This window comes from Microtus oregoni, unplaced genomic scaffold, assembly GCF_018167655.1.
Source record: "Microtus oregoni isolate MIOR12 unplaced genomic scaffold, Mior012 000035F_ref0000213, whole genome shotgun sequence".
Taxonomy (NCBI): domain Eukaryota; kingdom Metazoa; phylum Chordata; class Mammalia; order Rodentia; family Cricetidae; genus Microtus; species Microtus oregoni.
The window spans coordinates 12,212,156-12,325,839 of record NW_024543094.1 but is presented as its reverse complement, the minus strand read 5'-3'; the positions used below and the strand labels follow the sequence as shown (position 1 = coordinate 12,325,839).

General features: G+C 36.9%; 2 protein-coding genes and 1 pseudogene across 2 annotated transcripts; 2 read left to right on the top strand and 1 right to left on the bottom strand.

Moving 5' to 3' along the window:
- Positions 1 to 44,474: 44,474 nt before the first annotated feature.
- LOC121432644 (estradiol 17 beta-dehydrogenase 5-like) lies at positions 44,475 to 62,433 on the top strand. Its single transcript, XM_041630749.1, has 9 exons — positions 44,475 to 44,558; positions 46,930 to 47,097; positions 49,396 to 49,512; positions 50,994 to 51,071; positions 51,453 to 51,575; positions 53,354 to 53,463; positions 53,740 to 53,905; positions 58,376 to 58,458; positions 62,085 to 62,433. Exons 1-9 carry the CDS (start codon positions 44,475 to 44,477, stop codon positions 62,125 to 62,127), a joined length of 972 nt encoding a protein of 323 aa, XP_041486683.1. The 3' UTR covers positions 62,128 to 62,433.
- Positions 62,434 to 79,311: 16,878 nt separating this feature from the next.
- On the bottom strand, positions 79,312 to 79,712 carry LOC121432721 (ATP synthase subunit ATP5MJ, mitochondrial). Its single transcript, XM_041630871.1, has one exon. It carries the CDS (start codon positions 79,639 to 79,641, stop codon positions 79,459 to 79,461), a length of 183 nt encoding a protein of 60 aa, XP_041486805.1. The 5' UTR covers positions 79,642 to 79,712; the 3' UTR covers positions 79,312 to 79,458.
- Positions 79,713 to 83,768: 4,056 nt separating this feature from the next.
- LOC121432567 lies at positions 83,769 to 101,086 on the top strand (annotated as a pseudogene).
- The last annotated feature ends 12,598 nt before the right edge of the window (positions 101,087 to 113,684 follow it).

Here is a 113,684-nt window from a genome sequence, read left to right as displayed (position 1 = left end):
TGCGGCTTCAGTGTAGCAGATACCTACAAAACTTCATTTAATTGGTCTAACCATCTATTTTTCTTTACACACAATAGGGTTATTTGATTCCTTTTCACAATTTTGTCTTTTCAAGGTGCATGCTGGGATATATGATTAATTCTCTAAACTATATGACAAAAGAACTCAGGCCCAAATATAGGTGTAGGACATAATTGTTTTCTGCAATCACCTGCCTGTTATTTCACAGGTAGAATTCATGGGTCTATAATGCATGGAACTTCCTTGTTTTTATCTTTCATCTTTTGTAAATTTCACATCTAACAAAGGGGAAGGTAACTTTTAGCCTGTTTTTGCATTTTTTTGTGTCTTTTACTAGAGTAGTTGGCACAATAACCAAAACCATTTTCCAAAATCATCTTTACTAACTATCCTAACCCACTGTATCTTTTAGGCTAATCCAGAAAGTACAATTAATTCATAGATCATCACTTCTCTTATAAAATCACCTTAACTATGATCTGCAAGTAAATTAGGCAGTGAGGTGTGGGATTTTTCTAAGTACGAATAACATTATACTAGGAAAAGTTGGAGTCCTTCGCGTAGTAATCACACCACACACAATATGGTAGGAACTCAGCAGTAGCAAACAAAAGGAAGCACAGCAGAAGCAAGGGGTATTCTGGAGATGATCAGGGTTTAGCTCTTGTTTGTTGAAATGAAGTGCATAAGCTTCATTGCTGACTACAACTCCTCTGTCATGGCTACCAGCATGGATTCTTCCATAAACTAGAACCACTGACACTGAGACTATTAGTTTTGAGTTCATGGTCTCCATATTGCTATAGTTATCATAAAATTGAATAATTACAGTGGTTAGAAACCAGATAGCTCTTAGCATTTCTCTCTCTCTCTCTCTCTCTCTCTCTCTCTCTCTCTCTCTCTCTCTGTGTGTGTGTGTGTGTGTGTGTGCCAGTGCACATGCTAGGGAGAAGGAGGTATCATATCCCTTGGAACTGCAATATTAGGCATTTGTGAACTGCCTGATATAGAAGACTGACCTGAACTTAGTCCAATGATAAAAAGAAAGCTCTCTTAACCAGAAACCATCTTGCTGGCACCAGAATTCTTTGTTTGTGGCATTATTTTTGCATTTAGTGAAACTGGTTATTAATTGTATATTCCATGAAAAAGTAAAATACTTTTACAACATACACAGAAACTAATAAAGAATAAAAATTACTTACATTGTGACTTTTCTGGCTAAAAAATAAAACAGGCAATTAATCTTTTAAACTGTGTCCTAGAGAAAACATTTTCAATATTCTCTTCATTTTTTCTTGCTAAGAAACAAGCAAACAAACAAAAACCCTGAAATGTTCAAATACATGACAGAAAAACATTCAATACAGAATGTATTCAGTGAATGATAAATTATTAACTATGGTTGGAAATCATTACTAGTGCAAGCAGATTCCAGGTGTTCTAGAACTGGATTCCAAGAAATGAGTAGTCACTTAATCTGTAACAGAACTAGTTTAAAGTACCAGGAATAATGATGTAAAAAAGCAGATGTGTTATTAGTTAATATGCTTGATTTTGTTCAAAATTATTCAGAAAAGTATGAATGAAAGTCTCATATGAATTTTGGAATAGTTGAAATTTGATACATTGATAAAATGTAAAGCACCTCAAAAATTAACTCATGGGATTGATATCAGTGAGTCATTTCTTAGAAAACTGGGGACTTCTTTCCCTTTATTTTTGAGATAATAATAATTACATTTTTCCCTTTTTCTATTTCCCTCCAACCCTTCCCATAGCTATTCCTTGCTCTTTTTCAAATTCATGACCTCTTTTTAATTATTTGTTATTATATGCATGTGCACATATAAATATATATTCCTAAATAGAATATGCTCAGTTTATATAATGTTAGTAATATTATGTTTTCTGAACTGATCATTGATATTGGTTAACCAACTGACATTCTCTTCAAGTAATACTATTTCTGCTACTCTCAGTATTCCTTAGTAACATGTAGTTCTTTATGTGGGGTTATGGCCTCCTGGGCTTTCCTTATACACTTTGTCAAGGCTAATGGTGAGGTCCTTTTTCATCTTATTGATGGGCAGTCACATTGGTCTGACCTTATAGGTATAGCTTCTGATGTTACTAGGAAAATACAGTTTTGTGTCAACTTTTCTGTTACTCTGAATCGTATAATCTTGCTGCTCCAATTTCCACAATGTTTCCTGAGACTTAGATGTGGAAGCTGTTTTGTAGATGTATGCATAACTCTATTTTGTTAATTTTTTAAAGTATTTTTTAAACAATCTTATTTCGCATATCACTCCTCGTTCCTCCTATCCTCTCCACCTTCTCCCCTCTCCACCCCTATCCACTCCTTAGGTGAGGCCTCCCATGCAGAATAAAAGAGTTTGCCCCATCTCTTGAGGCAGGACCAAGGCCCTCTACCATGTGTACAGTATGAGCAAAGTATCCATCAATAGGGAATGAGCTCCAAAAAGCCAGTTTAAGCACTAGAAATAAATATTGGTTACACTGCTATTGGCCCCACAAACTGCCCATGCCACACAACTGCCACCCACATTCAGAGGGCCTAGTTCAGGTTTATGCAAGTTCCCCAGCTATCAAAACAGTGTCAATGAGCTCCCACTTGCTCCAGTCAGCTGTTTCTGTGGTGTCCCCATCACAGTTTTGGCCCCTTTGCTCATAATATCACTCCTCCCTCCCTATGATCAGAATCTAAGAGTTCAGTCCAGTGCTTAGTTGTGGATCTCTGCATCTGTTTCCATCAGTTACTGGATGAAGGCTCACAGCTGTATTTTAATTGGTTGTGGTTTTCTGCAGTGATCTGTCTGTTGCAATGAGAAGTTTCCTTGATAAAGGTGAAGTCTGTGCTTATCTGTGGATATAAAGACATATGTTAGAACTGTTGGTAGAAATTATGCTGTTTCCCTAAATTACTGGTTTTAAGTTCTCCTCCAATGACCATGACTTCACTATCACTGAGTAGTGGTTAGGTTTCCAGTACCATCTATGGTTTCCTGTTAGAGCCTGTGTGGGTCCCAACACAGATAACTATTTTCCCTAACTGGACTGGTACAGAGCCGCAAGGAATAATCAGACACACCTTACAAGGTCATTATGGAAGGGCATCTCAGGGTCCTTTCTCCTGACGATCTCCCTGTGTTTATTATCCAAACAGCTTATATACCAACACATAAATTGAGCGGGGGGGGGCATACATTGTCCCGTGTGTCTGTGTATTGTTCTGTTTATGTCCCGAGTTAGACTGATGCTGATGATTTTGGACAGACTGAGAGTATCCCCGTTACCATAACTTTGATTCTGAACCATTTTCAAGACATTAGAAATAGAGCAAAGAAAGAAAAATTGGAAACTAAAAAGGGTAAACTTACCATCTTTTGCAAAACCTAATGGCCAGCTTTTGGAACCGCTTGATTGATAGAGGGAACCTTTGACAAAAGACTTGATTTTTGGTGAATCTTGACACCCAGAGTAGATTCCTTACCTAATCAGTTAGGAGGACCTTGTAGCATACCCTCCCGCTTCATTAAAACCCTTAATTTCCAGGGGGCTGAGAAACAAGACTATCTTTGCCATACAGGAGGAAAAATATGAGAGGATCTTAAGCCCTCATCTGCCCCTGTGCTTCTAGGGGGTACAGAGGATGAACTTTGTTTCTCACCTCCCTCATTACTGACCATCTCTCCGAACTGATCAGGTAGCCACGAGAGGGCCCAGGGAGCCTCAGGGAATTTGGAAGGCCCACCCTTCACCAGAGGATGGGCACAATGAAAATTGCCCCAGGTGGTCAACTCTGCTGCTCTTCCCTTGAGGGGGTCAGCCCATAGGACGAGGAGGGCAATGAACAGATGCAGCATTGACCCTTCACCTCTAGTGATCTCTATAACTGGAAAAACCAAAACCCCAGTTTCTCAGACAATCCAAGGGCCCTTATTAACCTTTAAGGTTTTGTTATATTTGCCCATCAACCAACCTGGGAAGATTACAATCAATGGTTTACCATGCCGTTTACCATAGAAGAAAGAGAGAGAATTCTGACAGAGGCCCAAAAGTTGGTCCCAGGACCTGTTGAAAACCCAACTGTCAACCCTGCCCTAACAAAGCAAGCTTTCTTCCTGACCTTTCCTAACAGAAATTTTAACTTGGCAGAAGGTAAGAAGAGGCTCTGGGTCTACCAACAGGTTCTGATGAAAGGTCTTTGCATGGCCAGCTGACAGCCCACCAATTTGGCCAAAGTCAGTGATATACTACAAGAAAAGACAAAATCTCTATCAGCCTTCTTAGAATGGATTATGAAGGCTTTTAGGGCATACTCTCCTATATATCCTAAGACTAAGGAGAATATGTCAGCCATGGTTATTGTTGGAAAAAGGGCCTGCTTGTTCATCCAACCTGCCTGGCTACCTTAGCCCTAAAATAACCCTACATAAATTGTATTAACTAAATCTCTGCTTGTCCCATTAGCTCTAGCCACTTATTGGCTAACTCTCACATCTTGATTTAACCCATTTCTATTAATCAGTATATTGCCACATATGGCAGTGGCTTACCAGATAAAATTCTAAGCGGCTATCTTTGGCAGATCCATGGCCTCTCTCTCTCTCTCTCTCTCTCTCTCTCTCTCTCTCTCTCTTTCTGTCTCTCTCTCCGCTTTCTTCTTCCCAGAATTCAATTCCATCTTCCCCGCCTACCTAAGTTCTGCCCTATCAACAGGCCAGGGCAGTTTCTTTATTCATTAACCAATGAAAGCAACACATAGTCAGAAGGACCTCCTACACCACTCGCCTCATAAACAGACTGATGGCTTTTGTTCAAGAATTGCTCAATACTATTTAACTGATGGTATTGACATCCCAGTATCACCCCTTGAGCTCCTGATTGAGTACTGTCATCAATACTTGTGAAGGGGGAAAATGTATAGAGCTTTCAGTACATAACTTTTAACTTCTGTTCTAAGTTTAAACTTATCTCAATAGGTTTTCACTTGGCTGGCAGAAATATCTAAGCATCAGTTGCTGACTACAATCTTCTCTGAATGACTGTGAGCTCTGGACTTCCTTAAAGCTGATGTGGACCAGTCCAGCTGATGTGAATGATCCCTGACTCTTCAACAGTCTGCGAACCAGATGATTCTGATGAGTGCCCTATTGCCTGAATTTCATCCTTATCTTTAGCTATCCTTTCAATCTACTTGAAACCTGATGATAATACTCTGATATTAGCTTGAAGAAGTTGCAGAAAGGAGCACATCATCTCATGCTCTTTGCCCAGAATAGGCTGAAAGGCTGAGATAAGGGATAACTCCCTGGCATGGGGGACAAAATGACTATCAGTAGTGCCAGAAAAATAGGCACAGAGTTGTCAATTAAAGGATTTTTTAGCTAAAATGGTCCTACAAGAAAAAGTCATTTGGTTCTTTATGCAGAACCACAGAACCCAAGAGGATATTCAGGATTATAATTACAATTTTGTTGTACTCAAAAGAACAAAACTACAGGGCCTGGTAGGCTGGCCACTGTCCTGGAAAAATCTGTTAACTAAAGGCTCTTAGGTTCCAATATTATCTCCTTAAACCCATGGGCAAGCAGGACTCATGACTGTGTCCTGTTATTGGTACTTGTGAAGGGAGAAGTGTAGGGCCCAGCCATGATAAGCTTAATAGAGACCTGAGTCTCAGTAGTTTACCCTAAAGCAATACTTGCTTCCAATAATGACCACACACTGAGCCTGCCCAGGCAACACCCAGGAATAGACCATTGAAAGGAAGTTCCCAACATTTCAGCCTTTGTAGATAGCATCACCTGCTAGCACACATTCATCAGGAGACTCTTAGACAAATGTCAGCCAATCAGGGGTCTTGAACCTTAGAAATTCCTTACCCCCAACCTTTACTATTATAAAAACCCAACTCTGAGCTCAGAGCTCTCCTATCACTCCAAGTTTTTTAACTTGTGTATAATAAAGGATTTTTTGCTTTTACATATGGGACTAGGTCTTGTTGGATTTTGGGGGATTTCATGGACCTAAGAATAACAGCTTTATTTTAACAGCTGCTTTTAGGTCATCCTGTTCTGAAGTCATCTTTTGCAATAAGCAATGTTCTTTAAACAAATAAATTAAAATTTGCAATAAGCAGTGCTTTAAGCAAATAAATTAATAAATCATTATCAAATAATCTTTCTTTTCTTTTAATCTTCTATGATAAAGTGTGCAGAAGAATTAACTTACCTGATCTTTGATCATTGCCTTCAATTTTTTTTTCCATGGAACCGGTCATTTGACTAAATCATGATGAGGAGGGAGACGGAGTCATTGATCAGGATTCTACAAAACAAAGTATTACAACAGGTAATTTTCATAATAAATTTTACAAAAATAATTTGAAAAAAATTAACCCCATCTACCACATTCATCATGGTTTGTTCCTGAAAATGTGTCTGGGGAGACAAGGGAATGAAGGAAGGGTAGACATATATTCAGAAAAGATAGATCAGGTGCGCTGTGTATAATCTGCTGGAGTGGCAGCAACTAACCAACAATCTGAAAACTCAGTAAATTTATTTTGTACAGTTCAAAAAGGTAAGGTTACCTAGTCTCGTTGGGAGATTTCTATAGGGTACAGGCTTAGACTGGTAAATAGACTGGTAAAGGATGCTGAGGTCATTGTTATACCCAAATCCATGAAGTCCCAACAAAAGGCAACATGAAGACTGAGTCCTGAAAACATATACAGGGAACTAAATAAGGATTACTATTGTAACTAATTATATCAGTACTTTAAAGATGATTGACTAACTTGTATTTTTTAACAGTCTATAATAAGTTAGCAGCTTTTTTTAAAATGAAACAAAAACCTTTATTTCAAAGTTGGACACAGAAACCCAAAAGAAGGAAAATAATCCCAAGAGTAGGGAAAGATTCTGAGACTCACTTGTTCTCATAGTCAGGTGTCCCATGAAAGTACTAAGTTAATAGTTATAACATATAGAGTGTAGACTGGTGCAGAACAAGACTAGAACTCCAACACTCTGTAATGATTTTGAATTAAAGCTAATAAAGAAACTGAATTAGTCATTCAGAGGGTAAACACATAACAAGTTTATATCTAGCTGTTAATGCTGTCTCCTGCAAAGGCGAGGAAGAGGTCCCAAAATGAAATGAAAACAGGAGGGAGTCTAAGAGCATTGCTCTAGGGCAAACTGTGACTCGGGTCTACCTGCTGATCAATAGAACCCATCTTCGCTGGTGTGGACCAAGTTGACCTGAGAAAGCTGCCATGCCCCAACATTTTCCCCCTTCACAAGTACTAATGACAGGACTCTATCATGGGTCCTGTTAATCCAGGGTCTCAAATCTGTTGATAAGAAGCAAGATCATTAGGGGACTGTCAGAGCTGAAAGTAAGGTTGTTAACCAAGGAGATCAGTTGAACAAGTTTTTATCCAGCTTTAGTGTGAGTTCATTAGCAAGGTCATAGAATCTCTAATTACCCCAGAGTGATTGACATAGGAACAACATTCTTTCCCCAGAAGAGGAGGTCTAAACCTCTTAGTATCAATACAAAAATTCATGACTCAGTTTATCCAACAGCTTAAACCCTAACAATTTAAAACATAATATAAAACATTTTATAGCACAGATATCTCACAGCCTTATAAATTTCTTTAAAAAACTAAAAATTTTAAATGTTTTTTTGCAATATTAAAAATATTAAAAATAAAGTACTTCTTTGGTCCCACATTTGGAAGCATCTATATAGCCTGTTTTTTTAGGTCTCAGCATGCTCCATTTTACTGTAGCTGGTACTTTTGGTGACTATTACCTGGCACTGGCATTTAAAAAAATTTTTCAATCCAAATTATCTTGGAGATTTGGTAGGCCCACTCAATGTGGTCATCTTTAATTGAGATGTGGCATCCATTTTTTTTTAACTCTAGCAAAATGGCAATTTAAAATTTAAAATGGAACTATGCCTTGTGGTTTCTTTAAAATTACCCATTTATTAAGTAAATAAAACATGGGTCTAACAAAGGAAGATCCATAATACAATTTTTAAAAACAGCATATAGCAGTTTTACCATTATCTATACCAAAAAGTCATCTGAAATTTTGCTAACCCAATTTAGCAATCAGAGCTCCATGATAAATTTCTGAAATCAGGCCCATAACAGCAAAAATAGATCATTTTTGTCTCAGCTCCATGTTTGCAAGAAAAGTTATATAGACCAACTTTTTAACAAAACAAGCATATTCAGTATTTGCATGTATGAGAAATCATAGCAAACATAGTTTACATTCTCTTTTGACCTTTTATAATTTCTTATATACCTTTTATTTACATTTACCTTAATCAGAATTAACCCAAAATTTTGACAACACACCAAAATCTCTCTCGCTTTTTAGACAACATAATTTTTTTTTTTTTTACTGTAGTCTTTTTTGTGGTTTCTCTCAGAGGTGTATGGCTATAATATTTTAAGCAAGAACAGAAAAATGCATATAGTATAAAAAAATTTCAATTTAACATCACATAAAATCCTGTACTGGTGTGAAACATTTGAGACCTAGAGTAGTTTTTTTTTTATATTAACCAATAATAATTTGTAACCAGATCCTCTAAATGATGACAGATATTTATAACACATTGGTTCAGAATGATCAAAGCAGCTCTGGTAAAGAGAGGTCAAGTTGTACCGGAGAATTGTCTATATTCTATCAATTATGTTTTAAATAAACCCTGATAGGCCAGTAGTCAGGCAGGAAGTATAGGCAGGAAAACCAGACAGGAAGTTGAGAAGAGAAGTATTTTAGGAAGCAGGAAGCTCTCTCCCCAGTCCTGTTCAGATACCGAAAAATTACGATGTGACCTGCCTGCTGAAAAAGGTACCAAGCCATGTGGCCAACATATACTAGAATAATGGGCTAATATAAGTTATGAGTAAATAAGAAGCCTGAGCTAATGGGCCAATCAGCTTATACCTTATTGAGACCTCTGTGTGATTTTGTTTGGGAACTGGTGGGAGGACAGAAACCAGGTAGGTCAGAAACCTCAGTCAACAGAATGGCACCAATATCTACACAACTGCATCCTCATAAAGCCCGAGACAGCTTGGCAAGTAATTCTAGAACAAAATAACAGTGTTACACATGATTTCTTGGTAGCAGCAATTTCTCAGGACTGCTCTGCTAGCTAGAGGCAAGCAAGCACTCTCATCTATGAGAGGCTTCCTGACTCAGCTTTAGCTGTAAAGCCTTGCAGCTCCTTTAAGAGGTCCTGCCAAGTAACATTTAAATAGTGTTGATAAAAAGATGACCACATGCTTTTCAGTTTTCAGCTGTAGCAGAAAAAAATGCTGTGTTGTTTTAAAATGCCAGCTTTTTGGGCCATCCTGCCAAAGCAAACTCTGACTCTTTCAGGCAGGCAGTTCAACTATGGAGCATTTGAGTGTGGTTTGTGAGCACACTGCTGAAGCTTGCTTGCTGGAAAGATCTTGAAATGCCATAGAGTTGTGGCAATAAACATGGCTCTAGCTGGTACCTCAGCCATGATGCTGGAATCTCATAAAGCTAAGAAATAGCTGGATCTAGCCATCAAAGCCACAGCTTTAATCCTCTCTATGTTGCTTAGCAAATTAAAGACTCCTGAGGTCAGAAAAAGAGAGATACAGTAAATATAGATTCAAAGATGAAAAATCCTCTAAATGGTTTACTGTGGTTAAAAATGTTTATATTTACTTGGGAGAGTGATGAAAGAGGTTAAAGTCTTCAAAATAAAAAAGAAAGAGAGTAGGTGGGTGTGGTAGTACACACCTTACCTTTAATCCCAGCACTGGGGAAGCAGGAACAGATGCATCTCTGTGGAGTTCGAAGACAGCCTGGTCTACAGAGTGAGTTCTAGGACAAAGGTACACAGAAACCCTATATCAAAAAGTAAAAGTAAAAGAAATAGAGGTTAACTATGAAAAATACACAGAGAATCTGGATACTGTATGTTATTATGCTCTCTTTGAGTTGTTTAAATGCTAAGGAAAGAGAAACAACTGCTAAAAGATATTTACTTATAACTGCTGCTGAATTAATCTTAGATAAGTATTTTGAAAATACCTTGACTCCAAAATTGAAGTCAAAAGGTATGATACTTTGGAGAAGAGATTTTGCTTCGGTTTCCACAGGAAATAAGAGGCTATGGATTCATTCTGAGTTAAGAAAAATCAGGTTTGATCAATGAATACCACCTGAGAAATCTCTGGTAGTAACTGATGACCCAGATGTCTGAGATCTACATCCAGAACAGATTCAAGATGCTTCCTGAGATGATCAAGCCTCGAAGGATACTCCAGTCAGGACTTGATCATAATTCTAAATTTTCTTTAGGTCCCCATAAGATTACCAGTACCTCCAATCAGCAGGAAGTAGCCTGCAATACTATACCTGCATTCCCAAAAAACGGACTATGGATATTTTTCTTTGTTTAAATAAAAGGGGAGAAAGTGGTGCAGGAGAATTGCCTATATTCTCTCAATTACATGTTAAATAAACCCTGATTGGTGAGTAGCCAGGCAGGAAATATAGACAGGACAACCAGAAAGGAAGTAGAGGCAGGACAATGAGAACAGGAATATTCTGGGAAGCAGGAAGCTCTCTCCCCAGTACTGTTCAGACACCAAAGAAGCAGGATGTGACCTGCCCTGCTGAAAAGATACTGAGCCATGTGGCTAACATATACTAGAATAATTGGCTAATATAAGTTATAAGAGTTAATAAGAAGTCTGAGCTAATGGACCAATTAATTTATACCTTATTGAGACCTCTGTGTGATTTTCTTTGGGGCTTACTAGCTGTGGGAACTGGGCAAAACAGAAATGACAACAAGCAGACCCTCATGTTCCAGTCAAACCTTGGTCAGGTTTGACCTGAAGTTGAGGGACACCACACCCAGGGTAGGTAGAGGGAACTCATCCACCAGCATGGAATGTGGAGGGTAGTATGCAGTATAGGGGAAGGGGGAAGATTGCTATCCTCTCCAAGCCATAGAAATTAACCCCAGATTCTCTGTTCAGTGTTTGAAATCATATTGGGATACATCTGCCCCCTACACCTGTGACTGGCAGCCTTGCTACATTACAACAACAAGGCTACATAGCCTAGCCACCCATCTGATATAGGTGGGTCTTCTATCTATCTGTTGTTTCATTTGTTAGTTAATAAAGAAACTGTTTGGCCTGATAGGTCAGAACATAGGTGGGTGGAGTAGACAGAACAGAAAGCTGGGAAGAAGGGAAGTGAGGCAGCTGCCATGCTTCTCTGACCTGAGATAGATATAGCTAGACTCTTTCCCGGTAAGCCATCACCTCATAGTGCTACACACATTATTAAAAATGGGTTAATCCCATGCTTTTTCCTACCCAGTCCAGCTGGCCTTGGTCAGTTCCCGATAGAACATCCCCATTGTCTCAGTGTGTGGGAGCACCCCTCGTGGTCCTGAGTTCCTTTTTCTTGCTGTCTCTCCTTCTGCTCCTGATTTGGACCTTGGGGTTTCAGTCCGGTGCTCCAATGTGGGACTCTGTCTCTGTCTCCTTTCATCGCCTGACTGCTCTTTGGGCTGACAAGACAGGGGGAGTTGATTGGGGGAGGGGGAGGGATATGGGAGGAGGTGGCAGGGAGGAGACAGAAATCTTTAATAAATAAATGAATAAAAAATGGGTTAATCAAGATGTGAGAGTTAGCCAGTAAGAGGTTAGAGCTAATGGGCCAAGCAGTGAGCCTCCAAATGATATACCTAAATATGCAAAGTCCCTGCAAAAACCAACAAGGAAACCAAGTCCTGTATGTAAAAGCAAAGAAACTTTATTTTAATCAAGTTTGCAAACTTGGTCTCTCTGCATGTCCAACATATTAGAATAAATGGAGAGCCCTGGGCTCAATTAGAATAGGATTTTATAGTAGTAAAGGTGGGGGTGGGGGCTTCTGAGGTTTTAGGGCTCCTGATTAGCTGACATTTATCTAGGGGTGTCCTGGTGAGTGTGTTCTGGCAGGTAGTCATATCTACAGTGGTTGGAATGTTAGACATTTCCTTTGAACGGTCTGTTCTTTGGTGGAGGTTGGGTAATCTCAGCATTTATTTCTTCCTGCAACTCTGCTTCAGCCCATACTTAGCTTGTCATGGCTGGCTCCCACAATCATGCTTTCTGTAATCTCTGTCAACATTTGCATACTGACCAGAGGAAGACTGAAATTTTGAGCCTACACTGTGAAAGTCTTTTCTACTTTTCATAGCTCTGAGACAGCAATCCTTGTCAATAATAGATATTTATATGTTAGGGAACATAACTACCTGTGTTAATGCAACCACCAAGAGCATCTATTATGCTACATACACGTGGAATTACACACCTGTACAAAAAGGCAAAACCCCCAAGAGGAATGTATAAGCTCCTTTTAAGCACAGTTATGGGAATTTTAAAAGCAGAGTGACCATCCTGCTTAGGATTGGCTTATTCAGGTGGCAATCATATATAGTGGTATATTATTAATTTCTTGATAAGTAAATCTTGACTGAAGACTGGAGGCAAATCTTAAGCCACAGAGGTCAGACAATAGTGAAACACTCATTTAATCCCAGGATTTAAGAGATAGAGTCAGATGGATCTCTGTGATTTCAATGCCACCTTGGATTACACAAGATCAATACAGAAAAAAATCCAGGTGGTGGTAGTATACACTTTAATCCCAGTACTTGGGAGTTATATGCTCTTAATCCCAGCACTAGAGAAAATACAAAATGAGAGGAGAGAGAGAGGCAGTCTGCTTAGTTTGCAGTTGCCCAGCCTTGGTAAAAGTAAGACTTCTCCAGTAAAGACTTTTTGGTTTTCATATTGAACCCTGATTTCTGCCTCTGGGTTTTTATTATTGATACTACAATCATATTAGTACATGTCTAATTAGTTAGGGTTATCAGGGGTGGGATAAGGTTATAGCTTTTTGATTCTTTGGCAAGTCTTGAACAAGTCCCAGGCTTTGTCCTTATAAAGTATCACCTGTGTGGAGTGGGAGTTGGCTTAGGACTTATGCTTAATTAAGTAATTAGGGGCCTGTCATGATTTTTGCATGACCCTCTCAAAAGCATTTCTTTATTGACTCTTTACACACACTTAGAACTTCTTCAGCTATCCACACAGAAAATGTGTAAAACTGTTCCAGTGAAGGATAGCAAATGAAAGTAATTTCTATTTCATCCTACAGAACCAGGATTAACTTGGTATTGCAACCAGACATAGACTTTGTAAGAAATAGAATTGTAGTGTTATGGGTCTGAGGTCACTCAGAGATTCAATATGACAATGAAGAAAGTTAACTAATAAGAGATTTTATTAAATACTGACACTGAATACATAAGAACACTCTCAAGATTGTGTTAATCATGAATTTATAAAGGCAAAACTCACAAGGCTATGTATTTCCTGCCATTTCGTAATCAGGGTCAAGCATATATCCTGTAATCAGGCACATATCTTACCTGTAATGGTATGTTCTGTCCCTTTAAGAGACAAGCAATGCCCACTTCCTCCTCTGTCTGCCAAGGCAGGCAGATCTTACTTCCTGCTTGCAGCCTGAGTCTCCCCCTTTTCTGTCTCCCTCTAGAGGCAGCTTCCATCTGTCCCTTCTCTTTCTGTCTCTACCTTCTCTCTTTCTCTCTCTCTCCCCTTTTCTCTATCTTTCTCTGCACTTCTCTCTGCTCTTCTTCTTTCCCCCTTTCTTTCCATAACCCTTGTAATAAATATCCAATCTCACTCTGCATTGTGTGCCTATCCTTCTCTCCTTTGCTCACCACCACCATGTGGCTCTCCACCCGGAACCCGCCACCTTTGGAGAACTGCGATGTGGTCTTGTATGCTATCCCTGACTGGGAATGGCTGCTCTGGGGACTGCTGCCTGCCCCCACTCAGAGACTTGCAGCATTTCTGCTATTGCAGCTGCCAGGGATCCTGTAGCATTTTATTTTTACCTTTTTACCACCTATAGACAATTAAGAACACATCCTGCTAATGTACAGTCAGGGGCAAACAAGCTTGTTTACTGAAGTGAAAACACAGGCAATTACAAGAACAGTCTCCAACATTCCAGGAAGAACAAGTTAGACATTTTTGTTTTTATAGTTCCCTTAAACAGTAATTTTAAGTTTTTAAATAAAATGTTCACTATTACAATAGAATGATGTATCTCATAAATACTCTTTGGCAATCCTCAGTGGAAAACCAATACTACTAAATACTAAAATACTTTTGTATACAATGAAGTGAAATTTTTATTCTAATTCAAATATCCTACAATGTAATGATTTCTACCATTAAAAATATACCACATTGAAAAGAAAAAAAAACATGAGAGAAAACAAGATCTCAACCACTAGATGAAGTTAATTATTTTCTGTTGTCTTCTGTTTCTGTCCTGCCCAGTTCCCACAGTTGTTAAGTTCAAAAGAAATTACACAGGGTTCTACATTAGTTATAAACTGATTGGCCCATTAGCTCAGACTTCTTATTAACTCTTGTAACTTATATTAGCCCATTATTCTTGTCTATGTTAGCCATGTAGCTTGGTACCTTATTCAGCAAGGTAGTCACATCTTGCTTCTTCTGTGGCTGGATCACGACTGCAGAAAAATTGGCATTCCTCTTCCCAGAATGTTCCTGTTCTCATTGCTCCACCTCTACTTCCTGCCTGGCTGTCCCGCCTATACTTCCTGCCTTGCTACCGGTGAATCAGTATCTTATTAAAATACAGTTGACAGGACACAAACCATTGTCACATGGCAATTCTCTTATAATAAAATAAAATATTCAGAAAATAGAATTAATAAGATCTTATCCTTCAGGGGCAAACCTCGACAAAAATACCTTTCTTCCAGAGTAGAGGCATGGGAATTTTAGAAATATAGTAAAGAATACAAATATGTGAATGAAAATATAAAACACAGAAACTACAGGATAGTATTTGGAGAAAATTTCAGTAAATACTGAAAAATCACCCTTTTTAAATTTCCAACAACTTAATATACCCCTGATTTCAGAAGGTAGAACAAAAAAACTGCATTATCATACAAATTGAAGGTCATGGGGCATGTTCAGTCACTCATGCCCTTGACTCATGCCCTAGACCAAACACTCTGTTGGCAAACCACTCCGTGGGTGGAATCCCAAGTTATTTCCATAAAGGGAACTGGAACTTAGTTGGATCCTTAAATTTTTGTTTTAGGTAGGAACAACTACTTTCCAATTTCAGTAGCACAGAGAGGGTCTGGCAACTAGTCACACTTGTTTACAATAGCCTTGAGAAAGCAGAACTCTGATTTACAACTAGTTGGGATGTTTGTTTGAGTTAGAAACACAATAATCTCAAACTAAAAACAAGTCCCAAACTCTCTGACCTCTGACCTCTTTTGGCCTCCACAACTCCTCCCTTTTATTAATTTTAATAAAGCCTGTGCTTCTACAACAGGACAGATGATCATGCCTGCCTTTTAATGAACACTTTTCCATTTCCCAGTCTTACCCATCTTCAGAACATGCATTTTATTTTATGCAAGTCCATGTCTTAGGTGCCCAGGGGGAAAGAGGATCAAATCCTGTCCTTGACTGCTGACCTCTGTAAACAAAGCATTAATGGAGAAAGTATGGGGCTCTGCATCTTCGAGCCAGGTTTCTGTCAAGAGAGTTCATTAACAATAAACTAATGATAAACAAGCAGATAATACTTTATGCTATGCATACTTCAATGGCTAATATATCTCCTTATTAAAGGAATGGAGGATTACCAGGGTTTGGAATGCCTATTTGTGAATTGGTCTAGAGCATTCAGCTATATCAAACACTAAATTTATCTCATAAAACATATAAAATGTAATAATTGATTTCTAGTGTCAAACTTTTCTTAGATAAATTCTAAATATTTTCTAAACATTAACATCTTATAGTGAACATTACTAGTGCCAAGCTTTTCTTAAACAAGTTCTGACCATTTTTGAACCATTAACATCTTATAGTGAACTAAAGCATTAACATGTCAATACCATAACATGATTTATCAGGTCAATACCATAGCACTATTTAATGAATCTTATTTTTCTTAAATCCATTGTAATAAAAAAAAACAAGAAGATTTTTGTAATGGGTAAGAGTCCAAATGCACTTCTGCTTTTAAGCAACTGTCCCAGTCTTTGAGGAACAGAAAAAAAAAAAACCCTTAGACTACCCTCCTCTCATCTGAAAGGGCTTTCTGTCCCTTTTTCCCTGAGGGGAAAATTGAGATCTCAGTTCTTAGGCTCTTAACATTTCAACAGCAGATTGAATACCTCATTGGCAATCTGAGTTCTGTGTTTCTAGTACAGCTCCAAAGTAAGCAGGATTCAGAGTGTAGAAAGTAGTATCACAGCTGTTGCAGCAGGGTCTCAGTAGCTATGTGGATCCTGCGTGTCTGGAGAAAGCCGAGCATCCTGCAGTGCAAAATGGCATCCACTGTGTGGAATGGTGGCAGAAGGTTTCATGGATCAGGCATCCCTTGTTGTGGGGCCAGGAAAGCAGGACCATGAGCTTTCATTCTGACTCCTCCATGGGGGCATTAGCAGCTACGATGTCATTGGTCTGGTGTTCTTTTGCTGGACACATCAAATCAGGCATTTTGGAAGCCATCTCACTTGATCTTCATCCTGTGACAAACACAGACATATCCCCGACCCCAAATTAATACAGGGTCAGATCCTTTCCATCTTCCAGTGCAAGGGTCTCTCTACCTTGCTTTAGCAAAGATTGCTTTTGTGCCATTATGCTATAATCTGTCTTCTGCTGATTGCTTATTGAATTGATATTCAAGTTTAGCCTAAACAGTACATGGTTTAAGGCATTATGTGGAATTTGAGAATGTAATTCTCCTGTTTTTAACTTTTGAAGTTGTGTTTTCAAGGAGCTATGAGCATGCTCCCCAATTCCTTGCCCTTGAAGATTATAAAGAATTCCAGTCTTATGTTTGATAGTCCATTGGGCACAAAATTGCTGAAATGCTTTATTAACATATCTGGATCCATTATCTGTCTTTATTATTTTTGAGTTCCCATACATGAGAAGCATTTTAAACAATGAGTTATTACATGCTTGCCAGCTTCCCCGGTTTGTGCAGTGGCCATCAAGAATTTTGAATATGTATCAACTGTCACATGCACGTACCTCAATTTTCCAAACTCTGAGACATGAGTAACATCCATTTGCCATATGTGATTAGGAAGTAGTCCTCAGGGATTTAACCCCATATAAGATAAATATTGTGGGCACATCTCACATTGCTTAATAATTTGGTAAGCAGCTTCCCTTGTTAATTTAAATTGTTTTTGTAAACTTAGACAATTTTGATGATGCAAAGCGTGGGACTACTGAGCAAGTTCAGCCTGCGATACAGCAACTATTTTTATAAGTTTATTAGCTAAAGCATTACCTTCAGCTAATGGACTTGGAAGATTTCAATGTGCTCTGATATGTCCCACAAGACATACTAACTTTCTTTGTTGTATGGCCTCTTGCTTTTTATTGGTTCTCTGAAATTAACTGAGGGGATACTGAAAGCAAATCTTTGGCAATCTTGTGGTGCCAAAAGGATGGTATATAAACAGTCTTTTTAGTCTAAAATGATTTTATAGTTGTAGGAGAAGGCAGTCCTGGTTGTGATGATCCCTTTGGCTGCATGGTTGCATTAACTTCTCTTAAGTCCTGAATTAATCTCCACTTCTCTGATTTATTTTTAATCCAAACTGCAAATCTGCCTAGCTGACAGGCTTAATTTGCTTATTTATATTTTGACAGATCCCTCTCTGGGTCTGGAGCTGCAATTCCCTGAGACTACTTTTTTTGCAGCTTGGCTGTCATATGTAGAAACTGGGATCTGTATTTGAAGCTGAGCTGTGTGACTGGGCACAGATCATGCTTCCTCCACTGCTTTGCCATCCTGCTTGGGTACTTTGGACCAGGCGGTCAGTCTCTCATTTTTTTCTTTTGCCTTGGCAGGTCACAGGGCATGTTCAGTGAGCCTTCCACAGACTGTGACTGACTGGGCAAATTTAGCTCAGGTTCGCAGGTATCCTCATTGTAACAGCTTTGAGACTGCCATATTCATAAATTTAGGCTGATATAGCCATAATTGTAAAGGATTAATTAAAAACTGTGGATCCCCAAGTAGCTGCAGTGGCAGTAATGCTGCAGGTCCTAAAGTGGTGGCAGGCAGTGGGTCCCCAGAGCAGCCAGTCCCAATCAGGGACTATGTACAAGACCACACTGCAGGTCTCTGCAGGTGGCTGGTCCTGGGCAACTAGTCATGTGGTGGCAGCAGGCGAGAGACAGATGTATAGGCATGTTATGCAGAGTAAGGTTGAATATTTATTTAGTGGTTTATGGAGGGGAAAGGGAGAAGGGAAGAAGTGCAGAAAGGCAGAGAGAGAGAGAAAGAGAGAAAAAAGAAGAGAGAGAGGAGAGAGAAAGAGAGAGAAGGGAGACATGGGAGAGGAAGAAGCTGCCTCTTCAAGAGGGAGACAGAAAAGGAAGAAAGTCAGGCTGCAAGCAGGAAGGAAGATCTGTCTGCCTCAGTGGAAAGGGTGCAAAATAGGCATGGCTTGTCACTTAAAGGGACAGAACAGATCATGACAATAATAATTTTTACTATCCTTGCCTCTTTTTTTTTTAAATATCTTGTAATCATAAAATTAGGAGAATTCCTAAATCCTTTTTTTGTTAAAGCCATAGATTTATCCATTTGCCAATTAGCCTCTAGGTATGTTCATTAACCAACTCTGGGTGCTGACTGTAGGAGGTATAAATAGCCCTTTAAACTATTTTGTCTCCCACTTTTCCTGGCTCTACTGCTCAGTGTGGGTCAAACTCCACTGACCACAGCGTATGCCTGTAGTACCATACATCACTGCTAAGTCAAATGCCGTATTCCCTTCACTCTTACCACTCAGTCAGCATCAAAAGAGGTTGTGACTTGGTGGCCATAGCACTTCTGCTTGTAGAGGCAAAGGTGAGGCCTTATTTTTGCCTCTCCAAGTCATGGAGCAGCCAGAAATTGGTGGTGGATAAGCTGCCAGCATGGGGGCAGAAATGTAATCTTTACAAACTCTAGAAATCTCTGCCTTTTTTTCTGCTTTATTTCAACTCCTCTAGCTATCAAAATATATTTACTGTGCAGACAGTTGAATGCTTATCCCAATTTCTTTCCATACTGCAGTGTCTAAAGTCCTATACTCAGAAAACATAGGGCATAGCTACTCTATAAATTCTAAAACTTCCTGTATCTGATGTTGCTGTACTCTTGCTCCTCTATCCTTTAATATCTCTCCAATCAACTGTATAGCCATTTGATTGCTTCTTCCTTGTCCCATATCTATTATTTACAAGGTTTACTCCCAATTTTTCCTTTCCCACTAATCTCTTATTTTTAAATTCTATTACTTATTTCTGAGCAGTCATTACTTACCTATCCACCTGAGGTGCAATTTGTCTCACAAGTTCCTCATGTGTTCTCCTCCGAACATCCAGTCACTGTTTCATGTTTATCATGGTTTACAGGTCAGTCCCATGTTGTGGCACCATTTGTCGGGGGTCAGCCTTGACAAAAATAACTTTCTTCCAGAGTGGAGGCATGGGAATTTTAGAAATATAGTAAAAAATACAGAGACGTGAACAAAAATAATAAAACACAGAAACCATAGGATAGTATTTGGAGGGAATTTCAGTGAATACTAAAAATTCAGCCATGTTTAATTTCCAGCAGTTTAATATACCCCTGATTTCAAAAGGTAGGAGTAGAAAAAAAGGACTGCATTATCATACAAATTGAAAGTCATGGGGTATGTTCAGTCACTCATGCCCTTGACCAAACGCTCTGTAGTAGAATCCCAAGTTATTTCCTTAAAGGAAACTAGAACTTAGTCGGATCCTTATCCTTTGTTTTAGGTAGGAACCAACTACTTCCCTATTTCAGTAGCACAGAGGGGGTCTGGCAACTAGTCACACTTATTTACAATAGCTTTGAGAGAGCAGAACTCTGATTTACAACTAGGTGGAATGTTTGTTTAGTTAGAAACACAATAATCTCAAGCTAAAAACAAGTCCCAAACTCTCTGACCTTTGGCCTCTTTGGGCCTCCACACTTATCTCAATATGTTGACTTGTACTAATGAAAAACCCCAGGTGACATTATGCACAATGACACCATTCCTGACATTTTTGCAACTGGTCAACATGATATGGTGAGTTCTATGCAGAGTTCTCTGATAATAAAAAATAAATTTAAAGTGTACAAGTGTACACTAGAGAAGATCACTCAGACATACAATTGACCCATCTGGCTCTATATTCAAGTATTTTGGACACAAGTATAGCAGAGGGCATTTAGGATTAAGGCTTTTTTTTTTTTAAGGCAAAATCCACATCATGGGATCTTACTTTCTTGATTGGCAGTTGAAGGGGAGGTTTTACAAACAAGAAAGCAGTTAAACTAAAGCTATGATAATCATTTAGCTGGAGCAGGAGGTTTACATAAGCAGGCAATTTAACAGAAACTTAACTGAGGCATCTTGATTTCAAGTTCTTAGAATAGGATTGCATAATTTTTCACCGGATTTTCCATCAGGGAGATCAAATTCTAGTTAAACTGAGATGACCTTAGCAAGAATATGAAATGGAGGAACCCTCTGCACTTTCTTGTCTTCTCTTGTCAAAAAAAAAAAAAACAGTAAATAGTAGAGAAAGAAAATTCCGTTTCATCATGAACAGCATGATTGTATATGTAAAAAACTTTGCAAATTCCACAAACAAAATTGAACATCAAGAATTATCTTTGAAAATTTAAAGAACAAAGACAAACACTAAAATCTGTACAGAAAAAAATCACAACCAGCTATTTATTCCTTAGAGCTGCAGAAACAAGAAAAGGGCAGTGCAATACAATGCAGGTCATCCAGAACTTGGTGTTACTTCACTTGTCAGCATAGAAAGAGGCCAGCAGGGATCCAGTACAATCCAGTACAATCCAGTCAGGGTACCCAGACATAAACAGCAATCCACACAGCTGTGAAATCAGGAAATGGACTAATAATTGCCCAAATTGCATTTGGTCCAAATCATAAACTTCATTTCCTATAATAATGTTTTCTTGGTTACTTTCCCAACCATTCTTAAACACTTAGGTTAGGTGCATAGGTTCTTTCTTTCTTTCTTTCTTTCTTTCCCTTTCCTTTTCTTTTCTTTTCTTTTCTTTTCAGATTTCAATGTATAGCTTTGGCCATACTGAAACACTACATAGACCAGGCTGGCCTGAAGGTCACAGAGATTTCCCTGCCTCTTCCTCTTGAATAATGGGTGTAGTCAATGTATTGCCAGTCACATACCTGTGTGATTCTGTGTGATACCTGTGATTCTGCTCAGTTCTGCTATTCTGCAGGCTACAGCCATTCCATATTAAGACAGATGTTTATACCATCCCTTGATGAATACTCTGGGCAATGTACTTCCTTTATTTGATACTGCTAACTAAGAAGGCAAACAAATGGAATTGGGCGGGATATTCAAGAACATTGTCAACCTCGTGTGAATTATACTTGAACTGGGGGTGTCTTCTCTGCTTTTAAAATTCAAGAATTATTTCTTTTTCTTTGTTTATTTTATTATTTTTATTTTCTTCTTCTTTGAGACAGGGTTTCTTTGTTTAGCCCTGGATGTCCCAGACACTCTGTAGGCCAGGTTGGCTTCAAACTTAAAGAGATCCACCTGCCTCAGTCTCCTAAGTGCTGGGATGACAAACATTTGTCACATTTGCCTGACCCCTTTCTTACCTCTAAAGAGACAAGGTTCACAGACATCATTGTGGCCAAAGTTACTGGAAATTTGTTTTCATGAATGACAATTGGGGTGTTGCTATTCTGCTCTGAGGTAACCCTTTATATCTCAAAGCAAATACTCAACGTGGGTCATTTAGAAGTTTTTAGAGTGTGTCACCACTTTAATCTGTTGGGAATTTCATTAATATATATAATACCATCATGATACAGAAATGGAACTTAATATATATTTATATATATGACATTTAAAATGAACAAGAAATATATATATATATATATGTGTATGTATATATGTATGTTATATATATTGTTAGTTCTCCAAGAGAATTCACTATATTAGAAGTAAATTTCTTCCAATATCATCTGCAGCCACTGAGCTAGTCAAGGGTCTAGTTTCTATTTATCACTTCTTTACGACTTAAGGAAATATCCAAAGAACTTTTCCTAAAGATACAGGACAGAATGTTAATATTGGGAAAATGGTGTCAAGTCATGTTCAGATTTAGTTCAGCAATATAGCCTCAACCGTGGTGAACCACCAAAGGACTGTCACCTAGGAAGGTGGAATTCACAGTTACAGTCATAATTTTACGTGAAAAAAAATTCTAACATTCTAAAATAATTGAATTTTATGTTTTTTCCCTTATCAAATCAACAGACTTTCAAAACAGTATCTAAATTTAGTATATCTCAGAACTTTAAATTTTGCTGAAATTAGTTCATGTTGTAATAGCCATAACTTAAAAGGAAACTGTATCTCTTTGTTGAAGTATTTGAGTCCATTTAAAAATACCACATTTTCTGGTGTCCTCTTCAATTTCTTTCTTCAAAGACTTAAAGTTCTTGTCAAATAGATCTTTCACTTCCTTGGTCAGAGTTACCCCAAGATATTTTATGCTATTTGTGGCTATCATGAAAGGCGATGCTTCTCTGATTTCCCTCTCTGCTTCCTTATCCTTAGTGTATAGGAAGGCAACTGATTTTTTGGAGTTGATCTTGTATCCTGCCATATTACTAAAGGTGTTTATCAGCTGTAAAAGTTCTTTGGTGGAGTTTTGGGGGTCGCTTATGTATACTATCATATCATCTGGAAATAAAGAAAGCTTAAGTTCTTCCTTTCCAATATGAATCCCCTTGATCCCCTTATGTTGTCTTATTGCTATTGCTAGAACTTCAAGCACTATATTGAAGAGGTTTGGAGAGAGTGGACAGCCTTGTTGTGTTCCTGAGTTTAGTGGGATGGCTTTGAGTTTTTCTCCGTTTAATTTAATGTTAGCTGTCAGCTTGCTGTAAATAGCTTTTATTATATTTAGGTATGACCCTTGTATCCCTAATCTCTCCAAGACCTTTATCATAAAGGGGTGTTGAATTTTGTCAAATGCTTTTTCAGCATCTAATGAAATGATCATATGGTTTTTTTCTTTCAGTTTATTTATATGGTGGATTACATTGATAGATTTGCGTATGTTGAACCAGCACTGCATCTCTAGGATGAAGCCTACTTGATCATAATGGATAATTTTTCTTATGTGCTCTTGGATTTGGTTTGCCAGTATTTTATTGAGAATTTTTGCGTCGATATTCATGAGTGAGATAGGCCTGTAATTCTCTTTCTTGGTTGGGTCTTTGTGTGGTTTTGGTATCAGGGTAACTGTAGCTTCATAAAAGGAATTTGGCAATGACTCTTCTGTTTCTATATTGTGAAATACATTAAGGAGTATAGGTATTAGCTCTTCTTGGAAGTTCTGGTAAAATTCTGCATTGAAACCATTTGGTCCTGGGCTTTTTTTTGGAAGGGAGATTTTTGATAACAGTTTCTAGTTCATCACGACTAACAGGTCTATTTAGATCGTTCACCTGGTCTTGGTTTAGCTTTGGTATATGGTACTTATCTAAAAAAGTGTCCATTTCCTTTACATTTTCCAGTTTTGTGGCATACAGGCTTTTGTAGAAGATCTGATGATTCTCTGAATTTCCTCTGAATCTGTGGTTATGTCCCCTTTTTCATTTCTGATCTTATTTATTCACGTGTTCTCTCTCTGTTGTTTAATTAGTTTGGATAGGGGTTGTCGATCTTGTCGATTTTCTCCAAGAACCAACTTTTTGTTTCATTGATTCTTTGGACTGTTTTCTGTGTTTCTATTTTGTTGATTTCCGCCCTCAGTTTGATTATTTCCAGTCTTCTACTCCTCCTGGGCGCATCTGCTTCTTTTCTTTCTAGAGCTTTCAGGTGTGCTGTTAAGCTCCCAATGTATGCTTTCTCCGTTTGGAATCCTATCACATAATATCTACATAAGACAAAGCAGACGGCATTCTGGCATAGATGGGATACTGGTCCTCCAGTCCCTCCCTTTACTGATGAGCTATTTCTAGTTGAGGGTTATTAGGGGAGAGAAAATTAGTTTTCAAAAAGTGAATGTGGCCACTTCTTGATTCCAAGCTCAAGCAGATGGCTTATATGAACAGCACTATTTGGACTTAGTAGGTTTTCTATATAAGAAAAACAAAAGGCTTGAGGTTAGATGGGTGGCTTGTTAGGGAGATATAGAAGAGAGTAGTAAGGAAATGGTAGGTAAATTAGCCCATATTATATTGTATGTATGTACAAAAATTTTCAAGAATGAAGAAATATTAATAAATTACTGAAGTAGTATAATTATTTTTGTATTAAAAGAGGGATGCCTGACTTTAATGTGATGACCAATAAAAAATCTCTTACATAAAAATGGTGATTTTTTTTTACTTATGTGTGAATAATACTGTATATACATCTTTACTGCCAATATTTAGTCCTTTCATACAAAGTTAATAATTGATTGGAAGAGAGTTAATTGACCTCAGTGTCATCTGTCTGCTCAAGGCCCTGTTATTCATCTAACTGATTTAAAATTCAGAAACATTGACCTTTAACCACTTCTTTTAGATAAGGTCAGTGGCTGCCCCTGAACTGTTTGCATAAACAGTGTAGTTTGTGTATACTTGCTTCTATTGCAATTTAAGTGTATTCTTACAAGCTCAAATGAAAATCTTAGAAAAGTATTTTAATAGCTTTTCTTGTAGAAAAAATATTTCTTATATTAAAGAAATCAAATGCATGGAGATGTTACCATATCCTGTGTGTCTTTACCAGAAAATAAATATTATGGAAGCATTCTCTTTCATTTTTTTTCTTTTCTTTCCTATTAAAAAATTGAGATTATGAATCCCACATTATTCCATTTCTTTTCTCCCTTTAGACCACTCAAACTTCCTAATGCTTTAACCCTTATTACAGTTCTTCATGTGTAGTGACTCCCAACCATAAAATTATTTTTTTGTTACTTCATAACTGTAATTTTGCTACTGTTTTGAATTGTAATGTAAGTATCACAAGAATAAACTTGGTAAAGTGCTATTCAACCCCCAAATGTGTCATGATCAACAGGTGAAGAATCATTGTTCTAAACCCTCCAATATATCTCTCTCAACTCTCCTTTAAGTTCAGGTTTTCTTTTTTAATTGCTTTTGCATACATATATGTATATACACATATATTCTTCAATGTAACTTCTGTCCATATAATGTTACCTTATATATGTATATATGTGTATGTATGCTGTCACTGAGTAAACAATTAGTGTTCCCGTCCATGGGCAACACTAAATTTCACTTTCCTAGCTTTCCAAAGTTACCTATAGATCTTGTGTAGGGTTAAGTTCTCATAAGCTTTTCTCTGTGCAGTTTAGAATGTGTATTGGTATCAACTATGTTTTGCTCTTGTTCACGCAGTCATGTTGGTGAGACTTTATAAGTGTAGTTTCTGACGTTACAAAGAGATAGAGTCTCACAGTAAACTCCATGGTCCTCTGGTTTTTGAAATCATTCCACCTCATCTTTTTCAATGTTTCCAATATCTTAGGTACAGGTGTACTTTTTATATGTGTCCATTAGGACTGGTATCCACAATTCTTAGATTTGGTTGTAGTGTTCTCTAGTGGCATCTAATGCTGCAAAGAGAAAATTTTTTGAGAAATGGATCAAAGACAGATACACAAAAAGATACCGTTTCCTTCTATTTAAAGAATATCCCTTTTACTGAAGACATAAACTATTTTTGTTGTTACACATGGACAAATCAAGTTGGTCCCAACCAGAAATTTCACTTCTTAGCAGAGGCTGATCATTTATTTCTCAGTCACCCAGACCCCAAATAATCACACAGAAATTATATTAATTGCAGTGGTGCTTGGCCAATTGCTTAAGTGTATTTCTAGCTAGCTCTTACATCTTCAGTTAATCCATTTCTATTATTTTATACTTTACCACAGCAGTCATAGTTTACCAGCAAGGTTCTGGCACATGGGTTTCCTTCAGCAGCTACATGGCATATCCCTGGATCCACCTTCTTTCTCCTAGCATTTATTTTAGTTTTCCCACTAGCTCTATTATGCTCTGCAATAAGCCAAAGAAGCTTCTTTAATTATTAACCAATGAAAGAAATGCATATAAAGAAGGACTTCCCCCATCATTTCCCCCTTTTTTGTTTAAATAAAAAAGGTTTTAACTTTAACACAGAAAATTATATATGCAAAATATTAATCAAGAATAAATTGCAGTTGTAATATTTATGTCTACTTTATCTTTTATCATAACAAAGGAAAGTATAATTATAACTATCTATTTGTTGTTTGAGGTTTTCTGTCCTGCCTGGTTTCTGCAGTCATTAGGTCCCAAAGAAATCACACAGAGGTCTACATTAACTATAAAGTGATTGGCTCATTAGCTCCGGCTTCTTATTAACTCATATAACTTATATTAGCCCATTATTCTTATCTGTGTTAGCCACATGGCTAGGTACATCTTGCTTCTTCTGTGGCAGGCTCACAACTGCAGAAAGAGCTTCCTTCTTTCCAGGATTCTGTTCTCATTGACCTGCCTCTATTTCCTTTCTTGTTGTCCTGCCTATACTTCCTGCCTGGCTACTGGCCAGTCAGCATTTATTTGAAATATAATTGGTAGAATATAGACAATTGTCCCACACCACTTTTCCCCCTCGGTTTTTAAAAATAAGAACTCTGAATCTAATATTCTTTGTTTAGCTTTTCTTCTGACCATTATCCATAACAACTTGTAACCAAAATCCCAAACAAAAGAAAATATCCATAGTCCATTATTGGGAAATGTGTGCATTGTATTCCAGGCTACTTCCTGCTGTTTGGGGATGATGATAATCTTATGGGGACCTAAAGAAAATTTATAATTATAATCCAGTCCTGACTGGAATATCCTGTGGGGCTTGATCATTTCAGGTAGCAGTCTTGAATCTGTTCTGGATGTAGAACTCAGATGCCTGGGCCATCTGTTCCTACCGGAGATTTCTCAGGTGGTCTTCCTTGATCAAACCTGATCTTTTTTATGGTTTATTTAGCTTGATCTTATGTGCACTGGTGGAAGGTATCAGATCCCCTGTAACTGGATCTTCAGACAGTTGTGAGCTGCCATGTGGGTGCTGGGAATTGAACCCAGGTCCTCTAAAAGAGCAGTCAGTGCTCTTAACCGCTGAACCGTCTCTCCAGGCCAACCCTGGTTTTTCTTAACTGGGAATAAATCCATAGCTTCTCATTTTCTGTGAAAACAAAAGCAAATTTTCTTCTTCAAGGTAACATACTTTTTGACTTCCTTTTAAAAGTCAATGCATTTACAAAATATTTATGTTTTATTAATCCAGCAGCATTTATATTTAAATGTCTTTTATCAGCTGTTGCTCCTTCTTTAGCATTCAAACAATTCAAACAGAACATAATAGCATACAGTATCCAGACTCTTTGTGAGTTTTCCATCTTTATCTGGCTTTATTTTAACTTCTATTTCTTTTATTTTTATTTTTTTGGCTTTTTGAGACAGGGTTTCTCTGTGTATCTTTGTCCTGGAATTAACTCTGTAGACCAGGCTGTCTGTCCTTGAACTCACAGAGATTTGCCTTCCTCTGCCTCCCAAATGCTGGGATTAAAGGAATGTGCTACCACACCCTGAACTCACAGAAGTCAGTCTACCACTGTCTCCCAAGTGTTGGGATTAGAGGTGTGTACCACCACAACCAACTATTTTCTTTCTTTTTTATTTTAAGGACTTTAACCTTGTTCTTTACTCTCCCAAGCTTGAACATATTTTTAATATACTGTAAACCATTTAGAAGTTTTCTTGTCTTTGAATCTCTCTTTATTGTATAACTCTGTCTTTTTTGACCATTTGAGTCCTTAATTTGCTAAGCAATATAGAGAGGATTAAAACTGTGGCTTTGACAGCTAGATCTAGCCCATTTCTTAGCTTTCTGAGATTCTAGCCTCATTGCAGAGGTACTGGCTGTAGTCAAATTTATTGCAACAACTCTATGATATTTCAGGTCCCTGCCAGCAAGCAAGCTACAGCAATGTGCTCACAAACCACATTTAAATGTGCCATAGTTTGACCTCCTGCCTGAAAAATTCAGAGTTTGCCCTGGCAGGATGACCCAAAAAGCTGGTATTTTAAAAACAGTGTGGCTTTTTTCCTGCTATGGCTGAAAACAAAAAAAGCATGCAGTCAACTTTTCATTAGCACCATTTAAGTGTTTTGTGGCAGGACCTCTTAAAAGAGCTGCAAGGTTTTACAGCTAAAGTTGAGTCAGGAGGCCTCTCTTAAATGAGAGTATTTGTCTCTACCAAGCAGAGCCAACCCAAGAGAGTGTGGCTTTAATAAGCCATGCTTAACTCTATTATTTTATGTCTAGAATTAGTTCTGAAGCTCTGTCAGTCTTTATGTAGATGCAGTCATCCACACATTGGGGTCTATTTATTGATGGCTCAGTACCTTATTTAGCAGGGCAGTCACATCTTGCTTCTTCTGTGGTGGGCTCACAACTGCAGAAAGAGCTTCCTTCTTCTCAGAATTCTCCTGTTCTCACTGACCTGCCTCTACTTCCTGTCTGGTTGTCCTGCCTACACTCCTGCCTGGCTAAAGGCCAATTAGTATTTATTTAAAATATAATTGACAGAATATAGATAATTGTCCCACACCACCTATTTTTCAATTCTATCAAGGCCCCAGAATGATATAATATTACCCAATTTAACAAGTGCATTGTAAATAACTCACAAAACTCTAGAATTGACAGAGATATCTAGCTTCCTGAAAAGTCACCCAAAGTTCTTCTTTAACATTGTGGCATCCATCTTCAGCCTACAGGCCCATAGTTTCTGGCAAATTTTTCCATGAAGCAGGAAATTTTAAAGATTCTTTTACTTATATTGGCAGTTTATCAGTTGTTTTCTTCCGTGTCCTGCAGAATGTCTGGCAGGCTCTTTAATGAAGCAGGAACCCTGAAGGACTGTCTTACTTCTAGGCAAGTTCAGAAGTCATTTTTCTGTGGTTCCTGAATGTCCAGTTCAAACAGTATGCCATCAAGCAGTCCACACAATAGAAGTTTCTTGCCCAAATGGCTAGCAAACACTATAAAGAGCCTCTTTGTTGCCCGTCATATTCTTGAAGTAGATTGGTACTTCCAGGAGCAGATGTGTCTCATTGTTATGAAAAGTTTTAAGTTCTTAAAACATTTTGAATGCCATATTCTGTTAGTCTTTGAAAAGTTTGAAGACTATCTAACTAAAATATATCTCTATATATCTAAAAAAACCTAACTATCATGATTACAAGTTTGACTATTTTAAACAATTCTATTAACATATATTTCTTAATTATATATTACATTTTTATGTGAGCTGCACAAACACAATACCTTAACCCAGAGCAGAAATATATACAACAAAATTGACTTAAATTTGTGTCAATAAACCAAGATACATACCAAAGTATTCATCTCTATATCATATCCCCCTTTAAATGTAAACAAACATTTATAAACAATATTTGGGGACTTGGTCATTGTTCTCTTTAAGCTGTTTCCTGCTTGTTGTCAGACAAAATAATATTAGGATTTTCATGGGGACTTTTTGGGTAGTGTTGGTCCATCAAACCACATTACTCTGGAAAGAATCCATAGGTTCTCATCTTCCGTGGAAATGAAAGCAGAACCTCTTTTCCAAAGCAATATATCCTTAGACCCAAATTTTAAAGGCAAGATATCTTTGAAATATTTATGTTGGTTTAGGTTAACAGTGCCTACATTAAAATATCTCTGTGTTCTTAGCTTATTCACAGTAAAAAAAAAAAACCATAGTAACACACATAATTCAGACTCTCTGTGTTTTTTCTATATTTACATGGTTTATTTTCTTACTCTATTACTTTTTCTACCAGTTTAATCTTTATTTTATTACCTTTACTCCTTTAATATATGACTGTATTCACTCTTGTATATTACTTTTACTGTTTCTTTACTTATTTTCTTCTCTCTGCCAAGCCTATGTAACTTTATTTAACACTGTGACTCATTCAGAGATCTTTGTTTAAATTTGAATCTGTCTTTATTGTGTACCTGTAACAATTCTCTGAATAGGAGTGCTTTTTTTTTTGGTTTTTCAAGACAGGGTTTCTCTGTGAGGAGTGCTTTTAAAATATTTACAATTTTAAAATCTCATAACCTGTAACCATACCTTGCTGTTTGATGGCCTTGCTTCATTTCTTCACCACATATTCCATTATAACTGAGAAACAGATCCCAATACTGTTATAACTAAATCTTTCTAGTCTTTTGGAATAATTCTTTTCTGAGAAGCTCATGATTTTAACATCTGCTTTACAAAAGGTGAATGCATACCATGTAGTACTATTGCTTCCTTAATTGTCTTCAAATCAAACATTACTGTAGTTTCTCAATTAACTTCCATATAGCCTTGTGGTTATCTATCATCTATAGATGATTCTTGAATGATGACTGCATGAATTAAGGTTGTTTTCTTAAATAACCTTGGGGTACTTCTCTGTAATTTCATAATGTAATGAGGGTGGTTGCCTTCTAAATTCTTTTGTTTGTGTCTTAATGTTTTTATTATCTGTTTTAATACATTCTTCTAGATTTATAATTTATCTGTTAAAATAATTTCCTGCTGTAATAATTTGTAGGGCTTGTATATTATCAGTAGTGACCTTTTCTAAGACTCTTATCTTATAAATCATTAGTTTTACTAAGGTTTGTATATTATCAGTCACATTTTTGTTCTCTTTATCCATAAATACTTACAAGTCTTTTATCTTATTGGTTAAGACTATCTTGTTCTCCTTAGTAATTATTTGCAAGGTTTCTATATTGTCAGTCATTTTCACATATTTGACACACTTATCAAACCATTATTAGTTGTAAAATATAAATTGCCAGACTGATAGTCACTATAATAACTGACATTATATCAGCCCCAGAAAAGTTGTTTATCTTCTTGTTTTTATTTTATTCCCTTACAATCCATAATAGCAGTAAATAGGGTCCCAATTGCTTGCATTTTGATATTTCCAATCCATAACACTGGAAAGGTTTACAATTGTTACCCCCTCCACACACACACCTTTCTTTACTTTAATAGCCAAGTTTACTGCTTAAAATTTCCCAAGTAACTTACCAGTTCTCATCCTTGAAGTATTGAGTTATGTAGATGGAGTGAAGATATTTGACCAGAGGGGGAAGCTGATGCTTGGAGGACTGGGGTATCCAAAGGTACTCTAATGTAGTGATGAAGATTGACCAGCAGGTGGAGCTACCATGTCATCAAGGTAATTCAGACTGAGCATGCTGAGCTAATAATGATCAAGGTGACTGAAACAGATTCTATCCCAGTGCCTATGTGGAGCAGATCCCAAATTCCATTCCATATGGGGGTGGGAGAGCAGCAGAACACTGAATAAATATGCAAGGCATCAGAAACAGAACCTGCTTCTGTGCATGTGCACACCAAGCAGAACCTGTACGGTGAAACAACTGGGGGCCACGAGTCTATGTTTGGAAAAGCAGAAACACAGAAAGGCAGGATTGGGTGTGCACATTTGGCCAGTAATGCAGCTGGGTGGAAATGAAGGGGTGTGGGGTAATGCTAACCCTCCACCATACTGCAGAACATCCATACTGAAAGAACATGCTCTAACTATTGGCCACATTGGACACCAGGTGTTAACAAATTCTTTTTACTGCTTATTAAAGTATAAACTCTGTGCACAAATTCCAAAGAATAAACAGGGAACCTGAATAGATTCTCAAGCAACTGCTTATACCTATCATTCCTTGTTTCTCTTCCAAAGGGGCCACCTTTGCTTGTTCTTGTTCATCCCCAATAAAATCTTTCTCTTGGACCAAAATGCTCCTCTAAGCTGAATAGTGGGTGGGTGACAGAATTCCCATTACATAGGATAAAATGATAGAAGCAAAGAAAATATTTAATTAGGATGTAGGGATACAATATAGAGGAAAGTAGAAGATAAAAACAGGAGTAAATATAAGTAAAATAGGATCAACCATCAAAATTATTATTTCAATCAAAACCTAAAGAACTTAAAATATAAAATATATAAACATATAAATTAAGATGGATTGCAGGATAGGTTATAAAAGATATGGCTATGAGTTGTCTGAAAGAGAAATTTAAATAAATATAAAAGTAAATACAAAGAAGAAGGAAGGAAAAAAGAAAGTGTAGATGTAAAATAAGACAAAATAAGAAGTACATATATGATGGTTAATCTGTTTAATCCAAAAAAATTTTAAATTATTTCTTTGTAAATTTCACACATGAATGCAATGCACTTTGATCATATCCATTCTTCATTTCTTCTCCAAACCTTTCTCAGATCAATCCCACTCCTATACTCCTCTCTCAACTCCAAGTCCTCTTATTCATCTTTTCTTCATTATTTTCTGTATTAACAATTTCATTTTTAGATACTTATATTTTTATTTTTGAATGTTCTTTGATGTTCTTACTATTATTCCCTTTCATTGAAAAGTAGATTCCTTTCTTGTACACATTTCTTAGAGTTTCCTCTCTCTTTACTCTTCTCAGTTCCCTCCTTGCCATCGGTATCTACTCCCATTCTTATTGGCAGAGATTACTGTCCCACTAGGTCCCACAGCTGTTTAGTCCCAAAAAAACACACAGAAGTGTAATTAATCATAAATTGGTTGGCCTATTAGCCCAGGCTTCTTATTAACTCTTACATGTTAATAAGATAAGAATTTTTATCACCAGTATAGGTTACCCACCCACCTGGGCATGGCTTCTTATACTATTCATGTCAATGTAAAGCACACATCCAGCCTCTTTTCCAGCTGTAGAATTGGGTAGATGTTTCCTGTTCCAACAGAGGATTTGCGATTTGTGATTCTATTTCTAAATAAATAACCCTCTATTATTCTCAATTTTGAACTAGTATGGGATTTCTTTTAAGCATCCTTCTTTAACTAGTGCCCCACCTGAATTTGGACTCCACACCTGCCAGGTGAATGGCCTAAAGGCTTAACTGGTCCACAGCCCAGAAAGTCTCCCAACCCTGCCTGCTTGGCTTGCTTTTACCTAAGTTTTTTTTCTTTTTTTTTTTTTAAAAAAAAAAACTGCCACAGCAGAAATAACTACATGCAGCAACTTCTAAATTTCCCAAGCTCATGAACATGTGTTCCTTGCCTGTGTGGCATCTCTTGTGCAGTTTCCGGCTTGTTCTCCCTGCGCGTGAGTTCTAGGCTTCTTGTTCCATGTATGGAATTGATTTAATTGCTTTTAATTTGTCAAGCAAAGCATATTTTTCAGTATTTAAACAGTACCAAGGCAGGAAACTAAAATGGCTCAGGACTGTTCATGTCACCACATTAACATTGAAACTTTTAGTAACTTCTTTGCTAATACTGTGGATTGTATTCTTCAGGGCTTATATGTTTATGTGATCTATACAATTACTGGATATTGGAACTTAGTTACTTTCTTCATATTATATTCTTAAGCAAATGGTTTTATAACAGAGCCAAGCATGAGGCACTTTTAGAAATTACACAGTCTTTAGAGACTAATAATAAACAGCTAGTTGACAGGATCAATACCATTAAAAGTCAAAAGTTACATGAAAAAATTAATACTATTGAAAAACTTAACATTAATTTGACAGACAAAATTGAATACATGTCTAAGGGCACAGAGAAATTATCTGAAAGAATTCATACTGTTGAATTTGACAATCAAAATTTGTTAAACGTTATGATAGGTTAGCAGATAGAGTGTCTCTTTAGAATGGCAATCTGCACACTATCCAAATGATATCCAAGGATGAGGTATTATCTTTAAAGGAGAAACTTCAGGCCTTGGAATCACATGTGCAAAATGAGGACCAGAGGGTAGGTGCCTCAATGAAATCACTAGAAATATATACAGGGCAGGAGATTCAGGCTTTACAAAAGACAATAGTAAAAAGATTTGAAATGATTGAGGAAATATTGGAGCTGATGAACAGGGAAAGAAGGCAGAAGGACAGGATTCAACATTTCCAGTAGCTGTCATAGATGACTTACCCAAGGTTTTAGCTATCTACCCTGTAATCTACTCTGACAAAGAAACAAGTTCTGAAGGCCCAAAAGGATCCAAAGAAGGTAGTTGGATACATATAGGAATGAATGATCTAAAAGAAATTAAGCAAGCTTCCATAACTTATGGCTTACACTCTATATTTGTTAGGGAGATAGTAAAGACATGGGCTTCTGTCATTAAGGCAATACCACAAGACTGGCTTCAGTTAGTTTCAGAAGTCCTGGATGATGGGCTCCAATTGATGTTTAAATGTTATTTCAAGGAAGAGGCTAAAATTTTAGAACAACAAGGAATATCAAAAGGATGTGAGACTTTCCAGGATCAAATTCTTGCTGAGGGCACTTATGCTGATCTACAGGTTCAAGCTCTTTATGATAAACAAATCTTGTTCCTATGCCAAAAAGCAACCTTAAATGCTTGGGACAGGATTCAACAAGTAGGAAAACTAATTGAATCATATACCAGGGTTAAACATGGCCAGGGAGAACCCTTTATTAACTTTTTACAACAATTAACTAAGGCTGTAGAAATAGAAGTAACAGACCCAGATGCTAGATGAGTATACTTATTGAATCTCTGGCTTTTGACAATGCCAAGTTAGAATGCAAAAAGATTCTTGGGCCTTTAAAGGTTAGATCAGCACCTATTCATTAATGAAACCAGCATACAATGAACATTGAGACATTTGACTATAATACTGAAACTTGGGTAGGAGATGCAATTTCCAAAGGAATGAGGACACATCAAAATGCCAAATGTTTTAATTGTGGTAGAATATGACATCTGAGAAGGGATTGTAGAGAATGAATTCCTAAGCATAATATCTCTTCTGGGAATGCAATAATAGGAAGACTCAGCCTTCAGGTATATTTAGAAGGTGTGGCAAAGGCTGACATTGGAGCAATGAATGCATATCAACAAAATAAAGACAACCCAATACCATCAGGAAACTCTTTGAGGACCCACTCACAGGCCCACAAGCCAAAGTTATCCAGTCATTCCCATGTATCACCAGGAAAATTAAAAAATCCAGAGCCCTCTGTAAAAGACCATATTCTTCTGCATGATGGAATAAACATGTAGGATGGATGATTTTCCAATAGGAAATGCATATTCTGGCAAATTTCTATAAATTACCAAGGACCAAAGATATGAGTGCTTATAAATGGTATTGGAATTTTTGGTTTGATAGACACAGGTGTGCATGTGAAAATCATTACTGCAGAATCTTGGTATCTGAATTGACCTCTTCAAGAGGCAGGTATTCAATTACTAGGAACTGGAACTGTATCTCAAGTTAAACAAAGCACAATATTGGTTGACTGCCTAGGGCCAGAAGGTTAGAGAAGGAAGCTGAGGTCATATGTGGCTAATATTGCAGTAAATTTATGGGGTTGTGACATGCTGAAGCAATGGAATACCCAGATTAACATTCCTGCAGTCCCAAGAACTCATAATTCTGGGAAGGATATTATAAGCTATTATACACAAAGATCAAAAGCCATTCAGACTGTACAAGCAATTAGCAAACCTTTAGAGATACCAGCAGCCCTACCTTTAAAAAGGTTAACTGAGAAACCAATATGGGTTAAACAATGGCCTCTATCTGAAGAAAAGCTGAAGGCTTTAGAAAAGCTGGTACAAGAGCAACTAGATGCTCACCATATTGAAGAATCAACAAGCCCTTTGAATTCTCCTATATTTGTTGTTAAAAAAGTAATCTGGAAAATAGAGAATGGTGACAGATCAAAGAGCTGTCAATAAGTGACAGCCATTGGAAATAATACATAAAAAGTTTCCTATATCTATACTCTACTATTATACTGATGACATTTTGTTATAATTAAAATGCAGATATCTTAGAAAAAATTGTTTGAAGAAGTAAAGAAATAGGGATTACAAATTTCTCCTGAAAAAAATACAGAAAGGAGATTCGGTCACTTACCTAGGTTATAAAATACGTTTACAGAAAATTAGAACATAAAAGGCACAAATTAGGAGAGACTGATTGCAGGCTCTTAATGACTTTCAAAGATTGTTAGGACACATTTACAGTCTACTACCAACTGTTGGGATAACACCTGATCTAACAATATATTTAAAAAAAAAACCTTAAATGGGGATAAAGACTTGAATAGTCCCAGAGAATTAATAGCTGAAGCAGAAAAGGAATTGGCAATTGTTGAGGAGAAATTACAGGAGGCACATATGGTAGGGTGAATTCAAATTGTAACTGTATTCTAGTCACATTGCCCTCTAGAATTTCTCCAATAGGAATTTTAATGCAGAGGGATGATATTATCTTAGAATGGACTTTTTTTTTTTACCACAAAAACCATGTAAAAGTGAAAAACTTATGGGAAAAGGTCTCTGAATTAATTATAAAAGGTAAATTGAGACTTTGTCAATTAGCAGGTATTGACTCAGCAGAGATTATAGTGCCTTTTACTACTGATGAAATATTAAAAAAAAAGTTATGGCAAGACAATGAACCCCGACAAAGAGCTTGTGCTATTTTTTGGAGAAATTAATAACAATTATCCCAAAAGTGAAAGATTTAACCTTATAAAGAGAACTTCTTGGATTCTTTCCCAAATTGTATGTGATGCTCCAATAACTGGAGCCTGCACATTTTATACTGATGCAAATAAATCAGGAAAAGCAGCTTACAAATCAGAAAAATAAAATAAGTTGGAACAAAGTTCTTATAATTCTTTCCAGATAGCAGAACAGTATGCTATTCTCATGGTGCTAAGGGAGTTTTTTTTTTTTCTGAGTCTAATATCCTTAGTTTATCTGTTCTCCTGACCATTATCCATAGCAACTTGTATGTAACCAACATTCTAAACAAAGGAAAGTATTCATTGTCCATTTTTGGAAATGTGGGTGTAGTTTTCCAGGCTACTTCCTGCTGGCTGGGGGCACTGATAATCTTATGGGGACCTAAAGGAAATTTAATATTATGATCAAGTCATGACAGGAATATCCTCCTAGACTTGATCGTCTTAGGCAGCAGTCTTGAGGCTGTTATGGATATAGAACTCAGACATCTGGGCCATTATCTCCTATCGGAGATTTCTTAGGAAGTCTTCCTTGATCAAACCTTATTTTTCTTAGGCCAGAATAAATCCATAGTCTCTCATTTTCTGTGGAAACAATACAAAAACATCTTCTCCAAAGTAACATATCTTTTGACTTCATTTTTGGAGTCAAGACATTTACAAAATATTTATGTTTTATTAATCCTCAGCATTTATACTTAAATGTCTTTTAGCTGCTGTTGCTCTTTCCTCAGTTGTCAAACAATTCAAAGGTGACACAATAATATACACTATCCACACTCTCTTTGCATTTTCCATCCTTATGTAGCTTTACTTTCAATTCTATTTCTTTTATTTTTTACTTTTAATTTTTTGCTTTTTGAGACAGTGTCTCTCAGTGTATCTTTGGCTGTCCTGGAACTCCTTCTGTAGTCCAAGCTGACTTTGAATTCAGAGAGATCTGCCTGCCTCTGTCTCCTAAGTGTTGAGATTAAATGTGTGTCACCACACTGTGGATTCACAGAGGTCTGTTTGCCTTTGTCTCCCAAGTGTTGAGATTAAAGGTGTATGCTGCCACACTCAACTACTCTCTTTATTTTAAGGGCTTTATCTTTTTTCCCTCAAGTCTACACATATTTTTAAACACATTGTAAACCATTTAGATGTTTCCTTCATCTGAATCTATCTTTACCATATATCTCTCTTTTTCTGACCATAAGAGTTGTTAATTTCCTAACTATTATGGCTAAGATTAAATCCATGGCTTTGACTGCTGGATCTAGTGCATTCCTTAGCTTTCTGAGATTTCAGCAACATGGTGGAGGTACCAGCTGGATCTATTGCCACAACTCTATGGTGTTGTTTCAAGGTTTGTGCTGTCACCAAGAAGCAATGTGTAGGCTATTCATAAACACCATTTAAGGCATGCAATGTTTTTGCAGCTAAAGCTGAGTCAGGTACCCTCTCTAAAATGAGAGTGCTTGCCTCTAGGAAGCAGAGCAGACCAGAGAAATTGCTGCAAACAAAAAGCCATGCTTAACACTGTTATTTTGTGTCTAGAATTACTTCCCAAGCTCTCTCAGGTTTTCTGTGTATGCAGTTGTCCACATGTTGGGCATCATTCTGTTGTCAGAGGTTTCTATCCTGCCCAGTTCCTGCTGTCCAAAAAAAAAAAATCACACAGAGGTCTACATTATTTATAAACTGATTGGACTAGTAGCTTAGGCTTTTTATTAACTCTTATATTAGCCCATTATTCTTGTCTATGTTAGCCACATGGCTCGGTACCTTATTCAGAGAGGCAATCACATCTTGCTTCTGGTTCTAAGGATTTGTAAAGAACCTCTAAATATAGTTACTGATTCAGAATATGCAGAAACAGTTGTCTTTAATATTAAATCCCTGAATTTATACCAGATGATACAGAATTGACTTCATTATTCATTCAGCTTCAAGATATAATCAGAAATAGGCTTTGTCCCATATACATAAGACACATCCAATTCCTTACAGGTCTGTCAGGTCTTCTAACACAAGGTAATGCAGAAATTGATCAACTATTGATTGGAAGCATGTTGCAAGCCTTGGAATTTCATAAAAAACATCATGTAAATAGCAAAGGTTGAAAGAGTTTTCTATTACATGGAAATGAGCTAAGGAGATTATAAATAGATATCCTACTTGCTTTTTCCATAACCAAACACATTTTCCTTCAGAGAGTAACCCAAAGGGTACTCAAAGAAATGAGGTCTAGCAGATGGATGTGTTCCACTTTATAGAATTTGGTAAATTAAAATATGTGCACCATACAATAGACACATATTCAGGTTTTCAATGGGCAACTGCCTAGAACCCATAAAAGGCTGATTAAGTAATCACACATTTATTAGAAGTTATGACCATTATGGGTATACTTGCACAAATAAAGACAGATAATGATCCAGCATATCTCTTTAAGAAAATGGAACATTTTTTACCCATTATAATATTAAGCATATTATAGATATACCACACAATCCTGCAGGTCAGGCAGTTAGTTTTAGAAAGATCAAATAAAACTATAAAGGATATGTTAAACAAACAGAAATTGATAGAAAATACCCCAGGAGTAGATTACATGCTTTATTAACCTTGAATTTTCTTCACACTAATGAGAAAGGAACAATAACAGCAGAGAGACATTGGATAATAGAAAAATCCTCTGAGTTCAATCAGCCAATATATTTCAAGGATGTGTTGACCTCACAATGGAAACCAGAAGATGTGCTACGTTGGATAAATGGTTTCGCTCTTGTTTTCACAGGAGAGGAAAAACTAAGAATACCATCAAAATTAATAAAGATTTACTTTGAAAAGGAGAAACCTCTTGAAAAAAAGAAATGACAGCTCATCCACAATGGTGACAACCATACAGGTGGTAAGGAAGTCTCATAAGAGTTGGGGAAGGGCTCTATTCTTGTCTTTGCAGGAAAATACTCATCCTCAAAAGGTCAAGAGACCATGGACATCTAGATGCCTAAAGAGAAAAAGATAATTATCCTGATAGGATAACTAAGTGAAGAGAATTATGACTTATGAGGGCATGTAATCTGAGGGTAAGAATCTCAAAACAGAAACTAAAACAATAATCATGATTCACTTAAAAATCAAAGCTGACTTTGGAATTGGACACTGGCTCTGTTCTTCTCTAAATCCAAGCATGTTGTTAAAATAAAAATTCAGAGATTCTGTCTCATGTCAGGAGCCATGATCTGGGAAAGAAAGAAAAAAGAATCCCGGAAAAATTTTTACTTTCTTCATACCTATTTTGTCGCTATTATACCTTTCATTGAATATATATGTCTGTATAAATAATGCTTACATTTTCCTCAATGAACAATTAATTTTCCTGCAGTAACGTTTGACATTTCCAGGAAGAAGATGGGGCCCCACAACAGCAACCGCACCTGGTTGATATGATGTCATGATGCTGATAGCATTACTCTAAGACCTGTTTTGAGTACTAGAAGCTCAAGATGGTTTCAACTTGGTTAGCTAAAATGGTGCACATTTTTACATTGTTCTGGCTAGAATTCCAAATAGGAACCTTAGAGAAACCCTACTTCCATACTCAAAGACTATTTGCAATTATACCAGACAGGAATCTTGGAACTTAACCATCATTTTACATTTACAGGATCCTATAGAAAAACATGCCCCCATGACAGCTGGAAGTAATTCTAGAAGACAAGGTCCCCTCTCACAACAAAGTTTGTCCTCATGGTTAGGGACATTATTTAGGGGTTGTTATAATTGGTATAGGGTTGGTGGTTGGGGAGGAAATTATGTAGGCTTAGGGATCTCTTTGAATAAAATGGGAAATTGGATGGGATAATAGATTAATGTGAGATTACTTACACTAATAATAATAATGAGTAATACAGGGAATACTTGTGAGGTATTATTTATAGTCAATTTACATTGGTATAGATTCTTGCATATTGATGCAAACTTAAATTATATTGAATATGCTACTATTTTTGTCTGCAGTGTTTATACACCTAGGCAAAGTTACTTTGTCATATTGTATGTATGCATGCTTCTACCTCTGCTTAAAACCTTTTTTGTCTATTGATACAATTTTAGGATATATTTATCATATTGCAATGTACATTTCTACCCCTGACTAAGATACTTATACATTGTTTACATTTTGAGGTCATTGTCCTCATTTGTAGTACATTTGTTTATTGTATAATATTCTAATATAAAGTCTTAGTCTTTAAGTTATATAGGATTAAGAAATATAGATCAAAAGATATCTATGTTTGTCATACTTATAGTTAGGCAGTTCAGGTTTTTTAGATGCATAGAGATTGTATTCTGCATAGATAGGTAATCTTCAACCACTTCAAAGAGCTGTAGAATATGGCATTTAAGTAATTTAAGATTCTATTGAAGTAAGACTTGATTGTTCCTGGCAATTCTGATCTATTCCAGAGAGAATTTTGAACACTGAAGACACTCCACTTGAAGCTTATCTTCTTCTTGGAAAAGTGGCAAGGAACTGCCTATGCACTGACCACTGACAAAATGCATGATGTCTAGACAGGACAAACGTGATACAAGAAAAAACGATTGTCAAATCTTGCCAAGACAGGGTAAGATGGTTTTGAAATTTTTCTTGCCTCTGAAAATGGTCTGACAGTTACTCTAGGCCTTAGCCAAAGCTGGTTGCTCCAACATTGAAAACGAGACATTGGATGATTTCCCAGGTAGCCACTAGTCTCTGTCATTTGTTGCACATTTTGGAAGTTGTTTGATTTCACTTCCTGCTTACTCAAGTAATATTATTTCCCTTCTTGGATCTTCAATGGGATTGAAGACTAGATAGTTGTAGTTACTTTCCTCTCATGACTTGGCCAAGTTATTTATTATACAAGACATAAACTCATTTGGATAGAATAATTATTGAATCATTTATCAATTGTTTCTTGTTGATGTATTTGCTTTTATTGTATATAATTTTGTATTAGGCTTAGAACTCTCTTATTTAAACAAAAGGGGGAATGGCTGTAGGAATTCCTACCACCAGTAGCCTTTAAGTTACCCACCCACTTGGACGTGGCCTCTTATACTATTTATGCCAATTAAAGTACGCATCTGGCCTCTTTTCAGCTGTGGGACTCGGTTGCTGTTCCCTGTTCCAACAGAGGGTTGCAATCTGTGAGTCTAGCTCTAAATAAATAACCCTCTTTTGTTCTCAATTCTGAACTAGTGTGAGACTTTTTTTAAAGCATCCTTCTTCTTATATTAGTCCATATTTCTTGTCTGTGTTAGCCAGGTGGCTTGGTACCTTTCTCAGCAAGGCAATCTCATCTTGCTTCTTCTGCATCTGGGTGATGACTGCAAACTAAATCTCTCTTCTTCCCAAAATTCTCCTGTTCTGATAGCCCCACTTCTACTTCCTGCCTGGTCACCCCATCTACTTCTTGCCTGGCTACTGGCCAATAAACATTTTATTAAACAGGTACAAAATACAAATCTTTATGGGGTAAAACCATTGTCCCACAGCACATTCTGTCTCTCTTTGAAAAGGAAAGCCTTCTAAATGATAACAAAAGAGAACAAAATAAAAATATAAGAAAAAAAATCACATTGAAGTTAAACAAGGCAAATCAATAGAAGGAAAATAGCCCACGTGGAGGCACAGGAACCAAAGACCTACTTGTTCACATACTCAGGTGTCTTATGAAAATAAAATCCTGAAAACTATGACATATATGGTAGCAGACATGGTGCCTGTGTTGGCTCCTTCAGTCTCTGTGAGATATGAGCCTTGCTTGACTAATTTAGAGGACTCTTTCTTCCTATCTCCTTGAATCATCTATTCTGTCTCCTCTTCCACATGATTTCTTGAGCTTAGTGGGGATAGATTTGATGAAGACATCCCATTTAGGGCTGTGTATTCCAAAGTCTCTTTTTCTCTGAGTAATGTCTTGGTATAGATCTCTGTATTTGTTCCCATTTGCTGTAGGAAGAAGTTTCTTTGATATTGGTTGAATGCAATGATCTATGAGTACATTAGAATATGATTAGGAGTAATTTTGTCACTACCTTTTGCTTTTTAAGCCCAGTAGTATTTGGTTTTATACTAAGTATCTGGGTTATCTGGTCTTTGGTTCATGGTCACCCAAGCAGTGTTGGGTAGGAGTTTCATCTCAGGAAGGTGGCCTTAAATCAAATTAGATATTGGTTTGTTACCCCTACTGTGTTAGGTCAAAGATGGATAAATGATTTATTTATAATTTAGTGTTTGAGTCTATAATGTAATATAATCAGTTCGCCCTTCCATTTCCTTTGTCAAAATTAGTGTAATTTTTTTCATTTTTCTCTCATGCAGTATATCCCAACCGAAACTTCTCTTCTCTTCCTTCTTCTCAGACCTTGTTTTCTCCTATTCCCCTTTCATTGCTCCACTGTTTCCCAGTGATATCAAGTGAACATGGCATAGCATGCTGCAACAAGGCTAGTCATAAATCTTCATTTCAAGGCTGGATGGGACAACTCAGTAGGAGGAATACCTCCACTCCTACCATTAGGAGTCCAACAAAAACCCCAAACTAAACAAACAACCATAGCCTGTATGAAGAGAATCTAATGCAGACTCATGCAGACTTTGTGATTACTGATTCAGTCTCTGTGAGCCCCTATGAGCCCTGCTTTGTTGATTCTGTGGCTGTATTTTCCTGGTATTCTAGACCCCTCTGGCTCCTACAATCCTTCCTCCCTGTTTTCTGCTGAGTTCCCTATCTCTGCTTAATATTTGGCTATGGGTCTCTGTATCTGCTCCTCTAAGTTGCTGAGGAAGCCTCTCTGATGACATTTTGACTAGGCATAGTTCTATGAGTATAGCAAAATATTTTAAGAAATGGATTGATTAATTTTTTTTTGGTTTTTAGTTGTGTTTGGTTCAGTTCTATGTCTCTGAGCCATCCAGCTTCTGGACCCTGTCCATTTAGACAATGTTGGGCCTGGAAACCCTCTTGTGATTTGGGCCTCAAGTTTGACCAATATTGATTGGCCATTCTTAAGAGCTCTGAGCCTCCATTGACCCAACATATCTTGCAGGCAAAACAGATTTTAAGTCGTAGGTTTTTGTGGCTCTGTTGGTGTTCCAGTCCCTCTACTGGAAGCCCTGCCTGTTTACAGAGGATGGCCTATTCAGATTTTATGTATCACATTGCTAGGAGTTCTAGTAGGTTCACCTTGTCTACTCCAGGAAGTTGCCATTACACCGTGTTTCTGCCTTGCTCCTGAAATGACCCATATTTCCTTCCAGTCATTTCTTCCAGTACTCTCTCTCCCTTCCTCCCCCTTACCTGACCCCTCCTATTCCCACTATCACCCAACCACATTACACCAGAAAAAAATATTTTATTTTCCTTTGCCATTAGTTACTCATTACAAGACAATCAGGACTGTGCCAAGCACATATTTGCTGTCCTATAAAGACAGAAGTAATATCTTCTTTGTTGGAGTACCTAGAAGCATGAATTCTAAACAGCAGACAGTGAGACTAAGTGACGGTCACTTCATCCCTGTACTGGGCTTTGGTACCTATGTACCTCAAGGGGTAAGAGCAACAGAAGGGGCTCAGGGTTCAAGAAAAAAGAGTGCTTGGCTTGGCTAAGTGGGATTGATATGGTATGTGCAGTCATTGAGTTCTGATGTGATTTAGTTGGGCTAACTTTCTTCTTTGTTTTACCATGGTAGAACTATTCCTTGTACAAGGACAAGGCAGAATACACTCAGCATCAGGGCTGAGAAATGAGTTTTGCAGCAGAATTTGAGGGCACTAGTTTTTCCTTCCATTTTCTTCTATCTTAATTAGAGAAAAAGAATGAAATCAAGCCTTCAAGAGCACTGCATGAGGATCAATGGTACTGAATTCTGAGCATTTTTTTTTGTTTTAAATTTGTTTATTTCACCTTACTGGAGTATCCCTTCCCCTTTCTCGTTGCATTCCCTTATAAAACAACTCCCTAACTCACCCAGTTCACTTCTCCTCTATGTCTTTTCCAAAAATGGCAGGCTTCCCATGGAGATAAAAAAAATCACAGCATATCAAGTTGCAGAAAGACTAAGTACCTCCCCATGTCTTAAGGCTGGACAAGGTGACCCAATATGATGGATAGGGTCCCAAATGTCAGCCAAATAGTTAGAGACAGCTCTTGATTCCATTTTTAAGAGTCACATAAAAAGACCAAGCTACACAACTGTCATATATATGCAGAGGGCCTAGGTTAGTCCCATGAAGGCTCACTGGTAGTCAGTTCAGACACTGTGAGCTCCCTTGTGAGGAGGGCAGTTTATTCTGTGGGTTTTCTTGTGATGTCCTTGATCCCCCTGTCTAGAATCTTTCTTCCTTCTCTTCAGCAGGATTCTCTCTGCTGGGCCTCATGTTAGGCTGTGGGTCTCTGTTTCTTCTCCAGTTGCAGAATGCAGCCTCTCTGATGAGAATTAAAACTATTAAAAAGTGCTTGTTTGCAAGCCCTAGTTCTTTTTCTGAGATGTGTGTTTATATATTTACCCATTTTAAAACTGTATTCTTCTTCCTTTTGTGCTTTATAGATGTCAACTTGACATTAGCCAAGTTCATTTGAAAGAGGAGAATGTCAACTAAGACAATGTCTCCATAAAATTTGACTTTAAGAAAAAAATTTTAAAGTAGTGATTGATGTGATAGGGCTCAGCCTACTGTGGGTGGTAGCATCCTGGTAGTGGTCCTGGGTTCCATAAGAAAGCAGGCTAAGCAAGTCAAAAGGAGCAAGCCAGTAAACAACAATCCTCCATGGCCTCTAAGTCAGCTCCTGTCTCCAGGCACCTTCCCTAAATTTTCTTCCCTGACTTTGTTGAGTGATGGAGTGTGATCTGAGAGTTATAAGATGAAATAAAGCTTTTCAGCCACAAGTTGCTTTTGGTCATGGTGTTTTATCACAGAAATAGAAATTCTAACTAAAACAACAAATGTTGTGGAAAATATCTACTTTTTCCTGTATTTCCCTGAAATTGCATAACAATAAAAACTTCCTTTTATGTTTACTACATTGCTATTTCATTTTCTTCCTTTAACGCAGTATAGATTTTAATAAAATTTAGCCAATAGAATAAAAGCTTGTTTTTCATTAAATGACAATTCCTATAAACTAAGAAACTGTAGCTTAAATGAAGACATGCCCCTAAATATTTTTATGTATGATGTCCTTAATTTTCTAGGCATGGATTTGTGCTTTGAATACAATCTTGCTGATAGTTTTTATTATTTTTATGCAAAAAAGTGTCTGTGTGAAAATAAATTATATCATATTTCTATCTTCTCAAATTTCTGTGCAGAAATTGAACCTTAGACGATCCCTGGGAATGTTGAAATCTTCCCATTTCATAACAAGGATGATAACTTTCCATGAACTCTCTGTGCAAACAGTAGGACTCATGTGTGCATTCTTTCATCTGGGATGAACTAAGGGTTATTTATCAAGATACAAATGAACAACTTTGAAATGGAAACTAAATAGTTTCTATTTAAATGCATTTATTTTGTAAATTCAGTGTTAAGTACTTTGATTTATTCTTTTTCACTTCCCTGGGAGAAAGCTCATAGAAGATTCTATAGTGTTTCTTCTTTGTGTGGTCTCATGCCCTTTTTCTTTTATAAAATTTATGGTGTCATATACATAGGAATCTTTCTAGCACACATAATTTCCTGTGGTTTTGGTGGGGACCCTAATGCCAATTATATGTAATTGACTGGATAAATTGACTGGTTCCTGGGCACCCTACCCTTGTGACTCAGTGGAAGAGGTACAGACAGACTTGGTTGTATTCTTCACTGCAAATGCCTACCTCACTGAGGGGAAGCTTAATGCTAAAGATGTTTTGTTGTTATGCTTTAAAAATACTAAGTCATATCTATCTCTAAATACTGCTTTTGGTTGATCTTATAGGAACCCAAAACTAAGGTTACAGAAGCCACCAAAATAGCTATAGATACGGGTTTCCGGCATATTGATTCTGCTTTTATATATCAAAATGAAGAGGAGATAGGACTGGCCATCCGAAGCAAGATTGCAGAAGGCACTGTGAAGAGAGAAGATATATTTTACACAACAAAGGTATTGATAAAAAAAATAAAATGTGATGTGCTGAAGTAATCTTTATATGATTAAATAATCAATGAATTTTAGTGCAATACCAAAATTGGCCATTATTATAGAGAAAGTTGTTAGCTTTAACTGTCTCATCAATGTCTTTAAATTTTTCAGTGGGTGTTAGCTTCCTTTTGTTCTGAATCTCAGTTTAGTAGAGCATGATTTAGAATGGACTAAAAAACTGGCTATTTTTATTGATTGCATGAATAACTATAAAATTTCTCAATACCAGAACACTATTTCTCTCTTTTATCAATAAATACAGTATTATAAGAATATACTTTTGGTGTTAAAGAAGATACAATTAATTATAGAATACATGATATTATATTGTATAATTATTATTATATAACAATCAAATATAGCATATAAGTATGAGTTTTTATTATATAACTATAAATTATGATGTATATATATAATTCTATAATAATTTACTTATCCTATAAGTATTTCTATAAGTAGAAAAAAATGGATCTTGAAATATTTTCCTTCAGATATATAAACAAATTATGCATGAATTCTTCCACATTGAGTTGATTCGGTAATCAAATTATACTATTACTTTTTTCATTAAAGATATCGTTGTATAAGTAGAACAGAAATCTTAAAAGCAGTAAGAAATATATGAAAGTACCTCCATAAATTTTCCACAGATATCATTATTTATCTTTATAGGCTGTATATCATTGTGTCTATTATACTTTTCTGAAACTGTTACTATCACTACAGAATTCTGAGTAAAGTGTGCTTTGTCATTATGATGGTTAGGATGTCATTAGGCAATGGGAGTAGTTCAGTTCAACAATAGTCTTATAAAACACCATTGAATGCGTGTGGATCATTTCTCACAAATACTTTGTTATATAGCACATGACTATGTGTTCTGTATTTGTATTTTTGTGTTTCTTTTGCATGTAATTTCTTATTTAAAAAAGTGCAGGTGTTCTACATTTTTTTTTAAATTCTCATTTTTCCAAATCAAGCAGTTACTGAGGTTTTTGTTGCTGCCAAAGACCATGATCTCAATGTGAATGATCAGGCCATATAAATACTTTGATTTTTTTCTTACTTTGACTGAATAAAAGTGCTTAGGGATGTTATTGTTTATGATGTTACTCTTTACTGGGAGGAAATTGAAATAAAGAGACTGGAAATCAACCTAAAATAATACTTTAAAGTCTTTCTAAATGCTTGTTCCCCACCTAATAAAATTGCCCAGTAACTTATTTTTTAGACTATTTGATTTTATCTATGTATGATTTAAAAAATATTTACTTGTTGTATGTGTATTCGTATCTTGATTGCATGTATGTTACATGTACCATGAGTGAGCTTTATACCTGCAGAGACTAGAAGCAGGCATCAGAACCCCTAGAACTAGAGGTAAAGAAGGCTGTGATCTGCCACATGGGTGCTGGGAAACAAATCAGGCCTATCTACAAGCACTGCCTTGTTAACACTTCTCTCTAAACCTCCATGCTTTATTTTGAGGTTGTATACTTTTATTCATTTTCTTTTTACATAGACATAGCAGCATTACTTCCTCTGCCTGTGATGGATAGTGAAGGATGAAAGCACACGTGGCAATAATTTTTCCTTGACCAATCATTTAAGACCTGAGACCCCAACTAATAATTCAGAGTGAGCAAATGCAGACCACCAAATTTTCCTGCTGATAATACAATATGTCATTCTGGAAGGATTTTAAATGGCTATTTAGACATAGAGAACCAGTAATCATGATGTTCTAGAGAACAGTTCCTTCATTGTTGCTGATTGATTATAAAGTGACTGTTTTCATAGTATTCTTGGAAATCCTGGTACATTGCAACGACATTCATATAAGGTGATTGAGGTTATTTACATTACAAACAATAGTTATAGGTGAGGTTAGAGTTGCTTTATGTATATTAATCTAACACAGCACACCATAATGAACTATATGTAAGAAATGTTATAGTGTATTAGAATCCAAAATTGTTTTCTTAATTCAGCAAAATTAAATTTTTATGATAAACACTATAACTGCTTGATGGAAGTTTTGGGACTTGAGTAATATCCAACATCAAGTTAAAATAAACAAATATTTAAGAGAGGTCATAGATAGATAAAATGAATAAAATTCAAGGGGAATAAAAATAGTTTTTCCTATGGTCATCAGTGTCACAGCACTTGAAAAAAATGTCTCTAATAAGTAAACTTACACACCAAACTCTTAAATTTTAATAATACAATGTAAGTTCCATTCTTTAACTTTCATAGCTTTGGTGTACTTTTCACTGTCCAGAACTGGTGCAGCTTTGCTTGGCGCAGTCCCTGAAGAAACTCCAGTTCCACTATGTGGACCTGTTCCTCATTCATTTCCCAGTGTCTCTGAAGGTATGCAGATATGATCACCAAAAAATTTCATCTCTAAAGTTAACATTTTCCTGATTGGTTGAATTCAACTTCTATCAAGTTTTAAAACAGAGTTTGGTTAATTTTAGAAAATTCTTATAATTTATGCAAAGGAGATAATAGGATTATGTGAATGAATAGCCTAAGCCTTGAATTTGAAATTCTAAGCAATCTTAAAACGTGTCTTTGATTTTTAATTCCTGACCTGTGTATTATTGTAAATCTGCTTATTTGTTTTATAAGTTATTTTAGTTTTATTTCATACGTGGGATTGTTTTCCCTGAATGTGTTTTCACCAAGTTGTGTGTGGTACCCAAAAGGCCAGAAGATGGCATTGAGTTCCTTGAGATAGGAGTTATAAACAGTAATGTGCTGCCATGTGGGTGCTTGGAATTGAACCTGTTTTCTTTGGAAGACCAGCAAGGTCTTTTAACTGTTGAACAATCTTTCCAGCTCCAAATTAGCTTAGTTTTTATTTCAACAATTTCTATTGGTGATAAATTTAGACTTTACATAGTTTGAAGTTCTAGTTCATTGACAGGTGCCGATTTCTATGTATTTTACATCATCAAAATAATATTTAAAAATACACCAATCTGGAGCTGGAGAGACATGCAGTTCAGTGGTTAAGAGCACTTTTTGGTCTTACCGAGGCCCTGAGTTTAGTTTCCAGCTTCCACTTCAGATAGTTCGTTAATTGTCTGGAATTCCATCTCTAGGGAACCTGACACCATCTTCAAGTGTTTATCAGCACCTTCAGCTGTGATACACACACAGACACACACAACAAACAAACACAAAAGAGCAAACAAAACACAACAATCTTGCGTCATCTTTTGCATACTTGTCAGGACTGAAGAACAAAAAAGCAAGGAACATGGGGAAGATTTCTTGTTTGCCATGAGTCAAAATGAACTTTATTGTTGGTGGAGATCACTGTAATATTCTTATCAGTTCCTAAATGAAAGTGGCATTGAACAGAAACACAAGTCAAGCATGACCATCTAAGTAACCAGAAACAAGTTCTTTATTAAAATGAAATTACTTGTTTTTTAAAAAGAACCATGGAACTTAAGGACATTTTTTACAACTTTACATTCAGAACATAAGAACAGGGGCTGGAGAGATGGCTTAAAGGTTAAGAGCACTGACTGCTCTTCCATAGGTCCTGAGTTCAATTCCCAGCAACCGTATGGTGGCTCAAAAAGTAATGACATCTGGTGCCCTCTTCTGGCGTGCAGGTGTACATGCCGGCAAAATACTATGTATATAATTAAATCTTATAAAAATCAAACAAACAAACAAACAAAAAAAAAAACAACCCAAAACATAAGACCAGTATTAAATGAAATATAATACACCCATCTGCTGGAAGTCATATTCATACCCCTTTCTTTATCAGTGAGTTTTGTTATTGTGAGCAAATGCATTTGTTGAGAGATTAACATTTGTCGCTATTCCAGCCAGGAGAAAATTATCTTCCAACAGATGAGAATGGAAAATACATATTTGACACAGTGGATCTGTGTGCTCTCTGGAAGGTGAGTACATCGATGAGAGCACAGTGGAAGTAGGAGTGAGAGTAGAGTCAGAACCCCACTTGTGAGAGTGAGGTGTGCATTCTGTATTGTAAAAATTAATGAGATTCATAGGTATTTATTTACTGAAGAGGTGGGGGCCATGCATGACAGTGATATAATAGACATGAAGGGAATGTTTGACTTAAATGATGACAAACAATCTAATTGACTAAGGGTAGCTCAGGGTACTCTTAGGGATGGATACTGTCATTTTCCTTACTGTTTTATTTTTCCTAAGAATGAATGCCATAAAGTTTCATTTTTATTTTCTTACAGTGTTGTTTCTGATGTTATAGTTTTCCACTTATGTTAGTTTATATATTGGCATTATTTTCTCTTTAGGCCATGGAAAAGTGTAAGGATGCAGGACTGGCCAAGTCCATCGGGGTGTCCAACTTTAACCGCAGGCAGCTGGAGATGATTCTTAACATGCCAGGGCTCAAGTACAACCCTGTGTGCAACCAGGTGGGGATCCTCAGCCCCCAATCTTTCCTTTCCATTCCTTTCTTCCTCTGTTACTGCGAGGTGCCAATTGGAGGGAAGAAATAACATTGGAAACTTAGAACGAAGCTTTGAGATGACCTTGTTCTCTAGTGTCTTTCAATTTTTCTGGTTTCTGCCATAAAATAAAGCATTAAAGCACATTTATTTTGCTAGCCTTGTCCCTGGAGTTATTCTTAGCATCATTAAGGGAAATGGTAAAGTTTCTTTATTATAAATTGTGACCTAAATCATACACATATTTGGTTTATGTTTCTTGACCAATATTCATGTCAGGTTTTAGGTTTATTTTTTGAAAAATTAGTCTAGTAACATTATTTCTAGAAGATGGGATAATCTTTCATAATTTTCATTATAAGTATTTTGAGAAAGAAAGCTACTATAATGATTGCTGCAGAGGGTTTATCTCTCCTATTTCTCCTTTCCTTTCTTCACTATACTCTTAGTTTCCTTGGCCAAATTCAGTTCATAACCTTAATTTTATTTAACTGTTGTTATATACAGATATGGATATGTGTTTGTACATACATATTTATAAATTCATGAATACAGCCTTCTCAGTCTGCATGATGTTATTTGTATGTGTAGATTTTTAGGACTGATCATTTGGCTCCACATAATCAATTGGCATTCCTTCCCTGGGGAGGACTGTTTCTCTGACTCTCTGAATTCCTTTCTTTACTTTAGTTCTTTTTGTACTTTAGTAAGAAATTGTTTATTTTTATTTTATGTACATATTTTATTGGATGTTCTTATTTTTTATTTTAATGCCAAAATATACATAAATGACACTATTGCTACATCCACAAACTGTTTCTTTTCCTTTCCTTATGGATTTTGTCAATTTTTGTTTTAGTTTTCTATTTGATAATCAAAAATCAATGAATCCATTCCATGCTCCACAAAGGGAGCATGAGTCATAACTCATCATAGCAAAAGCTCGTATTTCCATTAATGAAACATGATATAGAGCTAGCTTTCCTTCAAAAATGTTGCTTCTTCAACTGTTTCCTATAACATAAATTCTAAATATAACCATGTAGCTCTGGAGTATTTAATGGAATATTGATGGGGAGAGAAGGAAGTGGAACAAGGGTAAATATGCTCAAAATATATGGCATACTTTATGAAAATGTATCTGAAATGCCTCATTATGCACAATAACAATAAATCAAATAACTTATTCAATCATGGTACTAGCAGGATGGCACAGTGGGTAAAGGTTCATGGTTCCAAATCCTTTGATTTCTGGGACCCATATGGTAGAAGGAAAAAAATCACCATGCAAAAAACTTCTGACCACCTCATGTTCACTGTGACATAGACACACAAACATCTACCATCTTCCAAAATACACTTGAAGATATTTATATTTTCTTTTTTCCCTTTTCCCATTTCTTCTCCATTTACTTTTATTTATTTATTTATTCATTCATTTATTTATGCATTTATTTTATTTTGCTTGTTTTATAAGACATAGTCTTTATCTGTAACCCAGGCTTGTCTGAAACATTTTGTAGACTAGAATGGCCACAAGCTCATTGCAATCTTCCTGTCTCTGCCTCCTAAAATGTAGAGTAATGGTCGTGAGTCACCATACCAGGCCTGATAGCAATATATTCAATTAAAATTTCATTATGTGGATTGAACTAATTTATCTTTTAAACATTTTTGACATTTTTCTTTATATTAAATATGGAATTTTATTTACTTTGGCACATTTCTATTTCATTCATCTATAGGTAGAATGTCATCCTTATCTCAACCAGAGAAAACTTCTGGATTTCTGCAAGTCAAAAGACATTGTTATGGTTGCTTACAGCGCTCTGGGAAGCCAACGAGAACATATAGGGTAACATGGACAATGATAATCAAACCAAATGAAAACAATGTTGATTAAATAGTTTTTCATCTTATGACACTGTTTCTTGTAGTTCATTATTAATGAAACTTAAGCAGGGAGAATTTTCATTTTGGGGAGCATAAAAGTCTATAACGGTTTTATAGTTTCCCCATGCATTATATTTGGAAAAACCATGGCCTATATGTCAACCTTTCTATGTATTAGAAGTCTTCTAACAAATTCAACAGTTAGAAGAAGATATTAACACTTCTGCCTTCCCTCCAGGGTGAACCAAAATATTCCAGTTCTTTTGGATGATCCAGTTCTTGGTTCCATGGCAAAAAAATACAAGCGAACTCCAGCCCTGATAGCTCTTCGCTATCAGCAGCAGCGTGGGGTTGTGGTCCTGGCCAAGAGTTTCACTGAAAAGAGGATAAAAGAGAACATGCAGGTAATGATATGCTGCAGGTGTTAGGCACCTACACAGATTTATCCTATGGACTTGGTGGTTAGTACTATAACCCTAGTCAATATCCTTTACGTTCTGACTGTATCTGTGCTTTAAGGGCATCTCCAGGGGGTTTAAATAGTATTCCTCAGAAGGAATGACTGTTTACAGAGTGACTGCTGTTACAGCTAGATGTTTATATCAGAATAACATTGGTAATTTAACTTTAATTAGGTGGCATGCCCTTTTCTTCATTTTCTGAAATGAAGCAAGTGAGCCTAGGCAATTTTCATCTTTCAATTTCTTTGTGGTTTATTTTGTATTTTCCTGTAAATACATGTATTTTAATGTTCTGGTCTTTAATCACTTTGAATGCATTTCATGTCATAAAACTATGTTTTTCATGTTTTGGCTTTCATGAGAGTACTTCTCTGCTCATTTTGAATAGGAGATCATTTATACCACTAATACTAGCAGTGGTAAAAATCAATCCGCACCTACGTACAGGCCCTTTTTGAATAGTCAGTTATGCAGTTGATTAGTTCATGGTTAGAGATTTGTGTGGTCTGATCCAATCTCAGATTATTCTAATCGTGGTCAGGCTCTCTCCTGTTCTGCATTGAAGTTGTTCGTACATTTGAGGAGCGGTGAGGTGTCTGCTCTAGGGTAAGGATCACACTGTCCTAAGTGGAGCTGGATTCTCCTCTCTGTAGTGTTTATCCTCCAGTCAGCCAGTGCTCCTCATATTATACAACCCCCAAGTAGTTTACAAATTCTATGTGTTTTCACATCTAATCTTATATCAGGTACACCATCTCTTGTCGTAAATACAAGTGACACCCTAAGCCATGTGGCAAGAAATTTGTCCACATCTTAAGGAGAACAGCACTAAATTCATTTAACACAAAGTAGACTCTGGAAAATAGAAACAAGAGATGTTCTTCTAGTCTATTTCATTTTTTATTCTGTAAATTCATTGGACTTTCTGATTTTGTTAAACACCTCATTTCCAGATCTAGATTCTCACCATGTTTCAAATTAAATACTAATATTAAAAGGAATTTCTTTTCTCCATTTTTTAGATTATTCATGGATTTCTTTTGTAGTTGGCTGGTGTTAAGATTTCCTGTGTGAAAATAAATCAAACTCTTCTCTGTCATCTTCAAAAATGTCATTCTCTGTCCTTTCCATCTTACCCTTAAGTTTCACTAGAATTACTCTTTGATCATTCCAATCATTGGCTAAAACATATAATTTAAAAATGGGTAACAAAATTTATTTTCAGTAACCCCATGTCTATACTCATTTCTATCATCAATTAATGCATTACTTTTTTTAATGACTCTATCTTCTAGATATTCTAAGGTTCCCTTTTACATAATGGCATACATATTCTGGTTATTCTTTTTTTATTTTATTTTTATATTATTATTACAAATTTTCACCTACTCCCCTCCTCCCATTTCCCTCCCCCTTCTCCCCATTCCCCCTCCTCCTCCCTCTCCAGTCCAAAGAGCAGTCAGGGTTCCCTGCCCTCTGTGAAGTCCAAGGTCCTCCCCCCTCCATCCAGGTCTAGGAAGGTGAGGATCCAAACAGAATAGGTTCCCACAAGGCTAGTACATGCTGTAGGATCAAAACCCAGTGCCATTGTCATTGGCTTCTCAGTCAGCTTTCATTGTCAGCCACATTCAGAGAGTCCGGTTTGATCACATGCTCCATCATTCCCAGTCCAGCTGGCCTTGGTGAGTTCCCATTAGATCATCCCCACTGACACAGTGAGTGGGCACACCCCTCATTGTCCTGACTTCCTTATTCATGTTCTCTCTCCTTCTAATCCTCATTTGGACTTTGGGAGCTCAGTCCAGTGCTCCAATGTGTGTCTTTGTCTCTATCTCCATCCAAGTTATCCTCCTGGATGTTGGAAGTAGACAAGATTGCCAGGCAAAATTGAGAACTTAGGGGAGAGGTGGGGTGGGAGTATTGGGAGATGGGGAGAGAGAAGTGAGAAGGGGAGGATGGAGAGAGCTTGGGGGAATGGGACAGTTGGGATGGAGGAAGAGTGGGTATGGGAGCAGGGAAGTATATATCTTAAGGGAGCCACTTTAGGGTTGGCAAGAGACTGGATTCTAGAGGGGTTCCCAGGTGTCCAAGGAGGTGTCCCCAGCTTTTTCCTTGAGCAGCTGAGGAAAGGGCACCTGAACTGACCCTATCCTATAGCCACACTGATGAATATCTTGCATATCACCATAGAGCCTTCATCTGGCGATGGATGGAGATAGAGACAAAGACCCACATTGGAGCACTGGACTGAGCTCCCAGGTCTGCTTATTCTTTATGGGTTATTCTTTTATGCAATCAATTTGGCCACTTCCATCCAGGGTGTTTTGACAAAGTTGATATTACACTGAGTTTATTATTTTGGAGACTGTGACTATTTGCTGTATGACTTGGATTTGAAGTGCTCAATACATGATAACATTAGAAACTTGCAATAATTCAAATAGTTATTACATTCATTTCCAACTTCTATAAATTTCAAACTAACGAATTTATTTATTCTGTTCTATCTTATTGACTCATAGAAATATAATTATTTTATTAACAGCCTTTGTTGCTGTTGTTGTTTTATTAGCTGCCAGATGTGTTGAAAAGAGAGGAAGTATGCAAGAAGTGCCTGATCCTTAATATGATTAATTTTTCAGACATTGCTAGCTATTTTTTCTTGGTGTTATTTTTATGAGAACCTTTGGTCTTCTCATCTTATTTCTTTCCCTTTGTTAACAAGAGAAAACCTTCTTGTTGATGAACTGGACCACATTTTATATAAAAAAAAATTCTTGATGTCACTTCCTTTTAATTGGAGTTTAATTATTAAGATTTCTAAAATTTTTACCTTGAATTGCATTATAAATATTTCATAAAATACTATTGCTCAAGTTTGAGGCATAGAAGAACATTGTGTTAATGACAGACACTATTACTTGGAGTCAGTCACTGTTTCTTGCTCTTACAGTCTTTCTGCCTTGTCTTCCACATAATCCTTGAGCTTTGAGGGGAAGAGTTCATAGAAAGTCTCCCATATAGGAGAGAGAGCTCCAAAGTCTTTCACTCTCTGTGTATTTTCTTTTTCTGGGTCTCCATGTCAATTTCCATCTACTGCAAGAAGAAGCTTTTCTTTCTTTTTTTTTTACTTAAATAATCTTTATTTCTCATGCACTAGGAAAATGGGTCATATGAAACACTGTTCTTCATAGCAAAGGCCTTGGTCTAGAACATAATGTAAGAGGCTAACTGGGATCTGGGCCTGGCCAAAGACCTGGGAACCCCTGTAGGTGGTACCACCTCCAGGGATAATGGCAGGCCCAGCACCCCCCAACTGTACACACAGATCAGGGCAGCTGCCCGTTCCCACAGGGGCACAAGGCAGTTGGTAACAAAGGGATATGTGGAGTGAGGAGAAACAGAAGAGGCAGTGGTCCAGTCCTTTAGGCCAGGCCTCTAGGGCCATGAGCAAGCCAAAGCCTACTCTAGCACAGACACCAAGCAGCCAGTGCCACACAGAGGGATCTGATACGCAGGTATAGAAATAAATCATTAAAAGTCTTTTTATTGCCACAGACCAGACTCAATTGACTTGATGCATATATTAACTCACAGGGATTGTGGCAGCATGCACAGGTTTAGGCTAGAAAAATCTTCAGAACTAAAGGGGAGAAGTAAATTTAAGGTCCGACCCCTGGACGCTTAGGAGTTTTTCTCAACTGATATCTGCTGGGAATGATGAAATCAGTTTTCTGACAGCAGTGTCACTGAATATATGAACTATATTTCCGGGCAGGAGGCATACCCAGGAATAGTTTACCAACACAAAATTAATGCCATATTTTTCTGGGGTTTTGTTTCATATTATTTTTATTACATTTTTTAGTTTACTTTGATTCTTTTATCTCTGTGTGTGTGTGTCTCTGTCTCTCTCTTTCTCTGTTAGTGAGTGAGTGTGTGTTGAACTTGTATAGGTAGGAAGATGGTAAGAATCTGGAAAGAGTTTGGGGAGGGGAAAAGAATGATTGATAGTAATATATGAAAATAGTTTAAAATAAAGAAAAAACTGTATCAATGACTACTATGGGAATTTGTTAAACATTTAAACTACTGAGTTTATTTTATTTTGGACCATCGAACAACCTGATTACGATCATATTTGTAATCATAATGTCTTTATTTCTTCCTCAGGTCATTTGTTAATGCCTTTGTGTGAGAGGCTGTACCTTTCAATTCAGGAATTAATTTCCAGAATTTCTACATCTGGTATTCATCACTTCCTTAAATGTTTTGATGAGCATGTGTTCGTTTTCTTGATTTCTTGAATATATTAAATATTTATCTGCATCATTCAGTCTGGTGCATTTGGAATAGGCAGATTGACAAACATGCAGTGTAAATATAATAATGTAGCTCCTATTTCTTTGGTAGGTTTTTGATTTTCAATTGTCTTTGGAGGACATGAAAGTCATTGATGGCCTGAATAAAAACGTGCGATACCAAAGTTTCACAATGTAAGTAATTTCAGTAAATGTTTTTTCTCAACTTTTTTTTTCTGAGGTGGATTTAACATAATTGTTATCATTTGCCTTAATTTAAGCAAGGAATACAGAGACCATGTTACACCGGAAGGGAAACAAGAGCTTTATCCTCTGTTTCTAGCCTCCTGTGAATTCTGTCCATTGTGAGAGAAGCAGGAGGTGTGGACCCAGGCTCATACTGACCTAATGCATTTTACTGCTCTTCCCCTGTTTCAGGGACAGTTTCTGTGTCATCAGTGTTGGGTCTCTGTTCTTTGTGTGGGCTTCCGAATTTGTCTGTCCTGTGATTTACACTTGAGGCATTTAAACAAGCCTCATGAAGCATTTTTAATTCAATGTCATGTAATTTTACCTATACCTGCTTAATCTCTAATTATTTTAAATGCATGACTACCAGTCCTGTGGTCTTTGATATTTCCTCCAGGTGAAATTGTTTCTTGAATTCAGGAAGTTTAATGTTTTCAATGGTTTGAAAAGTTCTACATCTTTTTTTTTTTATTAAGAAAAGAGGAAAAAAAAACATAAACAAAAAACAAGTTTCCACCTCCTCCCAGCCTCCCATTTCCCTCCCCCTCCTCCCACCCTTCTCCCCCTCCCCCCACTCCTCTCCCCCTCCCTTCTCCCCCTCCTCCCACCCTTCTCCCCCTCCCCCCACTCCTCTCCCCCTCCCTCTCCAGTATGTAGCACCTTTCTCTCAGGTCTTTATGTATTGTGTTTGTGTTTATAATGACTGGCTTAATGAATTCTGTAGCTCACTTGGTATTGGTTTTCTAGAATATAGACACCTCAATGTTGAATATTAAGAAATATTAGAAAATAAAATTATGAATAGCATTATAGAATGTAGAAAACAATGCCACCTGTAGGAGAACTTTTAGCCAACAAAAAAGTGTTATCCTTCCATAATGCTATATCCATATGGCTATCTCTGTAAGTAGGAAAAATATTCTTATTACATCCATGATGGAAGAATTGCATATGTATTTCTTCTACTACTGGGAAATTACTTCTAAAGAATATAAATATGACAATTGTTGAGCTAGCATATTGAAAAATTGCTAGTACAGAGCACATCAGGTAGGCCAGTCTGCTTGGAGCAACCTCAGCAGTGTGATGTGTGGGCCAGGCCACCAGGAGCAGACTTTTCAGCACATTTTCTGAGTCAGTCTGCCAAGAGACACCTCTGCAGTGCAGCAGAAGGGACAGGCCATTGGGAGAAGCCTCAGCAGTGCAGTGGACCATGGCAATAGCAGTGACATCCAGGAATTATCAGCCAGGAAATCTGGGACAGCATGAAAAGACTGAACCTAAGAATAATAAAAGTTGAAGGAGAAGAATCCTAATTCAAAGACAAAGAAAATAAATTCAGCAAAATCATAGAAGGAAACTTTCCCCAACCTAAAGACAGACATGCCTATGAAAATACAAGAAGCTTACAAAACACAAACTAGACTGGACCAAAAAAAAGTTCATTTGCAACATAATAATCAAAACACTAAACATACAGAATAAAGAAAGATTATTGAGAACTACAACTGAAAAAAACCAAGTAACATATAAAGGCAGACCTATTAGAATTATACTCCACTTCTTAATGGAAACAATGAAAGACAGAAAGTCCTGGCTAGACATTATGAACAAACTAAGAAGCCATGGATGCCAGCCCAGACTACAATATCCAGCAAAACTTTCAATCAGTATAGACAGAGACACAGGATATTCCATGACAAACCCAGATTTAATCAATATCTACCCACAAATACTGCCCTACTAAAAGTACTAGAAAAAAAACTCCAATACAAGGAAGCTAGCAATAACCACAAAAACATAGGCTATAAATAATCACACACCAGAAAATCCCAAAGAATAGAAACACACAGCACCACAAACAAAAACAAAAACAACAGGAACTAGCAATCACTGGTCATTAATATCCTGTAATATTTGCCTATAAAAATGTAGACTAACAGACTGGGTATGAACACAGAGCCCATCTTTCTGTGACATACAAGAAACATACCTCAACATTAAAGACAGATATTACCTCAAAGTAAAAGGTTCGGGAAAGATTTTCCAATCAAATGTACTTATAAAACAAGCTGGTGTAGCTATCCTAATATATAACAAAGTAGACTTCAAACTAAATTAGTCAAAAGATATGAAGAATATCATTTCATATTCATCACAGGAAAAATCCATCAAGATGAAGTCTCAGTTCTGAACGTTTATGCCACAAATATAAGGGTACAGTCATTTGCAAATGATACACTTACAACAAGCATCAGATCCCACACACTGATAATGGGAGACTTCACCACTGCACTTTGACAACTTGAGAAGTCTGTCAGACAGAAACTTACCAGAGAAATAAAGGAACTAACAGATGTTTTGACTCAAAAGGGCTTGAGAGATATCAACAGAACATTTCACCCAAACCCAAAAGGATATAACTTCTCCTAAACCAAACAAGTGACCTGTATGACAAGAACTATTAATCTTTAAAAGAAATTGAAGAAGACAACAGAAGATGGAACGATCTACCATGCAACTGTGATTGTGTTCCTTGCCTTCTATCTTGTTTGAAACAGAATATCCTTTTTCTACTGTGTATTTCACGTTGTCTGTAGGTTTGCAGGAAGTTTTCTGTTTCCACTTTCTATGTCACCATGGAGAATTATTACAGTTGCATGCTACCATGGCCAGTTTTATGTGGACACTGGGGATCAAAACTCATACCACACATTTGCACCAAAAACATTTCTCCAGTTAGAAATGTTCCTACTCCATAATTTCTACTTCTAAATCAAGATCAGTATAGTGCTTGCAGGATTTTAGCAAGTAAATTATCAAGTAGAAATTGAGGTGAAATTGATGCCTCCCATTTATATCTCCCTGAAGTGCTTCTTATTACAGAGTGTGTAGTTTGCTTTTTTTATTTTCAAATCAAGGTGACTAGTTTCTGCTTTCATTAAGAATTTGAAATTAAACCAGCTGGACTGGGAAAGAACAAGCATAGGAACAAACTAGTTCCTCCGAATATGGTTGACAATTAAATGGCTAGGGAAGACTGAGGGACCACTGGCAGTAGCAGCAGAATTTATCCTACTTCCTTAACTGGCTTTTTGGGAACCTTTTCTCTTTGGAAACCTTTTCTCTTTGGGAACCTATTCTCTTGCTAGGTCTGGATATAGTAGGCAGGGCCTTGGACCTTCCCCAAAGCAATGGGCCTTACCCTCTCTGAGGAGTGGACAGAGGTAGTGGGGAGGTAGGTGAAGGGAATGGGAGGAAGGGAAGGAGTGGAAACTTGGATTCCATGTATAATGAAAAAAAGACAGTTTGTTCTCTTTTTTAAAAAATGGAAAAAAGAATTTATCTCTTTTGGATAGATATATATTTGATAATTTAACGTTATTTTCTGTGTATGTCTTAGGGGAAGGAGCATACTATGTAATATTTATTTAGTTTTTGTTTAACCATTTATAAAATAATGTTTAAGGTAGACTATGGATTACCAGAAAATAAAATTTTATATTTTGTATTTTTGCATAACAGCTTCATAGAAGTCACTCAAAACTCATACGATTTGTTTGTCTTTCTAGATTTGAGGGACAACCTGGTTTTCCATTTTCAGATGAATATTAACATGGAGGCCTTCCTGTGCCATGCCTCGTGCTAGAAGTCCGAGCATGTGGATATACAGAGGAAGCCTGCGACAGTGGTGGTTATTTCATATGCCACCCCAATCCTTTCTGGGAAACCCTGGTTTGCTGAATCTACAGCTATATACAATGAAACAAACACGATATATATTTGCCCCTTCCTGAATGGAAAAAAGAATAGTTTTCTTCAGGACTTATCTATGACAGTTTGTAGTAGTTACTTATTTTAACTTCTGACTGATTTAGATCTCTAAAGCATTTTTGTAGAAATGTGTGCACAGGGCATGTAATGATAGAAGACATTTTACAAACATATCTAACATGATAGTGAACAAAATTATCATCATCTGGAAAGTAGCAGTTATCAAGTGTCTATTAGTATGTTTTCCTCTAACACTTGAAGGAATGAGAAGTGTATTATGTGTAGTATAGCAAGTAAACCATACATAGGAAAGGCAGCTTTAGTCATGTTGTTTATCGTCTGATCTAGACACTGAACTATTCTTGTGGTAGGGTTCACAGTTGGTGAGGATAAACCACTTTTCATGGATCATGAAGACTCTAATGAAGGGAGATCTAAGAGGGACAATTTGAGTGTGTCTTTGCTTAAAAAACATGAATCAATATCCTTTGAGAAATACATCTAACCAATAATAATATGCTTTGTATGCCATGTGCCCCCAAATTAGTAATGTGCATTAAATGTGGAGCCCAGTGTGTCCCCAGGAAAAGAAATAGACTTACTCATGTATGGGGTCCTTTATTTAGACTCTTATAATGTTTATAATTTTCTCTGACTTCATCAATTTATGGTAACCAAATTTCAAGTTTTTTTTTTCTTTCTTTTTGGGTCAAATCAGCCCACATGAGCAAAGAAAACCTTCTAAATTTTAGAGCATAACCTAGGCAATAAGATAATAAGTGAAATATATAGTAGTTTAGGATATTTGTGATATGACAGAGTTGTTTACAAAATATGACTAAACATGAATACTATTCAAAAGTTAGACTTCCAGTTTTAAGTCTGACAAATTATGAGCTCTGAAGCTTTTACTTATTGCCTCACATTGAAGAACAAGTTGACAAATTAATGCTACCCTTCCTAGGTTGAAAAATGCAAGGCCACTGGTCAAATTTCTTACCTGAAAATCAAGGAAATGAGAAAAATCACCATGATGGCATACATAGAGAGTGTGCACTGCTCTTGTTGTCATTAATAGGAAATAATGCAATTATAATAAATTTAGGATTTCTAGAGATTAATGTACCCGGAAAAGGGGGAAGATGGATTCAATGATCGCTTTTTCTTTCCACAGTCAGGAGATAAATCACCAAGCAATTCTCAGCCTCACAGGTCTTCTGGATGGAGCTGTGGATGGCTTGGTACTAAGGGGGTGTAAAGGAAAAGGCAAAGGGAGCAAGTGCAGTAATTGTTCATTGGACAATAGGGTACTTCCTCTGCCTGCTGGTTTAACACCACAGAGGAAAGGTGAAGTAAGACCGCAGAGGAATGAGGATGAAAGAGCTGATTCTTTCAGTATTGGTGGAGAAGTAAATCTCTAGGATAAACCAATGACAGTGAGGAGACAGACTTGAACCAAACACAGGAAATATTTTTGCTCTGACATATGTTGATGCAGTAAAGAGAAAGTACAAATTGTCAACCTGCTTCTTACAGCACAGCACACTGAACTCACTCACTTTCATCAGTTTTGTACCTACTACCTGATGTATTACTTCTCTACTTAGCAAATAGGCTCACAAAATGCCAAAATTAGTCTTAATGGCTAAAACAAATATAACACAAAGATATTGTAGAGTTGTTGTGACAATATGACTAAAATTAAATGGCTAGTGACTCTAGAGAAAAAAAAATCTTATCAAGGGTTCAAAATCAGGAGAATGGTATAACTGTAGAAGTGGAAATCCTAAAGAAGGTCAAAGAAACTTAACCTCATCAACAGTAACAGACAGTAAGACTATTTGGCAGGATAGAGGAGCCTTTGTCTGTGGAAAAGGAAATGCTCATTCACCACAGAGAAAGCACTAATGACAGGCCATAAGAACACTCTCTTCTGTGTAAAGCTTAGTGAACCAGTGATTTAATTAGATTATCTTAGGGGACGTAAGTGAGAGTTTAGTTTCAGGAATTCAGTGACTCCCAGGCAATTGCCTTGCAGGATAGGCCCCATGTGTGGCCCACACAGGTAATGACCTTGTAAAAGGAGCATAGCTGGAATCTCCCCTTCAGTTAGCTTTCTATTTCCGATAGAGCAACTCCCAAGGCCAGGTAATTCTGGTATAGAATTATATGCATCATGGTGGGGATACTGGAAGTTGGAAGGTGCTGGAATATTCAGTGAGGATCAGTTGAACTTCCCTTAATTCTTCAACAGGGGAAACGTAATCATCCTGTGTTTGTGAGGGTCTTTGATGGGTACACACAAGTGTTCTGTTTCCAAGGTAGTTCATCAATAGATTCTGACACACTCAAGTATTCTAAAGACCTTCAGTAAATATCAGTGTGGAATCCTGAACTTGTATGCACAAAGAAAACTGAGAAAATGCTGCATATCTAGAATAGTGAAACTATGGGACTCTTGCAAAAGATATGTCACTGCTGTAATTGGAACAAGAAAAGAAAAAAACAGCAAATGTGCATGCCTGGAACATTTAAAACAGTAGACAACATTTCTGTAACAATGAGAGAAATGACAGATTTGTGAATCTTCAAAATGCAAAGGGAGAAATGTGACAAATCAAAAGAAAAACTAACATAAGGCGCATTGTATCCGTATTTATAAAATTAAGAGCAAAGAATATCTGAAAACAACCAGAGAAAGGATGACACAATACCTTTAGGAGCAAGATAAGACTAGCATGAAATCAATTTGAAAGCAGGAAACAAGAAGCTAATGGAAGAAAATATTAAAATGTTTTTTGAAAAAATATCCAACATAAGACTTACTGTATTCAGTTAGTTAATTCTTCAAATATTAGCTGGGAAGAGCTTCATAGTTAGGGATATAGCTCAGTGGTGAATCTTCATCTAGAATTATTTTCAGAAATTTTATAATTTTTTACATATTTAGTTATATGTTTGTCTATGTATATGATATGGAGTACATGTATCTCATAGCTCAAGTGTGGCAGCCAATGCACAAATTGAAATTTTTTCAAGAACAACAAAATTGTTTACATTTAGTCTACATAAATCTTATATGTTGTGAATGATCAAAGATGTCACTCAGGAGACACAACTGTTCAAGTAATAGTAATGACCATTATCCGAGTTATAGTTCATTTTACTGGTAAATTAGTGGAAGGATTTAATGTAATCAATCAATTCAATGGGAAAGAATTAGTCTCCCTTTCTAATATAACTGAATGGATATTTTAAGCATATATTAGCTTCTGTACACCACAGAAGACAAGTTAGTTCTGTTTTATTTAACGCTAAAAATGTTTACTATGATCTCCCACCACACATAGTTCTTTGGTAAGGGTGATAAGAGTGACGTGTAACTTAAAGAGCAGAGAAAGGTTTTGTAATAGAATCCAGAACATGAAAGAAGTTGATGTCTTCCTTAGTTCATGCAAAATCAGACTCATAAATCAGCAATTGTGCATTACGTATTTTTAAATGTTTAGACAAGAAAGCCATCGTCTTTCTCTTCAACGCATTTTATAATGTGTGAATATATATGAATAAGAGATAGCCCAATAAACATAATTCACCAATATTTCTTTCTAAATTTGTAAATGTCACTTCAACACATCACTGGTGTGGGAGGTCCTTGTGTCTATGTGTTGCCTTTATTGGTTAATGAAGAAAGAACTGGCTTGGCCTATAGCATGGGAGAAGAAAAGCATAGTTAAGATACACCATGGAGCTGCTGCCAGAGATAGACAAAGTGCTGAAACTTTGCTGGTAGGCCACGACCTCGTGGTGATATACAGATTAGTAGAAATCGGTCAAATTAATATGTAAGAGTTATCCAATACAAAGCTAGAGCTAATGGGCCAAGCAGTGATTAAATTAATACAGTTTCTGTGTGATTATTTTGGGTCTCAGCTAGCCAGGCGCTGGGACAAACAAGTGGACCCTCACTAACCAGTACACATAAAATGCAATATTTTTGAAGTAAAGAAGTTTTCTTTCTTAATAATGTTTTATTCAGTCTTCCTTCAATTGGCCAGTACTATAATCCTCTTCATCTTAGTACAATTGAACAGCATCAATATAGCATCTAATTTGGGTCCTCTGTAGCCATAGTATTGACATTTAAACATTCAAATGTTGAGAAATTACTCACATACTGTAATAAAACTTCCCAAATGCCAACTTTTCCTATACCTTTGGTGGGTTGTCTAATTGCAATGAAGAGTCCATCCTTGTTCACCTGGAGTTTTCCAATTGAGTAACAGTAATTGAACACCCATGTGACCTTTAAAGTTTCAGATGATCATGGCTTAGCTATTGGCATTGCAGATTCCTTATAATGCTCATAATCATTATTTTCAAGATGTACTCACATGGAATTAGACAGTAGTTGTTTTATACAGCAATATGAAAGCATGGAAATTAAAGAGAAAATTGTGCAAGAGATGGACAAGAGAAGGATTAATGTTCAATCTTCTGTGAATCTTCTCCCAATGAAGTAATTCAAAATGCACTAAGTTCCCCAAACACTGAAATGAGTGTTCAGAATCTGTGCTGAATTTGCTTAAATCCACAAACACTGAAATGAGTGTTCAGAATCTGTGATAAATTTGCTTAAATCGAAGCCATTTAGAGCCTCTACACCTGTCTTAATTCACAGTTTGTTTCACAAAACTCTGTATAATGATGATGGTGATGATGATGATATTAATAATTAATAAAATAATATTGAACCTGATTCAACTCATCCCCAACTCCATCTTCCAAATAAACCCCATACAAATGCCTCTCGCTGTACATCAAGTGCATAGACACCTGTAATCCTTATGCTGTGGAATGGAGAGAACTCAGTGTTTCCATCTAAAGTTCAGCATGTATTTATTATGAACCACAAAAGACAGCAGTGTATGGTGTCAACTTTCCAATGACACCATTCTCTCTATATAAGAGATGTTATTAACACTAGCAGTAAGATGTGCACTCAAAGCCACAGACCCATACATAAGAAGTTTCCTTCAAGGGAATAGTAGTAGGAGTCAACAGTTAAACAAAAGCTAGTTTTGTGTGGAAACTCTCAATACATTAAAATTTGAAATTGTTGAATTATACATCAAATGTTTGAAAAAATATATTAAATAACAGAAGCAAAAAAAGGTAATTATCATACTTCTCAGGGTATCTCTTCTGCTCTTTCAGGGTTAAGAACACTCATAACTTTACCAAGGAGGAAACAGTAGTGTTAACCTCATTATTTCTACATTTGGCATGATAATCACACTAAATCATAACTACCGTCTGTAATAACCATCAAAATATCTCCTTATATAAAAATGATAAAAAAGTCCATATATATGTTTAAAAATCTAATTATTGAAGTTTCAGTGTAACACAATGAGACACACTGTAAGCACCTTTGTCCATATATCTTTACTTGCAAGTATTCATTGCAAAGAGTCATTGGTCTGGTTCAAGGCTTCTGTTTATACTACACTATTGATGCTGGGTCTTCATAGGACTCTTGTTGGGTATCCTGCTGTTGTCCTGTATTGTGGAATTCCTCATCTTTGCGTGCTTAGGTAAGGTTCCCCTGCATGCTCCAGCAGGTCATAGATAGGGTGGATATTGAGACAGACTGAGTCATAGCCCTCTGCCTGACCTGCACAGCTGTAGAGTTGGTCTGCCAGATGCGAAATAAGAACGGTTCTATCATGTTTACAACTTTGGGGTTGGCTCACCCACACTTATACTAATAGGGTTAGCTCTCCCACTCTTACCATTAAAAATATAAAAACAAAAATCTTGGGGATTTAATGGAAATTACAGAAATGGGAAAAATAAAATGATCGTGGTAAATAGGATCAAAATACAGGATGTTACTGCCAAAAAATATATCTTTATGAAAACCATCAATATGTACAATCAACATGTCAATTAAAACTGTATGATCATGACTCTATAGATTTCTTTATTCATTTCTCTTGTTTGTTTTCTTTTTGTTTTTTGAGAGGTGGTCTCTGACTGCAGCACAGAATGACTTTGAATTAGTGAAAATTTCTGCCTCCATGGGCCATTTTCTGGGATAGCATACATAAACCACCACATTAGTGTTAACATATGTAACACCCGATTTGGTGTTACACACTCGGTACAGTTCGCGCGCCACTGTACCGAACGTGAGTCGGGCAAGGGCCTGGAGATTGAAAAGAAGACACAGAGAGACCAGGGTCATTCGAAAGGAGATCAGCCAAATGCCCTGCAGCTAACCACCAGCTGGGGCAGGCATAGCACAGAAACACACAGGAAGCTTAGTTAGTTGATCATAAACTGTCCCCATAAATGCACCACAGGAATAAGGGAGACCAGGGCCCTACAAACATATTCAAACTCATATTTCATGTTACATAGGATTTTCTTCTTTACTTATTTTATTTAAAACTATTTTCTTTGTAATATTATAAAGTTTTATATAACAACATCTCTCCAGCATCCCTCTGCAGGTAGAATATCATCCTTATCTCAATCAGAGCAAAGTTCTGGATTTCTGCAAGCCAAAAGACATTGTTATGCTTGCTCTGGGCATCCACTTGGATAAACACTGGTAATATGGACATTAGAAATGAAGCCTCTGGAAAAATTGATGGAATAATTTCAATCTTACGAAATGTATTTAAATGAACTACAGACAGAGAAAATTTTCACTTTGGGGAGAATTAAAAATGGTAATATAGTTGCAGGCATCAGATCCACATTTGGGAAACCATGGTTTCCAAAGTTCATAACAAGCCAAATACGCAGATTGAGGAATTCATTCTCTCTCCACTGTTATGCTAGGATAGATCCGAACACTCCTGTTCCTCTGGATGATCCAGTTCTTGATTCTATAACAAAAAATACAAGTGAACTCCAGCTTGATTGCCCTTCTCTATCAGCTGCAGCATGGGACTGTGGTCCTTGCGGAGCCTCAATGAGGCACGGATCAAAGAGAATGTACAGGTGATAAGTAGGATGGCAGATTTTTCTCACCTTAAGAAAATTATCATACGTAGTACTTCTCCAACTCAGAAGACTTGTTTGAATTTAGTCTTTTTACCTTATATTTCTAAGCAAGCGTACTTTATATATATTTAAAGCATTTTACCCTCTACAGAACCACCATTTTTTTGCATTGCATAATTTTATATTTTCAATGAGAGTCCTCAGGTTTGGTTTTCTAATAAATATATAAATATATTTTTATGTCAGGAAGTTCAGTCATGATGGTGGCATTCATAAACTACTTCTGCTACCTTATGGTATTAGGAAGAGGGAAAAGTTAATGACACAAATTTTAATTTTGTGTACTCTGTAGATCACTGGTGTTTTCTAGAGTTTCTTTCTTTGGTTTATGTTGTGTTTGGGGGTTTTGTTTATTTTGTGGCTCTTGTTGGTTTTCTGAGATAGTCTAGTGTCCAGGTTGCTATGCAGCTGAAGATAACACTGAATTTCTAATTTTCCTAATTCCATCTTCTAAGTCTGGGACTGATGGCATATGCCTCCAAACATCTTGATATGTGTGGAATTTTCTGTTATAAAAGGTAGCAATTTGCCAGATTCTAACAGGAGTGTTTATATATTTGTTTAATATTGCTTAAAACTCTTTGTTACTTTTAAGATCATGATCTTTTGACAATAATGTAATGTCTAATTCTTGATAATAATATGAATTTTCTATTATTTAGATGAGCTTTTACATATTGCACTTTTATAGTTTTCACTCTGGGTATTTTGTATATACTATATGCTTTATTGATAAAAATACATATTATAGGTCTTTTTAAATAATGCTTTAATGGCTTTTGGGGGGCTTTTTGCGACATAATTTCAAGGTTATCTTAGAACTTGCTTTCTAGATCAGACTGGTCTTGAGCTCACAGAGATTCACCTGTCTCTCTCTCCTTAGTGCTGGGATTAAAGACCTGATCCGCCACCCAGTTTCTTTTCCTTTTTTCCCCCCCGGAACTAGCGCTGTAGGACAGACTGCACTCAAACTCACATAGATCTGCCTGCCTCTGTCTCCCGAGTGCTGGAATTACAGGATTTTGTCTCCACCTTCTGGCTAAGAATTTTTTATTGTATGAATTATGACTTTCCCATATTCGTAATGTATGTTGATCATATTTTTCCCATTACTCTTTATTTTCCCTCCTCTCATTTCTTTCCATTTTCCTTCAACATCCCTCTGATTTACATTTGGTTTTAATATAATTTTTAGCTTCACCGAGAGTGAAACTCAAGACCTTAGGCATGACAGGCAAATGTTTTACCAAGTGAACTAAATCCCAGCCTAAAACACAAGTCTTATACTTATATAAATAAACCCCAAAAAGGCTTACCATGGCTTGTAGAAGTGTTCCTTAAATTGGTGGTTCTTGGACAAAGTGCCCAATAACTATGAACACTTGACAAATTGGCAGATTTCTGGTGTGTTCACAGACTCACTCACACAGGACCTCTTTTCCTGCAGAACGGTATTTGCATGATCTTTCCAGCATGATTTTCAGTTGATTGACTGGATAAGTACCCTGAAATGATGTGGGAATTCTTATTTCTGACCTTTTCTCTAGACTCACCTCTTTCTTGTCTAATCTCTCCATGTTCCCAAGAGATTGCTGCCTGTTAATTTTTTACAGTGCCGAGGATCAAATCCAGGTGTTGGTTCATGCATTTACCACTGGGATGCACCCCCAGCTTGTCCTACTGTGCTTTCTATTCAACAACTCCCTTATGGGCCTTGCTGTGGATCCTTCTGCCCAGGCTATCTTTCCTGTCTCCATATTTTTGGTGGCCTTTTCCTCAGCCTATCTTAGTCTTCCAGTTTTATCATAAGGCATCCTGATGTGTTTCAAGTACAGAGATTTAAAGAGTTTTACAATCCATGTCTATCACTTAAATTCATCAGTTAGTATTTGATTGAAATTTTTTATTTTCTTTTTCATTATTTCTTATATTAACTTTTAGATCAATACTAGTGATTTATGGACTCATATTTTCAATGTTACCAATTATAAAATATCCTGCTGATTAAACTGACAAAACTGTATAAAAGATGACCTTCTGGAAACCAGTCCTTAGTTCTTTTGAATACGACATTGTTAATATTAGAATGTCCATTGAAATTGTATTCAAAATAATGTTTTCATATTTTAACTATTCTTTTTTTTACATGGGAAGAAAAACTATATAAATGATGATTAATGAATTACATTACCCATTTAGAAAATTGTACTCCTGGTTTAAATTGTCTAAGCAATGCTGTTTTCTTTTTTGAATTACATCAGATTTTTTTTCTCTATTCTTTCCACTCAAATCTCCCTTACTTGTATATTGTGGATGGATTCAATATGTGGAGGGGTTTTGAGTGATGCCGTTCATGGCATTCATTCTCACTTGAGTGTTTGGTTGAATATCTTTGTATTTTGTGGGAGTTGAAAATTTTCAAGCAGTTTGTCTTCACAGTTGGCTCTGTCTTTTGCATCTACAATGTGCACACTGGCAAACATACAGTCTACATACGTAAAATATTTTTCTATCTGTGTGGTAGGTGTTTGAATTTCAGTTAAACCCAGAGGATATGAAAGTCCTTGATGGCTTAAACAGAAATCTGTGATATGCAGTTGGGGCAATGGAAATAACTTTGGTAATATGCTTTGTTGCATTTATTTTCAATTTTTTTTTTTTGCTTTTAAAGTTGTCTCAATAAAGATAAAGAGAGCAAAGGCAATCTGAGCCCAGAATTAGGAAAAAGAACTTCTGGAATTCCTTTAGTCTGTTCAGAGTTCTGACATTACAGCAACAGGGTGAGAAGCCTGAGGGTCACCTTGATCTGTACGTGAAGGTCTGTATAATTTCATGGAGTATGCTGCGCCAGCCGTCATCACTGCTGAGTCTCCATTTTCCCTTCACTCTTCTGAATCTGCATGCCCTGTGCATATGTACTCTGGGTATTTTAAGAAATCCACTGAAACATTTCCAATATCAATGTCATGCCATTTTTTCAGTGCCTGTTTAATTCCTGATCATATTAAAAGCATGACCATCAACCTGTAGTCCATGACATAGCCTGCTTATGAAGTTATTCACTGTGTTCAGGAAACCCAATGTTTTTTTAATAGTTTGAAAAACTTCCCTTGTTTCCTGCTGTGATTTCAATCAGAAGCTAAACATTCCCATTTTGAGAGCTGCTGGGTTATGTGTTCAGTAACACAGTTGACACTGATGTCCTGAGATGGAGATAAGTCAATTCAGAGGATTAGGAAATGATAGAAAAGACATTTAAGACTTAGAAAAGCTTAGGGAGGCATTTGACTTGTAAATTATAGTCCTTAGTTTGATCTCCTGAACTAATATCATATTACTATTTTACTGGTACATACTAATATTATATCAGAACTCATATTTTGCCATTACAATTTCCAATGGGGGCACCTTTTTCTCCATTGTGTGATTGTTACTGTATGGAGATTCTTTACATGCATCTCCTTGGATATGGGATTTTATCTTTATTTCTACTTCTGAGTCAAATCCCTTATGTTATATGTTGTAGGCAGTTAACAAAGAATTAATTGATTTAAATCAAAATGTGATTCTTAGTAGTAATTTTATGTCCTCAAGTCACATGTTCTCACAGAATATGTAGCTTGACTTCTTCATTTCAAGACAGATAGACTTTTTTTTTATTGAGAAATTATACCTGAAGAAGAGTTTGTTCCTTTGCTTCTTTGATTGATTCATGTTTTATCATCTGATGCTACATTTCCTGTGGAGTTTCAGGAAAAGGAGAACTACTTTACTACTATTTTATTTGCAGTTGGAAAAAATTGTTTATGAAAGTAAGAAAGTCTGTCTCTATGCCTTACCTAAAAACAATGAAAAATATATACTTCCAAACTAATAGGAGAATCATAGAAATGACTCCTTCCAGAAACAGAATAATCAAATGCAGTATGAAATGCTTTTTTGGTCATTGCAGTTTTCCTGGCCACGCTAGCTTTTCAGTTTTCTGGTGAATATTAATATATGATGACTTTTCTTGGACACCCTGTGTGATGGCCAATGGACAGTGCTGTAGGAGGCCACTCACATGACAATGACTGAAATTTGTCACTTCTGTTCAGTAGCAATTAAGCCTGGAATTGCTACAAAATTTGAACGAAATAAAAACCAAACAAAGAAAACTCTGTCCCATTCTGAAAATAAATAAAAAATACTTTATTTAGTATTTGTCAATCTCAGTATATTAATTAAATGCTTTGTCTTCTTTTGATCCATTATGACCATACAGGGACTTGCCGGGAAGTTTATATCCAAGGAGAGTAACAGTCATTTAATACACAGTTCTTACAGAACATGAGCAGGTAGAGTTTACAACCTTGAGGAGTTACAATTATCAAGTATTTCTTAATATGTGTTTCTCCATCTTCAGAATGAAGAAACACACTTTATGTAGTCTGAGAGATAGGGGTACATAATGAGAAGATGGACCAATACATCTGGGCTCCTATCCAGAGTCTTGGGGACCAAAGTTCCAAGATTTTGATATACAGGGTGTGGTATGTGAGGGTTCAAGGAGGTAGCAGATGAACTTGCCTGAGATCATGAGATCTCAAACCACAGTAGAATGTAGAGGATGAAAAGTTAATCATGCTCTTTTTGGGTATTTTCCTATTTGTGTTTTGAGAATAAAAGTAATTTTTTAGACTATACCCTGCTAGAGTCCAACATCTGCCCCTCTATAGCCTACTTGGATGAAGAAAATGGGAGACTTTCAGAGAGGTAGAAGGCTTGAGAGGTGGCCTGTTGTCCCCTGGGCACTATTTGATCAAGAGTCATGAAGAAATGAATGAGCCAACCTTTTTGTCTCTATATCTTCATTGACTTTGGCCCCCATATATTGCTGTTGAAATCAGAGGTCAATTACATCAGAATTGAGGAGTAATAAATGGTTAAATTTGTTATAAAACTATCAGATAATGCTTGAAAAAGACATAATGTTAAATAAATGTCGATTCTGTTAACTTTCACCTTCCCAATTAGAAGCCTGACAAATTTAGTAAAAACTATGAACAATTCTGCATTGAAACCGTCTGGACCTGGGCTTTTTTTGGTAGGGAGGTTTTTTTTACAACAACTTCTAATTCTCCGCGACTAACAGATCTATTTAGATTGTTCACCTGGTCCTGGTCTAACTTAGGTATATAGTACTTATCTAAAAAAGTGTCCATTTTTTTAACATTTTCCAATTTTGTGGCATACAGGCTTTTGTAGTAAGATCTAATGATTTTCTGAATTTCCTCTGTGTCTGTGGTTATGTCTCCCATTTCATTTCTGATCTTGTTAATTTGTGTATTCTCTCTCCACCGTTTGATTAGGTTGGATAGGGGTTTATCAATCTTGTTGATTTTCTCCAAGAGCCAGCTTTTTGTTTCATTGATTCTTTGGATTGTTTTCTGTGTTTCTATTTTGCTGATTTCAGCCCTTAGTTTGATTATTTCCAGTCTTCTACTCCTCCTAGGTGAGTCTGCTTCTCTTTTTTTCTAGAGCTTTCAGGTGGGCTGTTAAGTCTCCAATGTGTACTTTATCTGTTTTCTTTAAGTGGGCACTTAGTGCTATGAATTTTCCTCTTAGCACTGCTTTCATAGTGTCCCATAGGTTTGAGTATGTTGAGTCTTTATTTTCATTGAATTCAAGGAAGACTTTAATTTCTTTCTTTATTTTTTCCTTGATCCAGGTGTGGTTCAGTAGTTGACTGTCCAGTTTCCATGAGTTTGTAGGCTTTCTGGGGGTAGCATTGTTGTTGAATTCTAACTTTAATCCATGGTGATCCGATAAGACACAGGTGGTTACTAATATTTTTTTGTAACTGTGGAAGTTTGCTTTGTTACCGAGTATGTGGTCAATTTTCGAGAAGGTTCCATGAGCTGCAAAGAAGAAGGTATATTCTTTCCTATTTGGGTGGAATGATCTATAGATGTCTGTTAAGTCCATTTGCTTCATTACCTCCATTAATTCTCTAATTTCTCTGTTAGGTTTCTGTCTGATTGACCTGTCCATTGGTGAGAGAGGAGTGTTAAAGTCTCCTACTATTAGTGTGTGTGGTTTGATGACTGCCTTGAGTTTTAGTAATGTTTCTTTTACGTACGTGGGTGCTTTTATATTAGGGGCATAGATATTCAGGATTGAGACTTTGTCCTGATGAATTGTTCCTGTTATGAGTATAAAATTTCCCTCTCCATCTCTTCTGATTGATTTGAGTTTGAAGTCAACTTTGTTAGAAATTAGTATGGCCACACCTGCTTGTTTCTTAGGTCCATTTGCTTGATAAACCTTTTCCCAGCCCTTTACTCTGAGTAGATGTCTGTCTTTGTGGTTGAGGTGTGTTTCTTGTAAACAGCAGAATGTTTGATCCTTTTTTTGTATCCAATGTTTTAGCTTGTGCCTCTTTATAGCTGAGTTGAGTCCATTGATATTAAGTGATATTGATGACCAAATGGTTGTTAACTCCAGTCATTTTTTCTTTTCTTTTCTTTCTTTTTTTTTTTTTTGGTAGTAGAATTTGTGTGTTTCCCTTCTTCGAGTTGTGCTGGTGAAGGGTCATTAGATGTCTGAGTTATTGTGGGCATTGTTGGACTCCTTGGGTTGTGATTTTCCTTCTATTACTTTCTGTAAGGCTGGATTTGTAGCTACGTATTGTTTAAATTTGTTTTTATTCTGGAAAATTTTGTTTTCTCCATTTATAGTGAACGAAAGCTTGGCTGGATATAGTAGTCTGGGCTTGCATCCATGGTCTCTTAGTTTTTGCAGTACATCTATCCAGGACCTTCTGGCTTTCATGATTTCTATAGAGAAGGCAGGTGTAAGTCTGATAGGTTTACCTTTATAAGTAACTTGAACTTTTTCCCTTGCAGCTCTTAATATTCTTTCTTTATTCTGTATGTTTTGTGTTTTGATTATTATATGGTGAGGAGATTTTTTTTTGTCCAGTCTATTCAGTGTTCTGTATGCTTCTTGAACCTTCAAAGGAATATGTTTCTTTAGGTTGGGAAAGTTTTCTTCTATAATTTTATTAAATATATTTTCTGGACCGTTGAGCTGTACTTCTTCTCCTTCTTCTACCCCTATTATTCTTTTTTTTTAAATTTATTTATTTATTAAAAATTTCTGTCTCTTCCCCGCCACCGCCTCCCATTTCCCTCCCCCTCCCACAATTAAGCCCCCCCCCTCAGCCCGAAAAGCAATCAGGGTTCCCTGTCCTGTGGGAAGTCCAAGGAACCCCCACCTCCATCCAGGTCTAGTAAGTTGAGCATCCAAACGGCCTAGGCTCCCACAAAGCCAGTGAGTGCAGTAGGATCCCTTATAGAAATGGATGAGAAGTATAACCAAAAATTTGAAGAAATGAGTAAATATGTATATAATACTCTGGGAAACCAAGAAAGAACGATCAAACAGGTAATGGAAACAGTTCAAGGATTGAAAACTGAAATGGAAGCAAGGAAGAAAACACAAACTGAGGACCAGCTGGATATGGAAAATCTAGGTCAAAGAGCAGAGCCTACAGAAACAAGCATAATCAATAGAATACAAGAAATAGAAGAAAGAATCTCGGATTCTTAGGACACCATAGAGAAAATAAACGCTCTGATCAAAGAAAACTGCAAAGCCAACAAATTCTCATCACAAAACATTCAGGAATTATGGGACACAATAAAAAGACCAAATCTAAGAATAATAGGAATAGAAGAAGGAGAAGAGTCACAGCTCAAAGGCCCAGAAAATATTTTGAACAAAATTATGGAAGAAAACTTTCCCAACATAAAGAAAGATATTCCTTTGAATATTCAAGAAGCATACAGAACACCAAACAGACTGGATCAAAGGAATACCCCTATTATTCTTAGGTTTGGTCTTTTTATTGTGTCCCATAATTCCTGAATGTTTTGTGATGAGAATTTGTTGGCTTTGCTGTTTTCTTTGATCAGTGTTTTTATTTTCTCTATGATATCTTCAGTGTCTGACATTCTTTCTTCTATCTCTTGTAATCTGTTGGTAGTACTTGTCTCTGTAGTTCCTGTTCGTTACCCAAATTTCCTATCTCCATCTTTCCCTCGGTTTGTGTTTTCTTCATTACTTCCATTTCATTCTTCAAGTCTTGAACCGCTTCCCTTACCTGTTTGATTGCTTTTTCTTGTTTCTCTTGGTTTTCTTGGGTATCTTTGAGCGATTTATTCATTTCCTCTACCTTTTTGTTTGTAATCTCTAATTGTTTATGGCAGTTTTTCACCTCCTGTTTAGGGTCCTCTATTATTTTCATATAATTCACTTTTGAGTCGATTTCTTCTAATTCTTCTGGAGTAGGGTGTACAATTCTTCTTATTTTGGGATCCCTGGATTCTGGTGATGTCATGTTGACTTTCAGGTTGTTGGAGGAATTCTTGCATTGGTGCCTTCCCATCTCTTCCTTCAAATGGAGCCAGAAGAGACCTGGTGTCTTGGTCCAGTCTTTGCTGTGATTGACTCTCTGGGTGTAACTCTTCAGTGTAGAAGCAGGAACTGTTCCTGTCCATATGGAACTCCTCAGCACCGAAATATGGATGCCCATCCAGATGGAGCTCCTCAGCACCTAAACAGGGACGCCCGTCCAGATGGAACTCTCAGAAGATTAGGAAACAACCTACCTCAAGACCCCGTAATATCACTTTTAGGTATGTACCCAAAGCATGCTCAATCATACTACAAGGACATGTGCTCAACTATGTTTATAACAGCATTGTATGTCATAGCCAGAACCTGGAAACAACCTAAATGCACCTCGACTGAAGAATAGATAAAGAAAATGTGGTACATTCACACAATAGAGTGCTACACAGCAGAAAAAAAGTAATGATATCTTGAAATTCGCAGGCAAATGAATGAATCTAGAAAACATCATATTGACTGACGTAACCCAGACCCAGAAAGACAAATACCATATGTACATAAGTGGCCTTTAGGCATAAAGCATTTCACAACAATTCACAACCCCAGAGAACCTAGATAACAAAGAGGACCCTAAGAGAGACTTACGTGGTTCAATTCTACATGGGAAGTAGAAAAATACAAAATCTCCTAAATAAATTGTGAGCATGCTGATCATAGGAGAGGACAGATGGGAAGAGGAGATGAATGCAGGGAAATGGAGAAAAATATATAGCTCAATAAAAATTTTTAAAAGATTGGATATTATTTTGTATTAATAGTAATATGAGATTTTAGGGACATGTCAGTGGTCATGTCAGGGGAGCAGCAAATGGCAATTGACTTTAGGGATATGGCCCACCAGGAAACAAAACCCTGAGGGATGAATCTCGAATAGATAAAACCCTAGGATCCTTGGCCCCAGAATGTTTCTTGCTCATGTGTATCTTTGCATGTTTGCCATTGCCACTTTTCTTGGTATCTGAAATTATATAAATGGGCATGGGGAGATTCCCACTACCCTTAATGCAGCATGATCATCTCTTTGAAATATCCCATTCTACTGGATGTTTTTACCTGTAGATTGCTATGAACGATTTTCTCCTAAGTTGTACAGTTTAACGGAAACCATGATTTTATACAAGAATAGTGCTATTTTCAATAGAATTTTGATGATTGAGGGTTTTTAGTACATATAGTAAGAAATTATGATAGAGGTTAGTTTGGTGGGAAAATTAACATGGGTAAAATTCATCTAGGCCTCTGATGAAGAAGCGGATGCAGAGAATTAAAATAAAATAAGGAAGTGTCACATAGCTAGAACACATGAGTTTCTATTGAGGAAACAGGTAAACTGTGGCTTAGGTTAACATTAATAAAACTGATTGAGTCACAGTAGCCTAGCTAGTTTAAATTCTTCTTAATATTGGGAAATGTGTTCACAGGTTGCAGAGTACATCATAGCTAAAACAAAACTTTGGCAATCTGAGGATTTAATATAGTGCCTACTGGTTCTTTTTTTTTTTGGCTGATCAGACACATTTATTAATGCCACATTGTAAATGGTACTTAGGGAAGTGTACAGCGATGTTCCATGTTCCCATCTAACACAGCTTGCTTAAGTTTAGCCGACAGGATTCATCTTGAGTGGACTCGGAGCCGTTAGTGATGACCATGGGCAAGTGCAGGACTGGAGCCTTTCAAAGCTTTACTTCTTTTATCAGCACTCCTGATTTTATAAAGGATGAAGGTCATCAACCCCATTCCTACCCAAATTTCCTGGTAAACCTGGGTATAGTAGGGTTTCATGGGGACCCAGACATTCTTAATAAGGCTTTGAAGCATCTCAGCGGGACCAAGGCCACAGGCCACACCAGATTTCCACAAGCCTGGGAAAGGTCACTGAACACGCAAGCGCTGCCCTACTGGTTCTTTTTATATACAAAAGTTTAGATTTATGATTTTTTTTTTTTTTTTTAGTTTTTCGAGACAGGGTTTCTCCATAGCTTTGAGGTTCCTGGAACTAGCTCTTGTAGACCAGGCTGGCCTGGAACTCACAGAGAACTGCCTGCTTCTGCCTCCTGGGTGCTGGGATTAAAGGTGTGCGCCACCACCACCCGGCTAGATTTATGATTCTTATAAGATTGCTTTTGAGATAAGTATAAAGTGATTGACACTTTCCTTGTAACTGCAAAATGCAGTGTACCCGCAAAAGAACAAAGTTCAAAGACCAACATATCACCCTATACAAATGATGTGAAGTAAAATTCTTAACAAGGTTTAAACTTCCTAGTTTATGACATTAGTTAACAAATGGCATGCTTTCATAATGCAATGCTGAGAGACATAGGATAGACCTGCTGCTCTAATCAGAAAAATTAAGCATTTGGAACGATAAAGTGACCCCATGTCCAAGCATTGACAAGAAAAACACATCAAAGCTTATCAGAGAAAATGTTTTGTAACCTAAACACATTAAGGCACTCACTGTGCCCACCTCCCAAAGACAGGAAAAAAGAGTTTCTTCTACTCTTCCAAGAAGGGACTGTACAGAATTTCCATGAAACACTGAGGTTTGAGGACTCTTTGTTACAGTCCTATGTTGGATAAGTCAAAGAGACTCAATTCTATGAGGACTGGGCTTTGTCGTTTTTAAGCATTCTGAGTGTTTACAAGCATTAAGCACACTTTAGAATATTAATTTTACTTTGGAATTTTGTTAGAACTTTTATTGTAAACACTTTAGAATATTAATTTTACTTTGGAATTTTGTTAGCACTTTTATTGTAAACGCTTATAATTTTTTCTCCTCTTTCTTGTTTAAATTGTAGAGTCCCTAGAAGCTGGTCATGAAAAAGCTATAGAGACTTTCTGCTTGTGATTGACAACCTGGAAAAAAAGAGCTGTCATCCTAGGAGCTACTCAACTATCAAACAAAATCCCTTAATGGCAGTTTAACTTATTAGAACAATATATTGTGATCACTCTGAGAATAGTTCAGATCCAAGACCTACTGCAACTGAATTCATGACTCTTCACCAGAAAGTCTTTGCTCAGTGACCACCACTGAAGATGTCTGCACTGTCCTCAGAAGGCAGATTCTTAAGCAACATATGCCTTACAGGCAGAAAAATGAAGGCAAAACAGTGGTCAGGCATCATGTTCTCAGACACAAAAAGTATTCTTTTCTTTAGAATAGGAGATTCAAACTTTTTGGATGCCAAGCATCCAGATACTCTAAAGCTAAGAGCTGTGATCTAGCTGGCCCTAACTGCTGTTCTATCTAACTTCTGTTTAGAGTTAGTGTTTCATATTTTTATTTTTAATTAAAAAAATCACTCCCCTTTTATCTTTCTTTCTTGGGCCTCCCAAGTACCCCTTTTTATATTGATAGCTATCTTTTGTTATTAGTATTTTATATATAGTATATATTATATTTTATATATTTTTCACATATTTACATGGACAAATACACAAATACAATCTGTTGAATCCATTTTGATGTTTGTGAATATATGGTTTCAGAGTTGTCAGCTTTCTATTGGATAACCAGTTATGGGGCTAATCCCTGGGAGAGTCTTATTCTGCCTTTCTCTGCAGTTGTTAGTTGTTGTTCTTTGACTGGGGAAGACTGCTATGGGATTTCCCCTCTTCCTTGTTAGCATGTCTATTGACATTGCCATTGTTAAGTCTTGTTAGTGCAGTCATTTCTGAATTAATTATAAAAGGAAAACTGAGACTTCATTAACTAGCAGTTATAGAACCATCAGAGATTATAGTGCCTTTTACTCGTGATGGAATTAAAAAGTTATGGGATGACAGTGAACCCCGGCAAAGAGCTTGTGCTAATTTACTGGGAGAAATTTATAGCAATTATCCCAAAAGCAATAGAATTAGCCTTATAAAGAAAACTACTTGGATTCTTCTCCAAATTGTAACACGACACACCAATAACTGGAGCCCGTACATTTTATACTGATGCAAATAAATCAGGAAAGGAAGGTAAAAAATCAGAAAAATTAAGTAAGGTGAAACAAAGTCTTATAATTCTTCCAAAAGGCAGAGTTATGTGCTATTCTCATAGTATTATGGGATTTTTTTTATTTTTTTCAAGGTTTTCTGTTTTTATTGATTTTATTGAGCTATACATTTTTCTCTACTCACCTCTCTTCCTCTCCCCTCCCATTCTACCCTCTCCCATGCTCCCCATGCTCCCAATTTACTCAGGAGAGCTAATCTTTTTCTAATTCCCAAGAAGATTAGATCCATGTATGTCTCCCTTAGGGTCCTCATTGTTGTTTAGGTTCTCTGGAACTGTGAATTGTAGGCTGGTTTTCTTTACTTTTTCTCTAAAATTCACTTATAAGTGAGTGCATATGGCATTTGTCTTTCTAGGTCTTGGTTACCTTAGTCAATATGATGTTTTCTAGATCCATCCTTTTGCCTACAAATTTCAAGTTGTCATTTTTTTCTGCTGTGTAGTATACCATTGGGTAAATATACAATATTTTCCTTATCCATTCTTCGGTTGAGGGGCATTTAAGTTGTTTCCAGGTTCTGGTTATGAAAAACGTTGCAGCTATAAACATAGTTGAGCACACATTCTTTTGGTAACATTGAGCATATACCCCAAAGTGGTATTTCTGAGTCTTGAGGAAGGTTGTTTCCTAATTTTCTGAGAAATAACCATACTGATATCCAAAGGGGATGTACCCATTTGCACTCCCACCAGCAATGAAGTAGTGTTCCCTTTACCCTACAACGTGTTCAGCATAAGTTGTCACCAGCATTTTTGATCTTGGCCATTCTTACAGGTGTAAGATGGAATCTGAGAGTTGTTTTGATTTGCATTTCTCTGATTACTAAGATCATTCATGTAAATTATCACATCAGCAAATAGTGAGAGTTTGACTTCTACTTTTCTAATTTGTATCCTCCTACTCTTCTTTTGTTGTCTAGCTAGGACCTCAAGAACTATATTGGATAAATATGGAGAGAATGGACAACCTCGTCTTCTTCCAAATTTTAATGAGATTGTTTTGAGTTTCTCTCTATAGAACCTTTGTCCCATGACAGATGGAGATAGAGACAGAGACCCACATTGGAGCACTGGACTGAACTCCCAAGGTCCAGTTGAAGAGCAGAAGGAGGGAGAAGATGACCAAGGAAGTCAGGACCACGAGGGGTTTGTTCACCCACTGAGACAGTGTGTATGAACTAATGGGAGCTCACCAAAGCTAGCTGGACTGGGACTGAACTGAGCATAGGATCAAACTGGACCCTCTGAATGTGGCTGACAATTACGACAGACTGAGAAGCCAATGATAATGGCACTGGGATTTGTCTCTACTGCATGTACTGGCTTTTTGGGATCCTAGTCTATTTGGATGCATACCTTCCTAAGCCTGGATGGAGGGGAAAGGGCTTTGGACTTCCCACAGGGCAGGGTACCCTGCCCTCCCTAAGGACTGGAGGGGGGGAGGGTCAGTGGAAGAGCAGGAAGGAAATGGGAGGATGGGAGGAAGTGGAATTTATAAAGCAATAAAAAATGAAAAAAAATTAAGAACTAAAAAAAGAACCTCTTAATATAGTTACTGATTGATGATAAACAGAAAGAGTTGTTTTGCTTATAGAAATTGCTGAATTTATACCAAATGATACAGAATTGACTTCATTATTCATTAGAACACACATTCGTTACTTGTAGGAGTGCAAATTTGTTTAGTCACTTTGGAAATCAGTGGGTTAATTCCTCAGAAAGATAGCAATTAATCTACTTCAAGATCATGCTGTACAACCTGTGATGGCTATTCTTAGCTTTCAGCTATATCCGCACTGTTGGAAGTCAGGTGATCTCCCACATGTCACAGACTGCTATTTAATTTGGAAGGCAGTGGAGTAACTCCCATTACTTAATGACTTCTGAAGGACAACAACAAGCAGACCCAACTAACACTGAAAAGTGACGGAAGATGAACTCCAAATGTCAAAATATTGAATTGAATATGGGCACTTCATACCTGTGCTGGGCTTTGGAACTGCTGTACCTGAAGAGGTAAAAATAGTGATGCTGGGTGCTGAGGGTTTAGAAGAAATAGAACCAGAATAAATGTAAAAGTATATGACTATACCACTTCCTAGTAATGCTGGGGTTCCTGGATGCTTACTTACCCAGGCTACAGCTATGTGCTGTAAGAGAGAAAGATTGCTCAGAGACAGTGTGTGGTCACTGGCTGCCGGATGATTATCCTGGAGCCATGCTTCCTGTTGTTAATGTCCATTTATTTCTGCTTCACTACCTGAAAATGAAGATTATAGAATCTTTAAATGTTTATTTACAATGTATTTCACCTTTTGGGAAAAAATCTGCACAGATAGGCTACCCATTCAAGAAATGGATTATGTGGTTTTTGCTAGTTTTGAATTATCCACACAATTTCAGCACTAGTGCTTTGTGAGTAGAATGGTTCCTCGTGTTCTACAGATTCTCTCTTTCATTGAGTGACTGTTACCTTTTGATATGGGCTTTTAGGTATAGAAGGCTCAAATTTTGTTTTTTTCTTTTTGTCCTTTCCCTTTTCTCCTCTTCTTTTCTGTTCTCTTATTCCCCCTTCCTATTCCCTCCCACCTTCTCTCTGTGTGCGCACGCTCGCGTGTGTGTGTGTTCATATTTGCCATGGATCAATTGTGGAGGACAGAGATCAACAGACTTAAGTCACTTCTCTTCCACCTTGTGAATCTCAGGGATTTAAAAAAGTCATCAGAATTGTTGATAGTGCTTAACCTGTTGAATAATTTCAATGTAATAACATGTTTTTGAAGTGTCCAAAGGACAATGATAAAGAATAATGACAAGAGTTGTTTAAATTGTGGAGGAAAGTAGAATAAAAGGCAGAAGATTAGGAGCTCCTAAGGTTTCAAAATAAGAAAAGGGTGTTGTCTAGAGAAGGCAGCAGGTGTGTCGTTGTGTGTCATAATTTTGTTGATTAAAAATTAGAACACTGATTTCATAATATGTAGATTGCAATCCTACTATTGGAACAAGCACTGGGGCTCTCATAAACATATTTTGATTTGGAGACAGGAAATGGGGACATGTGAAGAAGACAAATGTTTATGTACAAACTGCCTACGAAACTCTTTGAATAGAGCCTCTAAACAGTATCCACTTAAACTTCACTTCGTGAAATCACTGTTTGGGAAATTTGATGAGTTCTGTCTGTTTTTCCTGGGAGAAAGCTAATAGAAAATTCACAGTGTAATACTATTTAAGAATTAATTGTGTAAGAAAAAAACAAAAGATGAGAATTTAACCTATTTCAAAAACTAGAGAAAGCTTTTTCTGATAATTTTTATTACTTTATAAGTAATAGGAATAAAAATTACTACTTCCTCCCCTCCTCCCACTTCCCTCCCACTCCCCCACTCACTCTCTCCCCTCTCCCTCCAGTCCTAAGAGAGGACAGGATACCCTGTCCTGTGGGAAGTCCAAGGCACTCCCCCCTCCATCCAGGCTTAGGAAGGCATGCATCCAAATAGACTAGGATCCCAAAAAACCAGTGCATGCAGTAGAGACAAATCCCAGTGCCATTATCATTGGCTTCTCAGTGTGCCTCATTTGTGAGCCACATTCAGAGGGTTCAGTTTGATCCCATGCTAGGTTCAGTCCCAGTCCAGCTGGCTTTGGTGAGCTCCCATTAGTTCAGACACACTGTCTCAGTGGGTGGACAAATCCCTCGTGGTCCTGACTTCCTTGTTCATATTCTTCCTCCTTCTGCTCTTTAACTGGACCTTGGGAGCTCAGTCCAGTGCTCCCATGGGCATTTGTCTTTATCTCCATCTGTGAGCAGAGGAAGGTTCTATGGTGATATCCAAGATAGTCATCAGTCTGACTATGGGACATGGCCAGTTCAGGCACCCTCTCCTCCACTGCTCAGGGTCGTAGCTGGGGACAGCCCTGTGGACACCTGGGAACCTCTCCAGAGCCAAGCCTCTTGCCAACCCCACAATGCCTCCCTTAATTATCTTTTTCCCTGTTCCCATATCTCTCCTTTCTCCATCTCATCCATCCCACTCTCCCAAGCTCTCCCCAATCCTTCCCTTCTTTCTTTTCTCTCTCTCCCCCTTTTTCCTTCCACCACCCCACCTGCACCCCCTATAAGTTTCAGGGAAGTAGAAGCTGTCGTGAAAAACCTCCCAACCAAAAATAAATAAATAAATTTAAAAAAATTTAAAAAAGGACCAGATTGTTTTAGTGAAGAATTCTACTAGACCTTCCAAGAAGAGCTAATAACTATACTCCTTAATGTGTTCCACATAAAAGAAACAGAAGAGTCATTGCCAAACTCTTTTTATGAAGCTACAGTTACCCTGGTACCAAAACCGCACAAAGATACAACCAAGAAAGAGAATTACAGACCAATCTTAATCATGAACATCGATGTAAAAATTCTCAATAAAATACTGGCAAACCGAATCCAAGAACATATAAAAACAATCATCCATTATGATCAAGTAGGCTTCATCCCAAAGAAAGTTTTACTTGATGCCAGAAAAGGAGATTCTCAAGTTTTGGCCACACTGTCATCATGGCATGGGACCCACTTACCCAGTATCTGGAGTTCACAGGACTCAGATGATGCCTTTTCAGCTCTGTTTTTCTAGCCAAGGATAGGGAAGAGGGCAGACTGAGAAGTCAGTTGTTTCTCTTCAATTGTCTATTTTTGTTTTCTTTTGTTTTTTGAAACTGCAAAGTTTTGTTAGATTTTTGTGGTCATCAGTTATTTAGGGAAGGAGTCAGTTCTTTTTCTTCTGAAATCACTGAATAGCTGAGTTCTTGAAACATAGAACTCAGTTTTATGGACTTGGCTTGGAGCTGGGGAAAATTTACTTACACAACATTTAATGTTTATGTCCATTGATGCACATTTCCTGGGTAATTTTTTAAATATTCTTATGATTCCCCGTTTAAGTCCTGGATCCTAGGTGCTAGTAGAGACATCTTGTGATGATGACTAAACTGTGGTTTTCAAGAATAGAAGAGGTTCTCAGAATGCTTTTCCCTTGTTACTAGATAGACAAATGTCACAATTAACTTAGATGGAGTCCTTACTACATAAGATATGTGGAAATGTTGATACCAGAACAGGTCACATTTTATGCCTGAATACTTTCTGATACATGCATGTCTAACTGTAAATGGTGCCTTTTGTTCTCCTCAGCTTCCCAAAAGTAAGATTAGGGAGATCATCAAAATAGCTATAGATGTTGGCTTCCTTCATTTTGATTCTGCTTCTATTTATAAAACTGAAGATTATGTGGGAGAGGTCATCCGAAGCAAGATTGCTGATGGCACTGTGAGGAGAGAAGATATATTTCTGACATCCAAGGTACTGTTTATATAATGTACCTGCAAATGAACCTTAATATTTGGACAGAGGTTCATATGACTAGATCAGTAATTATTAGTGACTTGTACTTACTGTTTTATCTTTGTGCTTACAGTGGATAGTGTTTATTGACAGGGAATGGTTGGCTCATTATTGCTGTCTTTAGATTCATGAATATGATTTGATTTGATGGCTCTTACTTCATCAGCTTGGTTTATGGGACTATGATGTAAACTGGATTATGGAAGACATTCAGGAGCTTTGCTTATATCCTGGATAACTTTTTAGCAGTTCTAATTGTTCTGAATATTTTAGATACTTTTAGTAATATGAGAAAATAAGATTAGATTTTGGTTGTTAAGCAAGACGTAACTAATCTAGTATACAACGAAATGTTGAAAATATTTTCCCTATGGTTATGGAAATTAAAAATGCATAGACAGAGAGTGACAGAGATAAGCACACAAGAATGACATTAAGCCTCCATATGTGTATACTGAATAAGCAAAACAATACACACATATAGATACTTTCACCAGTAACTATTTCATATTGAGTTGACTGAGTAAGAATATTAGACTCTCATTGTGAATTTTAAAGCCAGTGAAAGATAATATTGATGGTGAACATTGTTATTGCTTGACTAAAATATTGTGTCTTGAGTAATTTCCAAGATTAATTCATGATAAACATAGGAGATGCACATGGCTAGATCAGAATAAAAGACTTTTGGGAAGAAGTGCAATATTCCCACTGATCACATCAATTTAAAATTAGTAGGAAAAAGTCGGTATTAGGTAAAGTAAATGAAAAATTCCTAGAATATTTTAATTCAATCTGAATTCCACCTTCTACTGTAGGTTTGGTGTAATTGTCTTCACCCAGAACTGGTGAGATCTTCCTTGGAACAGTCATTGAAGAAATTTCAGTTGGACTATGTGGATCTTTACCTCATGCATTTCCCAGTGGCCCTGAAAGTATGTTTTTTGAATATACAAAAATGTATTATTTAGAGTAGTTTGTAGTTATGATGGTGGTAGGATTCAGAGAAATAGAGGTTTCCTATGAGATTATATTTTCTAGAGATTCCAGGGAATCTATACCCATGAAGTCTTACCAATGTGCCGATTAAGTAGACCCAAATAAAGACCAGTAGACATGTTAATGTGGAAGGGGAAAATCTAATGAGGCCGCAACACTAGACAAGAAACTATGGGCAACCAATGAATTGAAGTAAGGAAAAATAGTTATCGACAATGTGGAAAGCCCTAAAAATTTATAAAAGTCTAGAGGACAGCCCATAGTGACCCAGGGATGCAATATTTAAGAACACATATAATAGGCATGAGAAAATAGAATCTTACCACCTAAGGACATTTTATATAACTCAACATTCAAAATACATGACAAATATAATTACATTAAATATGACCCATCTGTATTATGGAGTTTTAATTCTCAGTATTCCCTTTCCCTGGAAACATGGCTACTGGTAGAAAACATGCCTTTTTTGAGATGTTACTTTAACTTTTGCTTCTATTCCAGCCAGGAGAAGAAGATTTCCCAGTAGATGAACATGGAAAATTAATATTTGACACAGTGGATCTTTGTGCCACATGGGAAGTGAGTACTAGAAAGAGAGAGCACATGGGGAATGCAGGGAGAGAAAACGTCAGGCCACTGTTTCATTCATGAGAGTAGGGTGTGTCTTCTTTGTCAAAAAGTGATGTTATGTCCAAGGAATGTTTTGTTTAAGAGCTGGGGTAGCATGCATGACTTTAACATAATAGAATCAAAGGGTTATACAACCACATAAAATACTTTGTGACTCCATTTTCTGCTTTAGGCCTTGGAGAAGTGTAAGGATGCAGGACTGACCAAGTCCATTGGGGTGTCCAACTTTAACCGCAGGCAGCTGGAGATGATCCTGAATAAGCCAGGGCTCAAGTACAAGCCTTTGTGTAATGAGGTGGGGATCCTCAATCTCTTGTTCTCCATCTCCTGTTTCTCTTGTTCCACTGCTTAATAGGTATGGGTTTCAGCATTCATTTTATATGTGGAGCAACACAAGCTAAGGCCAAAGTGTTTACACAGGATATTTACGACAGTTGGTTTTGTTTTTCTCTGTGAAGCCTTCATGGTTCTGGCTATTACAAATAGTGCTGCTATGGATATAGTTGAACAAATGCTTTTGTAGTATGATTGGGCATCTCTTGGGTATATTCCCAAGAGTGGAGTTGCTGGATCCTGAGGTAGGTTGACTCCCAGTTTCCTGAGAAACCGCCACACTAATTTCCAAAGTGGTTGCACAAGTTTGCATTCCCACCAGCAATTGATACGTGTTCCTCTTACTCAACATCCTCTCCAGCATAGGTTATCATTGGTGTTTTTGATTATAGCCATTCTGACACGTGTAAGATGGTATCTCAAAGTTGTTTTGATTTGCATTTCCCTGATTGCTAAGGAAGGAAGTCAGGACTGCAAGGGGTTAGTCCACCCACTGAGAAAATGTGACTGACCTAAGGGGAGCTCATGAAGGCCAGCTGGACTGGCACTGAATGAGCATGTGATCAAACCAGACTCTCTGAATGTGGCTGACAATGGGTGCTGATTGAGAAGACAATGATAATAGCACTGGGATTTGATTGTACTGCATATACTGGCTTTTTGGGTCCTAGTCTGTTTGGATACACACCTTCCTAGGCCTGGATGGAGGGGGGAGGGCCTTGGACTTCCCACAGGGCAGGGTACCCTACCCTCTCTTAGGACTGAAGGGGGATGGTGGAGGGGGAGAGGGGAGTGGGAGCGAAATGGGAGGAGGTGGAAATTTTGAATGGCATTATTTATAAAGCAAAAAATAAAATGTTTGAATTTAAAAAAAGAAAATTTATATATGTTCCTTGGTTAAAGTCCCCCAGTTATTGTTTATTGTTTTGTTTTCCAACTCTCATGCTGCAGAACCTTTCTACTTCCCAGGTAGGAACTTTTATTTTCATGTTTTTACTAATCCACTGCAATTAATCAAGGTTTCTTGTACCAGAATGGGTAGGATGCTATATGCTTAAGTCTTGGTGTTGTTATAGTCAATTCATAATTTATTACACAAGTTTTCCAAATTTAGTTTATTGTATTTTAACACTTTTCTTTATATCAATGTGGGATTTTACGTATTATGGTATCTTTATTCATTCATCTGCAGGTAGAATGCCATCCTTATCTCAACCAAATGAAACTTCTTGATTTCTGCAAGTCAAATAATATTGTACTGGTTGCCTATGGTGTCCTGGGAACACAATGATATACAGGATGGTAATGAGGTCATTAAAAATTAAACATATATTAACAATTGTGCTGGCATACCTTTAGTCCCATAATTCTAAATTCAAACTCATGCAATCTGGTAGCAGGAATAATTTGCATTTTTTATAGAATAAAAAATGGTATTAATGTTACTGGTACAGGAACAAACTTGAGAAGCCCCAATGTCTATGGTTACCTTCATGTATATTTGAAACTTCTTTACAGGTTATAGATTGAGGGATTTAGCCTCACTGTATTTCATTCCAGGGTGGACCCGAGCTCCCCTGTTCTCTTGGATGAACCAGTTCTTCATTCCATGGCAAAGAAATACAATCAAACTCCAGCCTTGATTGTCCTTCGCTACCAGTTACAGTGTGGGCTTGTGACCCTCAGTAGTACTCTCACGGAAAAGCTAGTCAAAGAGAACATCCAGGTGCTGAGTTAGACTGTGAGCTTCAAAACTGTCCACACTGATTCACCCTGATTCACCCCAATGTACTTCTTTGGCAACTCTTGATTCTATATCACACTAGTCCTTCTATTTGCTTTTCCATGCCCTTGTGTCTTATGTATACTTGAAGGGTTTATCCTTATCTGTAACAATACTACAGTTTTTTTTTTTTTTTGCAATATAGAATTAGAATTAGGAGCCGGGCGGTGGTGGCGCACGCCTTTAATCCCAGCACTTGGGAGGCAGAGGCAGGCGGATCTCTGTGAGTTCGAGACCAGCCTGGTCTACAAGAGCTAGTTCCAGGACAGGCTCCAAAACCACAGAGAAACCCTGACTCGAAAAAACCAAAAAAAAGAAAAAGAAAAAAAAAAAAGAATTAGAATTAGGTTCAAGACAGATTTTTCTTCTCAGCATTGCAATGGCATTGCACCTATTAACCTTAAGTGAATGAAATGTTCCTTTGTCTTCTGAAATGAAATGGACTTAGTGTAGATAATGGGTGTTCAAATTATTTATGTTCTATTTTGTAGTTTCCTTGTACACACATTTATTTTAACACGCAGGCATTTATCTTCTTTAAATTTAATTTTGTCACCTTTCAAATCCCGTAGAGAGTAGCTTTCTTTTCAAATAGGTCATCATTTATTTTGATTATGAATACTTGTATGAGTTTAAGAATCAACCGTTTCAATGCATGGGCTCCATATTTGAAGCAGTCGAGTCATGCAATTGTTCTTTGTAAGGACTTCATATATAAAACATTTATTTAAGCAACTTTTCTGCCGTTAGATTTTTTGTGTGGCTCCTCTGACCTCAAAGAGACTTTCTGTGCTGGGATGTGTTCTGTCACGTCGGGTCATAGATTGCATTGTTTGCAGTGGAGCCTATCTCATCAGTATGAAGTTCCTTGGTCTCTCTTCCACATAGTTTTCTATCTATATTCTTAATAGTTCTTAATTCTTCTTCCAACCAGCCTTGGCTTTACTATTTTGCACAACTCCAACTTAGTTCCTGACTTCTCAGAAAGGGCTTTCATGTATGAGTGTGTTCTAATCTAGACAAAGAATACCATTACTTCTGGCATCTTCAACTGGCAAAGTGCGCTACATCCAGGGAAGTATCAAGATATGGGAAAACTTCTTCCATATCTTAGTACAAGTGACTCAATATTCACAAAATAGAGTAGGCACTGGAAGACTTGAAGCAGACATTCTTATAATTTTTGTAGATTTTAATTAAAATGTAATCACACCACTTTCCTTCTCCCTTTTGCTTTCTCCATCTGCTTTTGGTTTCTCCATCTCTACTTCTCCCATGTCTCTCCACTATCAAATTGATAGGCCCTTATTTCCAAATTGTTATTGTTACACATATCTGTATTTATATGTTTTCATGCACCATTGTATAAATTAAACATGCTGACTCCATTTTTGTTGATGATACATATATAGCTTCAGAGCAGATCACTTTGTATTGGACAACAAGTTAGAAGGATCATCCCTGGGAGAGGCTCCCTCTTCCTCTGGCATTATTGTATTCTTATTGTGAATCCATTAACTATGTTTATGTATTCTGGAAACCCATTGGTCTCAGTTTCGGAAGTGGATTTTGAAGCTTTTACTAAAAAAATGCTGTACTTTTCAAATTTTCATTAAGTAACATAAGCAAAAATGTCTTCTCTATATATTAAGATTCTTCATTACTTTCTATTTGCTTGATTGATGTTAAACATTCCTGTGTGCAACACACCAATATTCTTCTCTATTATTTTGAAAATATCATCCTCTGTTCTTTCCATCTCATTTTCATAATCCACCAAAATTACTGTTTTGTAATTTCAAGTGTTAACCAAAGCATATGTACAATTTAAAAATCGATAATAAGATTCACTATCTATGACTATGCATCTGTCCTCATCCTTGTGGTCAATTAACATATTTTTGGTAGTGCAAATTTAGTTTGGCTATCTCAAATGAAAATGGTTCTTATTTCTCCTCTTACTTAAACACAGCTTGATGATTTGTTGTTTTTTTACATTTCCTTATTTTTGTTGTGATTTTGTCTTTGTTTTCTGATAAATATGTGCCTACATCCTGAACAAGAGACTCCAGCTTCTTGCTTTCGTGAATGACTGCTGTTCCCTTGTGGTGTTAGTGAAAAGTTAGAGAAAAAAATGTTTTAAAAAATTAAAATATCTGTAGTTGCTGAGGAATCCCATCAGGACGGGTGAGTGTGTGCTATCCAGGGGCGGACTGTCCCGGAAGAGAGCACAAACCCCCCTCCCCCAGCTCCTTCTGCAGGGCTGTCTCTCTTTTGCACGACCCACCCCCCCCAGCACCCCTCCCCAACCCTGCCCTGCTGTATGCTAGGACCAGTGCTCAAGAACAGTTTTAAGCTCCTACACTAAGGCTACCCACCCAGAGCGGTGAGTGCCTGCCTACCAGGCAGGCCTCAGGGTCCCCTGTAAGGGAGCCTGGGCACCTTCAGCTCCAGCACCAGGCTTCCTGTGCTCGTCTAGATGCTGCCCCCCCCCCCTTGCTTCATTCATCCTTTTGGCACTGGAGCATTGGGCTACCAGCCGCCCTGTTTAGTTGCTGAGGAATCCCATCTGGACGGGAACGGTTCATGCTTCTACAGTGAAGAGATATACCCAGAGAGTCAATCACAGCAAAGACTGGACCAAGACACCAGGCCTCTCCTGGCTCCATTTTTTTTTTTCGAGACAGGGTTGCTCCATAGCTTTTGGTTGCTGTCCTGGAACTAGCTCTTGTTGACCACGCTGGCCTCGAACTCACAGAGATCCACCTGCCTCTGCCTCCCGAGTGCTGGGATTAAAGGCGTGCGCCACCACCGCCCAGCTCCTGGCTCCATTTGAAGGAAGAGATGGGAAGGCGCCAATGCAAGAATTCCTCCAGCAACCTGAAAGTCAACATGACACCACCAGAATCCAGGGATCCCGAAATAAGAAGAATTGTACACCCTACTCCAGAAGAAATAGAAGATATCGACTCAAAAGTGAACTATATGAAAATGATAGAGGACCTTAACAGGAGGTGAAAAAATGCCATAAACAATTAGAGATTACAAACAAAAAGGTAGAGGAAATGAATAAATTGCTCAAAGATACCCAAGAAAACCAAGAGAAAGAAGAAAAAAACAATCAAACAGGTTAGGGAAGCGGTTCAAGACTTGAAGAATGAAATGGAAGCAATGAAGAAAGCACAAACTGAGGGAAGAATGGAGATGGAAAATCTGGGTAAATGAACAGGAACTACAGAGACAAGTACTAACAACAGATTACAAGAGATAGAAGAAAGAATGTCAGACACTGAAGATACCATAGAGAAAATAAACACACTGATCAAAGAAAACAGCAAAACCAACAAATTCTCATCACAAAACATTCAGGAAATCTGGGACACAATAAAAAGACCAAACCTAAGAATAATTGGAGTAGAAGAAGGAGAAGAAGTACAGCTCAACGGTCCAGAAAATATACTTAATAAAATAATAGAAGAAAACTTTCCCAACCTGAAGAAAGATATACCTATGAAGGTTCAAGAAGCATACAGAACACCAAATAGGCTGGATCAAAAAAAAAATCCCCTAGCCATATAATAATCAAAACACAAAATATACAGAATAAAGAAAGATTATTAAGAGCTGCAAAGGAAAAAGGCCAAGTTACTTATAAAGGTAAACCTATCAGACTTATACCTGACTTCTCTATGGAAACCATGAAAGCCAGAAGGTCCTGGATAGATGTACTGCAAAAACTAAGAGATCATGGATGCAAGCCCAGATTACTATATCCAGCCAAACTTTCGTTCACTATAAATGGAGAAAACAAAATTTTCCAGGATAAAAACAAATTTAAACAATACATAGCCACAAATCCAGCCTTACAGAAAATAATAGAAGGAAAATCAATAACCAAGGAGTCCAACCATGCCCACAATGACTCAGTCATCTAGAGACCCTTCAACAGCGCAACTAAAAGAAGGGAAACACACAAACCCTACTACTAAAAAAGTGACCGGAGTTAACAACCACTGGTCATTAATATCACTTAATGTTAATGGGCTCAACTCACCTATAAAAAGGCACAGGCTAAGAGATTGGATACGAAAACAGGATCCAACATTCTGCTGTTTACAAGAAACACACCTCAACCACAAAGACAGGCACCTACTCAGAGTAAAGGGCTGGGAAAAGGCTTATCAAGCAAATGGACCTAAGAAACAAGCAGGTGTGGCCATACTAATTTCTAACAAAGTTGACTTCAAACTTAAATCAATCAGAAGAGATGGAGAGGGACATTTTATACTCATAACAGGAACAATTCATCAGGATGAAGTCTCAAAAATGAATATCTACTCCCCTACTATAAAAGCGCCCAGGTACGTAAAAGAAACATTACTAAAACTCAAGGCAGCCATCAAACCACATACACTAATAGTAGGAGACTTCAACACTCCACTCTAACCAATGGACAGGCCAATCAAACAGAAACCTAACAGAGAAATTAGAGAATTAATGGAGGTAATGAAGCAAATGGACTTAACAGACATCTATAGATTATTCCACCCAAATAGGAGAGAATATACCTTCTTCTCTGCAGCTCACGGAACCTTCTCGAAAATTGACCACATACTCGGTAGCAAAGCTAACTTACACAGTTACAAAATAAATATTAGTAACCACTTCGGTCTTATCAGATCACCATGGATTAAAGTTAGAATTCAACAACAATGCTACCCCCAGAAAGCCTACAAACTCATGGAAACTGAACAGTCAACTACTGAACCATACCTGGATTAAGGAAGAAATAAAGAAAGAAATTAAAGTCTTCCTTGAATTCAATGAAAATAAAGAAACAACGTACTTGAACTTATGGGACACTATGAAAGCAGTGCTAAGAGGAAAGTTCATCGCACTAAGTGCCTACTTAAAGAAAACAGAGAAAGCACATATTGGAGACTTAACAGCCCACCTGAAAGCTGTAAGAAAAAAAGAAGCAGACTCAGCTAGAAGGAGTAGAAGACTGGAAATAATCAAACTGAGGGCGGAAATCAACAAAATAGAAACACAGAAAACAATCCAAAGAATCAATGAAACAAAAAGCTGGTTCCTGGAGAAAATCAACAAGATTGATAAACCCCTATCCAAACTAATCAAACGGCAGAGAGAGAATACGCAAATTAATAAGATCGGAAATGAAAAGGGGAACATAACCACAGACACAGAAGAAATTCAGAGAATCATTAGATCTTATTACAAAAGCCTGTATAACATAAAACTGGAAAATGTAAAAGAAATGGACACATTTTAGATAAATACCATATACCAAAGTTACACCAGGACCAGGTGAACAATCTAAACAGACCTGTTGGCCACGAAGAATTAGAAGCTGTTATCAAAAACCTCGCTACCAAGAAAAGCCCAGGACCAGATGGCTTCAATGCGGAATTCTACCAGAACTTGCAAGAAGAGCTTATACCTATACTCCTTAATGTATTCCACAATATAGAAATAGAAGGGTCATTACCTAATTCCTTTTATGAAGCTACAGTTACTCTGATACCAAAACCACACAAAGACTCAACCAGGAAAGAGAATTACAGGCCAATCTCACTCATGAACATCGACGCAAAAATCCTGAACAAAATACTGGCAAACCGAATCCAAGAACACATCCGAAAAATTATCCATTATGATCAAGTAGGCTTCATTCCTGAGATGCAGGGCTGGTTCAACATGCGAAAATCTATCAATGTAATCCAACATATAAATAAACTGAAAGAAAAAAACCATATGATCATCTCATTAGATGCTGAAAAAGCATTCAACAAAATTCAACATCCATTTATGTTAAAAGTCTTGAAGAGATTAGGGATACAAGGGTCATACCTAAATATAATAAAAGCTATATACAGCAAGCCGACAGCTAACATCAAATTAAACGGAAAGAAACTCAAAGCAATCCCGCTTAATTCAGGAACACAACAAGGCTGTCCACTCTCACCATACCTCTTCAATATAGTGCTTGAAGTTCTAGCAATAGCAATAAGACAACATAATGGGATCAAGGGGATTCGAACTGGAAAGGAAGAAGTTAAACTTTCGTTATTCGCAGATGATATGATAGTGTACTTAAGCGACCCCCAAAACTCCACCAAAGAACTTTTACAGCTGATAAACAGCTTTAGTAATGTGGCAGGATATAAGATCAACTCCAAAATATCAGTTGCCCTCTTATACACAAAGGATATGGAAGCAGAGAGGGAAATCAGAGAAGCTTCACCATTCACGATAGCCACAAACAGCATAAAATATCTTGGGGTAAATCTAAATAAGGAAGTGAAAATCTATTTAACAAGAACTTTAAGGCATTGAAGAAAGAAATTGAAGAGGATACCAAAAAATGATGGACCTCCCTTGCTCTTGGATTGGGTGGATCAACATAGTAAAAATGGCAATTCTACCAAAGGCAATTTATAGATTCAATGCAATCCCCATCAAGATCCCATCAAAATTCTTCACAGATCTTGAGAGGACAATAATCAACTTTATATGGAAAAATAAAAAACCCAGGATAGCCAAAACAATCCTATACAATAAAGGATCTTCTGGAGGCATTATCATCCCTGACTTCAAACTCTACTACAGAGCTACAGGAATGAAAACAGTGTGGTACTGGCATAAAAAAAAAAAAAGTCGACCAATGGAATCAAATAGAAGACCCGGATTTTAACCCACAAACCTATGAACACCTCATTTTCGATAAAGGAGCTAAAAGTATACAATGGAAGAAAGAAAGCATCTTCAACAAATGGTGCTGGCACAACTGGATGTCAACCTGTAGAAGAATGAAAATAGACCCATATCTATCACCATGCACAAAACTCAAGTCCAAATGGATTAAAGACCTCAATATCAGCCCGAACACACTGAACCTGATAGAAGAGAAAGTGGGAAGGACTCTACAACAGATGGGCACAGGCGATCACTTCCTAGGTATAACCCCAGAAGCACAGACATTAAGGGCAACATTGAATAAATGGGACCTACTAAAACTGAGAAGCTTCTGTAAAGCAAAGGACACTGTCACTAAGACAAAAAGGCAACCTACTGACTGGGAGAAGATCTTCACCAACCCCGCAACAGACAAAGATCTGATCTCCAAAATATAGAGAGAACTCAAGAAACTAGACTTTAAAATGCTAATTAACCCAATTGAAAAATGGGGCACTGAACTGAACAGAGAATTCTCAGCAGAGGAAGTTCAAATGGCCAAAAGACACTTAAGGTCATGCTCAACTTCCTTAGCAATCAAGGAAATGCAAATCAAAACAACTTTGAGATATCATCTTACACCTGTCAGAATGGCTAAACTCAAAAACACCAAGGATAGCCTTTGCTGGAGAGGCTGTGGAGGAAGGGGTACCCTCATCCACTTCTGGTGGGAATGCAATCTTGTGCAACCACTGTGGAAGTCAGTGTTTCGGTTTCTCAGGAAATTCGGGATCAACCTACGCCTGGACCCAGCAATACCACTCTTGGGAATATACCCAAGAGATGCCCTATCATATGACAAAAGCATTTGTTCAACAATGTTCATAGCAACATTATTTGTAATAGCCAGAACCTGGAAACAACCTCGATGCCCTTCAATGGAAGAATGGATGAAGAAAGTGTGGAATATATACACACTAGAGTACTACGCTGTGGTAAAAAACAATGACTTCTCGAATTTTGCATGCAAATGGATGGAAATAGAAAACACTATCCTGAGTGAGGTGTCCCAGACCCAAAAAGATGAACATGGGATGTACTCACTCATAATTGGTTTCTAGCCATAAATAAGGGTCACGCAGTCTACAGTAGGTGAATCTAAGAAAGCTAAGTAAGAAGGTGAACCCAAGGAAAAACATATAGTTGTCCTCTTGGCTAAGGGAAGTAGACAAAATTGCCGGGGAGAAAATTGGTATCTTGGGGGTGGGATGGGATGTGGGTAAGGGGAGAGAAAAGTTAGAAGGGAAGGAGGGGGGTGCCTTGGGGAAACAGGAGGATTGGGATAAAGGAAGGTTGGACAGGGGAGCACGGAACCACAATTCTTAGTTAAGGGAGCCACCTTAGGGTTGGCAAGAGACCTGACCCTAGAGGGGCTCCTAGGTGCCCAAGCCGAGGTCCCCAGTTAGTTCCTGGGGCAGCTGAGGATAGGGAACCTGAAATGACCCTATCCTATAGCAATACTGACAAATATCTTGCATATCATCATAGAACCTTCATCTGGTGATGGATGGACATAGAGACAGAGACCCACACTGGAGCACTGGACTGAGCTCCCAAGGTCCCAATGAGGAGCAGAAGGAGGGAGAACATGAGCAAAGAAGTCGGGACCACGAGGGGTGCACCCACCCACTGAGACAGTGGAGCTGATCTATTGGGAGCTCACCAAGGCCAGCTGGACTGTGACTGAAAAAGCATGGGATAAAACCGGACTCTCTGAACATGGCGAACAATGAGGGCTGATGAGACGCAAAGGACAATGGCACGGGGTTTTGATCTTATGCAATGTGCTGGCTTTGCGGGAGCCTAGCCAGTTTGGATGTTCACCTTCCTAGATATGGACAGAGGGGGTAGGACCTAGGACTTACCACAGGGCTGAAAAACCTGACTGCTCTTTGGACTGGAGAGGGAGGGGGAAAGGAGTGGGGGGAGGGGGAGAAGCGTGGGAGGAGGGGGAGGGAAATGGGAGGCTGGGAGGAGGTGGAAACTTGTTTTTGTTTTTGTTTTTTTCTCCTTTTCTCAATAAAAAAAAGGAAAAAAATAAAACATCTAAGGAAGTTAAGTTTATTGTGTTTTATATGTCAAGGGAGTTTTCTGAAGTTTGGGTTGAGTTTTGTTTTGTGGATGATTTTGTATTTCCTAATGGTAGTTTACTTTGAGATTGTCATTTTTGAAGTTGTCTGGCCTTAAGCTAGCAATTTAGTTGAAAATGACCAAGAACTTCTAGGTTTTGCCTTTTACAATCCAAGTGGTGGTGTTATAGATAGGTGTCATCACACCTGGCTTGCCTTGGTTATTTATGTTTTTTTTTCTGTAATAAAAAGTTTATAATCCACGTTCTAACTAGCAACCAGAGTATTAAGTTGGTATTTGTTTTCACATCTGTTCATTATTTTGGAGACTAAGAGGTTTTTGCAATACTGTTCTGTCCAAACCATAATCATTTTATTGGAATTTGCAGTTTCATAGATGATATTTTATGTACTTCCATAATTTTCATAATAAGTAACTGCTTATATTCTGTCTCATTTATAAATAGAAAACAGGTAATTTTGTGAATTTCTTGATATTGCATTTTTGTTTCATCTACTTTGAAATATTCAGGATATCTTGCATTCATTCTGTCAATTACATGACTAAGTTGCTGTATGATTGATATTTTTATTCTCTAATTCTTTCTTGGTGTTGATTTTCAGATCAAAGCAATAATTTATGGATCCATTTATTTACATACATTAACAGTTATGATCATCTTGATGATTAAACTGCCCAAACTGTATCAAAGATGATCACCTTGAGACCAGTTCTTAACTCATTTATAAAACATCATTTATAATAGAATATCCATTTAAGCTGTGTTCAAACTAGCATTCTTATATTTGATTGCCTTTTTTTCAGTGTGGAAATAAAACTATCAAGTGTTAGCAACTGAATTATGTTAAACATTTAGAAAATTGCACTTCTGGTTTAGATAATCTAATCAATGATGATTTCTTCTTTAAATCCCATCAGATTTCTTCCGTTCTCACCCTCTATTTAACACTCTCTTGTCTGTTTGTGTGTATGGATTCACTATGTGGAGGGAATCTGAGTGATGCTCTCCCTTGCATTTGTTTCTCACTTGAGCGTTTGGACGAATAACTTTGTATTTTGAGAGATCTGAGATTTTTCAACTTTTTTGTCATCACAGTTCAGTCTGTTGCATTTACAGTGTGCAAGCTGGCAAAATTACAGTCTAAATATGCAAAAATGTTTCTTATCTGCATGGTAGGTTTTTGAATTCCAGTTGAGTCCAAAGGATATGAAAGTACTTGATGGCCTAAACAGAAATCTGCGATACGTGGCTGCACCAATGTAAGTAACTTGCAACATGTTTTCCTCCATTTATTTCAAGAGTAATGCTTTTAAAGTTCTCTCAAATTCCATTTTACACCTGTAAGAATGGCCAAGATCAAAATCACTGATGACAAATTATGCTGGAGAGGTTGTGGGGTAAAGGGAAAACTCCTGCATTGCTGGTGGGAATGCAAGCTGGTATAGCCCCTTTGGATGTCAGTGTGGTGATTTCTCAGAAAATTAGGAAACAACCTTCCTCGGGAATCAATAATACCACTTTTGGGTACATATCAAAGGTGCTCAATCATGCCACAAGGACATGTGCTCAACTATGTTCATAGCAGCTTTGTTTGTCATAGCCAGAACCTGAAAACAACCTAAATGCTCCTTCCCTGAAGAATGGATAAGGAAAATGTGGTACATTTACACAATGGAGTAAAAACAACAGAAACAGCCGGGCGGTGGTGGCGCACGCCTTTAATCCCAGCACTCGGGAGGCAGAGGCAGGCGGATCTCTGTGAGTTCGAGACCAGCCTGGTCTACAAGAGCTAGTGCCAGGACAGGCTCCAAAGCCACAGAGAAACCCTGTCTCAAAAAAAAAAAAAAAAAAAAAAAAAAAAAAAAAAAAAAAAAAAACAGAAACAAATAATGACATCTTGAATTTTTCAGGAAATTGGATGGAGCTAGAAAACATTATTTTGAGTGAGATAATGCAGACACAGAATCGCATGTACTCACTCATAGGTAGTTTTTAAATATAAAGCAAAGAGAACCAGCCTACAATCCACAATCCCTGAATACACAGACAACAATGAGGACAGTAAGAGAAACTTACATAGATCTAATCTACAAGGGAAGTAGAAAACTACAAGATCTCCTGAGTAAATTGGGAGCATGGGGACTTTTGGGGGAGGGTTGAAGGGGGAAGGGGACAGGCAGGGAAGGGAACAGAGAAAAATGTAGAGCTCAATAAAAGTCTATAAAAATGAAAATAATGACAAAAAAATCACAAATTTTTCAAATAAGCTTTAAAGAAAAAAATTAAATTCTCTTAATAAATATAAAGAATGCAGAGACAATTAGAACCCAGAATTTAGAAAATTACTTTTGGAATTCATTCTAATCTGTTCTGAATTCTGACATTATTCACAGAAGCAGAGTAAGCAGACCCAGGGTCCATTTAATTTGTTGTACCTGAAGACTTGTAGAGTTTCAGAAAATATGCAGGGCAAGCCTGCATCACTGCTGAATGCCCTGTCATGATAATCATCTGTATGCCCTGCAAACATGCACTTTGGACAGTTTGAGGAGCCCGTTGAAACATTTCCAATATCAACATCATGCCAACATGTCATTCTCTCCAGCAATTGATTAAATCCAAATCTTATTTAATACATGACCACCAACCTTGTAATCTATGCATCACCTGCGTCTGAAATTGGTCACTGTGCTCAGGAACCTTCACAATTTTTAATAGTTTGAAAACCTTCATTTCTTTCTGATGTGATTTTATTCAGGAGCTGAAAGTTTTAAAAACTGGAGAGGGAGGGGGAATGGAATGGGGGGAGGGGGAGAGGAGTGGGAGTAGGAGGAGGGAAATGGGAGACGGGGAGGAGGTGGAAATTTTTTCAATAAAAAATAAAAATAAAAATTTCTGCCTCCTCCCCGCCTCCCTTTTCTCTCCCCATCCCCCCACTCCACACGCACCATTCCCCTTCCCCTCCTTCTCCAGTCCAAAGAGCAATCAGGGTTCCCTGTCCTGTGGGCAGTCCAAGGTCCTCCCCCCTCCATCCAGGTCAAGAAAGGTGAACATCCAAACTGGCTTGGCTCCCAGAAAGCCAGTACATGCAGTAGGATCAAAACCCAGTGCCATTGTCCTTGGCTTCTCAGTAGCCCTCATTGTCCACCATGTTCCAAGAGTCCGGTTTTACACCATGCTTTTTCAGTCCCAGTCCAGCTGGCCTTGGTAAATTCCCATTAGATCAATCCCACCATCTCAGTGGGTGGGTGTCCCCCTCGCAGTCTTGATTTCCTTGCTCATGCTCTCCCTCCTTCTGCTCCTCATTTGGACCTTGGGAGCAAGACAAGATGGATTATATATGAAGGAAAATGTATTCAGGGTAATTATTCAAGATTAATAATGTGATATTGTGTGAAAATTATAAGCACAATGAAAAATTTGCTTGCAATAACAATTCTAGATAGTTTGTTTTTAATGTATACTGAAAATGAATAAATTAGTGTGTATTAGATAGAGACAGAACTATTATTTATGTTATTATCTTTGATGAGTAATCTTTTAACTCTTTAGAACTTGTGTGTTTATTTTGTTATTGTGATTTGTGGTTATTTTTTTATGTGTAAGATTTTGTTTTGGGCAAATATTGTTTCTATTACTGAACCAAAAACCACTATATTCTAATTAAGAGGAAGTAAATGAATAGTTGATCAATTATAAGATTGAAAGAAAATGTCAGTGTAGTAAACATTTCATTTAAGGCAATATATCTTAAAGTGAAATGGTAAGTTACAAATTCACTCAACACTTTTAAATTGGATAATGCACTTTCCAAAGTAATCGTACATACATATATATGTGTGTATATATATATATATATATATATCATACTATTATTCCATCTATTTTTCTATATCAAAATTATTTAGAAAACTTTTCATTGTGAATTTAACATGCACATTTATTTGTGACTGATCATATAGTATTACTATGACAATGGACTTTGTATTTTTATTTAATTAAAACATTATTTTTCCTTCTCTTGAAAATAAATTCTTTTTTCATCCCCTATGTCCTGATTATAGATTCCATTCATTCTATTCTTTTTAGTACCTCTTCACCTGCCTGCCTTCTGAATCTACTCCATTTCTCTCTTTTATTAGAAAATAGGCTTCTAAGTGATAACAGCCAAACATGACAAAATAAAACATAGTAAGATAAAACAAAAATCATCACATCAAGGCTAGAAAAGGAATCCCAACAGAGGAAATGAATCCCTAGAGGAAGCCCAAGAATAAGAGACTCACTCATTCACACACTCAGAAATCCCATAGAGATACTAAAATGACACAAACCAGATGGATTAATGATCTTTCAATAGTTCTCAGAATCAATGAGAGCCTAGGAAATAATGAAGAGTAATGTAATTTTAAAAAGAAAAAATTAAAAATCAGAAATCTATATCTCCCCAAATATTTTCAAATAATTACATTTATTAATTTGTTTGAAAGTGGGGGGAAGTAAATAGAGATCCATAAGTTCTAACATTCTGTTCTATATGTCACATAATATATAGGTCATCAATTTGTAGCTCATTCCTTATCAAAATAAACAATCTCATCATCCCTCAACTACTTTTTACTATATAATATGTATCTTAGTTACATATTTTCGAAAGTGTAGTACATTTCTTCTTTCTTTGAGAATTAATATAATTTCTTTATTGATTCTTTGAGAATTTAACAATATGCACCTCAATTCCTCTATATCCCAGTCACCCTATATCGTCCTTTCAATCTTGCAGTGCCCACAAAATAAAATATTTTCTTATTTTTCATTCCCTTTCATTCTGTGTGTTTTTTTAATTGATTTTATTGAGCTCTACATTTTTCTCTGTTCCACTCCCTGCCTCTCCCCTCCCCTTCAACCCTCTTACATGGTCTCCATGCTCACAGTTTACTCAGGAGATCTTGTCTTCTTCTAATTCCATGTAAATTGTATCCATGTATGTCTCCCTTAGTGTCCTCATTGTTGTCTAGATTCTCTGGGATTGTGATTTATGGGCTGGTTTTCATTGCTTTATGTTTAAAAACCACTTCTGAGTATATAAGTATGATTATTGTCTTTCTGGGTCTGAGTTACCTCACTCCATTTGATGATTTCTAGCTCCATCCATTTGCATGAAATTTCCAGATGTCATTATTTTTTCTGCTGTGTAGTACTCCATTGTGTAAATGTATCATATTTTATTTATCCATTCTTCAATCGAGGGGCATTTAGATTGCTTCCAGGTTCTGGCTATGACAAACAATGTTTCTATGAACATAGTTGAGCACATGTCCTTGTGGTACGATTGAGCATCCTTTGGATATATACCCAAAAGTGGTAGTGCTGTGTCTGGAGGAAGGTTGTTTCCTAATTTTCTGAGAAATCACCATACTGATATCCAATGGGGCTGCACCAGCTTACACTCCCACCAGCAACACAGGAGTGTTCCCTTTACCTAACAAGCTCTCCAACATAAGTTGTCATCTGTGTTTTTGATCTTGGTCATTCTTGCAGGTGTAAGATAGAATCACAGAGTTGTTTTGATTTGCATTTCTCTGATGACTAAGATTGTTGAGCATTTTCTTAAATGTCTTTGAGCCATTTTAGATTCCTCTGTTGACAGTTCTCTGCTTAGGTCTGTACTCCACTTCTTTTACTGGATTATTTGTTCTTTTAATGACCAATTTCTTGAGTTCTCTATATACTTTGAGGTTCAGACCTCTGTCTGATGTGAGTGGGAAAAAATCTTTTCACATTCTGTAGGCTATCGTTTTGTTTTGTTGACCATGTTTTTGCCTTACAGAAGCTTTTCAGTTTTAGGAGGCCCCCTTTATTAAGTGTTTCTCTCAGTGTCTGTGCTACTGGGGTTATATTTAAAAAGTTCTCTCTTGTGCCAATGCATTCAAGTGTACTTCTTACTTTCTCTTCTATGAGGTTCAGTGTGGCTGGCTTTCTGTTGAGGTCTTTGATCCATTTAGACTTGAGTTTGTGTGTGGTGATAAATATGGATCAATTTTCATTTTTGTACATGTTGATATCCAGTTATGCCAGCACAATTTGTTACATATGTCTTCTTTTTTCCATTTGATAGTTTGTGCTTCTTTGTCAAAAATCCGGTGTTTGAAAGGAGTGTGACTTAAAACTCGGGTTTTTGATTCAGTTCCATTGGTCCTCCTGTCTGTTTTTATGCCAACACCAGGCTGTTTTCAGTACTGTAGGTCTGTATTAGAGTTTGAAGTGAGGGATTGTGATGCCGTCAGACGTTCTTTTATTGTACAGAATTGTTTTGGCTATCCTGGGTATTCTGCTTTTCCATATGAAGTCGAGTACCATTCCGTCGAGGTCTGTGAAGAATTTTGATGGGCATTGCACTGAATCTATAGATTGTTTTTTGGTAAAATTGCCATTTTTACTATGTTAATTATACCTACCCAAGAGCATGGAAGATCTTTCCATTTTCTGATGTCTTCTTCAATTTCTTTCTTCAAAGATTTAAAGTTCTTGTCATACAAGTCTTCCACTTGTTTGGTTAGAGTTACTCCGAGATATTTTATTCTATTTGTGGCTATGGTGAAGTGTGATGTTTTTCTGATTTCTTTCTCAGCCCATCTATCATCTGTGTACTGGAGGGCTACTGATTTTTTTTTTTTGAGTTAATCTTGTATCCTGTTACATTACTGAAAGTGCTTATGAGTTGTACTAGTTCCTTGGAAGAATTTTTAGGGTCACTCATGTAAACTATCATATCATCAGCAAATAGTAAGAATTTGACTTCTTCTCTGATTTTCATCCCCTTAATCTCCTTTTGTTCGCTTATTGCTCTTGCTAGGACCTCAATAAATATATTGGATAGATATAGAGAGAGTGGACAATTGTCTTATTTCTGATTTCAGTGGGATCGTTCGGAGTTTCTCTCCATTTAGTTTGATGTTGGTTGTTGGCTTCCTGTATATTGCCTTTATTTTGTTCAGGTATGTTCCTTGTATCCCTGCTCTCTCCAAGACCTTTATCATGAAGGGATGTTTTATTTTGTTGAAAGCTTTTTTTGGTATCTAATGAGATGATCATGTGGTTTTTATTTTTTAGTGTATTTATATGGTGGATTACGTTGAACGATTTTTGTATGTGGAACCATTCCTGCCTGTCTGGGATGAAGCCAACTTAATCATGGTAGATGGTGGCTCTGATGTGTTCTTGGATTCGATTTGCCAGTATTTTATTTAGTATATTTGCATCACTGTTCATGGTAATATTGGTCTGTAATTCCTCTTACTAATGTCTTTATGTGGCTTGCATATCCGGGTAATTATAGCCTCATAAGATGAGTTTGACAATGTTCCTTCTGTTTCTATTGTATAGAACAATTTGAGGAGTATTGGTACTAGTTCTTTATTGAAAATTTTGTAGAATTCTGAGCTGAAACCATCTGGTCCTGGACTTTTTTTGGTTGGAAGACTTTTTATGACTGTTTCTATTTCTGTATTAATTATAGGTCTGTTTAATTTGTTGATACGGTCTTGATTTCATTTTGGTAAGTAATATTTATCCAGAAAGGTGTCTATTTCTTAAAAGTTATCCAATTTTGTGGAGTATAGGTTTTTGAAATATGAGCTGATGTTTTTCTGTATTTCCTAAGTGTCTGTTGTTACATCCCATGTTACATTTCTGATATTGTTCATTTGGATATTTTCTCTCTGCCTTTTGGTTACTTTGGATAAAGGTTAGTCTATTCTGTTGATTTTTCTCAAAGAACCAATTCTTTGTCTCATTGATTCTTTGCATTGCTTGCTTTCTTTCTATTTTGTTGATTTCAGCTCTCAATTTAACTATTTCCTGGCATCTAGTTCTCTTGTGTGAGTTTGCTTGTTTTTGTTCTAATGTTTCAAATGTTCTCTTAATTCACTAGTGTGGGATTTTCCCAGCTTCTTTATGTATGCATTTAGTGCTATAAACTTTCCTCTTAACACTGTTTTCATTGTGTCCTATAAATTTGGGTATTTTGTGTGGTCATTTTAATTAAATTTTAGGAAGTCTTTAAGTTATTCTTTTATTACTTCCTTGACCCATTGATGCTTCAGGTGAGCATTGTTTAATTTCCACGTGTTTGAGGGCTTTGTGGAATTAGTGTTGTTGTTGATTTATAATATTAAGCCATGGTGATCTGATAAGATACATGGGGTTATTCAAATTTTTTTTGTATCTGTTCTGGTTTGTTTTGTTACCAAGTATGTGGTTAATTTTTGAAAAGATGGTATGAGGTGCTAAGAAGAAGGTATATGTTGGAGAAGGCGCTTATTCATACTGGCTGCCTAGAACCAAAATAATCATACAGAAACTGTATTAATTAAAACACTGCTTACTTCTAGCTTCTAATTGGCCAACTCATATGAATTTAACCCATATGTATTAATTCGTGTATTGCCACAAGACTGTGGCTTTCCAGCTAAAGTTCCCAGTGTCTGTCTCAGGCAGCGGATCCATGGCTTCTCCCTCTCTGCATTCCTTCTCACAGCATTCAGTCCAGTTTGCTCAACCTACCTAAGTTCTACCCTATCAACAGTCCAAGGCAGTTTCTTTATTCAGTAACCAATAAGAGCAACACACAAACATAAGGACCTCCTACACCAGTTACATTCTTTTTTGTTTGGATGGAATATAACATAGATGTCTGGTAAGTCCATTTGAGTTATAACATCTGTTAATTCCTATATTTTTCTCTTAATTTTTGTCTGATTGACCTGTCTAGTGATGAGAGTAGAATATTGAAGTCTCCCACTATTAGTGTGTAGGGTTTAATGTATGATTTAAGCTTTAGAAATATTTCTTTTACATATGGGGCATAAAGGTTCAGTTTTGAGATTTCCTCTTTATGGATTTTTCCTGTGAAGATATGAAAAAATCATTCTCTTTTTCTTTTTTTGATTGATGTTAGTTTAAAGTCTATTTTGTTAGATATTAGGAGAGCTGCACCAGCTAGTTTCCTAGGTCCATTTGATTGGAAAATTTTTTCCCAACCCTTTACTTTGAGGTGATGTCTGTCTCTGAGGTTGAGGTGTATTTCTTGTATGCAGCAAAAGGATGGATTATGTTTTCATATCAAATCTGTTAGCCTGCGTCTCTTTATAGGTGAGCTGAATCAATTCATATTAATGACTAGTGATTGCCATCTCCTGTTAATTTAGTTTTCCTTATTGGTGATATTATTTTGTATGTTTTTTCCCTTTGGAATTTTCTGCTATGAGATCATCAATTCAATTTTCTCTGGGTTGGAGTTTTCCTTATAGTACTTTGTGTAGATTGGGTTTGTGGCAAGATATTGGGTAAATATGGTTCTGCCATGGAATATCTTGTTTTGTACTTCTGTGGTGATTGAAAGTTTTGCTGGGTATAATAGTCTGAACTTCCATCCATAGTCTTTAAGTGTCTGAATAATGCTTGAACAGGAACAGGACCTATTGGCTTTCATTGTGTCCATTGAGAAATCAGGTGTAACTCTGATATGTCTGCCTTTTTATGTTACTTGGCCTTTTACCTTTGCAGCTTTTAATATTCTTTCCATATTCTATATGTTTAGTGTTTTGATTATTATGTTGTAAGGGGACTTTTTTTTTAGATCCAGTCTAATTGGTGTTCTGTAAGCTTCTTGGATCTTCACAGGCATATCTTTCTTAAGGTTGAGAAAGTTTTCTTCTATGATTTTGTTAAATATATTTTCTGTGCTTTTGAGTTGAACTTTTTCTTCTATATCTATTATTCTTAGGATTAGTCTTTTCATGATGTCCCATATTTCCTGGATATTTTGTGTTAAGCTTTTGTTATATTTAATGTTTTCTTTGACTGATGTGTCCATTTCTTCTATTGTATCTTCAGTGCTTGAAATTCTCTCTTCCATCTCTTGTATTCTGCTATTTATGTTTGTATTTGTAGTTCCTGATCATTTTCTCATGATTTCTGTTTCTATATTCCCTTGGCTTACTTTTTCTTTATTGTCTCTATTTCAGTTTTCAAGTCTTGAATAGTTTCTTTAATATGTTCGATTGCTTTTTTTTTTTTTTTGGTTTTCTTTAAAGGATTTGCTGATGTCTTCCAATTTTTTGTCCTTTCCTTCATTTTTTTGAGGGAATTGCTCATTTCCTCTTTGAGAGTCTCAAGCATTCTCCTGAAGTTAATTTTTTGCGTCATATTCTTCTGCTAGAACTATATTTCATTGTCCAAGTGTTGCTGTTGTAGGGTCACTATTTTACTGGTGCCATGTTGTTGTTCTCCTTTGAAACCTGTGGTCCTCACAGTCCATCAAATCACCTTGAGCAGCACTGTCTTTCATGCTTCTACTAGTATCAATCATTGAGTAGTGCTCAAAGCATTTCATTTATTTCCTAACCCAAACTCTTAAAGTCCATATTACTCCAAACAAAAAATATCTCCTAGTATATCATAGCAATATTCCACTCATGCTACCAACTTAGTTTGGGTTGTTATTTCTTTAACAATAAGACAATATTTAATAGAGGGGATGATTTACACTTTCAGAGGTTCAGTCTAATATCATCATGACAGGAGCATGGTGGCATACATGCAGATATAGTACTGGAGCTGAGATTGGTATACCTTGCAAGCACAGGACATCAACTGTGAGACTGAGCAGTATCCTCAGAATAGAAAATCACAAAGCCTGCCACTACAGTGACACTCTTCCTCCATAGGTTTGTACCCATAGGAAAAAAACATACATCCTAATAGTATCACTCCCTTTATAATTATGGGGCCAAGTACATTCAAACTACTACCATCTTCAATACCGCTTCATTTGTTATGGGCCATTATGAGCAATTCATCACATAGTATACCCCTTTGTCCAATCAGCTTTGCTAACAAATGTTTATTGCAATGATTTCCTTCATTTTTTTGAGGGAATTGCTCATTTCCTCTTGAGAGTCTCAAGCATTCTCCTGAAGTTAATTTTTTGGGTCATATTCATATGCAAATGTTTATTGCAATGAGTCATTGGTCTGGTTCAAGGCCTCTGTTTTTAGCACACCATCTCACTGGATCCTCACTGAAACTTCTCTGGGATATCCCGAGGCCACCCTGAACCATGGAAATCCCATGTGGCCCTGGGAGCCTGGACTGACCAATTTAGCTACCACCCAGATCCACATATTCAGGCCTTGTGCTGGCCCACTCTAACATCTATACCATCTAGGACCTGTTGTAAGTAATGAAGAGACTGGTCCTGACAAATGGTACCTTCTGCATCTCCTTGACAGCTGTTAATACAGATGTGTATATATATATATATATATATATATATATATATATATATCTTGTTTGTTATTTAACTTTTTTTAATCATATGGGTTTAGCTATGTGAATATCTGTGTATCACATGTATTCCTGGAGGCATATACACCAGAGGATGGCATAGGTTTCGCTGAAACTTGAGTTAAAATGTTTGTGAGCCAGCTTTTGGATGTTTTGTATGCTGTGACTAGCACCTGATTTTTTTTTTAGCAATAGTCAGTGTTTTCAATGGCTGACTCTTCTTTCTTAGGCCCTACTTCCTTTTGTTGATAGATACATGTTTGAGCATTTGATTCTTCCTTTTCTCTATGTTCAGTATTAGAGAAAACAGGAAAAACTGAACCATTCATTTATTGTTTGCTTTTCAAGTAGAAAGAAGTGTTATTTAAAGTAAGAAAAGATTGTATGCATTGGGAAAAAAATTATATACTTCCATATTAAAATCCACTTCATAGAAATCACTGCTCAAAACAGAATTTTCAATTGTACTATCAAATTTCCTTGTCTTTGCAGGTTTGAGGGCCACCCTAATTTTCATTTTCTGATGAATACTAACATGTGTGGATGTCTTTTGGAAGTTGCACTGGTGGAAGACTGCTCAGGTTGATGTCTGGACTTGTCATTTCTACTCTGTAGAAATTCAGAACCTCCTGGAACTACGCTTCATCTAATAGAGAAAAAAATGAAAGTAAAATATTATCCCATTCTGAAACCCCAAAAAGTCATATTCTTCTACAATTTTCAGGGTCATTTTACTACTTTAAAGGCTTATTTTCCTATGATTCATGATGTCTCAAAATTAATTCTAAATACTAAAAAAAATAAAATAAAAAATAAAAAAAGAGAAAAAAAGTAGAATTGAATATGGTTCCTATTGAAGAGCAGCCAGTGCTCTTAAACATTGGGCCATCTCTCTAGCTCCTATAGATTTAATTATTTTTATATTAAGTATTTAGAAACACATTTTGAAAACCATTACTTCTTTTTGTATAGAATAATTGATAATATTATGTCTGGATGAACATAAAAATAGTAATTTTCAAAGCCCAATATCCAAGATACCCTTTTCTAGATACTGTGTGTACCCACACTCACACATAAATATCCCTACACATGAAAACACACTTGTACACATAATTCCTAACTTAAAGAAGGACATACCTATAAAGATACAAGAAGCTTACAGAACATCAAATAAATTAGAAGAAGAAAAAAGTCCCCTGGTGATATAATAATCAAAACACAAAGCATGCAGTACAAAGGAATTTTTAAAAGCTGCAAGAGCAAAAGGCCAAATAACACATAAAGGCTGACCTATTATAACTACACATGACTTCTTAATGGAGACTCTAAAAGATAGAACAGCCTGCACAGATATCTTGGAGACTTTAATGCCAACCCAGACTAATATATCCAGAAAAACTTTCAGTCAACATAGAGGGAAAAAAACAAGATATGCCATGATCAGTACAAATTTGAACACTACCTACAAATCCAGCACTACAGAAGGTCCTACAAGAAAAATTTTAACCCAAGGACTTTAACTTTGCCCAAGAAAATACAAGAAATAAATAATTTTGCACCAGCAAAATAAATGAAAAGCAAAAATGCACTCACACACATGCACACGCACATATGTGCATGCACACATACACACACACACATACAAACACACTGTCACCACTACCAACAATGAAATAGCAGGAATTAGCTTGCATTGGTAATTGATATCTCTCAATATCAAAGCATTCAATTTCCCAATAAAAAGAGACAGAATTACAGAATGGATGAGTAAACAGGGTCCAACCTTCAGCTGCATACAAGAAACACACAAAATCATCAAAGATAGGTATTATCTTAGAGTAAATGGTTAGAAACATATTTTAAAAGAAAACAGACCTAAGAAGCATACTGGGGCAACTATTCAAATTTTCAAAATGAAAACCTCAAACCAAAATTAATCAAAAGAGATGAGGAAGGACACTTCACACTCATCAAAGTAAAATTCCACCAAGATGACATTTGAATTCGTGACAGCTATGCTTTGAACTATTGCATGAATTCTAATAGGTCTTAATAATAAAAATCTGGTGCCAGATATTGGGGTAAATGCTGAAAGATCAGAGAGAGAAAGAGCAAGCCACTGCGAACTCTTACCCTGCTCAACTGTATTCATAGTTGCTTTGTTTATTGTAGCTAGACCCTAGCAGAGGCAGAGAGAAAGAGATTGAGTGAGAAAGTCAGGTGTATCTCATCATATGTAAAAAAACAAACAAAAAAAAACCCTTTCAATTAAAAAAATAATAAGATCAAACCATGATTTTGCAACACTAATAAAATGTTTAAATATAGCTATGAAAAATAGCAAATATTGTTGTATAATATTTTGATTTTGTTTTGTCACATAAAGATTGATTAGAGTCAGAGCAAAGCCAGCCACTTGCTCACCAAAATTAATCATAGAAGTTTGAAGGACTATAGACAGAGAGGAAACAGTAGGTAGTAGGGCTGGGCTGAGAACATATCTTGGCCT

Bases quoted from the DNA above. Each gene is read 5' to 3' on its own strand.
- LOC121432644 (XM_041630749.1), top strand. From the start codon at position 44,475: ATGAATTCTAAACAGCAGACAGTGAGACTAAGTGACGGTCACTTCATC. The intron at 47,098-49,395 runs GTATTGATAAAA...TAACTTTCATAG, and splicing joins ATATATTTTACACAACAAAG to CTTTGGTGTACTTTTCACTG. The intron at 49,513-50,993 runs GTATGCAGATAT...TCGCTATTCCAG, and splicing joins ATTTCCCAGTGTCTCTGAAG to CCAGGAGAAAATTATCTTCC.
- LOC121432721 (XM_041630871.1), bottom strand. From the start codon at position 79,641: ATGCTTCAAAGCCTTATTAAGAATGTCTGGGTCCCCATGAAACCCTAC.